At 40.8% G+C, this 144,179-nt stretch overlaps 3 protein-coding genes and 3 long non-coding RNA genes across 21 annotated transcripts in view; 4 read left to right on the top strand and 2 right to left on the bottom strand.

Annotated features, from left to right (window-relative positions):
* LOC112847191 (uncharacterized) overlaps positions 1-78 on the top strand; it is a 1,584-nt gene extending 1,506 nt beyond the window's left edge. The window contains exon 2 of the long non-coding RNA XR_003220598.1: positions 1-78. This exon is cut by the window's left edge and continues 561 nt beyond it. This is a non-coding gene — a long non-coding RNA (uncharacterized LOC112847191).
* tenm3 (teneurin transmembrane protein 3) overlaps positions 1-57,266 on the top strand; it is an 869,227-nt gene extending 811,961 nt beyond the window's left edge. For 9 of the 12 annotated variants that reach the window (XM_025908309.1, XM_025908317.1, XM_025908314.1 and 6 more), the window contains 27 exons: positions 1,267-1,287; positions 8,700-8,824; positions 9,002-9,109; positions 10,211-10,365; positions 10,554-10,655; positions 12,287-12,460; positions 13,004-13,063; positions 15,871-16,033; positions 16,377-16,515; positions 17,224-17,329; positions 17,406-17,548; positions 17,812-17,990; positions 19,380-19,484; positions 21,600-21,730; positions 24,808-24,977; positions 26,172-26,298; positions 40,069-40,266; positions 40,367-40,426; positions 40,731-41,075; positions 42,265-42,509; positions 42,589-42,770; positions 43,088-43,290; positions 43,883-43,993; positions 44,108-44,250; positions 44,337-44,461; positions 53,411-53,541; positions 54,888-57,266. In XM_025908309.1, coding sequence (XP_025764094.1) covers positions 1,267-1,287; positions 8,700-8,824; positions 9,002-9,109; positions 10,211-10,365; positions 10,554-10,655; positions 12,287-12,460; positions 13,004-13,063; positions 15,871-16,033; positions 16,377-16,515; positions 17,224-17,329; positions 17,406-17,548; positions 17,812-17,990; positions 19,380-19,484; positions 21,600-21,730; positions 24,808-24,977; positions 26,172-26,298; positions 40,069-40,266; positions 40,367-40,426; positions 40,731-41,075; positions 42,265-42,509; positions 42,589-42,770; positions 43,088-43,290; positions 43,883-43,993; positions 44,108-44,250; positions 44,337-44,461; positions 53,411-53,541; positions 54,888-55,643 — 4,507 coding nt within the window. In that variant the 3' untranslated portion in view covers positions 55,644-57,266. The remainder of the gene's footprint in view (positions 1-1,266; positions 1,288-8,699; positions 8,825-9,001; positions 9,110-10,210; positions 10,366-10,553; positions 10,656-12,286; positions 12,461-13,003; positions 13,064-15,870; positions 16,034-16,376; positions 16,516-17,223; positions 17,330-17,405; positions 17,549-17,811; positions 17,991-19,379; positions 19,485-21,599; positions 21,731-24,807; positions 24,978-26,171; positions 26,299-40,068; positions 40,267-40,366; positions 40,427-40,730; positions 41,076-42,264; positions 42,510-42,588; positions 42,771-43,087; positions 43,291-43,882; positions 43,994-44,107; positions 44,251-44,336; positions 44,462-53,410; positions 53,542-54,887) is intronic. The other 3 variants (XM_025908318.1, XM_025908313.1, XM_025908311.1) reach the window with 1 other exon arrangement.
* Positions 57,267-73,944: 16,678 nt separating this feature from the next.
* dctd (dCMP deaminase) lies at positions 73,945-105,237 on the bottom strand. Of its 4 annotated transcripts, XR_003220458.1 has the most exons (13): positions 104,838-105,237; positions 96,275-96,422; positions 96,031-96,063; positions 94,134-94,271; positions 92,460-92,648; positions 90,728-90,826; positions 88,777-88,823; positions 85,550-85,649; positions 84,572-84,707; positions 84,049-84,165; positions 80,572-80,668; positions 75,132-75,345; positions 73,945-75,035 (listed from the first exon to the last, which is right to left on the bottom strand). XR_003220458.1 is itself a non-coding variant. In XM_003452767.5 (12 exons), the coding sequence occupies exons 1-12, from the start codon at positions 104,927-104,929 to the stop codon at positions 74,951-74,953; spliced, it is 1,281 nt and encodes a 426-aa protein (XP_003452815.2). In that variant the 5' UTR covers positions 104,930-105,231; the 3' UTR covers positions 73,945-74,950. The 4 variants fall into 4 exon arrangements, 2 of the variants coding, with proteins under 2 accessions (XP_003452815.2, XP_013131561.1); XR_003220459.1 differs by lacking the exon at positions 96,031-96,063 and having other exon boundaries at positions 104,838-105,234; XM_003452767.5 differs by lacking the exon at positions 75,132-75,345 and having other exon boundaries at positions 104,838-105,231.
* On the top strand, positions 98,810-99,783 carry LOC109202633 (uncharacterized). Its single transcript, XR_002062585.2, has 3 exons — positions 98,810-98,859; positions 99,278-99,585; positions 99,721-99,783. It is a non-coding gene; the product is annotated as an uncharacterized LOC109202633 (long non-coding RNA).
* Positions 105,238-106,557: 1,320 nt separating the features above from the next.
* Positions 106,558-119,204, top strand: fbxo8 (F-box protein 8). Of its 2 annotated transcripts, none has more exons than XM_019360457.2 (8): positions 106,558-106,872; positions 107,750-107,855; positions 108,655-108,738; positions 110,350-110,494; positions 110,607-110,733; positions 113,742-113,860; positions 114,596-114,792; positions 116,713-119,204. In XM_019360457.2, the coding sequence occupies exons 2-8, from the start codon at positions 107,750-107,752 to the stop codon at positions 116,898-116,900; spliced, it is 966 nt and encodes a 321-aa protein (XP_019216002.1). In that variant the 5' UTR covers positions 106,558-106,872; the 3' UTR covers positions 116,901-119,204. The 2 variants fall into 2 exon arrangements, with proteins under 2 accessions (XP_019216002.1, XP_013131562.1); XM_013276108.3 differs by lacking the exon at positions 106,558-106,872 and adding an exon at positions 107,094-107,249.
* Positions 119,205-121,929: 2,725 nt separating this feature from the next.
* LOC102081123 (uncharacterized) lies at positions 121,930-126,511 on the bottom strand. Its single transcript, XR_266845.3, has 3 exons — positions 126,453-126,511; positions 122,568-123,791; positions 121,930-121,983 (listed from the first exon to the last, which is right to left on the bottom strand). It is a non-coding gene; the product is annotated as an uncharacterized LOC102081123 (long non-coding RNA).
* Positions 126,512-144,179: the final 17,668 nt, after the last annotated feature.

The following is a 144,179-nucleotide window of genomic DNA, read 5'->3' as shown; positions in this document are numbered from 1 at the left end:
TCAGCCTGTTTAATGCTCTCATATCTTCAACATCTTAAAATACACAGTTTTCTCATCAATAAAAGAATATTTACTGCATCAGTTTGTCTTCCATTTTTTTCTGAAACACGCAAGGATCAAATCTTTTAGTTTGTTTTTGGCATATTACCCTTAAATATAACTAAAGCTTTCAGGCAGTGGTCACTGTATATTAATATTTGTATGTTAGACAGTCACACAGGTATAAATGATATGAAATAGAAATGCATACCTTGAATTTGAAATGAAATGCTAAAGATGGTGAGTTAAATACCACCACTGACCTTTGCTTCTTTTTTCTTCTTTTTTTTAAATGCACAAGCTGTATATATAATAAAATATAATGTAAATCCTGTTACATTTGCACCATCGAACTACAGTAGCAAACTAGTTTACTAGCTAAAGTTAGCATTGTTGGCTCAGCGCATGGTTGTAATGTTCTCCCAGATACATCACACACAGATGAAACAACAACTTTCTCAGATAAAAGTCAAACATATGACATAAATATTTTCTGTATTTCTATCGAACATGCCGTCCACCACAGCTGTAGCTGCTTATGTCGCGGTTACTAGGCAGACTGTCCAATTTAACAGCCTTGCACTTCTGGTCTTCGTGGCCTTCAAAGGATGTAGCCCCTTAGTTTGGACACAGTCCAAGGTCTTACCCACGGAACTGACAGTCCTTTTTCAAGGACCGACCATTTCATCCAGCTTTCCCTGGGTAACTGTAAATGCATTCATGAGCTGATGTAAAATAAAACAGTACCCAGTGATTTGTCAAAATGACCTGATTTAAGAGTACTTAAAGTAGAAATGTAATACTACATTTAATGCTAATTGCAATGCTAACACAATGTAATGTAATGCTAATTTACACCATGGAGCCCTACTTTCAAAGAGGTTTAACACTGTCTGGATTTAAGAAACAAGTGTTTAAAGTCAAAGTTTTAGAACATGTTGAGTGCCACGATGTCACTGGGTTGGTTGGTTTCTGCTAATAGAATTCCACTTGCTAACTTTAATGTTAGCTAACTAATGAAGAACTAACAACATAGTGGAAAACAGCCATGTTTTAGACTAACATCTCTTTCATACTGATATCCAAAAGACATATTTCCCATTCTAACTGTTGCTTACGCTGTAGTATTTTTCCCCTAGAGATTTAATTGTAATATCAGTCGAGCACCAATCTGGTAACTAACTTGTTTCTCTTTGCTTTCTTGGGTTTTCTTGCCTTTTTTCAAAGAAACAAAGATTTCAGGCATAGGTAAGTGTGACTAATCCTTCTTCAACCTGTAACTTCTTTTCATTCCACCATCATTTTTTGCACCAGATTTTACTTTGTTTTTGGCTCTGCTGCTTGTTTTTGTTCTCATTTCAATCACAGTTACATTTTACTCACCAAATAAAGTATTCTGGGAACTGAATGATTAAATGATTACAACAATGATCGCTCTCATCAGAGAGAATAGAGAATGAAAATTTGGGAGAGAAGAAGTCCAGGCACTACCACCAAAATAAGACGCAATCATCTTGTTTTTTTTCATCCTGCTTGGTTAATAAACTTTCTAATTTTAAAAAGTGTAAACATGAAATCAAGTCTATTCTTCTCCAATCTGCTGAACAGCACACAATCCTCACAATAGTGGCAGCCCCTAGGAGGGGTTGCAAGGAGAGCATTTGCGAGGGGGTGGGGTACAGACGGTGTGGTTATCCATCATATCTGTCTCTGCTTTGTTTCTTTAGCCCTTCACTTCTCAGGGGCATCTTCACCTTCCTCTTTGAATTCATCCAAGGTGTAAAGCTACATGTGCAAATACAGAAATACTTTAAGCTGACTTCATATTACCTTTAACAATAAATGTTACCATGTAGTTCATAGTAACATTAATTTTTCTTTGTACCACATTTCTTGCTCTTTTTCCCTTATCTGCATGATACTAATTATTCATGTAAGATCATATTTAGTTAATTACACTTTGGATTTTGATTGAATGAATGCATTGCCTGTTTTGGTCTTCACAATGGCAAAAACAATAATGATACATTTGTATTGTTAATTTGCATAATTCAATTCAATTCAATTTTATTTATATAGCGCCAAATCACAACAAAAGTCACCTCAAGGCGCTTCATAGGTACAGAGAAAAACCCAACAATCATATGACCCCCTATGAGCAAGCACTTTGGCGACAGTGGGAAGGAAAAACTCCCTTTTAACAGGAAGAAACCTCCAGCAGAACCAGGCTCAGGGAGGGGCGGGGCCATCTGCTGCGACCGGTTGGGGTGAGAGAAGGAAAACAGGATAAAGACATGCTGTGGAAGAGAGACAGAGATTAATAACAAGTATGATTCATTGCAGAGAGGTCTATTAACACATAGTGAGTTAGAAAGGTGACTGGAAAGGAAAAACTCAATGCATCATGGGAATCCCCGGCAGCCTACGTCTATTGCAGCATAACTAAGGGAGGATTCAGGGTCACCTGGTCCAGCCCTAACTATATGCTTTAGCAAAAAGGAAAGTTTGAAGCCTAATCTTGAAAGTAGAGATAGTGTCTGTCTCCCGAATCCAAACTGGAAGCTGGTTCCACAGAAGAGGGGCCTGAAAACTGAAGGCTCTCCCTCCCATTCTACTTTTAAATACTCTAGGAACAACAAGTAGGCCTGCAGAGTGAGAGCGAAGTGCTCTAATAGGGTGATATGGTACTACAAGGTCATTAAGATAAGATGGGGCCTGATTATTTAAGACCTTGTATGTGAGGAGCAGGATTTTGAATTCAATTCTGGATTTAACAGGAAGCCAATGAAGGGAAGCCAAAACAGGAGAAATCTGCTCTCTCTTTCTAGTCCCTGTCAGGACTCTTGCTGCAGCATTTTGGATTAGCTGAAGGCTTTTCAGCGAGTTTTTAGGACATCCTGATAATAAAGAATTACAGTAGTCCAGCCTGGAAGTAATAAATGCATGAACTAGTTTTTCAGCATCACTCTGAGACAGGATATTTCTAATTTTAGAGATGTTGCACAAATGGAAGAAAGCAGTCTTACATATTTGTTTAATATGTGCATTGAAGGACATGTCCTGGTCAAAAATGACTCCAAGGTTCCTCACAGCATTACTGGAGGCCAAGGTAATGCCATCCAGAGTAAGAATCTGCTTAGATACCATATTTCTAAGATTTTCAGGGCCGAGTACAATAACCTCAGTTTTATCTGAATTAAGAAGCAGAAAGTTAGCGGCCATCCAGGTCTTTATGTCTTTAAGACATTCCTGCAGTTTAACTAATTGGTGTGTGTTACCTGGCTTCATGGATAGATAGAGTTGGGTGTCATCAACATAGCAGTGAAAATTTATGCTATGTCTTCTAATGATGCTGCCTAGGGGAAGCATGTATAATGTAAATAGAATTGGTCCTAGCACTGAACCCTGTGGAACTCCATAATTGACCTTAGTGTGTGAAGAGGACTCTCCATTTACATGTACAAATTGGAGTCTATTAGATAGATATGATACAAACCACTGCAGTGCAGTACCTTTAGCAGTAAGGTTGGAGCGCAGTAAGGTTGGAGATTGGCCTATAATTAGCTAAGACAGCTGGGTCTAGAGATGCTTTTTAAGTAAAGGTTTAACTACGGCCAGCTTGAAGGCCTGTGGTACATAGCCGATTATTAGAGATAGGTTGATCATATTTAAGATCGAAGAATTAATTAATGGCAGGACTTCTTTGAGCAGTTTTGTAGGAATGGGGTCTAAAAGACACGTTGATGGTTTGGAGGAAGTAATTATTGAAGTTAACTCAGAAAGATCAATTGGAGAAAAAGAGTCTAACTTAACATCGATGGTACTAAGAGTAGCTGTAGATAATATTACATCTGTGGGATGATTATTGGTAATTTTTTCTCTAATGATAAGAATTTTATTTGTGAAGAAGTTCATGAAGTCATTACTAGTTAACATTAAAGGGATTGTTGGCTCAGTAGAGCTCTGACTGTTTGTCAGCCTGGCTACAGTGCTGAAGAGAAACCTGGGGTTGTTCTTATTTTCTTCAATCAGTGATGAATAGTAAGATGTTCTGGCTTTGCGGGGGGCTTTCTTCTCCAGGCTAACTCCAGGCTAAATGATGATCCTCTAAATTTGTGACACGCCATTTCCTCTCCAGCTTACGAGTTATCTGCTTTAGGCTACGTGTTTGAGAATTATACCACGGAGTCAGGTACTTCTGATTTGAGACCTTAGTTTTCACAGGAGCTACAGTATCCAGAGTCGTACGTAGTGAGGAGGTAAAATTATTAACAAGATAATCGACCTCTGTTGGAGTAGCGTTCAGATAGCTGCTCTGCTCTATGTTGGTACAGGGCATTGAAGATGATAACAGTGGGTGGATTATATTCTTAAACTTAGTTACAGCGCTTTCAGAAAGACATCTGCTGTGTAATCAATTATTGTAAATGTAAATGTTATCAGGAAATGATCAGACAGCAGAGGGTTTTCAGGAAACACTGTTAAATGTTCAGTTTCTATGCCATATGTTAAAACAAGATCTAGAGTGTGATTAAAGTGGTGGGTGGGTTCTTTTACATTTTGACAGAAGCCAATTGAGTCTAATAACAGACTAAATGCCATGTTGAGGCTGTCATTTTTAGCATCTACATGGATGTTAAAATCACCCACAATAATTATTTTATCTGAGCTGAGCACTAAATCAGATAAAAAGTCTGAGAAATCAGAGAGAAACTCTGTGTAAGGCCCAGGTGGACGATAGATGATAACAAGTAAGACTGGTTTCTGAGTTTTACAGCTGGGGTGGACGAGGCTAAGCATCAGGCTTTCAAATGAATTAAAAGTCTGTGTTGGTCTTTCGTTAATTAATAGGCTGGTGTGAAAAATTGCTGCCACACCGCCCCTCGGCCTGTGCTTCGAGGTTTCTGGTAGTTAGAATGACTCGGGGGTGTTGATTCATTTAAACTAACATACTCATCCTGCTGCAACCAGGTTTCTGTAAGGCAGAGTAAATCGATTTGTTGATCAATTATTAAGTCATGTACTAACAGAGACTTGGAGGAGAGAGACCTAATATTTAATAATCCACATTTCATTGTTTTACTCTTTGGTTCAGATGTGGATACTGTATTGTTCTTTCTTTGGGATTTCTTATGTTTAAGTTGTTTATTGCTGGTTTTTAGTTTGCATGTGCAAATCAACGTAGTATTTGCCTCAAAGGCGCGAGGCATGTGTGAGTGTGTAAGCCATGCGCCTCTGGTGGACACACTGGGATAGGAGACTTTGCTCACTCAATATCTCCCCCCTAGTGGTAAAGAGTTGCATTACAGTTTGGAACTTTGTTTAGAAAAAAGAAACTATTACACAATACTAAATCATGACATTTATAAATAAATTATAATTACAATGGAATATTTTACATTGCTTTAAGTTAAAAATATCTATATATTTTTTTGCATTGATTGGCTAGACAGAGACACTGTGTTGCAACGTGATTAAAGACAAATTAGCATTAGTCTGTTTAGAAGAGGGAAGGAATACTATGAGGATCCGATGATTATAGAATATGAGAGAGAGGAGGACAGAGGATTAGTGAGGAGGAAGTGAGGGCAGCTATGAAGGGGAGTGAGAGTGGAGAGGCGGTTGGTCCAGGTGACATACCTGTGGAGGTATGGAGAGGTCTAGGAGAGAGACTAGAAAACTTTTTAACAAGACTGCTAACACAATCATGAAGACTGAGAGGATGTCTGAGCAATGCACAAGAGAAGAAGGCAGAGCATGCAGGGTGGATTGGGTGGAGACGAGAGCAGCAAGAGTGAAAGGGAAAGTTTACAAGATGGTAGGGAGAGCTGCTGTGATGCAGGCTTTGCAATAGCGAGCAATTTTAAAATCTACCAACCAAGATCTAAAGAATAAACCAAGAATTACAATTATTATTACAGGACTCAGGACCCTTTCCCAGGGTCAATCCTGTCAATGCTAACATCTGTTTTTTGCAGTGAGAAGTCAGCTCAAATGTACTTCTCCAGCATCCTTAACATGTCAATACCCACAACAGCTGCTCTGACCTGTTCTTGAAGATATTTTTTTCCCTCCTCTTTCAAAATGTATTACAGCCCCCCCCCCCCCCCCCCCCCCCCGAAAAAAAAAAAGAAACTGGATGATCTCAGTAAGGTAACCATCCGCTTCTCCACCAAACACAAAGCGACTTTTAACTTTTAGGTCAGAAGCAAATTAATAGCATTACAAGCTAAACAATGAATAACAATGCAATTAAATCTCTCCCTAAACAAACCACAGCCTACTTAGCTTCTGGAGAGCAGCACACTTGAAGCATCTTTGAAGGCAAAGCTTCACTGGTCTAAGGCCTGAAAAGTCTCCACCTGTATTACTTCTGAAGTAACAAAGGCAAAATAAAAAAATTGCATCTGAAGGAAACTGAGCTACATGTGCTATGTGGAGAGAGTTTACCAAATACACCAAAGCTAAGCAATAAGCAGCCATGCAGCAACACACATCTATCAGAACCATTAACACAGCTGTTTCAGTGTCTTCCAAATCGTTAAGTCCCCATTATGAGGTCTAGAGGAGGGTGTGGGAGCAATAAATAGAGCTGAATGAGAGCTTAATGGGCTTTTTTTTACAAGTCTTAACACAAGGAAATGGCAATGTCACTGAATTAATAAGAGAAAAAAGGAGAAAAGTCACAACACCAACTAACCTCGCCTCTGTCAGTGCGCCCCAGGGTGGCTGTGGCTACAATGTAGCTGCCATCACCAGTGTGTGAATGTGTGTGTGAATGGGTGGATGACTGGATGTGTAAAGCGCTTTGGGGTCCTTAGGGACTAGTAAAGCGCTATACAAATACAGGCCATTTATCTGGGGGTGGGGGGGCAAGTTTGTGGCCCACACTGCTCCCAAAATCAGGCTATTTGTGAAAACACATGACTTAAACATTGAAATGATTTGTCTGTTTTTTTTCTTTTTTCTGCTTTTTTCTATTTTTTTTTTATTACAGGTGTATCAGTTCACAGCCTATTGCACTTTTCACTTGTCCTCTATCCTTTTATTATTTTCTGTCTCCTATTTTCTTTTTCCCTGCCTGTCAGCTTTGACAGTATCATATTACACACTGTACTGTGAGTGTTAATACAAATAATAATGATGGAAACTGACATTTCAGAAAGGAAAACATGAGTAAGAGGAGTCTGTAGAGAGCAATAGTTCCTGGTAGCACATGGGGTGATAAAGCTAAGGAAGAGAAACTGATGTTAGATCATCAGGATGTGTTCAATTAGCATAAAGAGTCGGTCAGACAGATTGAATCTGACTTCATTTTAGATTCTGACAGACAGACCAGGTCAGGTGATTCATGACTTTCATTAGCAGCTTTGCCCTCCCTGAAACCAAAGATGAAGTCATTTGTGTTGCCTTTAATCTTTAGAACATTTCAGTTTTATTCCAGTTTTTCTACATAAAGATTAAATGTCAGCACCTGTAAAATCATTTAGCATTCCAGGAGCTTGGTGATGCCCTGATCCAGATCTGGGAGGAGATAACCCAGGACATAATCCAACTTCTCATTAGGAGCACACCCTGACATTGTCAGGCATGCATACAAGCGCATTGGGGCGATACATACGATTATGAGTTGCTGCATAGTTTTTCCACTTTCAGGGTTTCTTTCAATGGAGCCCTCTGTAGGTTCATTTCCATCAAATCTGCGTCTTTTCATTCCTACACATTACTCATTCCCCAGTCCAGATCAGTATAGACATGCAGTATATTTCTGTTTTGGTTTTTTCCTGTTGTTTAAGGTCTTCTTTTTTTCTTTTGAGCAGGTTAGTTCTCTCCAGACAGACATTTCATGTTCTCTCCACATAAACACACTTTCTCACATACATACATCACACCTGCACTTAAATCTCAGAGGCTGCACATACATATAAGTGCACGGCATCACACTAGTTACAACATAGCTACACCAACCCAAACACTAATAACTCCTGCAGAAAGTCTCCTTCATTTCCATGTTGTCCTCACATTGGAGCACAAGCACTTAACTGAACTCATGCTGCGAATTCTACTGGAAAGTTAAAGTTAACCATTTGGTTAAACTGTCTGGCACTTCATAGAAGCCTTTTGGATTTCACCTTTTCTCCTTGTTTTTTATATCTATTAGGTTATTTATTTACTTCCTGTATGAAGCTGTTTGTTACACTACTCATTACATATATTTTTGCCTTACTGCACAGGCTGGCCTGAAGTGCATTATTATATATTAACCACTAAACAGTACAAACCTGAGGCTAAAGCCTGACAGACTGATTAGTGATTCTTTAACCAGCTTTTTGTTAGCATGCTGTCTTGCAGTTACTCAGTGTCAGTGTCATTTCAGCAGCAGTGGACAGCTTTTTCCTGCTTTTCTGTAACTTTTCCTCTTGTGCAATGAAATAAAAATTCAGATTTTCACTCCTCAGAAGTTGTAGACTTGCACAGTTTGATTTTTATCTGTCCACCCATTTGCAGATTTACCTTGTGAAAGGAAACAACAGTTGGATTAGTTTGATTACTAAATGTGTTATAGCTGATAACTTATCAGGGATGTTATACAGATGTCTAACATTCTAATGAGTTTTCTTCTGTCTTTCTTATTTGTTCCCCTTCACTGCGCTCCACAGCAACAACCCTGCTCATCGGTACTACTTAGCCACTGACCCAGTAACAGGGCAGCTGTATGTGTCCGACACTAATTCACGACGGATTTACCGCCCTAAAATGCTCAGCGGTGCCCGTGACCTCATCAGTAAGCATCAGCATTGTTCTGCCAAAATCTGAAAGCACTTATTTTTACTTCCTGCTATGAATGTAGTTATAAGACAGTGTTGTCATACATGTCTCCAGTGAATCTGCAGTTTTTTACCTTTCTCTGGTTAATACTTTGTGTGTGTGTGTGTGTGTGTGTGTGTGTGTGTGTCTACAGGTAATGGAGAAGTAGTGGCTGGTACAGGTGAGCAGTGTCCTCCATTTGATGAAGCGCGTTGTGGAGATGGAAGAAAAGCTACAGAGGCCCAACTACTGGGACCAAAAGGTGCATACACAGAATCTTTCTCTCTCCCGCTAACACACACACACACACACACACACACACACACACACACACACACACACAGGTGTTTATTATTTAAGTCAGTTACACAGGCATAGCCATACTAGATTTATTATATTTCAGATGTCCTCTTGTCCTTCGTCCACTGGAACTGCAGAGCCATACCAAACAGTTATAAGTCCTGACAGTGGGCAGATGATACACAGTGTGGGAGGTGTAATGCAAGAAGTAGATGAAATATTTATTGGTTGCAGCCAGCAGCAGAATTATTAGCTGTCATAGCATCAGTCCATGTTGTTATAGTACTAAATCCCCACACCTAGGATCTGTCCAGGTATGCAAGTTAAATTCTTTCATCAAGCTCAGGAAGTCACACTGACATCAATGCAAACTTGTTCAGAACCATTAACATCTTCAACACTGTAAGCGTCAACGTATTTGAATATTGGATGCAACTGCCAGTTTCCCACTACTTTCAAATAATCCCAGAGTTGAATGTTGCATTATGAACATGAAGTCATAGCAAACTTTATTTATTTATTTATTAGGAACGCCATACTAAGACTAAGGGTTTCTTTTGCTCCAACAAAAGCCTCAGTTCAAGTGCAACAGAGTCTACATAATGTTACATTTTGACTGAAACACATCTCTGCACAGGAAATGCTGCAAATGTCCAGTTGTACCACATTATAAAGGTGCTGTTATGTATTTAAATCTGGTAACCCGGGAGGAAGTCATAACTTTGTTTCTAAATCACTTTGAGATTTTGGATTTTGACTGTGAGATGATGCAGTATCACTCTGTGACATTTTTCTTGCTTATAGTAATCTCTGCAGGCTTTACTTAAGTGCACCTAACTCTTACTCCATTCATGTTTCTACTGTATTGTATGTTTTTGTATTTTTTCATTGAAACTGCGTATGCTGCATCTCCACTCAAAATATTTACTTCTCTCATTTTGTTTTTTGCATTATGCATTGAAGGAGTTCCATTAATAATTTACTATCATAAAATCGTGTGTGTGTGTGTGTGTGTGTGTGTGTGTGTGTGTGTGTGTGTGTGTGTGTGTTTCTCTACTCACAGGAATTGCAGTTGATAAAAATGGACTCATCTACTTTGTGGATGGAACTATGATTAGGAAAGTGGATCGTAACGGAATCATCTCCACCGTGTTGGGCAGCAATGATCTGACCTCTGCACGACCTTTGACCTGTGACACCAGCATGCACATAAGACAGGTAACCTTTAACCATTAAAATCTCTTTGCTTATCAGAAAATATCAGACTGTGAAAATATCACATGACGTGATGTGTGTGTGTGAGTGTGTGTGTGTGTGTGTGTGTGTGTGTGTGTGTGTGTGTGTGTGTGTTAGAATGAATGGGAAGTGAAGTGTCACCTTTTCTTCTCTGTCCTCTTTTCTTCCAGGTGCGGTTAGAGTGGCCCACAGATCTAGCCATCAATCCCATGGATAACTCTATCTATGTGCTGGACAACAATGTTGTGCTGCAGATCACTGAAAATAGACAGGTATCATGTATACCTTTGCTGAATGTATATTTTATCCATCCATCCATCCATTTTCTTCCACTTATCCAGGACCAGGTTGCAGGGGCAGCAGCCTAAGCAGAGGCCCACCTCCCTCTGCCCAGCCACCTCCTCCAGCATATCAGGGGGTACACCCAAGGCATTCCCAGGCCAGCTGAGAGATATAATCTCTCTGGCGTGTCCTGGGTCTAACCTGCGGGCCTCCTCCTCATGGGACATGCCACCCAGGAGGTGCCCAGGAAGCATCCTTATCAGAGCCCCAAACTGGCTCCTTTAGATATGGAGGAGTATTGGCTCCAATCTAAGCCCTCTCGAATGACTGACACCCTGACCCTATGTCATAGAGAGAGGACACCCACCCATTCTGACGTAACGAAAGTAGAAGCCTTCCGAGTCCAACACTCACTGGAAACAAGTCCAACTTATTAACGACAACTACGGTTGTACGGGGACCAAATGGCCTGTAACAATGGGCGTGTAATAATAAAAATTTTTACACGTGTAATGATTACTTGTGTAATAGTTACTTTTTTTGATTAACAACCTCAACATTGATCACAACAAGGGGGAAAATACCTCCAACATGCACAAACATTTGACAACACAGCATGCAATTAATTTGCATGAAAGTACTGAATGTGTCCAGGACCGCATACCTGATGATATCATTACAAAACTCATCATCATCCTGCAGCCTAGTGTTTTCTGCACTGATGGACATCCTCATATTCAAAAATGGTGTCTGTTATTGAGAAATTGTGATGAGCACAGAAGTCCAATAACAGAAAACCACACAGGTTCAGATTAGGCAGGCCGTTCATGCTAATTTCCTTTTTCCACGTCTCACTTTCTTTGAATTGATATCTCCCATTAGGATGTTGGAGTCACTAGATGGAGCACCCTTGAGCGGCCCACTCAGTGACTCCTAAAAGGCTGGGTGCTTTTAACTGTTTTTTGGTGCATAAGGGCAAATGTCAGGACCTGTTCCCCCACCTGAAGGCGCAGGGAAGCAACCCTCACCTCCACTGGCAAAAACCCCAACATACTGGTGGTAACCTGACAACTCTAGACTAGAACGGAGTCTAGCCCATCTCCAGGAAACTGGTTCCAGAGCCTAAGCCGTGCATTCAGGTGAACCTGGCTATATGTAGCCAGCAATGCTCAGTCTAATGTACTAGCTCCTTTCTTCCAGAGAGGTGATGTTCCGTGTCCTAATAGCTAACCTCTGTAGCCAGGGATCAGACCGCCAGGGCCTCCATCCCTGACTGCCGCCTCACACACATTGCACCCGACCCCAATGTCAAGTCTTGCGGGTGGCGACCCTACAGTCTTCTCTTTGGGCTGTGCCGAGCCCCATGGGCTGAAGCCTGACCACCAGATCCTCTCCTGTGTGCTCCCCCTTCCTAGGCCCAACTCCAAGATGGGCCCATGGTAATACTAACCCAGGACGGGCACACTGGTCCCATACTTTTTCCCTAGTAGTTGACTTAATATGTATATTTAATATATGTGTATTTAATGAAATTTGTATTTCACAGCCTTCCTGTACCACAACAACAAATCCACAGTTAATGATTCTTAACTAACATTCATGTGCAAATGTGTGCGTTCAGGTTCGTATTGTGGCAGGTCGTCCCATGCACTGCCAGGTGCCTGGTATAGAATACACCATGGGAAAGAGGGCGGTTCAGACCATGCTAGAGGGTGCTACAGCCATCGCCTTATCCTACAGTGGCATTCTCTACATCGCAGAGACGGATGAGAAGAAAATCCACCGTATTCGACAGGTAATCTGCTGGACAAAATGTCCTTGTAATCATATGAATTTTAAGGTTCTATTAAGCAAAGCTGAATCCTGGAAATCTAAGGTAGGATAAATTCAAGCTTTTTAATAAAGTAATACTATCCAAATATACGAAAACAGCAGCCAATATTACCTTATTATTTAATTTAACTCTGTATAAAAATATGAAAATTCAAACTCACAGATATTACCCTCTTATTTCTAGCAGGTTATCATATTGTTACTAAGGTATTACGATACTATTACTAATTGTTTTTTTCCTCATGGGGATATCTTTATTTCCACATTATTATCTCCAGGTTTTGGTCCCTTATTATCCAATTGCATAAATCTCAGTTTAATATTACTTAACCGTATCCACTGTTGTTACTATGATATTAACTGGTTTAGTAGTAATAACCACTAAATTACCACATTATTATGTTCTTATGTCTGCCCTTCTATTACTACTTTATTATCAAGATGTAACAGAAAGTGCCAATGTGCTAAACTTTAAGAATAATTTCTCTATCTACCAAAACTCCAGGTGTCGACTGATGGAGAAATTACCCATCTAGCCGGAGCTCTATCTGACTGTGACTGCAAGGTACCCATCACAGCTACTTCATTGTTGTTTTCAGTCCTTATCAGTCATTTTGCTCAGCTCACTAAAGTACTCGAATTCAGAATGAATGTACAGCATCCAAATAGTGACGTGTGAATGCAATAGGATGTGAGAAAGAGAAGCGTCTGGACTCCTTTAAGTTTCCTGAAGACGTTTCACCTCTCATCAGAGAGGCGTCTTCATTTCTACAAATCAAATAATGAAGAGTCATAGGTATTTAAACCGTAGTGGGGGGTTGTCATCACATAAGTCAGGGTGTGAATAATGGCATGGGAAATTATAACCAGAGGTTTTGGGTGAAAACACAAATTTTCCCATAATAACCGACACAGTGTGTGTGGTTTTGCTCTCAGGTCCACAACATATTAAATCTCATTCTTATTCATGCTTGGAAATTCCTCCCAGTTTTCTTTAATTATGTCCAAAGCCACCCGTGGCTTCCTGCCAAACAGCAGTTCAAAGGGAGAAAATTCCATGGAGGTCCAGGGCACCTCCTCCACTGCAAACAAAAGACTTTGACAGCAAGCCCTATTGCATTAATCCTCATGAATAAACATGCGACAAATGGACTTTAAGGCACTCCACCAGCCCATCGCTCTGGGGGTGGTACACACTGGGCCAAAGAGACTTAATGTCCAGTAATATGTACAGCTCTTTTGTGTGTGAGACATAAATGAGACCCTGTGGTCAGTCAGTACCTCTTTTGGGATTCCGACTCAGGAGATCACCTGAAACAGCGCCTGTGCCAAGCAGCTCTGCCATCCACAAGAACTTATACAAAGCAATGTCCCCATGCACTCTGGGGAAATGTCCTGATGAAGTTCATACCAATGTGCTTAAACGGGACCTTCATTAGTGGTAATGGACGCAAAGGCACCCATTTGATGGCCGAGTGATTTACCAGTTGACATTCCAGGCAGGATGGACACCAGGACACATCCGGTGATGAGCACAGCCCCACACATTGCTCCACCAGTTTATTAAACCCAGGCCTTTCTATCCCTTGAATTAAAGGGTGCTCTTTTAGGACGTAACCACAGCTCTATGCATGTTTCCCTTTTGTCTAATTTCCACCACATATTTTACATATAATGGGTTTTTTTAAAAGTCAAAAACATAGATTTTTATTTGCTTTTTCTTGGAACAGGATGCCAGTTTGTTTCTCCACTATCACTCCCCTGCAAAATGCAGGTGCAAACCTTCCTGGCACTTCACTATGCCTCCTCTCAGCTAACCTTTGTAGCATCAGAATTCGAGGTCCTCTCTCCACTAAAACTAATCTGCAAAATGCAGCACCAAACATTGCCGGTGCCGGGATGCTAGCATCATTTGCTTCTACTCCACCTTGCTGATCATGCTTACGTTAAGTTCTCCCATTATCCAAAATATCTCCTGATCTCTTCTCCTGTCAATCAATTTTGCCAGCATATCCACTTCACGAAATCAAATCTGTGACCACCTAATCAAGGTTTACGGGCCCCCTGTCTTCACAAGCCTGCCTACTAGTTATATAGTTGCAACTGTCTTCGACCTTCTTCACCGCCTTCCCAAAAAAGGTATGCCTTCTTTGGTGACCTGCCCAGCCCAGGAGATTCTGCCAGTCCCCTCTTGAGACAATTCATGCTCAAGCCATCTGCCATTATCTACTAGATAATATCTATTATGCTGTCAAACCTACCTGAGGATGTGATCCCAACTAGTGAAAGAATAATAGCTTGCTATTTCTGGACTATGCAGGAGGTCAGCACTGAATGTTACTGGAAGCCCACACACACAGACCAGTACTTACTCTTTGACTCCCAACACCCTCTCGAACACAGAGTAATCAGGACCCTGCAACACCGAGAAGAAACTGTTCCTTCTGAGCCAGAAGGGAAAGGAACAAACTAAAGAAAGCTCGTAAAACACGTGGTTATCCCAAATGAGCCCTCATTAAATCAGCAAAGATGCACAGGAAAGAGGGAAATAGAACATTATCATTCCAGTCACCCAGCCATTCCATTTGAGAAAAAATTGGTTTATCCCAAGGACAAAACTTCCAAACTAAAACTAAGCAACATAGTATACGCTGTGCAGTGCAGCAAGGAGTGTGTGGACTTCTACACTGGAGAAACTAAACAGCCACTCCATAGAACTGCACAACATAGAAGAGCAACCACGAAAGGACAAGACACAGCTGTACACCATCTGCTAAAGGACTCATTTGATGATACCAAAGTTCACATTTTGGACTTAAGATGGTTTTAAAAAGGAGTGCCATTTATGTTCACTTTGAAAGACCATTTTTGAACAGAGGTGTGGCTTACAACACCAACTGTCTTCCACGTACAACGCAGTTTTGAGATTCCTTCGCCGGTCCCTCAACCTGCTCACATCTTACAGCAGGGGACCCAAAGAGGTCACATGACAGGGTGAAGCAAGATCTCACAATGGTCTCACCCAAAGATCTGGTGATTATGACACACCTTTTTTTTAATCACACCTTGGCTAATGTGATGAGGCAAATGATTATGGTTGGTCAATGAGAGGGTCACTGACCAAGAGATATCCCCCACTAGGGTTTAAATACCTGGGACTCTCCATCATTTGATTTGTAGAACTGAAGAAGCCTCTCGGATGGGATGTGAAATGTCTTCACAAAACTAAGTCCAAACTAAGTCCAGTGGCTTGCTTTCCAAGCTCCTTAGACTACCTTAATCTGGATGACTGAGAACCTGAGACACACATATATGAGACGAGAATTTCTTGTGTTGATGTTATTCGTTGTCTCTCATTTGGCTGTCCCTTAGAATGATGCAAACTGCGACTGCTATCAAACAGGAGATGGCTATGCCAAAGATGCCAGGCTTAATTGTCCTTCCTCTCTGGTTGTGTCTCCGGATGGGACGCTGTATGTGGCTGATCTGGGGAACATCCGGATTCGAGCCATACGACGCAACCAACCACCTACGGGTGTGTATATAAAGTGTAGGCACATACAAAGTAGACGTGCAATAGAGGGTTTGTATGTCATGTATGTTAATAGGCATACACCTATCTCATGGATGTGTAGTTAAGGTGATCAGCAGAATAATCAAATAGATTTACAAAGAGAGAGTACCTGCGTAAGTTATTCAGTTATGCAGGTATTCATGTAATGGCAAATGACATAGCCTATGCAATATTGTATGAGTTTAGAAACAAAAATATTAAACAATAATAGGTAACAAAAGTAACATAAGAACATAATCTAAGAAGATAACAAAGAAAACAAAAGAAGTCACTGGTCTGTCTGTCTTTTGATTTGTGTATTCAGGCTCTCTGGCTTCAGGTCCCAGTTCCTATGAAGTGGCCTCTCCAGCCTCTCAAGAGCTCTATGTGTTTGATGCAAATGGAACTCACCAGTTCACCATGTCTCTGGTCACTGGAGACTACAAATACAACTTCAGTTACAGGTTGGTGTTTGCCGGGATTAACACATTTCTGTGACTGTCATTGCGGCACTGCTTGGTTACTGAAGTTTTCCAGTAACCAAGCAGGTTTTCCATTGGTACCTACTTGGATCAACTCGCCACTAATAACCATGACTCGACTCGAGTTGACTGGTTTTCCATTACAACCCAGTACTACCTTGTTTGCGTGCTTGTCATCATAGCAATGCTAATGTGCGTCCCACAATGTAATTAGTATGCAACATGAACGCTACAACAAAGGCTTGTGGGTTATTCTCACTTGGGGGAACACGGCATTGTTTTTTGTAGCCTTGTCCTTCATTGGCGAGTTTCAAAAATGGCTGTTTTGATTTTTGTAAATGAGACGCTCTCATGACTCATTGCTAACCAACCAATCAGTTGCATGCAGTGTGACGACATCACATTTTAGTACCTGCTCGGAACTCTTGGAACCCAGGCCGGGGAGAGGAAATTACCCTTGGCCATCTGTGCCTGTGTCTATGGACCACCTTAAACTTAAACGGCTGGAGAACCAGATACCACCTGGTGATCCCGGCATTGGCTCCCCTGCAGCTCAGCCACAGACCACGCCACGGCACCATAATAAATTTGCATTACCTTGCAAAATTGTTTGACACGACAATGTTGTTTAATGTTTTTGTCCTCTTTTGCTGCATCTTACATGTGTTATTCATTTCTGCACACACTCAGCAATGAGGAGGATGTGACTGCGGTGACAGACAGCAGTGGAAACACGCTCCGCGTCCGCAGAGACACTAACAGGATGCCTGTACGTGTGGTTGCTCCCGACAATCAGGTGAGTACTGAGTAGCCTTGTTAGCAGATTATGAGCGTGTATCCTTGATTACCTGTGATTCTGTGTGTGTGTTTAGGTCATTTGGCTGACCATTGGGACTAATGGAGGTCTGAAGACTCTCACAGCTCAGGGTCAGGAACTGGTCTTGTTTACTTACCATGGGAACAGTGGCTTGTTGGCTACCAAGAGTATCCAAATTGGCTGGACTACCTTCTATGAGTGAGCCACTTTTTGGATTTATAGTTGAATTCTGATCAATGGATGGACAGATTAATTTAATTAATGAAACAAATTCAAACTCTTCTGACAGAAAATCACCTTAAAATGATTGTTATGCCTTGAGTTTATATCTTGGTGTAACCTTTAAATTTCTCTACTTTTTGCTGGGTTGTCAATGAGTGAGTCTGAGTTTTTATCTGTGTATCCACAAAGCATATTTCACCTAATGTCTGTTTCTTACTGTATCCTCACCATCCTTGTAGCTATGACAGTGAGGGTCGTTTGACTAATGTGACCTTCCCTACTGGGGTGGTAACCAGTCTCCATGGCGACATGTCGTCAGGGGCTGTTGCTGTGGACATTGAGACGTCAGGGAGGGATGAGGACGTTGCCATAACAACTAACCTATCATCAATAGACTCCTTCTACACTCTGGTACAAGGTAAGAAGCTAATGCAACCAGAGAAGGAAAGACAGTTTCCAGAGACACTCTTTATTTTACAGGTGGCCTCGTGTGTGCGAAGCATACTAAAAGGTTTAGTCCAGGCTGAATTAATAATATGGTCTTTATTCACCTCTTTATCTCTTAAAATCAGTGCATGGTTCATAGTAAATTAAATTAGTTACTAACAGTTCAATTTCTCATCAGTTCTCATAGGAAGGCTTCACACACTGTGCCGTTTCCACACTTTCCCTGATCGATCAGTACTCTGAAGCAGTATCAGGAATCAGTGACTAGCCTAGTAAAGCTACCTGGTGTTAAAAATGCACTATCCTTAGCCACAACCACATGGACACAATACAGCGTAGTGTCCATGTGGTTGTGTCAATTTCACACCTAAACATGTTAATACATATGATTTTTTTAAATACAAATGTATTTACCCCCATCTGACATCCTGTCAAAGCATTGCTTGTCATCAGATTTGTTCTGTTTGGGATGTGTGCAGTTATATCAGCAGCTTGTGTTAGTTGTGTAAAGTTTATTTTAAGAAAAGATCTGACATGAGGAAATGTACAAGCTGCGGATTGATCTGTAATTCCATCTGCTCTAATAATTCTAGATTTAGGAACTGCAAAAGGATCCTTGTCGTCCTTCGTGTCAAACTTTCGACCCTAAACGCTGAGGGGGGGAAAAGTAATTTGGTGTTGTTAAATCTGAACTAATGAGCCATTTGAAGTGAGGTTGGCAATGATTTACTTCAGAGTGAGCTGTGCACAAGTATTGATCGCAACATGAGTTATTCAGAGCAATTGACAAGTGTAGCATTCCACTCCATCAGTTCATTCATTCTTTTGCCTGTGAGCTAGAAAAATGAAAACATGACATAGATGGGGCTGCAGGGCTGACATGGTAGACAACATGATACAGAAGTAGAGAGACTGGATAAAGAGTACTTAGTAGAAATGGAGCGTTGGGAACACAGGGTCTTGGTTGTTTCAGAGATGGTCTGTAAGGACTGTGTGTTTCTCTCGTTCTCCCTATCTCTCTCTCTCTCTCTCTCATGTATGCACACATAACGGCCTTTAGTCCTGTGAAAGGTCAAGGAGGATCTAATTAAAAGAGGCTGGGAGATGTTAATACATGCTCTTTGCTCCATTAGCAGCCTCAAACGCTGCCCTCTCGGTTGAATTGCGTGGTTTCTCCCCTTACATTTAGCACTTTATCTCCCTCTTTGTCTTGGCCTTTATGCTTCGCTGTCTTTGTTTTTGTCTCTTTCTCCTTCACCCTTGGGTCAGCTAAGAATTAATACTGGCTATATGAATTAATGCCTTGGAAAGTATGCAATAAAAAAATGGTTCATTCATTATGTGATTTCCTTTTGAACAGACCAGCTTCGTAACAGCTACCAGGTGGGGAACGACCATTCACTGAGGGTGATCTATGCGAACGGGATGGACACGCACTACCAGACAGAGCCTCATATTCTGGCAGGTGTGTTTTGAGCATAGTGCCTTTAATTTGTAATCTACGAGAGGATCGTAAGCTGTCTTTATTTTGACTTATATGTATATGTAGTGTGTGGAAAGCACTGGTTTTGGGCCATCTACACATGTTGAGATTTCTGCTCCCTGCCTCTGCAGTAGAACAGACTCCCATGAAAACGTCTCTGAACCACAACTGACTCTGTCCTGTTGTTCCCTTTTCTTTGTGATTCTCAGCGCTCTGCAGCTAAACACCTGCAGAAAAGAGCTGTCAGAATTATTAGAGTTAAACAAAACTAACTCAAACTAACTAAAACTAGACATAAAAAACATTTTAAACAATTGAAACAATTTTGTGAAGTTGGAAAACTAACTAAATTCAACTAAAATATAAAGGAAGTTTTAGAAATGTTATCAGCACTTCACTGTCAGCCTGCTGAGGCTTTGACATGTTTGTTTAGACTCTGGATGTTAACAAGACTGTAAGCTCTCAAAATTCCTGTGATGATTTTCATAACTCTTGCCACTTATGCATGCTCTCCATACAATAATATTTAAAAACACTAGAACTAAACATTTCCAACAATAAAAACTAATTGGTGAATATAAAACTGCTGGAATGGTGCAATGTTTGTTTCACATGTTAGGATTTGATTTGAGTATATTTTAATCCGACCAAGATTTTCAGATAAAAAACTGAAGGAGAATTGTTTTGAAATGATTGCCTAACTATGTGTAAGCTTGACAAAGCATGTTGTAACATTTTGGAAATAAAAGGAAACACTGGGAGGTAATCAGTCACTAGAGAACCAGAAGTAGAGGTGTAAACATCTTAAGTTATTTCAGTATTTTTACATTTTAGTCTCAGAAAATAAAATAATTGATTGTTATTTTAGGTACAGTTGTTTGTATTTTATACCTTACAGGGATCAGCCTTGAACCTCCCATTAGAATCTTAACCCAGTTCTAGAAAAGATCCTGTGTAAAATGAAAACTTATGCAACCATATTTTTGTCTCAACAGAACATAGAAAACCAATTAGTTTTTTACTGAGGAAAAACATTTTTAAAATTTATATTGAAAAACAAAACAAAAACAAAAAAACCTCTCACCTTTGAATTTATGGACAGCAACATGTCTCCAAAACGTTTGGACAGGGCCACGTTTACCACGGTGTAGCATCCCGTCTTCTTTTGACATTCGTCCATAAACATGTGGAAGCTGAGAGTTTCAGTTGCTCAGATGTCCTGCGTCTTTATTGTATGTTTTGTTTTATGTGCCCATTGGTGAAAGGTCCCGACTGCAGGCAGGCCAGTTCAGCACCTAAACTCTTCTACCATAAAGACATGCTGTTTTAACAGATTATCTAGCTGCAAGGCCTTCCCTCAAACAGATGTCGTCTGTGTGGGAATATATGTTGTTTTAAAACTTGCACATACCTTCAGAGTTGTTGTTGCCTTCCCAGATTTGTAAGATGCAGGTTTCATGTGTAGTGTCGACAAAAGCACAGCTTTTGGGTTTTTTTCTCTGTCTCTCTTCCACAGCATGTCTTTCATCCTGTTTTCCTTCTTTCACCCCAACCGGTCGCAGCAGATGGCCGCCCCTCCCTGAGCCTGGTTCTGCCGGAGGTTTCTTCCTGTTAAAAGGGAGTTTTTCCTTCCCACTGTCGCCAAAGTGCTTGCTCATAGGGGGTCATATGATTGTTGGGTTTTTCTCTGTATTTATTATTGTGCTATCTACTGTACAATATAAAGCGCCTTGAGGCGACTTTTGTTGTGATTTGGCGCTATATAAATAAAATTGAATTGAATTGAATTGAATTTACTTTGCATATGGTAAATGGACTGATTCTTATATAGCGCTTTTCTACTCTCTCTCAAAGCGCTGTGTACAACATGCCTCATTCACAGCAACTCATACAAGCACTTCTAAACTCAAGTGCAAACTAACCAACATTCACACTCCGATGAACGCATTGGAGGGCAACTTGGGGTTAGTATCTTGCCCAAGGATATTTGGCAATCAGTAGCTGATCTGCTCTACCACCTGAGCCACAGCCACCATCTTCATTGAGATTCTTGTACACTAAACCATCAGGGCTTCACATGTTCTCATACCTATGTAGGTGCTGCTAACCCAACTGTTGCGCGGCGTAACATGACTCTGCCGGGAGAGAATGGCCAAAACCTGGTGGAATGGAGGTTCAGGAAGGAGCAGACGAGAGGAAAAGTCATCGTCTTTGGAAGAAAACTCAGAGTGAGTGCTCTTTAGCTCAAACTTTAAATAAGCAGAGACCAATAAAACCTACAGTTTGTTGTCCATTTAAATCAAACTCGGGTTGGTTTTCCCGCTTGGTGCGCTTCGTTTGTGCAGGTGTGAACACAATAATCGCACTGGGGTACGGACCAAAACAGCCGCAGTGTTCCTGGTGTGGTTCTAAATTAACTCCAGTGTGGTTTGTTTATGGTTAAAAAGAGATAAACGTAAAAAGTATAAGAATCCGAGGTGCACATCCATATTCTCCAATGTTTTTTGCCAAACCATCATTCGTTATTTTGTTGTTATATATCAGCATCCACCATCAGCCATAGATGTCTACAGAAGGTGTCTGTAGTGTGATAGCTCATGCATTCATGAGCAGAGGGGTACCACCAGCTGTAACAAGTATCTTAAAGAAAGGTGAGAGAACAAACAAGTCTATCACAGAGACCGACAGAGACTGAAATCCTAAATCTTTGCTATAAGGCTGTAAAGCTCACATGGTACTGAGTTATGAGACTGCAATCACTGTATCCATTTTTTAAGTACCATCATGTAGGTTACAGAGGGGTTTCACTGTCTGTATATTATAGGTGTTTTTGTTCTTGCAAGCTGTTAGGAAAGGAAGAACAGCGATTTGACTGCAGCGCTTTGAAAATGACATGACACACTCTCTCCCAGCCTAGCAGGACAAAATCCTTTTTGTCATGTGGCTACAGTGAAGTTGAAAAACACAGCTGAGTTGCTCTCAACATGGCCCAATAAGTAATAATGAAAGTGTCACCACAGGTGACCCATTACTCATAATAGGGAGTGTTCTGTTATGAACTAGCAGTAATGAGTTGTAGATGTGTTTTTATTACTGAGTGTGCAGAGGTAAATGCACTGATTCTTATATAGCGCTTTTCTACTCTCTTGGAGCGCTCTATACAACATGCCACATTCACCCAATCTCACAAGTACTGACTCTAAACTGAGTGCTTTCCTGACGACATTCACACACATTCACACTCCGATGGATGCATTGGACAGCAACGTGAATGGTTGGATGACTGAATGTAGTGTAAAGCGCTTTGGGGTCCATAAGGACTAAGTAAAGCGCTATACAAATACAGGCCATTTACCATTTAAGATAGAGGTGGATTTAAATAAAGTATGTGCACATTTGTGAGTAGTTTGGAGTATAATTTGTCATTAATAATTCAATGACAGTGCAGCTGTCTTCCAACTTAATGATGTCCTTTGAAGAGGAGCACATTTTAATCCAGTCTTTCTACTAAATACTAATTTAGTAGAAATAAACAGTAAATACTTACTGTTTTATTGGGTTTTGCTGCTGTGAACTGAGGACAACATGTCAGTGAATTAGAAAGATGCATGTTTAAGCAGCGTGTTGGGTAGAATAATGAAAAAGCCTACTGTCAAACAAGAAACAGCAACTTTAGTGAGATGACAAGTACGGTACATAGGACAGCTACTGATTTACTTTTTAATGTCCATATGCATTTGTTTAGCTGTCTGGTGATAGGGTCTGGGCAGCTCAGCATGAGGCAGCCAGTCTTTGAAATGCTGAAGAACTTTGTCTGGATTTTTTTTTGAATTTCTAAAAATACTAACAAAAACTACAACATAAGTATTTCAAATTCTATGTAGAATTTAGGAATCATTGAATAACAAACACTGACCTGACCCCCATTCATAGCATGCAGAGAGGACAGAGGACTGTTAGAAAATCCTGTTTATCGGTAGATTGAAATTAAAATCACAGTTTGCTTAGACTGTATCGCCACATATACTACATCAGTCTGCAAAGTGATTAGTCTCCCCAGGCTGTCTCATTCTGTGCATAGCTTTGGCTCTCATCCAGTATCCTCCTCCTGTGCCCTTGTTATTCACCTCGCTGAATTCAGCTAATGAATTTACAAATGAGTCAGTGAAAAGAAAAGGTGAACAAAAATCACTATTGAACTTTTTCTGGGAAGACTTTTTCTTTAATGAAATGTGTTGATTGAATAATTTTTAGCATTTCCTGTTGCTTCAGGGATTCATGAGGTAAATCTTGCACTGACCTGGGCTGCCTGTAAACTGGAGCATGAATAAACAGTGTGTCATTAAGATAGCAATAAAGACTAGGTTCCTCGTGCAGATAAGGAATTTATCCTAGTTCACTGACTCAGGCGCAGATTTTTAAATAACTCAATTGTTATTTCATGGATCATTCTTCAAATCTCAGGTTAACACTTATTAGAATATTTATTGCTAAGGTTCAGACAGCTGACTAAGTATTTATCATGAAACATTCTTAGAGTGTCAGTGTCTGTAAACAGAAGCATCTCAGAAATAAGAGACAGTCCAGCCTGTCTCTTATTTCTGAGATGTTTTATATTTACAATATGTGTGGTACTCCCTAAGAACAAAGCATATACACTATATTGCACTATTATTGTCTGGGTTGACACACGTATGAAGTTACATCCCCTACTTAATCCACGTGATGTCAACCACCCTTTGCAGCTAAAACAACTGCAATTCATCTGGGAATTTTTGACCATTATTACAGAAGCCCATGTGTGGTATCAGACACTGATCTTAGACAAGAAGACTTGGTTTAGTCTCTGCTCTAATTAACCCCAAAAGACTTCTTTCGGGTTGAGGTCAGGACTCTGTGCAGGCCAGTCAAATTCTTCCACTTGCAAATTTTATGCCTGAACTTGTTACACTGGTGTTATCCTATCACAGTACAATTCACTGACCTCCTTTAGAGTTCCCCATTCTTTGACAAATGTTGGTAGAAGAAGTGTACATGCCTATGTGCTTGATTTTATACATCTGTGGGCATGAAGGGGATTGGGACATCTGAATTCCATTATTTGGATGGGTTAGTGAATACTATGTACACAGTGATTAGTCTGGAAACGTTTTAGGAAATGTACACTTTCCAAAATTCTTTACATTTATGAAGAATTTAGCACACTGGCTTCATATTTACTGTGTCAGTTTTGTGCATTTTGTGTAATTTTTGATATTTTGCATATCTTAATGCATGTTTTATAAATGTGTCTCCGCCTCTTCAGGTGAATGGGAGGAATTTGCTGTCTGTGGATTATGATCGTACACTGCGAACTGAAAAAATCTATGATGACCACAGGAAGTTCCTGCTGAAGATCATCTATGATACCCAAGGCCATCCAACACTCTGGGTTCCTAGCAGCAAGCTGCTGTCAGTTAACCTAACATACTCCAGGTAATTCCTTTTGTCTCTGTTTCATTCTCCTCGGGGATGGTGCAAAACACTGTAGTACACAAAGATTCTGGTTTCAGACCTTTGCAGATTCCTGTTGTTTGCATGTTCTCACAGTGGCTGCATGTATTCTCTCATATGCTGATGCCTAAGTGTGCCTTAAAAAAGTAAAACGATGTGTGAAGATGGTGGAAAGTACTTTTATTGGCTATTTCGTGCTTGAGCTCTGGCCCTTTTCCACTGATGGCTAGCCTGCATTTACATTGGTGTTGACAATCCTGGTTTCATTTTGTCTCAGCATCTCAGTTGTCTCTCCCTTGCTGTCTCTTACACACACACAGTGTAAAACTACTTTTGCTGTGCACAACTGTGCTCATTATTTTAACCATTTCTGTGAGTTAGATGGAATAACTTTTGAAAGCGGTCGCTTCTTCTTACACGGTTATAGATTTAATTGCTTAATACAGTGTTTTTCAAAGAGGCTGCTCTCACTGAACAAGTCTTGGAGCTCTATGATTGGGCACAGTTAGCGATCGCACTAAATGCATAGTGAGAGACCAGGCTGTCCTAATATGGATCACCTAGTGTGGGAACAACTTAAAGTGATTTGAGTATTCAGAAAGAGTGAAAACCCTGATAAGTGGCATTGGAACATCCTCACAATGGAAATTACACACTCTAGGATGGACTTTAGGTTTTAGGTTGTGTTTAATTCAAGAAAAATATACTAAATGAACAGCCTAAGATGATGTTTTGACAGGGAAAGGATACAGAAGGATCATCCCATTACCCCCAACTGGTCACAACAGATGCCCGCCCCTCCCTGAGGCTGGTTCTGTCAGAGGTTTCTTCCTGTTAAAAAGGAGTTTTTCCTTCCCACTCTCACCAAGCGGTTGCTCAAAGAGGGTTGTTTGATTGTTAGGTTTTCTCTCTATTATTGCCAAGTCTTTAACTTACAGTATAAAGTGCCTTGAGGCAACTGTTGTTGTGATTTGGTGCTATATAAATAAAATAGAAACAATTGATTTGAAATTGAAAAAGTAAACAGAAAGAAATAAGAAACAGATCAAAGAAACAGGAACCAAAATGCAACTACTTAAAAGCTTATCACAAGATTTTCGTTAGGCTCAAGTTCTCAAAAATCGTAAAGGCAATGTTTGAAATGTTGGTAATCTGACTTTGTGTCTGTATGTCCAGTTCGGGTCAAGTGACAGGTCTCCAGAGGGGTCCGACCACAGAGAGATGGGAATACGACAGTCAGGGACGAATCATTTCCAGAGTCTTCGCTGATGGAAAGATGTGGAGTTACACGTATCTGGACAAGGTACAGGAAAACCACACACGCATAGATCACTGTGGAGCTTCAGTGAGAGTGAGTCACTTAAAAAATTATTTGTATTCAGAGCTCCAGGAGATTTTTCTGTGGCTCTGATATGGATTTAGCCGCTATACAGTATAAGCAGATGAGCGATCATGGCTACGGTCCCTTCCATAACGTTTGGGTGAAAGACACAATTGTGTATTTCACGAGTGCGGTTGAACAGAACAAGGAATTTTTAACACAACTTTCTCAAATGTCAAACTTTTTGGATACTTACATTATTTCACTTTGCATGCAGACACAAAGTTATTTCTCAAAGACTACCAGAGTCAAAATTATAAGCTAACAATGTGTATCCTTTTCTGCTGGATAACCATGTCTCCTTAATAAGCTCAACCTGTTCTTTGCTTGGGATTCAAGTCAGGGTTTTGTGGTCGCCAGTCAATAATGTTCACTTTGGTCTTCTGCAGGTAGTTGCCTACCAGGCGCAGTGTATGTTTTGGGTCATTGTCGTGGTGGAAGACCCAGTTTTGACTGCTTAAAGTTTTCTTTCAAAATCTTCACATATCTTTCTTTATGATTCTTTCCTCCATGATGAGATTCCAACTTCCAGACACACTGAAGCATCCCCACAGCATAATACTCCCACCACCGTGTTTCACTGTGGTCGTCTTTCTTTCTCCAAACATAAGCAACATCTCTGTGACCAAAGAGCTCTCGTTTGATCTCATCTGACCAAAAGACATGTTTCCAGTATTCATAATGTTTCTCCAGGTTGTCCTTAGCATACTTCAGTCTGACATGAAGTGGAGTTTTTCTTGGTCTGCGTCCTTCCAGTCCATTCCTGTGCAGGGTTCTGCTGATCATCTTCATTGAGAATATAATTCCTGACTTGGCGAAGTCATTAGTCTTTAAAGACACCTCTCACAAGTTTTCTTTTCAGAGTCTTTGAACTCTTTCACTTCCTACTGCCAGGCTTCTTCTATATTTTTTGAACTTGCTGAAGTTTTTATTCTGTTTGTAAATTTGAAGATAAGTCTCGATTTTCATTTAATTTTACAAGCTTTGAACATTACAAAGTTAACACACATCAACTCACAGCATCAACTCACAGCAGTGGTTCGTATTATGACTCAGTAGAAATGTTGTTATTTCAGGGGGCTAATAATATCGACCCTGGTCATTTTGGCTTTCTTTTTTTCTGAAATAATTCTATAATTATGTGCAGAGGAAAATTAATATGTTTAAAAATGAAATGTTGAAAATCTCTTGCTCTGTTTAAAAAGCACTTTTATAACAGAGGACTTAAAAAAATAGTGACAAAAATAAAGACTTTTTATTAGGGGGCCAAACATTTGGTCCTCGGCTGTACATAAACAGTTGTTCTTGCACAATATTGACATATATATGTTTGTCAATTTTAATTACTCAATAACTGAAGGTGCTGGAATGCTTGATTGGTACTGTCACTGAGACGCTTTGTGACTCTGCAAGGATAAAACAAACAGACATGAAAAAAAACATTACTTGAAAATTCTGGCCAAGCAAAGGATGCACCAATAATTAAAGCTTTTTTTCTTGTGTAAAGTTAGTGAGAAAAATTAGCAGCGACAGAGACCCTCGTTACAAACAGAAAACCCATATCTTCAAACACAAAAGGCAGGACTGTCTTTCCAGAGTTATAAAAAGTCCTGGTCATGTGTGGAGCAAAGAGAGAACATGCATTAAACAGTTAAAGGTAATAACATCAATTCTCAGAGGAATATATATTGGCTTCAAGAGCAGTGATAGGCACAAATATCTGAGCTCAAGTTCCAGAAGGTGAATTCATAGCCTGAGTGATAATTTGGCGTTAATAGAACATAGTAGACGTGAACACAGATTTAAAGTGGAGTCATGGTATGCAGGGATGTGGAATGGTTAATAATGTGAAACACCAATGAACTTGCCTTGCAACTCTACATCTGTAAAAGAGCGAATCACAGAGACGTATTTCACTCTAAATAAATTCATGTAAGAGAATGACTGAAGAAAGGAAGGAACACAAAAAATGAACCGAGGATTAAACAGCGTGCCCTTAAAGGTGGAGATGTGTCAGACAGAAAATGCAGATGTGAGGAAATGATGGGCTACTAAAGAATGAGAATGAAAAACAGCAGTGTTGAAACAAAAACAACCCATATTGTGCCTTTAAGAGGAAACAAGAGCTGATTGCTTGCAGTTTACATTTGCACACACATTCAGTTCAGGTCACTTGTACTGAAAGTTCTTTCTCAAATGCCTCAGGACATTACAGTAGAAGTCTCCACTGAGAGTGTATGTGAGAGCATAAACCAAGTCTGAGGAACTGTCTGTAGCGCTCCAGGACAGGATTGTATCGAAGCAGAGATCTGGGGAAGGGCACAGAAAAACTTTTGCTGCATCGAAGGGCCCAGTAAACTGTCACCTGCACTAACCACAAATGGGGAAAGTATGGAATCACCAGAACTTTTCCTAAAGCTGGTCGTCCAACCAATCTGACCAATCATGGTTGTCAAGGAGGTGGCCAAAGACCCGATGCTCACTCTGACTGAGCTCTCTCACATCATGAGAAACAAAATTCTCTGATCTGAAGAGATTGAACTCTTTGACCTGAATGCCAAGTGTCATGTCTAGAGGACACCAGGCACTGCTTATTGTCATCCCTACAGTGAAGCATGGTATATATAGACGTAGACTTGCCCCACACAGAGGAAATTCACGTGTTACAGCAGCACAACGGTTAAGAAGAAGTGAATTAGAGATTTATTAGGAAAGAAATTAAAAACTTTGATAAAAAAAATAGTGTACAAATAACAAACTAACTACTTCCTACTATTTACAAATAGTTGGAAGTAGTACAATGGTAGTATACACATGTATATTTTTGTAAGTATTGCATGTGTTTATTGCACAGTCTAGCTGCTATCATGACAAAGAACCTGCCACAGCCTTGTTGTAGTAGTCCGCTGCTGAAGATGCTGCTCAGGCCCTCCAAAGTCTCATGGAGGAGGTGAGAGGTGTTGTCCTTAATGAACATCAGATTGGCTTACCTCCTCCTCTATGGAGTCTGTCTAGGACAGAGCCCAGCCCTCTTGAAGTCATTTCCTCTTTAGCTAAAGAGGAAGGCAGAAAGCACCACCCCTTGACGGTTCCCCGTGCAGCATACCACCAACTCAGACCCACAGTCCTTGAAGCCCCATGTACTGTGGGCTTGGTGAGGTAGTCAGTTGTCCATGCAGTCAGGTGACGGTCAACTCCTTCTCCTGGAATGGAGTGGTCAGGATGGGGGTGAGAGGGATGTATGAAGCAGCCTCAGGTGGTGTGAAGAGGGGGAGGGAGTAGGGACTGAATCAAACCTGTTGAAAAACAGATTCAGTTCACCTCCACACTCCTTACTGCTGTTGTCCTGAGCACTCCCCCCACTCTTTCCATATCCTGAAATATTCTTCAGCTGTCTTCACACCTCTCTGCTCCAGCTGCTGCTCCAATTTCTTCCTGTAGCTGTCCCTGCCCTGCATTATTCACCATTTAAGTTCTATTTGGACTCTCGTCAGACCTTCTTTGTCCCCTCATCCAACAGCCCTCTTCTTCTAACTCAGCAGGGCATTTATCTCAGGGGTCACCCATGGTTTAATGTTTGAAAAGACCCCTACTTTCATAGAGGGTACATTGCTCTCTACATGGAAAGTGATGTAATCTATGATGCAGTGGGTCAGGTTGTCCATGCCATGTGGACTGCAGAGTACATTTTAGCCTGTAGTTTTGAAGCAGCCCCTCTTAGCAGCCTCTGCTAATCTGAAGGTTGGTGGTTTGGTCTAGTTTACATGCCAAATATCCTTGGGCAAGATACTAACTCCAAGTTGCTCTCCGCTAAATGTGTGTGTGTGGCAGATTCAATTAAGTTCAGCACTTAGATAGAAAATACGTAGCAAAAAGTGCTGGTGTGAATGAGGCAAGTTGTGTAAAGTGCTTTGAGTGCTCAAATATAGGAGAAAAGTGGTCCAATTAAATTTATTTAAAAACTGAAGGAACATTTTTACAAGTGAAAATTCTTCTTAATTTGGCTGCTCTCTTTAGGGGTCCTGTCAGGAATTTTCCTGCAGTGCAACTCAGGTCGGAATAAATGACACTCAGACAGGTTTGCAAGTTAACGTGCACACGGGTGAGAGCTCAACGGAGACTCACACCCTGGAACAGTTGTCAGGCTTTATTTATACACAAGCATATTTGTGTAGCATGTCCTTCTCAGAGACGTACAGGAAGAGATAAAATAGAACTGTGCTGCGTGCAGGCTTCCTGTTGAGCTTGCACAGTTAGTAACATAACGGATAGCGTAACTTCTCTATTTGAGCTGAATACTAAATGAGCAAACACATCTAGAAAATAAAATGTACTTTTAAGCATAAACATAATAAAATCTTTTGACATTCCCTCCTGTTGTTTGATCTTTTCTTCCATATATGTACATAGCAACTCACTAACATTGTATCAGTTCTATGGCCACTTGTAAACATTTTTAGCCAAGACACCATAAAATAGTGGGTTTTGTGAGTATGTTATATCCAAGTGTCTATCTCATTATCATCTTCTTCATTTTGTGATAGGGTGATGTAAGCATGAATTGAAGCAGTTACCATTTTTGATACCATGTTCTTCAAACAAGGTATGACACACGAAGTGAAAAGACATAATAACAGTAGTAGAACACCAACAAAAACAAGTCCTTTAATCAGCAGGGACTTCCAAGAGCCGCTTAAAAGCCACGTAAGCCAGTCTTCTGTGTTTGTGACATAGTCTTGTTGTTGTACATCCCGAAGTTGTCTGAGTGTTTTCAGAGCATCAGTCATGTTGGATGAGTGTACATTATCTGGAATGTATGTGCAGCATGTGTTGTTAAAGAGGACACATAGTCCTCCTTTCTCGGCGAGAATCATGTCCAATGCTACCCTGTGTTGCATTACTGCAACGCGCAGAGCGTCAATTTCTTGATTCTGTTCGTCGTTGATTTTACATGAAGCATTCAGAAAAAGTCCAAAACGGTAGTTTAGAGTCTCTATTCTTAAAGCGTGTTTTCCTACCCCCACCCATGGGAAGAGTGCATGAGCAACCTTTTGTCTTTCAGTCCAAAGTTTAAATTCCTCCGGGACATCAGAACCTCACATGGAATCATGCTGCTTGAGGTCTGGGGTGCTTCGTCTTTTCCTTATTGTTGACGTGGCGTCCATGGTTATCTTGAAAGTGTGGTCAGATATGAAAATGGGAGCACACTGACCTGTCCAATTCCTAGGAAGGATAAAATAAGCTCGTTGGACACAGAGCCAGGCCATTCCTTGCGCCCAATAGGTGCCATTCGAGATGTTGCTGCTCTTCACGGGCCCTCCAGGAGCGTGTGTCTGTACTGCTTTGCAGTTGGTGGTGTTTTCCATTGGCGTGGATCCATTCTCTTGGCGGTAGCATAGGCTGTGGCTCAAATTCCCATTATTTTCGAGAAAGACTGGGAATGATCTAGCCTTACTCCTGTGCTTCATTTTCAGGTCAACCCAGAACCATTCGTCACATGTGCCATTTCGTAGTCCTATCTGGAGAGGTTCCTCATGGTTGATCACAATTCCCTGGAATTGATACCCAAGGCTGGCGTAACTTGCGGCACACTTTGCCTGAATTATGTCGATAGCCTTCGCGTACAAGGTGGCGTATTGTGTCGTTGGGGGCATATAGGAGCAAACGTAGCAGTCTTTCCTGGGTGTGCTGTCATGTATATATCGGTACCATGCGTTGTTCATCCATGGGTGAATGTGGTCTTGTGTCATGTCACGAAGATGTGAGTTGTCATGTGTCCATCTTGTCTGCAGGTGGTGTTGTTCATCTTCTTTCTTTCGGGTGAGTGTTAATAAACTCACCAGGAGTGCAACATTAGCCACTAGGAGGACGAGCGACTTCATGATGACCAGACACACCTGTGACCTCTGATGAATAGACTACCGGCAAGAAGTAGAGGGCGGGGTGTACCCGATCAGCCCTCCCTTCACCAATAGATCACCAGGAGTTAGGGGTGTCGGCGTCTAAACGTCTAGGTTGTCACTCACTTTTTTGCAGTGGCTTTGATGGATCCAGGACGGTCTTTCTGCTATTTTGCAGGCAGTTGGTGTGGTGAGTAGCACTTGATAAGGACCTTCCCACCTTGGTGAACTCCAATTTTTCCTTTGGAGTACTTTGATCAGGATCCAATCACCTGGTTTCAACCTGCAAGACACTGGGGAGATATCACTCGGCAGTTGGTTGTTTAGAACAATCTCTTTATTTTCAAGTAATTTAGTCATCCATTTGGCTAGTGTAGTTTCTCTTATTGACTTATCTATAGGCTCACTTGTGATTGGTAGTGGAAATGGTCTACCGTGAATGATTTCAAAAGGTGTGAGTTTCTGAGAACTTTGTGTCAGTCTCCTCCACATTTTTACCAGGCCTATACACTCAGGCCATGGTCTCCCTGTTTCTTCCATGCATTTTCTCAGTCTCTGTTTTATTGTGCCGTTAGTTCTTTCCACTAGTCCGGCACTTTGAGGGTGGTAAGTACAGTGGTGTTTGATGCTAAATCCTAGTGCTTCAGAGACCTTACTGATTACTTCATTAACAAAATGTGTCCCATTGTCTGATCTTATCAGAGTGGGGATGCCATATGTTGGAATGAAGTGATTGCATAAACATTTTGCTACTGAGATGGCGTCTGCTTTTTTTACTGGATAGATTTCTGGCCATTTTGAGAATACGTCTATGATCACTAGAGCGTATTTTGAGCCTTGGCATTCATTTAGCTCAATAAAATCCACGTGGATTGTATGAAAAGGATGAGGTGGTGTGGGAAAGTTACCTCTTCTCGGTCTGAGGTTTCCCTGTGCATTATGTTTTTGGCAAATCATGCATGTTCTGACAAATACTTTTGCTGAAGTTTCGAAATTGTGGGTATAGAAATGTTTAGAGAGTATATCTACCATTCCTCCTGTCGACACATGAGTAGAACCGTGTGTCACTAATGCTGCTGTTTTGTGTAGGGATTTTGGTAGTATTGGTTTGCCATTACAAGTCATCAAATCATTTTCTAGCTGTGCTCCACATTTTAACCATGTCTTTTGTTCTGCAGTTGGTGCGGCTTTTTGTTCGTTTTTAAGCACATCAAGTGGTATGTGCATTGAGGAGTCAGACATTAATGTGTCTATAGTTTGTTGTGCTGCTGCTTTTGCGGCTTGATCTGCGAAGTTATTGCCTTTAGTGACCTCTGAGTTGTCTTTCTGGTGTGCAGCACATTTACATAATGCTAACTGTTTTGGCAATATTATCACTTCCAACAGTGCCTTTAAAAGATTTCCATGTTGCACTGGGTTGCCAGTAGAAGTAACCATTCCTCTATTCCGCCAAATTTTTGCAAAATGATGTACAGCTGCAAAGACATACTGGCTGTCAGTGTATATGTTTATGTCTTGTCCTTCATGCAGTTGACAGGCACGTATAACAGCTGTAAGTTCTGCGCTCTGTGCAGAGTGTGAGGAAGTTAGTGCTTTTGCCTCTAAAATTGTGTCTACTGTGGTTACCGCATAACCTACACAGTTCCGCCCAAGGCTATTTTTGGACGCTGAACCGTCTACAAAGATATTAACGAAACCAGCCTGTGGGGTGCTGTGAAGGTCAGCGCGTGGTTTTGTTTCCTCATCTAGCTTCTTTATACAGCAGTGTGCGTCACCATCTTGCGAAGTAGGGAGAAGTGTGCTGGGGTTTAACTGTCCACACTTCTCAATTCTGATGTGTGACTGTGAAAGCAAAATGCCTACATAGGAAAGTTGTCTTGCATGTGTCAAACTTCTAAGTTGGGAAAAACTTTGCATTGCTTACAGTTCATAGCTCACAGCTCTAAAACTAGGCATCAACAAATCATATGCCTAATCATTATGTGTCACTGTGATCCACAAGTATGATCACAAATTTGTTTTCCAAACTTACAAAACAAACAAACAAAAACAAAAACAAATTGCCTATGGCATCAAGGCTTTGCGTTCATATTAATTGAGTGTAAGCTGCTTTCTTCATTGCAAGTGTTTGTTACAATAAGGTTTAATTCATGCATCTTATCACTGAGTTCTAAATTCAAACTATCTCACTTCTGACTCTTTCCAAAAATAATGTCACATATAACAATTTGTGTATGTGTTGTCTATTCATTAATATAGTTGTCAGTTATTTCTGTCATTATTTTTACCTTCTTTTGTTTATGACATGGCGGACATCTCTAAACAATCATGAGTTCAGCCTTCAATTTCAACCCAATTATACCCTGTCTTCTCGCACTCGAACTTGTCCTGCTTCACCTCCCATCAGTCCTCGTCCCTCTTTTCACAGTGTCCTTGTGTGGCCTTCAAAGCTCCAACAAACACAGTCTGTCTCTTCTCTGTTGATCTTTCAGTATTCTTCTTTTAAGTTAGGTTCCAGCCCGGCAAAATATCATGTTCAGTGCCTTCTTCTCAGGGTCGAGGACAAAGTGGGAGGTCAAGCTATAAAATTTTAGCCAAAAAGTGGCTTATTTTCCCAATTAATCTATGCTTTTGTCGCTGTACTCAAGGTTCCAGGTTGAGAGAAATCCACCTGTATTGACACACTAAAGCATACAATTAATATCATTTTCATTACTTTTCTTAAAACATTCATTCGCTTCATCTTCTTAGAGTTTAACTCGTCTGTTTCTCTCAGGCACACATATTTCCTGTTTCTGCAGACTAATCGAACTCTTTTGTTTTTCTTTGTATTCATAGTCTATAAACCCTCTTTAATTCTACTAAATCTTGATCTAAAACCAACACCTTTATGTCACGCTCACACTTTTTCCTTTTTTATAACAGCAATAGTATATTACAATACACTACTTTACTACTAATATACAATAGTGTATTATTTTATATTTTATTATGTATCCATCGTGGGCCTGTGTGAATCTGCAGCTTCACACCTTCCCAAGCTGGAGACATTTGCTTTTTCACACTCTTTCCTTGGCTGAACAATGACACAGCCTTAATATACCTTATGCATCTCTCTTTTTTATTTGATATATTTTCGTGTGAATTATCTGGTTTCATGCATTCAATTCATTCTAGACACAGTCGTCATGCCAACTATGTTTCATTGTTAATACCAGTTTACAGGTTGTTATCCTTCCTATTATTAGTTTGAATACATTAGATAAGCTCTAATTTAATTTAACCTTTTGTTTATTCCACTTCATTCCTCTTTCCATGCTTTAAAATATTACAACTCCTCTGTACGCTTTGTTTTCTATTTAGCATCCTTTTCAGTATTTATTTCTGAGGGTTTCTTTTAATTTAGTCAATGCGGAGGGGCTACATTTTCCCTCCCACGTAGGACATATAGTTTTCTTTTGGATTTCTCCATCTACATGCACTAATTTGTCCGGCGCCTGGACATTTTTTCTCTAACCACTGCTCGTCAGCAGTGAGTTTTGAAGCTTCGTTACCCATTTTAATCCTTTACAACTACACAACTGCGGCACCTTCTCTGGCACGAGAATCGAGAGAGGTAGTTGACACAGCCTCTACTTTCAAGCTATTCTTGAAAGCGGTGTCAGCTTTACATGATGAAACACGACCTTTTTCTCTTTTCACCAGTACTTGGGTGGCCTACAGTAAACAAATTAGTGGAATAGTTCAGCCTCCTTATTGTGCTGTAAAATCAACTTATTCCACCAACAAAAATAAAACAATAAATACCTTTATACACGTGCTAACTTTACCCACTACAGGGGAGCTACCAGTCCTTTCAGACGAGCTCTATTTTATTTTAAAATGCTACCAGCCCCTCTCGGGCGAGCCTATACGATTTTTCGCAACGTGTTTCAGAGTGTCAATATTCACCTGTTTGCTGATTAATTGCCGGGTTGTCAGGTCCCCCTCATCGACCCCCACCGTCGTGGACGACTTTTAAGAACGCTGGCTGTCAACAGAGCTGTCGACAGACTTCAGCGCGGGCTTCTCACGACGTCAGGACTCGATGAGGTTTTCCCGTGGGGTCACACAAAAGTGTTATGTCCCATCCGGCTCGAAAGACCAAGAAATGTCAGGAGTTTTCCTGCAGTGCAACTCAGGTCGGAATAAATGACACTCAGACAGGTTTGCAAGTTAACATGCACACGGGTGAGAACTCAACGGAGACTCACACCCTGGAACAGTTGTCAGGCTTTATTTATACACAAGCATATTTGTGTAGCATGTCCTTCTCAGAGACGTACAGGAAGAGATCAAATAGAACTGTGCTGCGTGCAGGTTTCCTGTTGAGCTTGCACAGTTAGTAACATAACGGATAGCGTAACTTCTCTATTTGAGCTGAATACTAAATGAGCAAACACATCTAGAAAATAAAATGTACTTTTAAGCATAAACATAATAAAATCTTTTGACAGGTCCCCACAGCAAATCATCTCCCTCGATATCATTCTACTGATTTTCATTTTTCTTTTCTCCAGAGCATACCTCCACCTGCTCCCTACTCTTACTACAGAATTAAAATGTCATCTGTGAAGGTCATAGTCCACGGAGACCTCATTTGTCCACCTGTCCATCACCAAACAAGACGAGGCTCAGAGCTGATGTAATCCTATCCCCTTTAAAACCATCTATCTCCCCTACTGCACACCTCACCACTGTCTCACATTCCTCATACATGTCCTCCAGGGTGGAGCAGAACACAAAGCTCTCTGCCACACTTGACAAACATCATAGTTTGTTTTTTGGCATGCTGTCATAGTACACCTCATTCTGATCTACTTCTTACTTCTCCATCAACACCCTCAATAAAAACCTTTCATATAGTGTTGCTTCTTTGCTGCTTGCTGATCATCTCTTTAATCTAGCTTCAACAACTCTTTCTCATGGTTCTCATGGCTCATTAGCTTTCCTGTCATATTGGTTCCTAGAGCTCAGTACTGTGTTCTTCTTGGGCACTGGAACGATGGTGGCTGACTTAAGGCAGGATGGTACTACAGACTGTAGCAGTGAGAGGTTGAAGATGGTGGTGAAAACCTCTGCTAGTTGGTCTGCACATGCTTTAAGCACTCTACCGGCTACACCGTCAGGACCAGCTGCTTCCCTCGCGTTGACTCTGCGCAGTGTGGCTCTGACCTGGTGCTGCTCCAGCTGGATGGGAGCGTCGTCCCTCTCTGTAATGGCAGGATGGGTGATGGTGTCCCTGTTTTCTTGGTCAAAGTGGGCGAAGAAATGGTTTAGGGTGTCAGGTAAGGTGATGTCTGGGGAGTTGGTTTGTGTGCAACTGTCTTTGTAGCCAGTGAGTGTCTTGATCCCCTGCCACATGTTTCTGGAGTTCTTTGTGTTAAAGTGTTCCTCGATGCGCTGTTTGTATTTGCGCTTGGCTTCTTTTATGCCTTTAACCAGAGATTGGCGTGCCTCTTTGTAGACTTGTTGGTCTCCTGGTTTGAAGGCGTTGTCATGTGCTCTTAGTAGGGCTTTGTTGTTGTTATGCTCTCAGTACAGAAGCTGATGTATGAGAGTACGGCAGATGTGTGGCCCTCCAAGTCTGATCCTTCTGCAAATACACTCCAATTCGTGTTATCAAAACAGTCTTGTAGGGCCGTGGTGGCTTCAGTGGTCCACACTCTTACTGTTTTTTCAGATGGTTTTTGTCTTTGAATTAGAGGTTTATAAGCAGGGATCAGGGACAGAGAGAGATGATCAGAGAGTCCGAGATGAGGCAGGGTGGCCTTGTAAGCATCTGGGATGTTGGTGTAGACCTGGTCTAGTGTGTTGTTTTCCCTTGTCGGAAAGCTCACGTTTTTAAAGAATCCAGGCAGGACAGATTTCAGGTTTGCGTGGTTAAAATCTCCTGCCACGATCACAGCGCAGTCCGGGTGCGTTGTTAGCTGTTTATTAATGGAGCGCTGGAGTAGCTCCATGGCTGACTTAGCATTAGCTTGCAGCGGCACATAAACTGCTATTATTGTGATCGCTGTGAGCTCTCTCGGCAGGTAGAAGGGTCTACACTGAACCATCATGTATTCTATGTCTGGGCAGCAGTGGACGACTTTAACTGTGTTGTTGGTGCACCAGTTATTGTTTACAAACACTAGCAGACCTCCTCCGTGTTTCTTACCGGACTCTTTGTTCCTGTCCGCTCTGAACGTAGTGTGGCCCGCTAGCTCAATCGCAGTATCTGGGGTAAAAGAGTCCAGCCAAGTCTCTGTGATGATCATAACACAGTAATCCAGACAGCGTGAGGTGATCTGCAGTCGTAGCTCATCCATCTTGTTATTTAGTGACCGTGAGTTGGTGAGGAAGAGACTCGGAATAGCTGGTCCGTGTGGGTTAGCACGTAGCCTAGGCTAGCCTTCAGCCCCGCTCTCTTCCCTCTCTTCTGTTTCCTGTGCCTCTGTCGCCTACGCCACTTCAGCGGTGGTATGGTGAAATTAGAGTCGGCGACCCTCCAGATCTCAGGGGGAATTGAGTCCCAGTCATTGTCAGCAAAGGTGTGCAGGTTTTTGTGGTTTAGAACCGCAAGCAGTTCAGTTTTACTGTACTGCATATGTGCTCCTGCATATCGGAGTAAAAGTGAAACAAAAATACACAAAATAAAAAGAAAACCGCTAAGTTGAGGAGAGTGCCGGGCCGCTGCGACTGCTCGCGCAGCCATCTTGATATCAGATATTCAGTATTTATTATTTACTGTTACTGAGGCTTTTCTTGGTTGTTGCCGTGGTTTCCCTATGTTTTTTTCTTTTTGTTTGTTTTTTTTCAGCAGGTGATCAAACAGGTTTTCAGTGTCTTTTCTCTCCATTCCTCTTCTCCACTTTTTTTCTCTCTCCTTCTGTTAACTCAGCTTCCTAACTTCTCTTCTTTTCTTCGTCTTTCTCTTTCCCGTCCATCTGTTCTGATTGTAATAACTTAAAAGTACCAAAAAATAATAAAGATCAAATAAACTGTGACAATCAAGTGGACCAGTATAGCAAAGCCATAATGATCCACTTGGGAAAATAAATCTGTTGGGAATTGTTTGGGCCTTCAGACAATAATTCTGATTGCTACATTGCAACATCACCTTGCATTGATACATGTTACATCATTAAATAATAAATTACTAATGTCTAAATAAATAAAAGAATTAGAAAACGGAATTGTAAATGAATTTATTAAAACATATTTTATTGCACATTTCATTACTGAAGCGCAACATTCTTTATTTTGATGTGTGTGTCTCTTCTGCTCGTCCATACATATCCACATGACCGTGTGGATAGAAATGTATCCGATAAAATACACACATGACCAAATCAGGTGTATCTGAGCAGCATATGTGGTGTCAGTGTTCCCTGAGCACTGTGAAAAGCCACTTTGTTATTCATGTCAAACTGACTAACACACATGCAGGGGAGCTTTGCATGACCTCAGTAGGCGCAGCTCCAACAGATGGTACAAAAATATCAGGATATTTATTTGATAACATCTGATTAAACAATGCAGTGCCAGTTGTGCTTGAATGAATCTTCATGTATCTGCAGTGTGGACTGATGTGAATCTAATCTCTTTCACAGTTTCATTTCATTTACAACATTAGCACCACTTTTATTTTCTGTATAAGAAACTGTAATTCAGACATCCAATCATAAACCTCTGTGGCCTCTCACTACAGGCTGCCACACTACCAGTCAGTGTTCTGCTTCTAATTGTCCTCCTACTCTGTCTTAAACAGTCCATGGTGCTGCTGCTGCACAGCCAGCACCAGTACATCTTTGACTATGACTCAGTGGACCGCCTGTCAGCAGTCACTATGCCCAGCGTGGCTCGACACACCATGCAGACCATCCGATCCATAGGATATTACAGGAACATCTACACCCCACCAGAAAGTAACGCGTCTGTTACTGTGGATTATTCTGAAGATGGACAGGTGTGTTTTGTTTTTAACAAGTAATGGACACATGGAGTGTGATCAACTTTACTCAAAAACAGCAAAGCTAATCATTCACTGCTTTCCATCTCTTTCTTAGCTCCTGAGGGTGGCTCATCTAGGCACTGGCCGGCGTATACTGTACAAATACCGCAGACAGGTAGTTTATTTGTTTTTATGCAGTTAATTCTTCAACAAAGGTCAAAGGTTACCGTGGAGGAATGAAATGTCTGTATATGTTTAAGGTACAGTTGTCCTGTACATACAGCATGCAGCAGTGTTGTTGCAATTTCTTTCCAGCTTCAAATTTCACAGTTGCTTTTGGTCATTGAAAGTTAACCATACTGGAACCATAAAGAAACGTAGGCTGGTGATGAAGTGTGATAGGCTTAAGGAGCATCAGCAGCATCTGACATCCTGCTTGTGTCGTTACTGTAAACACTTTTTTATATTTGTCTCGTCAGAACAAGCTGGCAGAAATCCTTTACGACTCGACCAGGGTCAGCTTCACATATGACGAGACTGCTGGCGTGCTTAAGACTGTCAACCTGCAGAGCGAAGGCTTCATCTGCTCCATCCGGTACCGCCAAATTGGCCCGCTGGTTGACCGGCAAATATTCCGCTTCAGCGAGGACGGGATGGTGAACGCGCGCTTTGACTACACCTATGACAACAGTTTCAGGGTCACCAGCATGCAGGCTGTAATCAACGAGACACCGCTGCCCATCGATCTCTATCAGTTTGACGATATATCTGGGAAAGTGGAACAGTTTGGGAAGTTTGGAGTCATTTATTACGATATCAATCAGGTAATAACGGATCTTCGATACTGTTTTAACTAAAATAAGCACCTTACAGATCGGATTTGATCAGATTCTAGTAATATGGACGGGTACGGGTAAAAACAGACATTTTAGTAATCTTTTAAACTCTGTTCTTCCAAAAGATATTCCCTTTTTCGGTCTTTTGATGGTGGTGGAGAGCACCATTCCTAAATCTAGTGACTGGCAAGGCCATATCATACAAGTAACATCATTTTCATTCACATCAAACCATCTGATGATTCCTGGAAGAGACCACTCCTTATAAAGGGAGACCCAAATAATGTTATCACCCCTGCAGCATAACACATCAGTTAGATCCTTTCAGGGGCACTGACACCTAAAATACTTACGCTGATGGGACAAAACTTTGGATGTCCCCAAGAGGAAGAAAACAAGCGGGATAAGTGCATTAATCAGTGATTGATTTGGTAAATGGGCAATAAATTAAACATTTTGGGGAGGCCTGAAGCAGTATCTTATGGCAGCAGAGATCACTAAAACATTTTGAAACAGTGAGTTTTTGTGGAGCTTCATTTCGTAGTTGAGAGTTCATAGCACAGGTTTATAGGTTTGATTAGGCTGAGGTAGCTGGACATTTCAGGTCTCGCTGTGGTCCGGTGATAAGGTCTTGTAATATATTTCAGATATCTTAATTCTCCATATCAGCTTGTTTATTGTGACCTCTCAGTATTGCAGCTATTTGTGGATGTTTCTGGAAGCCTTGAAGTTAAACTGGCAGCAGACGAGCTAATAAATAGTATTTAAAGAGCAAACTAATATCCTTTCAGATCCTGAGCAGTTTGTGTCATGGCATTTGTTTCACTCGTCCCAACACCCTCAGTTACATTTAACTTTAACCACTATTATGCTTCTGGACACAGTGTTAGTCACTGAGGTATGATTTATGTGTGCCAGATGCAGCAGGTATTCTTCCCTCATCAGTACCAAGATCCCAGTCAAATGACATTTTCTCCACCCACAGCTGGAGGTTGTGTTTGTGTCTTCAAAGCAATGAAACAAAACCCCACCTGAAGCAGGGCAGGGCTGTTCAGATGTCCTGTGCAATCTCAGTCATGTGCAGTTTTTGTAGTGTGTCTGCTGAAGTCTGATCAGCAGGGCTTTGGGTCCTTGCTGAAGTGTAACAGTAGATCTTCTGTCTGCACATCATTCCCAGATTATCTCCACAGCGGTAATGACCTACACAAAACACTTTGACCAGCACGGCCGCATTAAGGAGATCCAGTATGAGATTTTCAGGTCACTGATGTACTGGATCACCATTCAGTATGACAACATGGGCCGAGTGACAAAGCGTGAAATCAAGATTGGGCCATTTGCTAACACAACCAAATATGGTTATGAATATGATGTCGATGGACAGCTGCAGACCGTCTCCCTCAATGAGAAGATGATGTGGAGGTAGGATCACAGCATTAAAAAAAGAACAATAACACTGATGCCAAATAATAATTAACGATTATACTTTCTGTCCTTTCAGATATAATTACGATCTGAACGGGAATCTGCATCTGCTGAACCCTGGGAACAGCGGGCGTTTAACCCCTCTGCGCTACGATCTGAGGGACAGAATCACTCGACTGGGAGATGTTCAGTATAGGCTGGATGAAGACGGTTTCCTCAGACAGAGAGGAGCTGAGATATTTGAATACAACTCCAAAGGTTTGCACAGTTTATGCGACCAACAGACACAGCAGAAAGTGGCACAGTAGTGTTCATCCTCATGAAGTTGACTGTGCTAGAACAATTTAAATGATTACCCAAATCAAACGTGTAGAAAAATGTAATAATCAAGACAGAAGTTTACAAATTGTGCCATAGACCGCCTGATCACATCCTGAGCAGTCAAAGTTCACTTCTAAAAAGGAAAACCTGCTCTTTATCTCTAACCCTAAAGATAGTCATACATGCACTGAACATGTGCACTTTTTCCTTTTCCCTTATAAAAGACAACAACATCAGTATTTTTTTTACAACAGGCCTACTAGTTCGTGTCTACAGCAAAGCAGCCAGCTGGACCATCCAGTACCGTTATGACGGCTTGGGTCGGCGAGTGGCATCTAGAAACAGCCTGGGCCAGCACTTGCAGTTCTTCTATGCGGACCTGAACTATCCCACCAGGATAACCCACGTCTACAACCACTCCAGCTCTGAGATCACATCCTTTTACTATGATCTGCAGGTACACACTGAAAGAGTCATTTGGCTCACGGCGGTGCTTTTGCTAAAGTTAGAAGGCCAGTTAAAAAAAATCAAACTCTCTTCTGTGTCTCGTGCTAGAAGCAGGCAAGACACTTAGTGCTGTACTTTTGATTTATGACAGTCTGGTTACAGCAGGTTTCTCTCCAGTGAGCATATGGAAAAAAGTGACAAGACAGAGAGAGGAGTTTCTCCCTGTAATGTATTTAGTTATTCTGCTAAAGCTAATGGTTCACTAGTTGAGGCATCTATAACAATGCAGCTGACCGTGTTTACATATCTTTGTGGGGACCAACAGCCATTAAGGGGACAAAATCCCAGTTTTCCGACTCAAAATGTGGTTTTAGTGTCAGGGTAACAATTCGGTCATAGTTAGGTTTAGGCATTCATTTTTCATGGTTGGGGTTAGCGGCATGATCTCAATTAGATGTCTCCACAAAGATGTGAAAACACGGTGTGTGTGCACCCCATAGGTGTGGATTATTTAGATTAGTTGTTAATTTACAGAACTGCATATCACAGCATGATAAGCAGGTTTATTATTGTTAAATTCAGTTGTGGTTATTTGTGCACAGGGCCATGTTTTTGCCATGGAGATCAGCAGCGGAGAAGAGTTTTATATTGCATGTGATAACACTGGGACTCCACTGGCTGTCTTCAGTAACAATGGGCTCCTGCTTAAACAGGTACGCATGTTTGTCATACTGGAACAAAAGGCTTCAGCATGTGACTTTATTTATTAGAACTGCCGTGTTTCTTCATATCTGATGCAATTAATAGATCTTTGTGTGTGTGTGCAGGTGCAATACACAGCGTATGGTGAAGTTTACTTTGACTCCAACCCAGACTTTGTGTTGGTAATTGGTTTCCATGGAGGTCTGTATGATCCTTTGACGCGGTTGCTTCATTTTGGAGACAGAGATTATGACATTCCTGCGGGAAGGTAGGCAGTCTGACACTTGTCCAGCACAAGTATAACAGGTGACTGTAATGGTGTCAAGTGTAAGCAGAGCATGTCTGTGTTTTAAGGTGGACCACTCCTGACATCAGCACATGGACACGTGTTGGTAAAGACCCTCAGCCCTTTAACCTGTACATGTTCCAAGGTAACAACCCCATCAGCAAGATCCACCAGGTCAAAGAATATGTCACAGGTAACAGAGCGATTTAGACTTGTTTAAGCAGAGCCACTTCTTTTTTTTGACGTTTTCAATCCATGTGTGTATTATCTATTGCTTTAAGGTCACATAACTCGTGGAATAATTCCTGACATTATGCTAGTGTATGCTACACTACTCGAGAAATCATTTTCATGTTCTGTTTCATCAGATAAATAAATAAGTCAAGTTTATTTAGCATTATTTAACTTTTCAGTTAAATGAAGAAAGTTAAATGATGTACTAGCAATACAAAATCAAGTTAAGACATAGAAACAGAGGTTCCTGAGATATTTAAAAGTAGAATAGTTTCAGGCCCTTCCTCTGTGAAACCAGCTGGACCAGGTGACCCTGAATCCTCGCTTAGTTATGCTGCAATAGACTAGACAGCGGGGGGCTTCCCATGATGCACTGAGTGTTTTTTTCTTAATTCACCCTATTTCACCATGTGTTCATACTCCTCTCTGCATTAATCACAGCATGTCTTTTGTCTAGCCTCCCTCCCGTCACCCCCGTCGGTCTGGGCAGATGGCTGCCCCACTATGAGTGTGTCAGAGGTTTCTTCCTGTGCAAAGGGAGTTTTTCCTTCCCACTGTCACCAAAGTGATCGCTCATAGGGTCACCTGATTGTTGGGTTTCGTCTGGGTTATTGTAGGGGTCTTCTTATGATATTAAGTGCCTTGAGGTAGGGCTGGGCGATATGGCCTAAAATACATATTGCGGTGTAATTTGAAGCATGTGCAGTAACAGTATATATTGCGATATATTCTTCTGTATATAGATAGATATATTTGTGTGTGTGTGTGTTGGGTCTAAACTCAGACCCCGCTGTATCCAGGACTTATTCCCGTGAAAGAAAAACAAGGCAACAGCGATCGATCATTTACTTGCAAGGGAGGCCTCGTCGGTATCTCAGCTCATTACGAATGACCCCGACGATGGCCTCCTCTCGGTGCCAGTTCATCACAGCAAGGCAACGCCCACATGGTTCTAAGACAAGGCATTGTATGTATATGTGTGAACTTCTGTATGTATGTAAGAATGTGTGTGTGTGTGTGTGTGTGTGTGTGTGTGTGTGTGTGTGACCTCCTGCTGGGCAGGAAGCTTACATCAAAAAGACCTTCACAAGGATGTGTCTGTAATAAAAGACTACAGCCCCCCACCCAGAGCCTCGAAAGGCTGGGGAGGGGGACAGTTCCTTTCATCACAGAGTTAAAACAATGTAGAGATGGTAAGCATAAAAATGACAACATTTAACAATTCACTTTTCACATTTCCCTCCTGTTATGTTATTTTTATGCTCCAAATTATTCCTATGTAGTATATTCTGTAAGGCGCTATATAAATACAGGCCATTTACCATTTACCATTCTCAGCCATACATCTCTTGCTTAACATTTTCAGCGCAGGCGTCATTTATACACAGGCTTCTGTCATGCCATTCATTTCAATCAGTTCATATTGTTGTAAAAGTACATAATTAACAAATGTATTAGAAATCATTTTAGTTAGCATTGATCTTATACAAGGGAAAATGCATCCTATACATAAGCAAATCAATGTCAACAGTCCAAAAACAGGAATTAATATTTTCAAAAGAAGATGCCACCAAGGACCAGACATTAACCAAGCTCTCCAGCCTTGTGGTGCATCTACTCCTGTCGTGCGATTCATCATGCATTTCTGCAAGTAAACAACTGAATGTAACAGTCAAACAAGAATAATCAACATTCTCAAAAATCATATGTCACTACAATCCAACTGTATACAGACATAGACATTCACACGCATCAGTTGACTTTATCGTTTGTCCATGTGGCTCTCAGCTAACTTCAAAGCTGTAGCCTGGTCAACACCCTTCTTTATGACTCCTATCAATCCCCCCAGATCTTTTCACTATAGGCATCCTGTGGGGGTTAGAGTCAACTGGTGAATTATCTGCATTTACAACTCTTCTCCTGTCCTGTTGTCACCACAGGAAAAGCTTTGTAAAGGAAATTGGATCAAGCTGTTTTGATCTTCTTGGCTCAAAGCCTCAACCAGCTTAGAGAAGTGTTCATGATGTAAATGTAGACAAAAGGCTTCTCTGTTTACATCCTTCTTGCAGAGGACACAAAGAATAGGCGACGTTGCTCAGATTTCATGATAAATCTCCAACTTGGACTAATCCATTGCCTTCATACACATAGGTAACTGGCCTATTTCCAGTTCGTTTAGTTGTTCAATGTCCTGCAGCGAGTCAGATACTTGGAGTCAGACTAGCAGGTCTGTCGTACCAGAGCAGTTCATCTTCCCAGCTACTGGTGAACCAACCTTCCACTCAGGTTCAGAGGAGTTGAAAAGTTGGCAGTGTTCCAAGTACGTTTACTCCTGGATGTGTTGCTAAGGCAACCAAACAACTGTCTCGCTCTCAGTGATGCTATATGGCCACAGTCCAGAAGAATGTGTAGCCAGTGGCATCACAAGCATAACCATTGGTCTCGTTCTTTATGTGAGCGGTTGTGTTCACAAACTGCCACCAGTAGTTGTTGAAACCCCATGCGGACATTGGGTGTGGTTTGCTCTGTCCCAGTGCGCTCCTGTCATCCCACTCTGGGTCCACAGGCACAAGAAGGCGCACAGCACATTCCCAGCCATTCTGATGAGTACCTGTGGCTCAGTTGGTTTCTTCGCTGGATTGAGACGAGGGGCCCTGGAGGCTTCCCCCCCCTTTGTACCCGGTCTTCCTGCCACTTACCCCGAGCTGGCCTGGATGTGTGTCACCTTCTTGCAGTGCGCTTGATGTATCCAAGTGTTCCTTTCAGCGATCTTCACTGCTGTGGTCGTTGTCAGCAGCACCTGATAGGGACCTTCCCACCGTGGACTGGACCAGCACTTCCTCTCCATGGCCTTATCAACATCCAATCTCCAGACTTCAGACTCTGCTCCTGCGGAGAAACAGAATCATCTGGCAGATCATTTGTTCTCAAGACTTCTTTACTTTTAAACATTGTAAGCATCTAATCTGCTAATATGCTCTCTCTTCTGCTCTCCTATCATCACTACAGAAGACTAGAACTCTAAATGCTCTAACATATATAATCTCAAAGAGTCAGACCATTCTCTATTGGAGTAATCCTCATGTACATTCATATACATCTTAACTAATTCTATACAGTTTAACCATGTCCTGCCTGTCTCTTCCATTGACTTCCTGAGTCTTAACTTTACTGTTCCATTAGTTCTCTCTACCTGCAAAAAATTTTTTTAAAACGTATTTAATCCTAGAGTATAAACTACTGCTGCCATCATCTTCTCCCTCCTGTTGCGACATGGCATGGCCCATGGCTCAAAATAGCAGCAGTCTTATACAAATTCTTAGGCAGTATTGGTTCATCGCACAGACAATAACACCATCCTGCAAGCTCGCTCCTTCCGTAAGTCACAACTGTTTTCCTGCTACTGCAGGAAGTGAGTGGGCCTGCATGTCTGCCAGTGCATCTCGCATAATAGCCAACGTCTGCTGGTGTTGCACTGCTAAAATGTTAACACCATGTGCTCCTAAAGCTGCCTCTCTTGCGATCTTATCTGCAAAAGCATTCTCTAATGCAACTGGATCTTTCCCTCACATGTGGGAGGGATGTGCTGCACATTTACAAATGGCAATTCTACTGGGTAATAACTCTGCCTCCAGCAGATTTTGCAACAGTTTGGCGTATTCTACAGGTTTCCCTGTAGAGGCTGTCACACCTCGTCTCACCCACTGCACTACAAAGAAATGTAATGTAGCAAATGTATATTGGCTATCAGTGTATATTGTCTCTCTGCAGCTTTACACGCTTCCGTTAAAGCTACTATCTCTGCTGCTTAAGCAGATATGAAACATGCTAGTCGTCCTGCACAGATAACTTTCTCACTATCTACTACAGTAAAACCTGTTTCAGTCTGTCCCTCGGCTGTTGTAAAACTCAACCCATCAACAAACCAAACCTTTCCCTCAACGAGTGGCACATCTGTTAAGTCATCCCTCGGCTTACACTACGTTTCCACGTGGTCTCTACACTCATGAGAAGTGCCCTCTTCTTTCATTGGCAAAAAGGGTTGATGGATTCAGAATTGTGCACCACTTATGGTTATGTATGGTTATGAGAGTAACAGTAACATTAAAGACAAGCGTCTTGTAGGTGACAGAAATGTAATTTTAGTCTGCAGTAGTAAAACATCGACCTCGTGTGGAACTAACAGTGTCAAAAAGGTGAAATGAACTATTTCCTGAAACATTGTACAGCTTAAGCTGCTGCACATACTGATCTCACGCATGGAGGTAAAGCACAAGCAACTAGAGCTAATCTGTTAGGATAGTAAGTTACTGGCTTCACTTGTGGAAAAAGTGCTGTTAGTTATTTCACAGTCACCTGGCATTTGTGCTGTTCACAGAACCACAAGTCCATCGCTGGACCTCCTCTTCGCTGTCACTCATGGAGCCTGGCACGCTCCCTCAGGTTCTCATGTTCCAACGCTGCTGAAGATTTAAGGCAGAGCACGTCGTACACCTTAGTTGTCTTCCTCAACGTCAACGTCGAAACTCTTTCATTTTATTTAAGATTTTGCTGTGCAGAGTCTCCTCATGATGATCCTTTGGAAGCTCAGTAGCACAGCTCTCTGTGCTGAAGCTGATCTCTGATCCTCCTGAAGACTCTCTCCTGGCCTCAGCTTCCATCTTGTGGACGATCCTCTCAGCCACTCCTTCTCGTCATGGCACCTCACGACATCTACAAATTAAAAAAATGACACTCCTCTCGCCACATGGCTTCCGCCATGTGTCAACTCCCCAATGAGACATGTACAAGAATGTTGCACAGTCTCCCTAAAACAATCTCCAGGGTTTGTCCCTTGGAGCAGCTTCACTCCAACCTGTAACCCTGTGTAAAAACATCAGTCAGCAGTTAAATGTTTAGATTGTTTAACTCCCAGCTCCACAAAGTCTTTAAGTTAAAACATCTTCACATTTGCCACCAACTGCAACTCATAAGTGTAATAAAGTATTCAGCATCACAGAGACAAGTATCATTGCAGGTTCATTCTAAACTCATTAAACTCCTACTTTTTCCCATAATTTGTTCCAAATCATTTAACATCTCAACATCATTCCACATTGTAATCAGTGACTTTCCATAAGTTTGTCACTCATCATAAGCCCATCAGTGGTCAGATAATGAGCCCCATGTAACTATTCTGTAACCACTGCACATCTGTTCAATTGTGACTTGTCTGTCTGTGCTGAATCCTTTACAAACACTCATAAAGAAAAACAAACATTAGCCAAACACACGGATCATCCTGGTGGTCAGGCGTCGGCCATCCAGATTCCAGAGGTGCTGTAAAAGGTCATAAAGTTAACACTCTGCTGTAAAAGAAGCAACACTGGTTTCAAACACAGTATGTCTCAAACTGTATTCACTTTCTCCCCTGTAACATTCACATTTTCTCCAACATTTCCTCAACAACACAGTGTAATTTCATCACCAACATATAGCCTGTAACCACAGTTTTCTTCACACGAAATTTCAGTAATCCTGTGATAGAAAAACATCATTAAGTTGTGTCCTGCTGTAAATCACATGATCAAATCACATGATCAACCATCTGTTGTAGAAAAGAAATGTAGATGTTAGCGCTGCACATTTGTATACACTCTTTCTCACAGTGATGTCTGTGAGCAACACAAGGTAGTGAATAACACACCCATGGTAAATTCACAGACACAGAAAAATTTAAACTAAAAACATTAAATTTGCAGAGTTCACATAGTCATGTGACCCAAGTTTCCTCCCGTGGTCTCCTTCTGCTCCTGCAACAAGAGACACACACAGAGATACATCCACACCTTTGTCAGGTGGGGGTTAACTTCACACAACAGTGTTAAGTCAGTCAGTCTTGTCAGCTTTTACCAGTCAGTCAGTTCCCCATTTATTTAAAATTCTTACTCATTCACTCAGCGATTCTTTCTTTTGCTGATAGTGGAAATTATCGTCGCATTTCGTTTCCACGCTCAGCAAAACCGACGACACTTCAAAAAAAAAAGAATTTAGACTCGTTGAATCCTTTTGGACAGGAACTTGTTTCCTAATTGTTCCAATAAGTGACTTTCCCCTGAGCCCATTTTAATTTTGGAGAAGCTCACTTTGCAACCGTTTGCAACAAGGTGTTGCGTAGTTCTTCCTATTAATGTTCAGATCTGCTTAGATGATTAAAAAAAAATTATCAAACGAAACCTTCGGTGCACCATGAAAGTAACAAAATAAAAAGAAAAGAAAGAAAATAAAGGAAAGCAAAGGAAAGAAAGGCCTTGTTAAGTCATGGCACGTGTTCTTCCTGCCAGGGGGATAAATCATAACAACCCATTTGGCAGGCTCAACTTAGTAACAAAAGACAAATCAACAGCCAGTTTAATCTCAAACATTCATCCAATCAGCCACACACAACATACAGCATAACCCTGTTGTCTCATCACATAATAAGTTTCTTCTCATGTAACCAAATGTGTGCCATGGTAAAACTTCTTCACACACCAGAAACGCACAATCAGCTCACTCAGCTCACTCATTTAAGACCCCTCATCAGCATTCTGTTTTACTCTATGATGCAGTCATCTGTCCTCCTATAATATTCAGTCCACTAGTCTATGTATCACTTTCATCTTACTAGTGACTTGGATGAGATGACAAACAGAATCTCATGCTTAAGATGCTGTCTGGTCTTCATGAGTATCATTGTATGTGTATATGCATGTAGGGTTAGTATAGTTAATGCATTTTCTGTATGTTTTTGTGTTCCTCTCATCACATTTTCATTATTCTCATCACTGCTTAAAACAACACACATCTCTCTCTCTGGTTTTTAACAGAGAATAGCATTACAGCTGTTTCAGGCTGAGAATCACCAAACACTCTTCATGCTATCATTCACCAACACAACTATTTTATCTCTTTTTGTCCGCTGGGCAGGTGACCTGCAGAATCATGTCTGCCCCAGCTGGATACCTTTTCACACACACCGTGACGTCAGACACACTCACACTCACTTCTGCTTAGAGCACAATTTCACTTCATTCTTCAACGATCCACACACCACGTGCTGCCCAATAAATACTTTGCAGTGTATTTCATCCTCTTTCAAGGCAGACTTACTCAGTTTAGTCTCCATTACAAGACAACAATCAGCCACACTCACGCAGACCACGTCTGGCCCACACACACACAAAATAGGCCTATCGCTTGCGTCTACACACACAGCTTTCATGGACCTGCGTCCTAAACGCACAGTCCAACGCACTCCCGTGCTCGCATGAAACCGCGCAGCTATGGAGCCGTTTCTTTAGTAGCCTACGACCTTCCCGCACGGCTGGCGCACTCCCGTACCTGCGAGAAACCGCACGGTCACGTAGCCGCTCTCTATTGTTTTAGGTTCACGTGAAACCGTGCAACCAGCGCTCCCCTGGACCTGCATCTGCACGCGCAGTCTCAGTGACGCATAAGGCCTTTTCTACTCACTGTTCGTGTTGTTTTCGTTCATGGGAAGAGTCTCTGGTTCCCGTCAATTGCCATCCATCCCGAGGGGAGTTCAGGCGCAAACTCTCCGGCCTGGTAACAAAGTAAAGTACCAGGGCTTTCATCAATCGTCCCAGACGATGGCTGCTAGCAGACTGTGGTGGCGTCCTCTCCCTCTCCTCGGTGAATGCGATGTATTAGGCTCTGGCTCCGAAGGACCAAATAAATGTTGGGTCTAAACTCAGACCCCGCTGTATCCAGGACTTATTCCCGTGAAAGAAAAACAAGGCAACAGTGATCGATCATTTACTTGCAAGGGAGGCCTCGTCGGTATCTCAGCTCATTACGAATGACCCCGACGATGGCCTCCTCTCGCTGCCAGTTCATCACAGCAAGGCAACGCCCACATGGTTCTAAGACAAGGCATTGTATGTATATGTGTGAACTTCTGTATGTATGTAAGAATGTGTGTGTGTGTGTGTGTGTGTGTGTGTGTGACCTCCTGCTGGGCAGGAAGCTTACATCAAAAAGACCTTCACAAGGATGTGTCGATGTGTAATAAAAGACTACAGCCCCCCACCCAGAGCCTCGAAAGGCTGGGGAGGGGGACAGTGGAATTCCTTTCATCACAGAGTTAAAACAATGTAGAGATGGTAAGCATAAAAATGACAACATTTAACAATTCACTTTAACAGTGTGTGTGTGTCAAAATGACTGAAAAGTATAGAATGCTATTTTAATAAAATTTTAATAAAGTAAAATATCAATAAAACACAAAGTTCTGCTGGTGTGTAGGGCCACCATTTTTCTTTCCACTTGACTGACTGGGTGTTTGCGGAAGGTGCAGTTATTGGCTTTCCTCATATTCCAAAATGTGCTTTGATTTTAAAGTGATGAAATAAATTACTTGTATTCCCCATCTTCGCCATTACTGTCGCCCGGCATAATTTGCATTTGATATTTTTCTGCTCAACATCCGACTGCTTAAACCCAAACCAGGTCCATATGACCAACATCACACCGGTCTTCTTTATGAGCACCTCCTCCTCCTCCCCACCTGTAAGCTCCTTGCTTGCAGCCGCTGCCATGCTTTCGACCAAAACAGGCGCAGTTTGATGACATCATCAACATGTGCTATCGCGGTAGAGCGGTATAGTAGAAATCTCTACCGTTGGCCAAATTCATATTGTTTCTACCGTACACCGTTTATACTGCCCACCCCTACCTTGAGGCATTGTATAAGTAAAATCAAATTGAATTAATATGTTTTAAACACCAACAGAGGTTTTTCAGTTGATAAGAAGGCATAAAAATAGTTCCAGTCCCTCTGATACAGTATGATTGCTTTGCATTGTTGTTTCTGTTTCTCAGTTTCTTTTATAAATATCACTATTTCCACTCTTCTCTTTCTCTGCAGATATCAACATCTGGTTGGTCACATTTGGCTTTCATCTCCATAATGCAATCCCAGGATTCCCTATTCCGAAATTTGACCTGATACAGCCATCACTGGAGATGAAAAAGAGCCAGCTGTGGGATGACCTGCCTGTATGTATTCTAAGTGTTGTCAGATAAACTATCGAGAATTCAAACTTTGCTGATTCAAACTTTACCACTGTTGTGCTTCTGGCCACACCTGATCAGTCACAGCGGGCCTTTTGTCGTTTTCTCTGGTTGCAGCCCAGTGATAGTGAAATAAATGTCAACGAAACAGTGGTTACATTTGTGCAAATTTAATTTTTGCTTGTAATACAAACCATGATTTTTTCTTAAAATTAAACAAGTAGTTTTATTGCCTTAATCTTACCAAACAGTGTTAGAAAAACAAACTATTTTGAAAGTTAATTAAACTGAATAAATCAAATGGGTGTTATCAGTCATACATATTTGGGGTGGCTGTAGCTCAGGTGGCAGAGCAGATCAACCACTAACCAGAAGGTCAGTGGTTCGATCCCAGGCTGCTCCAGTCTGCATGCCAAATATCCTTGGGCGAGATACTAACCCCATGTGTGAATGTGTATGAATGTTAGATAATGGTGTGATTGGGTGAATGAATTAGTTGTATAAGTGCTTTGAGTGCTCCGACAGAGTAGAAAAGCGCTATATAAGAACCAGTCCATTTACCATATCACTACCTACCTAAGTGAAATAAATGAAACTGAATGATATTTGTAAATGACGGCCGAGTGTAGATGATGCTTCTGCATCAACCATATCTGGGGTGGTTTGTTCGGTACTCTTGTCACTGTTGCTGATGGCCACATACAAGACATTCTAGACCTTAATAGTTACTAATTTATATATAGTCATGCAAACATAGCATTGACAAGCAACAGAAAATAACAGAACGAGAAGAAATGAGGAATAAATTTATAGCAAAGTAATTAGTGAGACACATCCTCCCATTTAAAGAGCAAAGGAAATCAGTAGAGGATAACTGTACACATGTTGTCGGGTCATCAGCAATCACAGTCACACACTGAGAATGAGAAAAAGATGCTGATATAAAGACACTGAAGTTAACTCAGTGAGTAATACTTAAAGTGTGGACTTAATCCTGTCTTCCTCCACCCCTCCCTGAGCCTGCTTCGGCCAGAGCTTTCTCCCTGTTAAAAGGGAGTTTTTCCTTCCCACCATCACCAAGTGTTTGCTCTAGGGGGTTTTACTCTCTATTATTGTCAAGTTTTTACCTGATCATATAAAGCGCCTTGAGGCAGCAGTTGTTGTGATTTAATGCTACATAAATCAAATTGAATTGAACAGAATTTGTACAACTTGGAGCAGCAATTCAGAAACTCTGGGATCGATTGATCGATTGAGACCACACACCTAGACGCAGCAGACAATAATTTTGAGTCAAATTTTCAGACACCTTTTCTCCTTTTTCTCCACAGTCTATCTCAGGCGTCCAGCAGGAAGTGACCCGTCAGTCTCAGGCCTTTCTGTCGTTTGAGCGCATGCCTGAAATTCAGCTCAGTCGGCGACATTCAGACCACAACAAGCCTTGGCTGTGGTTTGCCACTGTCAAGTCTCTGATAGGAAAGGGAGTGATGCTCGCTGTGATCCAAGGTCGCGTTGTGACCAGTGCTCTAAACATCGCCAACGAGGACTGCATCAAAGTGGCTGCTGTCCTAAATAATGCCTTTTACCTTGAGGGCTTGCATTTCACAGTGGAGGGAAGAGACACGCACTACTTCATCAAGACCAGCCTGCCTGAGAATGACCTCAGCGCACTGCGGCTCACCTCGGGGAGGAAGTCACTAGAAAATGGAGTAAACGTCACAGTATCCCAGTCCACAACAGTAATGAACGGGAGAACACGGCGTTTTGCTGATGTGGAGCTCCAGTACGGCGCCCTGACACTTGACGTGCGTTACGGGACGACGCTGGATGAGGAGAAAGCGCGAATCCTGGAACAAGCAAGGCAGAGGGCGCTGTCGAGTGCCTGGGCCCGCGAACAACAGCGAGTGAGAGACGGAGAAGAAGGAGTACGGCTATGGACGGAGGGAGAAAAGAGGCAGCTACTAAGCAGCGGGAAGGTTTTGGGTTATGATGGTTACTACGTACTGTCTATAGAGCAGTACCCCGAGCTAGCCGACAGCGCTAACAACATCCAGTTCCTACGGCAGAGTGAGATAGGGAGGAGGTAACACGGTATTAACATAATCCAATGATCCCGCCCACTGACTGTCAGAGACTAACAAAAGTTTTTAAAAATGGATGTCAAAGACTGAAAACCAAGCCACTGAAGAGATCCCGCAATCCCTTTTTTGTGGATCAAAATGTTAAAATGGGATTTCTAGACTGATGATGTAACAATCACTTCAGTGCAGCTGACCCGAAACACGACTGCAGTTTGATGGTCTGCAAACCTGGATAAAGGTTCTTTTTTTCGGTCATGTTCTTTTTCTCTATCTCGCTTTCTCTTTTTTTCACCCGGTCGTCTGCCTTCGAACAGCTTGCACGCATGACCCCCCCATCCCCGCTGCCTTTCGTGAAAGGTGGGGGCTATAACCCGACTGCTATATTTGTGTGCTATCTAGCTATCAAACAGTGGGATGTAGAGACTCGTTCGAGCGGCCGACTGAGGATTTTACAATTAGATGAGCTTACAAGCGTTTAAACAGCTGTTAACTGTCAGTCAGTGTAATCGCCATCTGTGCATCCCTGAGAGATGTTGCAGGTGTCATATCTCTGTTTGGGTCTTAGACCTCTAGGAGCCATGTCTGTAGGCTCTATCGTGTCCATGGCTGAAGCAACTGAGTGGAACCACCGTCGTGGACTCTCTCTAAGGAGGACAGGCACAAAAAATTATACTTTGTATGAAAGTTGAAAAAAAATAAACTGATTTTCTCTTTGAGTTTTTTTCTTTATATAAACTTGCTGTTGCTTCAGACAAAAAGGGTATATGAAATTTAACAAAAACATTTTTACATAGTATTACTTATACCACTATTACTACTTTTACTGCACCATCACCACTGGAATGGACCATTATATGACCTGAACAAAGACAAACTTTGATTTGTGTTTTTACTTTAAAGCCACTCCTTCCCATTCTGTGCTCTAACAAGTTCTACAAATTTAGAGAGACCACAGTCAAATGATGTATGTGAAGAACCAGGGTGACTGTAGGGCCACCATTGTGTTTGAGTGGATGTACATTGGTCCTATAAGTCCCTGGTACCCTGGCAGCCCAGGTGTTATTCACTTTTACAAAATGTGACTCGGCCTCATAACAAATAGACCTTGTGCTTTTCTCAGTCACAGGTAGTAGTATTGCTTGCAATAGAAACATGTTATCATGGCTTTGGGTGGGAGGGGTGGGGGACAGGATTACTGTGAGTAGTAACAAATCGTTGCTTCTCCCTTTATTTTTGCTTGTTTATCTTTAAAGGGACAGTTCATTGCCATCAGTGACATTAACGAGTAATGGTAATAGATCAAAGATCGATGTGGATGTTTCTCATTGATTGTGGGTCTCTGTACTCCTTTAGAGTTTTCATTGTGCATATGTGTGTTTATAAGGTTGAAAAGTAACTTTAGTCATTTGGAAGGAAAGAGCAGGAACTTTCCACAGAGAGTTAACCTCATATGCTACCGATCTCTTTTTTTCAACGACAGTTATGACAAGTTGACAATGTTTTATGGTTTATCTTTTTTTTATTTCGGAGGTTGATAAATTCCACTTATACGTACATCAATATTAGTCTCAGAGAAAGTAATTTATGTACAGTGTTTCTACAGTAAAGAATAAAATACATTGAAACTAACGTCTTTTTTACTGTGTTTGTTCTTCACTTTCAAGGTCAGCTGCTAGCAGCGATAAGAAAAAACTGATTTACTCAAGTGCTTTTTCACGCATTACATGCTTTTTATTGCCAACATCTGAAAACATTGTAACATGACTTAATAAATAAGCCTTGGATGGGGTGGGATTTTCTACAAAAGATGTCATTGAAAATCAAATCCACTAATCACCAACACCAAGAAACATCCTGCTCCCAGCACGAACTCAAACAGAAACTGTACACAAGGACCAAAAAAACTACATTCAGGTAGTGTTTTTCAAGCAAATGCAAAACAAGAAGACCATCTAAGTCAACTCAGAAAGACTGGAACATTGTAATGGGTGCTGACCCAGCTCTTCTTTTCCCTCTAAGGTTGATCACCATCTCAGTGGTCCTCTGCGTGTTCAGAAGCAGATTATTCTGCCACTGCAGAAAATAATTTCTGTATTTCGTGCTTTGTGCTCCTCTTCCCGTCCATCAGTAATACATCTACTCCGGTCATGAGCTGAGCTTTACAAGGTAAAAAGGAATGGAGACAGAGCAGTCCCTATGGATCTCCTGCAGTGCACAAATCTGACAGAGCACTGCCCAAGTACAGTCTGTCTATAATGTTGTTGGTAATCCATGAAGTGGCGCATGTGTTTCCTGACTTTTCCGTATCTTCACTCTCAGCAGCAGCTTCTGAATTGTGTAAAATGCCCTTGAAAAATCAAAGGTTATCCTCACCTGTTAACAGTGCTGGGCAAGCTGAAAGGTGGTTTGCACATGTGCTTTGTGCAAACTATTACTGGTTCTGCTTTCACTGCTCTGAGATCAGTTACAATCTGCACTTCCTGTTTAAGACTAATCCTTTTTCAATAACTCTTAGTATTAAAAGCGCTCTTCCAGGGCAGCAGGTCTCGAAAATGAAAAATATGCATATCATATAATTCAGTCTTCATTTTTGTGATTACATATGTTTTATTTTGCATTATTGTGAAATACAAACATATATAACTATATACCATTCAGAAATTGTTTCTAGTTTTCTGTTTTTAGGTGAATTTTTTTATTCAGTATGCACAAAATGTGTGACTTTATTGGACGGCTTAATTGTTTGTGTGGAACTACTGAAAAACTCAATGTGTTTAAGAATCTTAATTCTATAACTGTTAGTGCTGACATTCTCTCAAAGTTCTAAAATAAATGCGCCTTATTTTATTTATTGTTTTAAATATTAGTGAGGAAGGGTTAGGGTCTCAGCTGTCTGAGGTAAGGGTGGCCAGGGGAAACTTCAACTTCTTTCTACCCCACGTGACAGTAATTATAAGCAGTTATGCTAACATTAGCTAGATGAGAGCCAATTAATAAAGCTCATCTGGCCATTTGGAATTGGAACATCAGGGTCATCAACGTCAGCTGGGTATTTGATTCTTTTAGAGATCTTTGGAAGATAGCAAAGTGACTCTGGACTGGATACACCACAGATATACCACAAGCTCCATAAAAGACAACAAACCAGGTTTGAATCGGAGTCCAGATGATCAGTTATGGATCTGAAACAGATCAGATCCGGTGATTTTCTAGGTCATCTGCCCGGGTCTCATTCAGATGAGTTCATGTACATCAGGCCTGGATCCAGTTTGCATCTGTTCATGTAACAGTTCATCTGGCACAGATTGATTTTGGATCCATTCATGTTGGCTTGTTGCTGTTTTTGGTGCTTCAAACAGCTGATAGCAACACTAGCTGATTATAAGGTAACATTATGTCTGCTAATGTTAGGCTTGAGTGTTATATAAAAAAACAAATCACACTTTCACACTTTTGATAAACAGTTTGATTATATTTTCACACCATATGAGAGTTTATTCACAAAGTGAGGAAGTTCAGTTATGACAGATCTTCTTCAAAGAAATTTTCTATATATTCTTTTAAGTCTACACTTAAAAACCTAATCTTAAAAGAAGAAAATTGTCTCTCACATCCAGCTGAGAGCTGGTTCCACAGAAGAGTGGCTGGAAAACTGAAAGTTCTGCTTCCCATTCTACTGTTAATTATGGAACCACCAGTAAGCCTGCAGTCCAGGACTGAAGTGCTCAATCAGGGTGATATAGACCCAGCAGGCCTTGATAAGTTGGGACCTAATTCTTCAAGACCTTGTATGTGAGAACAAGGACTTTAAATGTGATACTGGATTTAACAGGGAGCCAATGAAGAGAAGCTGGAATGAGAGAAACACTCTCTTTCTAGTCCCTGTCAGGACTCTTGCTGAATCATTCTGGATCACCACGTTTTAGAACACGGTGAGAATAATGATTTACAATAGTTGAGTCTGGAAGTAACAAATGCATGAACTAGTTATTCAGCATCACTCTGCAACAGGATGTTTTTAATTTTAGAGATTTTGTGCAAATCAGTGGCAGCACAAGTAAGGCTAGCACTTCTCTGCTTAGGCTGCTGCCCCCGCAGATAAAGCGGATGAAGATGGATGGATGGATGGATGGACAATGCAAGAAGCCCAGACCTCCCTCTCCCCAGCCACCTCCTCCAGCTTATCCGGGGGAACACCAAGGCGTTCCCAGGCCAGCCGAGAGATATAATCTCTCCAGCGTGTCCTGGGTCTGCCCCGGGGCCTCCTCCCGGTGGGACATGCCCGGAACACCTCACCCAGGAGGCGCCCAGGAGGCATCCTTGTCAGATGCCCGAACCACCTCAACTGGCTCCTTTCGATGTGGAGGAGCAGCGGCTCTACTCTGAGCCCCTCCCGGATGGCCGAACTTCTCACCCTATCTCTAAGGGAGAGGCCAGCCACCCTTCGGAGGAAGCTCATTTCTGCCGCTTGTATCCGCGATCTCGTTCTTTCGGTCACTACCTACAGCTCGTGGCCATAGGTGAGGGTAGGGACGTAGATCGACCGGTAATTTGAGAGCTTCGCTTTTACACTCAGCTCCCTCTTCACCACGACAGACCGGTGCAGCGTCCGCATCACTGCAGCCGCAGCACTAATCTGTCTGTCAATCTCCAGCTCCCTTCTCCCATCACTCGTGAGCAAGACCCCGAGATACTTGAACTCCTCCACTTGGGGCAGGAACTCATCCCCGACCCGGAGTGGGCACTCCACCCTTTTCCGGCTGACAACCATGGCCTCAGATTTGGAGGTGCTGATCCTCATTCCCGCTGCTTCACACTCGGCTGCGAACCGTTCCAGTGCGAGCTGGAGGCCTTCACCTGATGAAGCCAACAGAACCACATCATCCGCAAAAAGCAGAGATGAGATTCTGAGGCCACCGAAGTGAAGGCCCTCCGCCACTTGGCTGCGCCTAGAAATCCTGTCCATAAAAATTATGAACAGAATCGGTGACAAAGGGCAGCCCTGGCGGAACCCATCACCCACCGGGAACGAGTCCGACTTATTGCCGGCAATGCGAACCAAACTCTTGCAATGGTTGTATAGGGATCGAATGGCCCGTAGCAATGGGCCAGACACCCCATACTCCCGCAACACCTCCCACAGGACACCCCGAGGGACACGGTCGAATGCCTTCTCCAAGTCCACAAAACACATGTAGACTGGTTGGGCAAACTCCCATGCACACTCAAGTATCCTTGAGAGGATAAAGAGCTGGTCCAGTGTTCCGCGACCAGGACGAAAACCACATTGTTCCTCCTGTATCCGAGGTTCGACTAGCGGACGAACTCTCCTTTCCAGCACCCTGGCATAGACTTTCCCAGGGAGGCTGAGGAGTGTGATCCCCCTGTAGTTGGAACACACCCTCCGGTCTCCCTTCTTAAAGATGGGGACCACCACCCCGGTCTGCCAGTCCAGGGGTACTGCCCCTGATCTCCATGCAACATTGTAGAGGCGTGTCAACCAGGACAGCCCTACAACGTCCAGAGCCTTCAGGAACTCGGGGCGGACCTCATCAACACCAGGGGCTCTGCCACCAAGGAGTTGTTTAACTGCCTCAGTGACCTCGCCCCCAGAAATTGGCGGGTCATTCCCCTCATCCCCAGACTCTGCTTCCTCCTCAGAAGACGTGTCAGTGGAATTAAGGAGGTCCTTGAAGTATTCCTTCCACCGCCTGACAATTTTCTCAGGCGACGTCAGCAGCGCTCCGCCAGCACTATACACAGTGCAGGTAGAGCACCGCTTTCCCCTCCTGAGACGCCTGACGGAATCTCTTCGAGGCAGTCCGAAAGTCTTTTTCCATGGCCTCTCCGAACTCCTCCCACACTCAAGTTTTTGCTTCAGCCACTATCCAAGCCGCATTCCGCTTGGCCTGTCGATACCTGTCGGCTGCCTCCGGAGTCCCACAGGCTAACCAAGCCTGATAGGACTCCTTCTTCAGCCTGGTGGCTCCCTTCACCTCTGGTGTCCACCATTTGGTTCGGGGATTACCACCACGGCAGGCACCAACCACCTTGCGGCCGCAGCTCAATGCAGCAGCTTCGGCGATGGAGACGCTGAACATGGTCCATTCGGACTCAATGTCCCCAGTCTCCCTCGGAATGCTGTTGAAGCTCTGTCGGAGGTGTGCGTTGAAGATCTCGCGGACTGGGGCCTCTGCTAGACGTTCCCAGCACACCCTCACTACGTATTTAGGTGCACCGGGTCTGTCCAGCGTCCTCCCCCGCCACCTGATCCAACTCACCACCAGGTGGTGATCAGTTGACAGCTCAGCCCCACTCTTTATCCGAGTGTCCAGAACATATGGTTGCAGGTCTGGTGATACGATTACAAAATCGATCATCGACCTGCGGCCTAGAGCGTCCTGGTGCCACGTGCACTTATGGACACTCTTATGTTCGAACAAGGTGTTCGTTATGGCCAAACTGTGATTTGCACAGAAGTCCAATAACAAAACACCGCTCGGATTCAGATCAGGGAGGCCGTTCCTCCCAATCACACCCCTCCAGGTCTCGCTGTTGTTACCCATGTGAGCATTGAAGTCTCCCAGCAGGACAACAGAGTCTCCAGGTGGGTCACCTTCCAGCACCCGCCCCCCCACCACCACCACCACCACTTTTAAGGCTGAGTACAATGCCTCAGTTTTGTTTGAATTTAGATGCAGGAAATTAGAGATCATCCAGGCCTTTATGTGTCTTTTGTTTTCAGTTTTACATTGTGCTACATTCCTGTTAAATAAAACCTTTGCAGAGAAATGTTTATTCATGTACCCAGAGTGTATTCTCTAAAAGCTAATATAGTCTTTCACTTCACTCATTGTACCTGCCTGCTGTTTGTAAATATAAACCCTAACAAAGTACTGCTGTGAGGTCCCTCTCCGATTCCCTTGAGTGTTGCCACTTTAGGAAAAATAACTACACAAGGGAATTGCAACTTTTGTCCAATATGGTCAAGATATTGGACTTACTCAGTGTGTTTATTGGACAAATCTGGACAAACTATTTAGCCACATGGAATGAAACTGTGTTGGTGATTTGTAAAGTCAATGGATATGCAGACAAGCTGCACAGCCTCATTCTGATTTCATGTTGGTCAGTTCACATTAAAAACCACTGCATTGTTTTTCTTGACCTTCATAAATTGGTTCAGTTTCAATTCCATTTTATTTATACAGTGCCAAATCTCAACAACAGTCGCTTCAAGGCGCTTTATATTGTAAGGTAGACCCTACAATAATACATACAGAGGAAAACCCAACAATCATATGACCCCCTATGAGCAAGCACTTTGGCGACAGTGGGAAGGAAAAACTCCCTTTTAACAGGAAGAAACCTCCGGCAGAACCAGGCTCAGAGGGGGGCGGGGCCATCTGCTGCGACCGGTTGGGGTGAGAGAAGGAAAACAGGATAAAGACATGCTGTGGAAGAGAGACAGAGATTAATAACAAGTATGATTCAGTGCAGAGAGGTCTATTAACACATAGTGAGTGAAGAAGAAACACTCAATGCATCATGGGAACCCCCCAGCAGCCTACACCTATTGCAGCATAACTAAGGGAGGATTCAGGGTCACCTGGTCCAGCCCTAACTATATGCTTTCGCAAAAAGGAAAGTTTGAAGCCTAATCTTAAAAGTAGAGATAGTGTCTGTCTCCTGAATCCAAACTGGAAGCTGGTTCCACAGAAGAGGGGCCTGAAAACTGAAGGCTCTGCCTCCCATTCTACTTTTAAATACTCTAGGAACAACAAGTAAGCCTGCAGTGTGAGAGCGAAGTGCTCTAATAGGGTGATATGGTACTATAAGGTCATTAAGATAAGATGGGGCCTGATTATTTAAGACCTTGTATGTGAGGAGCAGGATTTTGAATTCAATTCTGGATTTAACAGGAAGCCAATGAAGGGAAGCCAGTATAGGAATGTTTGTTAGAGGTGCAGACACAACTCTATAGCCTCCTTTGGTTATGATTTTGTCTCCCTTGTGGTAAATCCAAAGTATTCCCAATCAAAAATGATAAGCCACATAAAGCGACTAAGTTTTTGCCTTCCGATGTGCCAAATATTTAAATTTTGTTGTCTGTTTGTAATGCAGTGTTACTCATTGAGACTGTTCACGTTTATTAAAATTATTACCAACATAAGACAGTCTTGTCAGCAGTGGCAAATGGGGGGGCAGCAAATTATGGGGGGTGGCCAGTGCCTCCCCCGGCTTCTCTTTGGTGGCACCCCTGCTGTTATAACCTCAGGATAAAAATGCTTGGAAACTCAAGTGCCAATTTTAGGACGTTTACTGACCACTTTTTGAAACAACCACAGCTAGTTGCAACACATACAGGAAACTGTCTGTTAGAGTGAATTGTTAAATGTTGTCATTTTTATGCTTACCATCCATTTCTACATTGTTTAACTGTAGGATGAAAGGAATTCCACTGTCCTTCCCCCCAGATTCTCGAGGTTCTGGTTGGGGGGGTCTGTAATGTTTTATTGCAGATACATCCTATCTGGAAGATCTGCTTCTTTTGATGTAAGCTTCCTGCGTTTACGACCCTTTGGTCAGCAGGAGGTCTCTCTCACACACACACACACACACACACACACACACACTCCTACTTACATATAGAAGTTCACACATATACATACAAAGCCTTGTCTTAGAACTATGTGGGCGTTACTTCTTGTGTGAACTGTCTCTCAATAAAAGGCAGCAGGAGGAGGCCATCGTCGGGGTCATTTTCGTGGTGGACACAGACGAGGCCTCCCTTGCGCAAGTGATCGATCGACTGTCTTGTTTTCTTTCATGATGAATAAGTCTCTAGAACTAGCGGGGTTTGTGGGAACAGACCCAACACTGTCCCACACATAACATTCCGGCAGGGAGAACCCTGAAAAACCTCTGAAGGTTCCGGGGTGCAACGCCCCCAAACATACCTTAACAACAACACTGTCTATAACACCTGCCATGAAGGGCACATATTTAGCACCCCATTATAGAACATAGAGAGCAGAGACACAGCTTCAAGCTCCAAGTGTATATCTATTCATACACTACCAGTCAAAAGTATGGACACACCTTTTTGTTTAATGTTTTTCCTTTATTTTCATCACTATTTACATTATAGATTCTCACTGAAGGCATCAAAACTATGAATGAACACAAATGGAATTATGTAGTAAAAAGTATAAAATAACTCAAAGCATGTTTTATATTTTAGATCCCTCAAAATAGCCACTCTTTGCTTTGATTACTGCTTTGCACACTCTTGGCATTCTCTCTCTGAGCTTCATGAGGTCGTCACCTGAAATGGTTTCCAACAGTCTTGAAGGAGTTCCCAGAGATGCTGAGCACCTGTTGGCCCTTTTGCCTTCACTCTGCGCTCCATCTCATCCCAAACTATCTCCATTGGGTTTAGGTCAGGTGACTGTGGAGGTCAGGCCATCTGGTGCAGCACTCCATCACTTTATTTCTTGGTCAGATAGCCCTTACACAGCCTGGAGGTGTGTTTGGGGATCCTGTTGAAAAATAAATGATGTTCCAAATAAATGCAGATGGGATAGCATGTCGCTGCAGGATGCTGTGGTAGCCATGCTGGTTCAGTGTGCCTTCAGTTTTGGATAGATCCCCAACAGTGTCACCAGCAAAGCCCCCCGACACCATCACACCTCCTGCTCCATGCTTCACAGTGGGAACCATATAGAAACCATCCGTTCACCTTTTCTGCACAAAGACACAATATGCTTTTTGTGACATTTTTGTTTGGTGGTGTGCCGTGTGATGTTTCTAATGTGATATATGTGCCGTGGCTCTATAAGGTTGGGAAACACTGGACTAGCCAATCCGTGCCATACAGTCTGTTGATGTTACATTTTTGGATCACCTCAGATAACTTGGACCCCAAGCTGAGTAGGTACTAAAAAATACCTGGTAGGTACTACCTTTTAATGAAAAACACTAAAAAATGATTTGAGACTAGCCCATCCCAGTAGGTAGTAGTGGAAAAGAGCTATAAAAGATGCTGTTTTCTTCACAAAACTTTGACTTTTGTAGTTTAAAATTTTTTTGATAGCTTTATGGTTAATAGTTTCACCTGATAAAATATAAAAAGTTAAAATTAAGTTTTAAATGCAAAGCAGGTTAATTTTACAGTCAGCTTGGTAAAAGATCTGGTTTTTATTTAGCACTTTCTACTTCACCTGAGCACTATATAAGTGCTATAAACAACTTGCCTCATTCACACAAGGACTTTTTTTTTCTGTATAAGTTCTTTCTATGTAACACTCATATGCATTCCTACTTCAATGGATGCATGGGAGAGCAACTTGGGGTTAGCATCTTGCCCATGCAGACTGGGATCGAAGCACTGAGCCGATACTCCTGACACATACAGGATCACTACAGGTTTTCGCTTAGGCTGTGGTTGTCCTTCTCTCCTGGATCGGCTGGAGCTTTCTTTAGGTGCCTTCCCAGCTTTGACAAAAGTCCAGCTGGGATAACCACATTTACTCAGGGGCTTCTTGATGTGATGTTCTTGTGCTTCCCTGGCTGCTGTGTCTGTGGGGATGGTGTTCGCTCTGTGTTGTAACATCCTGATGACACCCAGTTTATCCTCCAGTGGATGATAAGAGTCAAACCTTAGATACTGATCCGTATGCATAGGTTTACGGTACACATCAGCTTTTAGATGTCCCCCATTACTGATGGAACTCTCACAGTCTAAGAAGGCTAACCTGCCACTTTTCATATCCTCCCTGGTGAATTTGATGTGTTGGTCCATCAAGTTAATGTGATCTGTGAATTGTGGTACGTCCTGAGATTTGATTTTCACCCAGGTGTCATCCACATATCTGAACCAATGGCTTGGTGGTGTTCCAGGGTAGGATAGCAAAGCTCTCTTTTCCACTTCTTCCATGTACAAATTGGCCACGATGGGTAAAACTGGGGAGCCCATGGCACACCCATGTTTCTGCCTGTAGAACTGACCCTTGTATGTGAAGTAGGTGGAATGAAGACACAGTTCCAAAAGCAAATACACTTGGTTGGTGCTGAGAGTGCTCCTGTTGCTGAGGTTGGTGTCATCCTGTAATCTCTTACAAACTACCTCCAACGCTTCCGTGACTGGGATGCAAGTGAAGAGAGATGTGACATCGTACGAGACCATGGTTTCATCTGCCTCCATAATGACATTACAATGCTGTGATTGCAGCCATTCCCCAACTCTCTGTGAATGGTACTCATGGCCATTGATCAATGGTCACTGATCAATGATCAGTCAGTGGTTGATCAGTGGTTGTTGATCAGTGGTCATGACAATTTGCATATTAATGATCAAGGAACTGACCTTCCAGCCCATTGTTCAATGGTGCTAGTTTCAGTCATTGTGCAAATGTTCTGTTTATAAGGTTGGAAACCCGCAGTCAGCTAAGACTGAAGAAGTCACTTGGATGAGTGACGAAACATTTGAACAGAACAGAATCAACCTTTTGGGATTTACTTACCTAGATGACTGAGCATGCATCAAGGGAAATTAGAAAAGTACTGTCAAATCCACCATGCTGTTTCCTTTTATGAGTCTGATTGGCAACAGCTTCTCCTCTACTTTGAATGTCAAGAAGCCTGGAGAGAAGCCTTACAGCTGTCATGTAAGATTTCAGGCTGTTTGGAGAGTAAAGGTGAAAAGAAGGTGACTGGACTTCTTTAAGTTTGTTGACCAAGAAGTTTCTGGACTGTCAGGTATCTGAAGGCTTGTGGTGGTGGGGTGTAGTTTGGGGGCAGTGCCAGGGGAGTCTAGTTGGCACGGCTGCCAGCCATCACCTAATCGTGACTTCCATGAGTCAGAATCTCAGTAGGTCAGTGGGACAGGTTATGTGTGATGAAGAGCAGAGCTGCGGCTGACAGCAGGAGTGACTGCAAGCTGACAAGGACGTCACAACAATGTGATTGGTCACTTGCAATGTTGAACCTGGAACAACATTTATTATGATGATGTGGGAACAATACCAACACGAGGATATCAGATCATGCGCTGCGGAGGCAGTGTATGTGTGCACTGAAAGAATAAAGTCTGAATTGTCATTGAAGGAGTGTCAGTGTGCATGTGTTGTGTCTCACGGTAGGAATGAGTGGTTTCCCAGCACATGAGGTAATGATGGACTCACAGGCAGGGCAGTTGTTGGCATAGATGGTGAGGTAACTGGCTACCATCCACCATGAACAGGTGGCAGCGCAGCAGCAGTAGCTGGAGACGCTGCAGGCACGCTCTGAGCCGCACACAGAGGTATTGGAAAACCTGGTAGCTCGGTCTGGGCCCTCGGTACAACCGAGCCTGCAGCGTCTCTGTGCACTGTGGTGTACATTCCCAGTGGTGTGCATGCTGTCTGGAATGTCAACTGGTAAATCAGCCAGCCATTCCATGGCAGCCAGTACCATTAATAATAATGGATTGCATTTATATAGCGCTTTTCTAGGCACCCAAAGTGCTTTACAATTTCACTATTCATTCACTCTCACATTCACACACTGGTGGAGGCAAGCAGTTGTAGCCACAGCTGCCCTGGGGCAGACTGACAGAAGCAAGGCTGCCATATCGTGCCATCAGCCCCTCTGGCCAACACCAGTAGGACACAAAGACCAGGACAGAGAGAGCAGGGGGATCGAACCGGCAACAGATGAGCTGCCCAACCCCCTGAACCACGGTCGCATCATTAATGGAGGTCCCGTTTGAGCGCATTGGTATTTTAATAAAGTTTACAGGAATATCGCTTTAAACGAGTTCTCGTGTATTATGCCATGTGATATCCTGCTGCGTGGGATATTTGCAAGGAGTGTGATGCAGGTGCTGTTCCAGGTTATCACCTGAGTTGGCATCCAAAAAGAGATACTGACACTCACACAAAGATCCACGTGAATGACTGAACATTAAGCCTGTTTGGACGAGCATGACGACTCCCAGACTGACCGGGTGGTGGAGACCTTAAAGTCCATGATTTGAGGATGAACGTGATGGGGATTGCTGGTCAGACCCTTTGTTGTTTGCAGTGTGGGAGGTGCCCCAGGCCTCCATGGGATTTTCTCTTTATTATTGTAGGCTCTTTATTTATACTATCTGTTGTTGTTTGTTTTAAGATTTGTTCAAAACAATGAAGAGAAGAACGCCAAGTCAACAATCAAACTTACTAGTGACTAGTCAGCAGGTAACAACCTTAATGTGTCATCACTTTCAATCACAACACAGACAAACACACAAAAAGGCTTCTTCAAAGACAACACTCTTTTTCTCCTGAACTCATTTTGCTCCAGCTTTAAAACAGGAGCTATTGAGCGTGAGACTGTGGGAGCAGAACAAGCCTCTCTCATGGCATTAGTCATTTATGTTATGTCAGCAAAGATTTTTCTCCATTCAAGCTCTGTTTCACGTTAGATCATTATGCAGAACTTTGCTCCGTTTCTGTCTCATGACAGGCTGAAGGGAGATAATGGGATTTGTACAGGATAGCTTTCGGTTTAAATCCCTTGATGGATAAAACAAACACAAAAAACAGGTAAACCAAGTACAGACAACTGCTTACAAGAACACATATGGTACAGATAACAGACTAGATATAAAGAAATATATAAGGTGAGATAAATACTAACAATTATTTTTAATGCAGTTTAAATGATGAAGTATTATTATTATTGCTATTATTAATGTTATTGTTGATGTTGTACAACCTAATTCAGAAAAGCTAAAGCATTGTGTAAATTGTAAATAAAAAACAGAATGTAATCCTTTGCAAATCTCATAAACCTTAATGATTATTCATAGAAAACAAATGTTCAAACTAAGACATTTTGATATTTCATGAAAGCCATAGTACAAATATTTGTGTATATTTAGTCCATCAAAGTATGTTTTCCCACATATGATCAGAAGAGGGCAACAAAGGGTGGAAAAATAATTGGTACTAAAAAGAATTAGAGGAATTGGAGGAATATTTTTTATTTAATTAGGTTAAATGGCAACAGCTCAGTATGAAAACAGGCAGAGTGTCTTAGAAGTCAAACCTCCGTCTACAAATGTTGAACAGTTTCAGAATAATGTTGCTCAGTGTAAAATTAGGAAAGAATTATGAAAGGAGAGAAGACTCTCATCATCTACAGTATATACTATCCTTACTGTAATATCCTTAAAAAAACGATAATAATAATAATAATAATAATGATAAATTTTATTTATAAGCGCCCAAGGACACTTTATAATAGGAAGACACATAGTAAAACAATAAAAATATTGTCTTATAAGACTAAATATTCCGTGAATCGCTACATTATCGTGGTGGAGGGGGTTTCTGTGTCCCAGGGATTCCAGGGGCTATGTCTGGTGAAGGTGCCTGAGGGCGAGCATCTGGTGGCTGGGGCCCTGAAAAAGGGACATGGGCCCATCCTCCTGTAGGCCCACGACCTGCAGGAGGCGCCATAGGGGTCGAGTGCAATGTGTGTTGGGCTGTGGCCAGAAGCGAAGGCCTGTACCAATATGGAGAAAGCGCCTGGATCTGCAAATCCTTTTTGACACGTAAAATAAAGATAACACTGCATATACTGTTTTATGCTATGTATTAAAAAAATGGCTTGTGTTTTGCTTGTGAAATTTTATTTATGTACTTTGTAAAGAAAAAACCCCCAACAACAACAACAAAACACGCTGAGTTGAAAGTCTCTTTCAAATGAAATAAAAAGTTGCACTTAAAGTATACATGCAGCAAATTAAAACAGCTGCAGACAGTTGTCGTGCCAAGAATTGTGCCCCTGAATCGGGAGTGCGTACGCCGCCTCAATTACAACCAACTACATGTGGAAGTAGTGATGTTTTACTTTAATGAATAAGTGAAAGATGAGTGTCGTTACATTACCGGTCTGTTTTCGAGCAAGATTTTTCTGTCTTTTCATGCAACTTACTATGAGTTTTGCCCTTGCCACCTCGCTCTTTGCCGTACACCTAGCCTCCCAGTTCTTACTCTTTGCTAATTTTTTCAAATTCTTTCTTGTACTTCGTCATTCCACCAGAAAGACTTCTTGGCCTCTTTCCTCTCTCCAGAGAATACAGGAAATACCCTCTTTGCAGTTTGCCTTGGCTTTAGAGATGAACTTTCTTATATGGTAACTCTTCTGTACCACCCAGAGCACGTCTGAACTCCTCCTGACGTCTGTGCAACATTCTTCCTTATTCAGCTTCCACCACTTAATCCTATGCTCTGCCTTCACTCAGTCCCTCTTCTTGATCACCAAAGTCATCCTATAGACTACCATCCAATTCTTCTTGCATCATCTAAACCCTCTTTTCTTGTTATAATCATTCCAGTCAGCTTTTCCAATCTGAAATATTGGTCTGGCAACATCTCCATGCCATCTTGAACAACTTCTATGATGATCAGCTGTCCTACCTGATGGCATTATGTGCTACATCTTCTGCTAGTTCTCCCCTAATTGGCCTTCCACATTCAGCAAATACCTCCAAAACTGTGTACTGTACCTTCATTTGTTTAAAAAAATTCACAAAGAAGTCATCTTGTGCTTTGACAAAGTGAAACTAGCCAGCCAGGCAGCCCCCTTTCCATTTTCTATTTCAAGATAAAAAAACAAACAAAAAACAGATAAACCCCCTAAGTCTTCACAAGACACTGGTCCATTACCTCCAGCTTGAAAAATCCTAGCATGCTTCACCTTTAGTACCTCTGTTTATTATCAAGTCCAGCCACATTGCTGTCTGATTTTGGCTTCTCTCACACTACCATCAAATTTGCTCATTGTCCGGATTTTCTTCCTATCTCTTCTCCAGCTTCTAACCAAGGAATCCCCGACTACCTGAATGAGATCATGGACCACTCGTCATTGTTGCAAATATGTAAGTGTTACACTTACAATCGTGAAAGAACTTCATAACGCACCGTCATTGCTGCAGCAGTAAAACATTTCTTTGTCACCACGTTTTCACACATTTCAGAAGAGATTTTGGCCCACTTACACTGACAGAAAATCTCTAAATCAGGGGTCTCAAACTCAGGTGTGGGCCACTGCTGGCACTGTCTTCTCATTGGAGGGCCACTTTAGTGTTCAAACAGTGCAAAAAACCAACTAAGCAAACATGAAAACACCCACAAATATTTCTGAAAACATAGTTTTTGTTTGGTTTTTAAAATTTCAAATATTGTATAACAAGACAAAACTGCAAACACAAACAATTTTTATTCTCACTACAGGAGTGAAGTTTGGAGACTGGCTAGGGTACTCCATGTGGTGCCTCTTTATCCACGTTTTTGTTGCCTTCACAGTATGTTTTGGTTCATTCTAATACTGGAAGACCCATCCACGACCCATGTTCAGTGTTCTGGCTTAGGGAACACGAGATTTTACACTACATGGCTGTGTCCATCGGCTCCTCAATGCGGTGAAGTCATCCTGTACCCTTAGCAGAAAAACAACCACAAAGGGTAATGTTTCCACAACCATGCACAGCTGTGGCGATTGTTCTTCGGATCATTTGCAGCATTTCTCACCCTCCAAACATGGCAGGTCAGGTCGATATCAAAGAGCTGCAATTTGTTTTGATCAGACCTCAGCACTTTCTGCCAGGTCTTCTTAAACCATGTAGATATTCACTGGCAAACTTAAAATGGGTCTCCACAAATGCCTTTGTGAGCAAGGGGACCTTGCAAGTGCTGCAAGATTTTAATGATCTGCCTTCTGATCATTCATGATTATCCACACCCCATGAGGTAAGACTTCACAGAGTTAAAAAACAAACAAACCCCAAACCCTCCAACCTGGCAATTTTGGTTCAGGAGGCCCACCGTGGTCCAGTTAAATGTGTGCACAGATTTGTGCAATTCATTAAAGCAATGGAAAAACTGAGTAATATGTGTAAAAAAGGGAAATAGAGTAAATATGGAAAAATCAAAAAAGCCATTTATTTTAACTGAATCCTTGCATCTCTCCCTTCATCTGTTTTCTTACCACATCTTCATCTGCAGGTAGTCTTTATCCTTCGAGCATGAGTCCTCTACCAGAGGCCTGGGAGATCCAGGGTCTGCTGCAGCATTTCTGCTGTTCCTACCCCTGCACTCTTCTGGATAGAGATCAGGGATGTTGTTCCTGGGCTCTACTGGAGCCACTGGCCCAGTTTGGACAGTTCAGATTACCACTGTTGCCTTCATTAGCGCATTTGTTTATCCACCTTGAGAAATCACGAGCCAAAACACTTTATCTATGATTATTGTTTATTAACTCACTGGATGATTAAATATTAGCATGTACGTGGATCTCTTCTGTTCCTGTATACTATGCAGGCCACTTGGTTATGGCCTGCCATGTATGCCTTGCCTGCTAGCATCTTGCTGTTATGTGCTGGATTGTCTCAGAGGTATCTTTGCACAGCTTGCACCTGGAGTCTTGCCTGGTGTTGTAGACCCCAGCCTCTGTGGATCTTCTGCTCAGAGCTCGTTCTTGTGATGCTATGATTAGTGCCTCTGTGCCGTCTTTCAGTCCAGCTTTGAATCAGCCACTTTTTTCTATCCGACGCTGGTACAAACTGTGCAGGGATTCTCCTGCTTCTCAGGTTTCTGCTGCCTGAGGTATTCACTAAGCACATGGTCAGTTGCAATCATCTTCGTCATGTACTCCTGATGGATGTGCCTCATTTCATCCTGGACTTTGCTTCTGACACTCACCAGTCCACACCCTGATTTCTTCCAGTTGGTTTACAATCTCAAGGTGCTGAGATGAAACCCTCCATGCAGGGTAAGGAGCTTCCAAGCTTTGATGTCAGTGGCTTCGATTGCTTTAGCCAGCTTATTATCAGCAGGGTATCTGATCAGTGGCAGGGCATAGGTGTTGATTGCAGGACAGAGATTCTATATTTTTTTAACTTTTATTCATCCCCAAACATAAACAGAGTGCATAGTATGTAAATAAACATACATATATGCAAATTTATTGGTTACAAACAGCCATTAAACCTTTTTATATAAATTTATATATAAATTATTGACTCTCCTCATTTGTGTGGCTAATGATTACCATCACCAGAGCAGGAAAGGGGAAAAAACTGTGATAAGAAACAAAACCCACAAATTAAGAATAATAACATAAATAATATAATGTTTAACATGGGCAGTATTAATGTGTCCCAGTTTTTTTCACTTCAGCTGCAGTGACAGTTGACATGGCTGTGTGTGCTACAAATATGGAACTTTCTTACCTGTGTGGGGCCTCAATGGTACACGGACACAAAATAAACAAATGATTCGTTTTCACGCATGTTTAATGAATGAAAGATTTACATTCTGTTACAAAGGTCCAAAATAAAAACTGTGTGCTCTCTTGTTTCTGACACTTTACTCCAGCTGTAGTAAAGACATTCTTCACTACAGAGGAGGCATTAAAGATCAGAACACTTAGTAAAAAGTCAGAGATGGGGTAAAATTTACAGACATTACTTTTTGTAAACAGGTTTGATGAACTTAATTGCAAATAATATTGGCACCTTCCAGTGTTACACCTCATCCTGCTAGTAGATGCAGCTACACCAAATAAAAGGGAAAATCGTCCTAACTTATCACCAAGATTTAAAACTTGACCTCTGACACTGACTGTGAGGTCAGATGTCGAGGTCACCAGGATCATATTCACAAACTGTGATAAAAATACACAACCAGCCTTTCATGGCTTGTTTGCTTAATTAAAACTACCATTTGGCTATAATGAGTGATGAGGCTCAGCTGCATACAGCTAATTCGAATTAACAATATTAAAGCCCAGTATTGTAGAGGTGGCATCAGTCGAGAGGATGAAATAAAATACTGAAACACTGAGTGGCAGCAGTAATAACAGCATCTCCCAGTCTCAAAAAACAGATTTAACTGTGAATATGAACAAAGGTTAAGTGGTCTTCATATAGGAGAACGAGCCTGGAAGCTTGCAGGATGACAGAAACAGATTTCTGATTTACTCTCCAGACACCTCGCCATAAGAAAACCAAACACAGGAGACTTACACATAAAACACTACAGTTTGTTCATAAGCCTTATGAATTCCTCGACCCAGAGGGAGTTTTAAAAGAAAAACGTTAAAGCAGCAAATCAAAATATCAAAGATGCCAAAGTCAGGTTATCCTTGAGTTTTCCTTTGGACAAAGCAGGAGGCGAGAAGACATACATAAAAAGAGGCATCAAAGTCCCTTTTAATCTCGTCATTCTTCGTCTGACTCACTGCCTCATTCAACAGCTCCCCAAGGTGAGTCATTTGCATTTTCACTTGGTTGCGCAGTTCAGCATTCCAGAGTAGTTAATGGAATTAAAATCAATGACAATCTCAGTCCTCTTGGGCTTGAACTGCCTGTCAAAACACCAAACACATGCACAGACAGACTAGTCAGAGACACACCTTTACACACAGAAAATGCTTTAAAAAAAAGAAAAGAAAAAAATGCACCTTTTAAAGGTTTTTATTGGCCTCCTACTCTGAGAAGTTATAACAAGGTTCATGTGGAGGTTTGTAACCACAAAAATCCATAGTTCACCTCACAGACATGTCTTGGGATCTTTTTAAGCCACATTGAGCATCATAACTTGGGTCTAGCAGGTATTCCTGAAACGTCCCCTGACTTTCACAGGCCTCTCCCAGTCTTGTCTGTATGATGAGCTTTCTAGAAGTGCAGGGTTGTCCAAAAACAAAGCGAGTATCAAATTAGGATACTTGTTTGAAACAATTGTGATTCAAACAGTGCTGTGGCGTGGCACTGGTGCAGACAGACACACAGCTCCTCCCCTCACTAACAGCAGATTCCAGACTGTAGAGAACTGATCCGAGCAAATAAAGAGTCAAATCCAGAGCAGCACAGCTGAATCAGATGCAATTCAGGCCTGAACAGAGAGAGAGGCTGCATGCAAATCTGGACAAGATAATAAAGTTGATCATTTCTACCTTTACGATTATTTATCAAAGTGTGTTTCTTATTTTGTTGTGACCAGCTGTGTTCTTATTTTTAAAATGCAGGCGTGATCAGTGCATCTTTCACAGGGGGTGCTCTGTTTTGTTTTTTCCATACCTTTTTATTTTAGTCTAATAGCAGACCTCATCTATAGCTCATTTTAACTGGTTCCATAACAGCAGAATTACACACAGTCACTGCTCACCAGACTTAGAAGCCATGTTCATTCAGTGCAGGCCCTTCTACTTCGCAAGCTAACCCGGATGCTAATGTTACCTCAGCAGACAACCACCTCCAATCTTATCATCCGTATAGCAGACAGAACACCTAGAAGGTGGACAAGACTAAGCCTGATGTTTAGCCTCGTCCACCCCAGCTGTAAAACTCAGAAACCAGTCTTACTTGTTATCATCTATCGTCCACCTGGGCCTTACACAGAGTTTCTCTCTGATTTCTCAGACTTTTTATCTGATTTAGTGCTCAGCTCAGATAAAATAATTATTGTGGGTGATTTTAACATCCATGTAGATGCTAAAAATGACAGCCTCAACATGGCATTTAATCTGTTATTAGACTCAATTGGCTTCTGTCAAAATGTAAAAGAACCCACCCACCACTTTAATCACACTCTAGATCTTCTTTTAACATATGGCATAGAAACTGAACATTTAACAGTGTTTCCTGAAAACCCTCTGCTGTCTGATCATTTCCTGATAACATTTACATTTACAATAATTGATTACACAGCAGTGGAGAGTAGACTTTATCACAGTAGATGTCTTTCTGAAAGTGCTGTAACCAGTGTTGGGGAGTAACGGAATACATGTACCGCCGTTACGTATTCAGAATACAAAATATGAGTAACTGTATTCCGTTACAGTTACCGTTTAAAAAGGTGGTATTCAGAATACAGTTACTTTGTTGAAATAAATGGATTACACTGCGGTACTTCCCCGTTTCATATTGTGGCGGGTCAGGATTGTTTGGGTTTGTTTGACAGCTATGTTCTGTTGTTCCAGGGCAGAGTTACGGTTGCCATGGTTACAGGGTGACGCGCTCTCTCTCTGCGTGTTTCCTGGGTGAGAGAGCGCTTTTTTGTTGTTGTGCTAAGCTAATAGGCAGAATGCTACAGGTATAGCTCTAAAGAATGTAGCTTCATAGGCAGTGTAGTCCGTGCTGCAGGGAGAATGGACTACCATACCCGTTATGTGTCTGTGAGCGAGGGAGGGAGAGAAAGGAAGTCCGAGCTGTCACGGAGCAAAAACGGGAGCTGGAAGCATGTAAATATAATAATAACCACTGCAGCCAAGAAGAGTGCCTGACGAGCCCAGCTGTAAGTAAGCTATTAAGACTCAACTGTACACTGTGTTCGTGTTTTATTCAGTATTCTGTAATGGAATACATTTTAAAAGTAACCTTCCCAACACTGACTGTAACTAAGTTTAAGAATATAATCCACCCACTGTTATCATCTTCAATGCCCTGTACCAACACAGAGCAGAGCAGATACCTGAACACTACTCCAACAGAGGTCGATCATCTTGTTAATAATTTTACCTCCTCACTACGTACGACTCTGGATACTGTAGCTCCTGTGAAAACTAAGGCCTCAAATCAGAAGTACCTGACTCCGTGGTAGGGCTGGGCCATATTATACCGTTCACGGTAATACCGGTATAATGTTAGGCAACGATAGGAAAATGAAATATCGCGATAGAATATGGGTCAAGAGCGCATGCGCAATGCCTTTGTTTTCATACGCACATGGCCGATTGTTGAGTGAAACAGATGAACCAGAATTGGTTTGTAAAAATGGTGCCACTTCAGTGATGTGGAACTGGTTTGGTGTTTGTCCGTCAGATACACAACAAAGCACATTTTTTTGTAGAACATGCAAAAAAACTTGGCCGTCGTTATTGCCGTATTTGTCGGACTAAGGTGCTCGTAAATCTGGGAGGAATCTGGGTCCTAAACTCTGTCTCTTCAGGTCCCAAAGTCAAACAAACACTGCAGCATCACTAAGAGTTAAAAACGGTCTAAATTCTTTCATCTTTAATAAAATGATCAGCATTGCTGCTTTACCAGGTGTAACTATGACGTTTAAGATCCAGGCACCCATGAAAACAGAATTTATTACATTTAACGGAGTTAGAAGTTAGCAGGAAGCTAGCGGAAGTTAGCTCGCTAGTTTCGCTAGTTACCTAAACATGATATAGCATGTTCTGACTGAGAGATGTCTGAAAAAATTCAAACGTACAGCTCTGCTATCACTTCCAACATAAATGAAGACAGGAAACTAAACAGCAGTGACGTTTGTAAGGTTACTGAAGTTGGGCTAGCTGGTATATAATGATGTGCTACGTGATCGCTAGCGACACAGCTATGTTAGCATAACATAAACAGTGAAGCTGGAGGATGAACGCTAACACTTTTCCACTCAATAAAAGTCAACGTGAAGTTTCCTGATGGTTAGGGACAAATGCAATCGCATAGCAGGATGCTGTAAACGGACCAAACTTTAGTCAGGAGAACAACTGAGATAATCCATCTACAATAGAAGGTTAGTCATTAATATACTGCAACAACATGGGAATAGAGCAGCTGTGATAGAATACAGCATTAATGAATCAATGGTACAGAAGTGGAGGAAGCAAGAAGAATGAGTTGAATAAAGTTTGATTTATCTGACTGCACCTTATGGTCCGAAAAATATGTATTTGACTTTTTTATTTGGCACACTGCAGTTTAATGTTGCAAAGCAACTCTTTTTAACTTAAGTGGATATTATACATGGTTATGCTCAGGATGTGTCAGCCCATTTCTACTGGAAATGCCTTTTGGTTAAACTTTCAGCAAGGAATTTACATTTGCACTGTTAAGTTTTTATATAGCTTTAATGCACATAAAAAAAACAGCTGCTTGTTTAAGTGAAAATAAATGGATGGTGTTTTTTTGCGCTAGTAAAGTTGTGGAGTTGTATTTTGTCTCGCATCAATTATATCGTCAGTTATATCGTTATCGCAAATTTTCAAATATATATCGTGATAAATATTTTTGGCCATATCGCCCTGCCCTACTCCGTGGTATAATTCTCAAACACGTAGCCTAAAGCAGATAACTCGTAAGCTGGAGAGGAAATGGCGTGTCACAAATTTAGAGGATCATCATTTAGCCTGGAGAAATAGTTTGCTGCTTTATAAGAAAGCCCTCCGCAAAGCCAGAACATCTTACTATTCATCACTGATTGAAGAAAATAAGAACAACCCCAGGTTTCTCTTCAGCACTGTAGCCAGGCTGACAAACAGTCAGAGCTCTACTGAGCCAACCATCCCTTTAATGCTAACTAGTAATGACTTCATGAACTTCTTCACAAATAAAATTTTAATCATTAGAGGTAAAATTACTTTTAGTCATCTCACAGATGTAACATTATCTACAGCTACTGTCAGTTCTGAGTTAAATTCAATAATTACTTCCTCCAAACCATCAACGTGTCTTTTAGACCCCATTCCTACAAAACTGCTCAAAGAAGTCCTGCCATTAATTAATGCTTCAATCTTAAATATGATCAACCTATCTCTAATAATCGGCTATGTACCACAGGCCTTCAAGCTGGCTGTAGTTAAACCTTTACTCAAAAAGCATCTCTAGACCCAGCTGTCTTAGCTAATTATAGGCCAATGTCCAACCTGTTTTGCTTTAGTAAAAAACAAACAAACAAACAGTTAAATATGTAACTTCTTTACACTGACAGAAAGGGGAGTTTTATTGGTTCGGCCACCTTAGGATAAAAGTGAGCTGTTTGTGGTTGCGTTGTAAAATTAGTTTGATACCCCTGGTCTATAGGGTTGGCGAAATCTTGATTTGGTACTCTCTTGGAATCCCCAGCAGGTGGAGCTGTGGCTGCTCTGCACACCCTTGATCCTATTTTTTAGCCGTTCATCCCAGCTGAGGAAAACTACACGTTTCTCACCCTGAAACAGGCTCTTTACATCTTCTTTTCCCTTTAAATCAAATACATGAATCATCCTTTTCTGACCTCCATACTAATTTCAACCCTTTCACCACATTTCCACATGCACAGTTCATTAGTTGTGCTCTATTCCATGTCTGTCCACTTAGTTTTCAGATCTGGTGGTCCTTTGCTTATACTGACTTATTTTAAGTCAATACGTCTAAAAGATAACTGTTGTTGTTAATTGGGGCTATGTAAATAAGCGTACTGTTATGTCTTGATGCATGCTCAATCATCCAGGTAAGTAAATCCCAAAAGTTTGATTCTGTTCATCTGGACGTAGCATTTTCAGTGGGAGAAACGTCTCGTCACTCATCCAATTTACAAATGCAACCTGAATTTTGTGAATTTGCAGAGTTCTTGCTAACTTTATAGAGCAATCAAATAGAAAACCCCAAAAGAACAAAAATATACCCACTTTAGCCTCTGCACTCAAGAAATGTTTTATTGCAACTAACATAAAATCTGAAGTTTAAGATTTGGATGCAGTTCCACTTAATCGTGCTATTGGATTTAGCACACATCTAATTGGGCAGTCACAGTATGAGAACATCAACAGAGATTTTTCTCTGTACTGTCTCCAAAATGAAGGAGGAATTGTGCGAAATTTAGGTGAAGCACCATCAACAGTTGTCACAACAATCTTTAAGCAAAAGCACAAGCTTTAGTTTTGCTATTTGGCCATAATATTTGCAGCAGTGGCATTCTGCAAGCATGGAAAAGCAGACTGTTGGCCTAAGCCTAAGTTTCCAGATAGCAGTATGTCAATAACAACAGAATTACAACATTCTGAAACTGTCCGAGACAGACTACTGCAGAAAAGTAACCACCGACTGACCTGAATTCAGTCTCTGGTCTGGAGTAGTTTGGTCGTATTTAAGGCAACAAAGCATCAGTTTCTCCTTCTACACTGACGTGTAACTTACCTGTACTTGATCTTTGCCATACTGAGGAGCCTTCTGGAAGCAGTCATTTCAGGTGTGTCATGGTACTTGTCAGAAAGATACACCACTTCCTTCAGACCTGGAAAAAGTGAGGGAGGGATCATAAATTAATCTTATCTGATATTACAGATGATGAAATATTGCAAATCAATTAAGGTTAAGACATAAACGCTAAGTAACAGACACTGATGAGGGTTTAATACTTTTTAAATATACACATTTTTGTTTTTTTTTCCCTGTTCTAAAGAACTGAACCACTGCAGCCTGATGATAGTAGTAAATCACATTCTTAAATGTAAAAAAAAGAAAATAAAAAAGGTCGTCTGTGTCCACTGTGAATGACCATTATTAAACAGAGGTGGTGGCCACAACCCACACTCACACTTTGCACCAGAATGCGGCGAGGTTTCACCTGAAACCCCTGGAGGTAATAATAATAATAATAATGATAATAATAATAATGGATTGCATTTATATAGCACTTTTGGAGACTCTCAAAGCGCTTTACAATTCCACTATTCATTCACTGTCACATTCACACACTGGTGGAGGCAACAGTTGTAGCCACAGCTGCCCTGGGGCAGACTGACAGAAGCGAGGCTGCCATATCGCGCCATCGGCCCCTCTGGCCAACACCAGTAGGTGGCAGGTGAAGTGTCTTGCCCAAGGACACAACAACCAAGACAGAGCTGGGGATCGAACCGGCTTCCCAACCCCCTGAACCACGGTCGCCCCCTCTTTCACACCTTGGCTCATATGATAATGCTGATGACTAATAGATGGTCAGCGACCACCTCTTAAGGGACAACCCCCACTGGGTTGTGTTTTCAAACACTGTTGGTTTGAAAACTGAAGAAGCCTCTTGGATGAGAGCTGAAACTTCTTCAAAAAACCTAAAGAAGTCAAATCGCCTTCCTTTCAAGCTCCTAAGGTGACCACGTCCTGGGTGACCGAGTACCTACACAGACAGCAAATCGCATTATTATTATAATTTATGTCTTCTCGGAGCAGTCTAAATCATCTAGAACTAAATGAAAATGTGAATAACTGGACAGTCTTTGAAACAAATGGGGGGAAAGATGTTGTTCTCACAATGTGGTCAAGCATGCTTTGAACTGCAAACACTGGTACTTAGAAAATGTGCCAAGGAAGAGGCAGAAAATGAAAGCTGACTGAAAGAGATGTCACACACCTCAAGCTTTTAAGTACTTGGAGAGAAAAGAAGATTACTGCTACTAAGAAGTCTTAACTAGTCTGAGAAGATTTTCAGAATGACCATAATCAGACAACTGAATGAACAAGACTTAAAAGGGAAGAATACCTGCTAAGAAGCAGCTACTGAGCATTATTGAGGTCAACAAATGTACAGGAACACTTCAGATTTGTCTGAGAGCATAGACACTGGAGTATAGATGACTGCAACTAGGTACTTTGAATTCTTCAGTCAACATTACTGTTCCTGTGCCCACAGAAAAGCTGCTGCTAGATGCACTGTAACCACAGAGACTAGGGATGGGTATCAAAACCCGGTTCTTGTTGAGAACCGTTTCCCACTGTTTCAATTCCTTGGAATTGTTTGCCATTTTTGCAAACGATTCCCTTATCGATTCCAGTCGCCCCGAAAGACGTCACCACGTTGCGGAGCGTCATTTACCTGGCAGGGCGCCTAAGCGGCTCAAACGCTCAAAAGTTTGGTTATACTTTACGAGAACGGATGACAACAGGGCAACTTGCAATCCTTGCAAAGTAGATATTTCATTTAAGGGAGGAAACACTACGAATATGCAAAAGCATTTGCTCACAAAACACGCGATGACCTTAAATGAATGTCGTGTTTTTAATTCCGCTCCGGACTCGTGAATCTCAACCCAGCAGCAGCGGTAACGTTTGCACGTCCTCTCCCGTTAATGCAGCAGGTAAATAATCAACTAACAGTGCATATTATGTTAGCGCGATCTGCCTTATTACAAAACCTGCCATTACTGTGCATTTAGGCGACCATGATGAGACAGACAGAGTCTGGCTGGCAGTTCTCGCTGCAGTCTACCGGTAGCGTCTCCTTTCAGGCCAGGATAGACGAATGTCACCGAGCAGTGACTAAGTTTGTGGTCAAAGGCTTGCACCCATTTGCCACAGCAGATGCCCCCGATTTTCGGTAAGTGAATGTGTTTAATTGTAGGCAGTGACATTACTGGATATTCTTGTGTAATTGCTACAGAATAATTTATGTTATACTTTGTTATTGCTGCAGAAGAATATTTATTTTACATTTACAATTTTTTTCCTGGGGACCCTGTGACACCCCATTGAAGAGCCGTAGGCTGTGGATCTCTTAAGATCTCACTGTTGGGTTTGTAAGGCCATGTTACGCCTAAATTTCTATCTTGTTCAAACAGAAGATATAAAACAAAGTTCTAAGCTAATCGACCTTAGTGTTCTCCTTTTTTAAAAAGAATCGAATTGTTAAACAGAATCGAAAATGGAATCGGAATCGTGAAAATCTTATCAATACCCATCCCTAACAGTGACACACACACACACACACACACACACACACACACACTGTAGTATGGGGTTACGTTTCTGGAAACAACATGGGGAATTAGTGAAAATCGACATCATTACAAACAAAACGGTCTACAACATCTTGTTGCATCATGGAAACCCTTCTGGACTGATGTGGGCACATACACCAACAAGACAAAGGCCACAAGCAAACTTTAAAGCAATGCAGAGCTTAACTAACCAAGAAAAAGTTACTTTGAGTACTTGAACTGACGGACTGTCCGAATCAAAGTGTGGATTTAAATCCCTCTGCACACATTTGGGATTTGATGGATTCGGATGGATCACACAAAAGTTTCATCCAAAGCAGGTCAATGGGAACAGCTAGAAACTTTTTGTAAGTCACTGACAAAAGAATATTACATAAAGTACAAAAACAATGCCAGAAAACATGCAAGCTGTTATCAAAGCCAAGAGAGGCCATAAAAAACACTGTTTTTAACAAGTTTCTTTGTAGAATAATAGCTGGACACAAATGGAACTGTTTTACATTACATTTTTTTAAATAGTTTTGACTCTACTTGACAACGTATTTTAAATCAGTCATTATGGGATGGAGGTGTGGACTTTTAAATCAATATAAAACTCTTACAAGGGACAAGTTACAGAAAGACTTTACTATCACACCATGATAAACATTTAATTATCAAATGACAAATACAGTCTTCTGACTTTGTTGGGTGTCTACTTGATTTGTTATTCAGTGAGACTAAATACAGACAGACAAACTGGTGATGGCTAACCAATCAGACAATAATAATCCATTATCATTATTATTATTAATGAAGTGAGTTCTGCCAACATTGGCCGCTTTGACTCCTAATATTATTACCTGGACCTTCATGAATCAGTATAAATGTAGAAATAGTTACAGTGTGTGCTGTTATTACTCACCTGCCTGAATAATGAGCTTGGCACACTCATTACAGGGGAACAAAGCCACATACATGGTGCAGTCCTTCACATCAGCACTGTTCTTATTCATAATAGCATTCAGCTCTGCGTGGCACACTGTGAGACACGACATTGAAACAAACCTCAGTCACTAAAACACACTGCAAGTTTGATAGCTCTTCATTATTTAGCCTCTGCTGCCCCCAACTGGCCAAACGTTTGAAACTTTTTTGAAATTCACGTGTTCCATCCACTTCCATGATCACAGATGCATAAAATCACGCACAGACAAACATTTGTGAAAGAATGAGTCGCTCAGGTGTGAGGGCAGATGAACAAATAGTTTTGGCAGTATGGTGCAAATGTAGATAGGATTTGGTTTACTCCAGACATTCCTCCACACATAAATACTATGGAGTAGGTGGATGAAAGCAGGAGTGCTTTGTTCCTTTATTGCACCAAACACACCATTTTAAAACAAGCTGTTATAGAGGAAAGCTAAAATGACAGTGTGCATTCTCACCATAAGGGTATTTAGTGTCAAGCTGGTCATCAGCAGAGCGAGACCATGGCAGCAGGTCATCATTACAGCCATTAGGCATACCATTGTAACCGATGCCCACTATCTTATTCTCCTGGTTCACTATACATGCTCCCACCTGCAGGCACACACACACAGACACACACACACACACACACACACACACACAGACAAAGACACAGACAGAGGGACATAAAGAGAGGGAAAGAGGAAGTGATATATAGAGAGCAAGAAAGGGACATATATACAGAGAGAGACACACACAAAGAACTGATTCCTATATTTATAAAAACATGACCATCAAAATAAAATGATTATACCACCAAGTCCCATTTTACAATCACGCATGGCCCAAATTCACTCCCTGACAGACTTTCTAATATTCAGTTCACCTTAAATTCGTGTGCTTTTTCTATTTCTTTCATGTGCATATTTAAATTGGGAGGAAATACAATTTTTTGGGCACGTTCAAGTTCCACTTTTTCCATGTTTTTCTTCCTTTCAGAGTCCGAGTAACTGTGTTAAATAATCATTACATCAACAGTGAACATCATATTCGAGCAGGCCTAAACCTTGTCTCCGTTTTTGGACAGCAAGAGGAAACAAACTAAACTAGGACTGTGCATAGCTTGACAATGAAGGTGACATTTGACAGTTTTCACATTAACCTATTGCATTATAAATGTTCCTGCTAATACATTATATTTCATTTTAACACAATGAGAGATTGTGCCTTTCGGCCTGGCCTGGGAGCTCCTCAGTGTCCTCAGACAGCTGGGGAGAGATGAGCAACAAAACATTCTCATCCCAACATGCAAATGACAACAAAAACAGTAAACTCATAGTAACAGACTCTTCTAAACCTGAACCACACTTCAGTTCTGTACACCAGAATTTTGGATATAAAGTCATAGTAAAGTATCTGTTTCAGCCCTGACACATAAGCAAACACAGACGTGCCTGGGAGTTCGGGTCTTTGCTTCTTTGTGCTGACAGAAAGGCCACAGCCATGAAGTACTCTGGCCATTCAAGGTAGTCCTCTCTTTTCTTGGTTTTGCCACTATAGAGAAAAAAACCCAAGAGATTTATAAAGTTATGTGAGAGAAATCAAAAACTGTCCTTACAACAATTTTGGTTTAAGGGACTTCACAGCTTTGTGAGACGTCACTCTATTAACTCACCATCAATGTTACAATTCAATTTGTGTTATCTGATGTGTACATTCGTGTGTATTAATTGATGAGCTGCCAAAACAATCATTCACATATAAACACCACAGTGGAGTTTCCTGAGTAGAAGCTTAATGTGCATAACTTTTAGTAAAAGCTTGAACATAATGGTTTACAGTCAGTGTCCCTTACAGCCAGGCTTCACTTTGTTATGCAAGTCTCCTTCCTGTTATCTGGGTTTGAGGACAAGCTTTAGTAAGGAATGTAAAGGAAGGATCAATATTCAGGCCAATCAAACGTGGCTTGTAGACATGGATGAGGAAACAAGGATTGCATTCGTGGGTGTAAAACTAAAAAGCAGAAAACACATAGAAACTTGGAGACTTTTCCACAGAAAGTCAAAACTCCTGATTAGTGATTATTTAAACAAAAATTACAGAAAAGTAACACTTCGATGGAAGTATTGCTGATTTTGTGTACATATTTACCAACTATTATAACCCAATGATTTTCTCTTTTCAACAGGGTAATAATTGATTTTTCAGTATCAGCACTTGTAACAAGACTGATATTATTCAGATATACACCAATTAGTCACAACATTAAAACCCATGTCACTAATACCGTGTAGGTCTTCCTCATGCCCCAAAAATCAGCTAAGCTGTCAGAGTATGGACAGAGTGGACACAGTGCCTGTTGTGTCTGGCACTGGGATGTTGCTCTGGCTGTCCTCTGCAGCACAGCAGTGCAGTGCAGATTAAAAGTTCACGCTTTTACTATTGGATCATTAACTTGGGGTATGTTCCGACTTTTTTTGCATTTTGTTTTTGCATTCCACAAAATCTCTCCAACGGGGAACTTCCAACTTCCGACGATAAAGGAACGCACCATAAAACTCGAAACGTCACTAACACAGAAAAACAGTCCAGCGAGACAGTTTTACGATCTCCAAGCATTAAAAATAAATGTGAAAAACAATGTGACAGACTGATAAATAAAGGACATTGGCTCAGGGTGGAGGATATACTAAAACACTACGTAACAGCACACCTCACGCGGACAGACGTTCTCATTTACTACTCAGCTGCTTCTGAAAATCTGAGCCTTTCTAGTCACGCGTAGAGAAAAGTTACCTGTTTAAACTAGAACGGTCTTGGTTTTCTTCCATATTGTAACAATTAACTGGTATAAATCCCTCTGACAACGATAGCCTTTGTTGATACCGCACGATAGTCGCTACGACACCGTAAACCACGTCACAATACAGGAAGAAATCTCCCGCGCTTAAGGCCCGACTGAGAGGAGTTTTTATGCCCTGACTTTTGCTTCAAAGGACTGCAGCTTCAGTGGCGGATCGAGAAAATCTTACAGGGGTGGGGCAAGGTGGCATATACATCTTTAGTAAAGTACGTGAAAATCACGTATATGTAAATGAAGCCTACAAAATATCCACAAAACACTTTAAAACTATTTATTATATCATTCTCTCTACAGCAGGCTGAAAAGCCTTGCCTCCCTGTAGATCCGCCCCACATGCAACTTCTACTGCACAGGTGTCGAACTCCAGGCCTCCAGGGCCGGTGTCCTGCAGATTTTAGATGTGTCCTTGATCCAACACAGCTGATTTAAATGGCTAAATTACCTCCTCAACATGTCTTGAAGTTCTCCAGAGGCCTGGTAATGAACTAATCATTTGATTCAGGTGTGTTGACCCAGGGTGAGATCTAAAACCTGCAGGACACCGGCCCTCAAGGCCTGGAGTTCGACACCCCTGCTGGGTTGATTATGTTAGAGGACAGGACAGTGCTCTTCCTTGATACACATTATTCACACAATGACCATATGACACATTTATGGTAAGTTTAAAATAAATGAAGTTTCTTATTGGCCAAAGGACCGAAAAGGTCCTTATACCCCCTCAACTGAACTGTACAGATACACTTCTTCAAACTATGAAATTCAGTCATACGGTTCGGTAATGAAAACGATAAACACCCAAATCACTAATTACTTGAGCTCAAGCTCTAAGAACTTAATTAGAAGGTTAACAGCTGCCATATAAAGGCCAGCACTTGTGAAGTACACTTCATGTCTCTTTGGCACTAAAAGAGGTCATTCATCAGCTTGTGCAGCTACACTATATAGATAAAATTCAGGTATTTGCAGTCAATATGCTACAAGTGTGTGAATTCTGAGCATGGTAACGTAACAGTATGCCACCTTTGCAACAAGTCAGTTTATGAAATTTCTTCCCTCTCTGATATTCTGTGACCAGCTGTAAGTAGTATTACTGCAAATTACAAGAGTTTAGGAACCACACCAAATCTGTAGCCAAACGTTAAAGAGGGAGGGTCACTGACTCATTAACTCATTGTGCACCAGGACCTTTATTAGGACAAAAGTAACAAAAACATCATGTCAAATCATAATTTTCCATTTTAGTCCTGGAACTAGTGACACCAGCAGACTCTTGTATGTGAGGCTCTCCTAGAGCGCTCTGTTTTTGGTTGAATGCAGTTCAGTCGGACGGAGGTCAGGTGACTGACTCAGCCAGCAGATAATATTCCAAGTCTTTACCCTAAAAAGTTCTTTGTCTGAATCATTGTGCTGATAACTTTCTGTTGATGCATTTAGCTGACTGTGAGTGCTCTGGTTTACATCTCTGCATGAATTATATCAATGTTGTCAAACTTTTTATTCCCTTTGATATCTCTGTCTGTTGTTTGTTAAGCCTCACTATTTTTTTCTGATTAAACTGATTAATGCGTGCATATGTACCTGTATAATAAGTATACAGTATACTAAAGTATAGTAAAGCTTTAGTGCATTAAAGCTTTCAGTGTTATTATTCACAGTGTGTTGTGGATGATTCAGTATACAACAGAGTGGAGGTGCTCTTCAGCCTGCAAATTTCACTATTAAAGAAGTATAACTGCATCAAAACAGCACTGCAATGCAAAACACCATTACACTGAAAATCAGGCTGCTACTACTGCATAAGTACAATTAGGTACTTACAAGTTGGCAACGCTTTGTATCCCGTCAGTAGCCCGTTTACAGTCTTCCTAAACAAACCAACAACACAGACAAACAGCAGGTTAAGAAATAAATACTTCAATTCGGACAACTCGGAAAGTTTTCTGTTTTCAAATGAAACAATCTCAATCTCAAACTCAAACACACACACACACACACACACACACATATATATATACAAATATGTGTGTTTGTATAGATGCATTCAGGAGCAGCATATGAATATAAAGTATGTCAACATTAAGCTAACGCAGCACCCAGTTTTTCAATAAAAACACTGATACCACAACAGCAGCAGTGAAGATGACGCTAGCACAGTTTAACGTGGAGCCGGAGTCCGTTTACACACACACCGTCTCCTTCTAGCACAGCACTACCTCTCAGAGCAACTTCCCCATCTCCTCCTTCTTAGCTGAATGATTGAATCTCAGCTCTCTTCTCAGGTATTACTGCTGTGTTAAATAGGTTCTAACAGCTGTTATGTAAACAATGTAGCCATGGGTAAATACCAGATCTCTGGTCACTGGATGAAAAAAGAAAAAAACAAAACAGTATGATGGGACGGCTAGTGCAAACAGAAAAAGCCTGTGTATATGCATGAATAATCAGAGGAATAGAAAAACGTGAAATAATAATAATAAAAAAAGCTCAGTAATAAGCAGGAGCTCTTTTAATAGGGTGTAGGGTGTTCCATTAAATGAATGTTTAAATTAGCATAAGACAGTTTTGTATTTTTTATTTTTTAGCTGCATCCCAGATGGTGTTGAACAGTCTGATGGAAAGTATAAATATAAAAACATAATTGAGTGTAAGTTTATTCTACTTGCGATTGATATAAAGTAGAAATAGGTGTCCTGAGACTTAATTATAGGCAGCGATTTGATGATTTCACAAAATCCCAGAACACTCCATGTTAGTAACTGAGCAAAACTACAAACATCTCAAATGAATTTTCCTAAATGACTGTATGATTTCTACCATATCATGTCGATGTTTCTTTTTAGATACGTGTCACTGTGACTCACAGCCAAAGAAGTCGTGGAGGTACCAGCAGGTCTAAATGAATGGTACTTAATTGCATAGACAGTATAGTGTTTGAACAGAGTTTTTAGCCTGCTGAATGTATCGATGTTACATCGAGCCTGCTGAATGTATCGATGTTACATCTAACCTGCTGAATGTTAATTAATTAATTAATAATGACTCTGGCATATATTACATCAGCCCTGAATTTGGATAAGCAGTTAAGAAGGCTCTGATTTTGGGCAAGGGGAGTGGGAGTCCAATAACCTGGGAGTAGTTGCATTACATGCACAACTGCCTGGACTTATGGTACTATCAGTGGACGAAGTGGATGAAGGAATTAGCCTTAGACTTTTATGCTCTATATTCACTTGATATTTTACCTTTATATCTTGGCGGGGGAAAAATAGCCTGCATGAAACTGATTCGATTCCAATTCACAAGGTCCTGATTCGATTCAATTAAATTTCTGACTGTCTATGTATAAAAACAAAGCTGACACTGTGAGACTTCATCAGAGGTGTGAGCATCACAGCAGATACCTTTGTGTCAAAGTAACTGAGGATAAAACACAGAAAAAACATGAGGGAGATTTTCCTGGCTTGGCTTTTTATAGCAGATAACCTTAAAAATATTCTGCAGTAGAACGAAAACGTAAGAAAACCATGAATCAACATCTGAACATTACCTGATGCTGCTGAAGTGAAGCAGAGCAAAGTTACAGAGGTTTGATTAGAGACACAGCTAAGAGTTTTGCAATTTGGCATCATTTTTAAAAGTTTACATTTGTTTGATATAAATTTGATTTGAATCAGGAAATCAATTTTTTAAACCCACCCCTAATCAATTGCCATGTATCAACAAAATTATAGGGAGAAAAGCAGTTGTCACAACATGTGCACACACCTACCTGTGTATTTCTCTGTTCAAATTTTGTTTCCAACAGCAGGACTCTGCTTATCAGGTTTTCCCAGCTTTCTCTGGATATGGTGACGACTTCTCCCACATCCTGGAAAAGAATATGATAATTACAAAAAAGAAGCACTCTTTGAAAACGCTCAGGTTATTCTCTTTCCTGTTGTCTATCAGAGAGAAGACTAAAACATTACTAAAGAAAGGGCAAAATATTTTAAATAAGTAGGGAGTATCTTGTTAGCTTTGTGTTTTTCTGCCTTGCTCTAGGCGTTTTTCCAGAATATTGATCTTGCTGAGGCCAGACACTGCATAGCTGAGCTTTTGTTACGATCCCTGAGTTTGGACCCAGTGTTTTCAGTTTAACTTTTTTTTTCAATATTGATATTTTAAGCGTTTCTTTCTCATCTCCTTCAGTTCTGGGTTTTAGTTTATTTTGTATCCTTTGAGTCCCTAATGAATTCTATCCCTCATTCTAGTTATCTTGTTTCCACTGTGGTCCCCGTGCTTCTGTAGTTTTTGTCTGTTTATGATTCCATGTTTTGTTACTTCCTGTACTTAAGTAGGCTTTTGTCTCCTGTGCTTTAATGTCCAGTTTAGGTCCAGTTGTCTTGTCATTCCTGATTTGTTCCCTCCTGTGTCCCAGTGTAGTTAGTCTCATCTCTTCAGTCAGTCATGTGTCCATGTATGTTGACCTTTTGTCTGTGTCAAGTAAGCATATGAATGCTTAGTTGTTCTCCCAGTGTCTCCCAGTTTGTTCCTGCCACTCTTCTATTGTCTCCATCTGTCAAGACCCGTCACTGATGTGTGTTCTTTGCTATGTGACTCCTTTGCTACCTAGCACCATGCTTTTCTATAATTTCCTAGTGTTCTGTATTCCTGGCTCCAGTGATCTCTTTATTTTGTATTTCTGGAATGTCACATGCAATAAAGCAGTTTTTGAGTTCAGGTTTTGGCTCTCGAGACCTGCATACTGGGTCCAAAACCTGTCTGCAATATATATACCACTCATGGTATTGACATGTGTTCAACCTACCCTGAAAAGATCCTCAGACTTTCATGCCTATTAAACTCTGTCATGCACTGAATCTTTTGAGATTTTTTGACATCATTCCTTAAAGTATGTCCAGTATACTGGTTGTAAGTGATTGCGGGAGGTTCCTGGCTCTCGCTACTACTAAGCAAGTGGTAGTAAACCTTCAGAAAGTGTGACACAAGCTTCAAAGTGAAAGTTGCCTCGGAGCTGTACCCAACATCTCTCAAAGCGCAAATGGTCTCAGTTTCCAATTGGTATTGCACTTTCCACAGATTCATTATAGCTTGGAGAGTAGCCAGCGGGTGTTTATAGATAAATTTGTTACTTTCATCCAAACTACGGACAACTATGGCAATATGCTTGCAAACACAGCAATCACACAGTGGTGTTTGCAAACTGGTGAGGGACTCACAGACCAGTCTCTAGGTCTGTCTGACCGGGGCTTTACCAAAGATTTTCCCATCAACCTCCAGTTACCACTTGCAATTAGTCAGGGAGTACCCAGTTTTCCCCCTCACAACCGATGCTTGCCAGATGGCCACTGACTAACCTCAAAGCCTGTGTGATTTGGGCCTTATTCATTTTATTCTAAATTGTCATCACAATTTTCACGGGTGGAGACAAGTTAATGTCACATGGTTAGCAGTCACGTAACCAACCAAATAACCAACATCTGTCACACGACTTCACTAACATGAAGGCTGTTATCCTTATCCTCTTTTCCTGGCAGCTCTGCAGCGTCATTGCTGGAAGAATCAGGGGAGTATACTTCACGAGAGGCACATGTTCCATTATACAAGGAGAATGGTTCAGTATGGGAGGAGTTTGTGGGAGATGTCATAGGATTTTCCATGTGATGTATGACAAATGACTTCTTGGATACCTAAAATACATAAAAACACAAAGATCATCTGTTAATGTTAAATTGTTATCATCACGCCTCTCTGTAAATGTGATCCTCCAAACATCTATGAATGGCTTTTAGTTAACAAAGACATGACTTTCTTTGAGTGCTTGTCACATTGAGTAAACTACATCACTGCATTAACTAGATCACTGATATACAGTTGTGTATAATGTTATGCCATTCTCTGGACATCAACTGGTCATCTACAACTTCACACCACATTTAGGTGCCAGGGCATTTGACTCTGGGCTACAGGACTGCTGTATGGTAACCATTTCTCTAGACACATACTTTGAGGTGGAACTATACTTGGGCTGCGACTGATGAAGTTTCCGAAGTCCACAAGAACACACAAGTACACATATTGATAAATGGCCCACGAGTGGGGTTGAGCTGTACCATACGGTGGAAGAAATGCTTATGTACTTTATTGTTACCATTTTTTTAAAGTGGCAAAAACAAAAAAAGTACATGGGTGGCAGTTTTGTTTTATTTTTTTTTTTATAACTGGCAAGTCCACTGGCATGACTGGCAACCACCCCATCTCATGTCTATAATTTGCCTCTTTTTTCCCCACTGGTGGAGAATATCAAGGCAGTTCTCTGATGTTATGAAATGTATTGAATGTCAAACTAAAGTAAATCAGTGTATTTTACTACTTTAGCACCTCTGCTGTTTTCTGTGTGGCTGTAAACTGTGGTACAAATGGTATTTCCATTTATCACTGTGAGTGTGAGAACAAACAAACAAGTCTGACTTTTAATACTTTAACAAAGTCAACACACTTGTATTTGGTTCAGAAAAATCATCAGAAGCATTCTTAATATTAGACTTTTTTGGCCTAATATATTCATCTTATACTACATATGATTCGTAGTGAGTATGTAACATTTATAGTTTAATGTAGTAACTAATAATCAGTGCACTACACTGTTGTGTGTTACACTGTTACTCAGCTGAATTGTGTGTGTCTCAATGATTTTTCCTCTGAGCCATTCAAATGTTTCAGGGTTTTTTTAAAAATATATTTTCTGGGCAAGACAGGAAAGCTGAGAAAGAACAGGGAGAACAGGGAGAAGACACAAGAAATGGCCTCAGGAAGGATTCAAACCTGAGCCTCTCCAGTAGGCGTGCAGCATATGGGTCACCTACTTGAACCAGTGAGCTATACCGGTCCCTGTGGAGATCCTGTTCAGAGTAGTTAACAGTATTTTTTACTCAAGTATAAAACATTGAGCAACTCTCTGTACCTTTGGATATTATTAACAGAATATCTTGTGACATTTTAGTCGTATATTAAATGTTTGCTTTGAGAAAATTAGAGTGAGAAATGACTCGTGTAACAGTCTGCCACTTGTGGCTGCACCCACTGAGAAAGTGACCCAGCGACAAACACAAACTCAACAAACACACTACAGAAACTTATGGAACAAGCTCTCTCCATTTGAGGCAAATACATACCTTCTTCAGCTGGCTGTGTTTCTGTAGGACCAAATTAATAATATCACAGATGACAGAGATTTTCCTTTGAGAGAACCCCCACTGGAGGAACTGCTGCTTGGTCAGCATGGGCTTATACTGGAAGATATCTCGTAACACCTTGACAGACAAAACAGAGACAGGAAACACTCACAAAGCTGGACACATTATTACAGGCTAGAATGGACTTTCTTATAAAGCACTTTTCTACTGTAAATGGGATTAAAAGTAGAAAGAGTGCGCTAGCTGTCTGCTCTTTTCCAGGGACTGCCTGTCTGCCTGCAGTGAGGTCTTTGGTCAGATGGAGGCAGTGTACACAGTATGTGCTACAACCAGTCTGTGTGTACTCTTCCTGCTGTTGTTGTTGGTCCACGATGAAGAGTGAAGTTACAGCACATCCAGAGCTGAAGTGTTTAAAACAAAACAAAAAATCTAAACTGCAGTCTCTGTCTGTGCTTTTCATGCTTTATTTTTTGGTGTTTGATGTTTTTTAGCACTTCTTTCGTTCCCAGTGAACATTATCATTATTGGATCAAAACACACATGACATTATCTAGCAATGCTGCATTAGGCTTGTGTTTAGGAATGGGCACGCTATAGATCTATTAGCAATCCCTTGTGTAACATGTGTTCTGACAGTAAGTAAACCCTTTAGTTTCACATCTATTCTTTATATACCTGGTCAACAAACCTTTTCTCTGCACCCTTACTTGTGACCATGGCTAGCTTTCCTCAGTTTGGCTTGCCTTCCTTAAAGCGAAAGTATAATAATATCTACAAATATGGACAATACTGGCAGTGACCAGTGGTACCCCTCAGCATCCTCGTAAATACACCTACAGTATCAATTTCAAAACCCTACATCACCCTGTTCTCAAGTTATCTCATTCACAAGATTTTCAGAAAACTTGACCTCTGACCTTGAGGTAGACATCACTGACATTCAAACTTGTCCAAGGTTTTTGGTAGACACACCTGTGGTATCAAATTGAAGGATGACGACAACACCCCACCAGCCTTTAACTACTGAGAGGTAAAAACTACTGAAAATATATCTTTGAAAAACTATGTTTTATTATTTTAAATGTATCTCACATTATCATTACAAATACCCAGCTACAGTGAGAGACAGTTTTGCATCAGTGTTTAGTCTCCTGCTTGCTGCAGCGCTCTCTGCCATCATCAGATCTACGCTTCAGTGCAATGAAATTATAAGAGTTGTTCTTATCTATATATTTTTTCCTGATATTTAGCATTTCTATAGATTTACTTTTTTCTTTCACTAATACTTGCTTTCCTCACACAACAAAAGGCTAACTGTGTGATTAGTGAACTTAACATTACTCAATGAATGAAGCATGCTAGGATTTGGAAACAAACAACAAAGTTTACATGAACCAGATAAATGTTCTGTGTTGTAATTAATGTGGGTGAGTTCCTCATGCTTTTCATTCCCTATACCAAACAATACTATTTCTTACGTGTTTAAGTCTGTTTGTGTGCATCATTTATTACTGTTGTTGCATCCTTGAATGAATTTTTAATTACAGAAACAGGCATCACATGGAATAACACAAAAAGACACTCTCCCATGTTCTTGGTAATGGTAGGTCAATACTTTTAGGCGAATACCATCTTTGAACGGTTGTCATATAGTGCTCTGCAAAAGTCTTAAGCAATCCTTCATTTCTTTCTTATTTTTTATTCCAATAAGCTTCTTTTCATTTCTTAACAGTGGTCTTGAGTAATAGTTCTTGAGGCCTTCTGAAAGTCTTTTTCTTTGAACATTGGCTGCTTTTTCATTCATTTTCACTCAAGTCCTTGTATCTGACCTTTTTCAGAAGAATGTTTTTTCTTTGTTAAGCCTCTTAACACTAACCTGTAAATCACTCGAGCATAAAAAGCGTCCTAACTTGAGGGATGAATCAGTGTTTTGTCAACATGTAAGAGAAACAAAGAAACAAACTTAAATTGTGTCTAGCACAGTCCTGACAGAGGCATCTAACCCAAGGGCACAGGCCTCAACACTTTTGAAGCACAAAGAAACAAGGGGTGGCTCAAGCAGTATAATAGTTTTTGCACATTAGCAAAAAGACAACACTCTAAACACATGAATTTGTTACCTTATAAACAGTCTCTGTAAAGCGGAGGTCAGTTTTGCCTGTCAGCTCTAAACCAGCTGCCATCAGTTGCTCAGCAAAAGGTGGAGAGAAGGAGGTGAGGGTGAAACTCAGTATTGGCAGAAAAGCTGATGGATCTCCTTTGGACAGCCTGGTAGAGTAACAGACAACAGTAGTCAAAGCATTAGAGCAGATACAAAAATCCATCTGCTATGCTGACTTTTTTTTTTAACCATTACACATTCTTTGCTTTTCAGAATCAGGTCATTCAGAACATTCATTTCAAATTTAAATTTTGTTCTTTTTTTTTTTTATGCCATTATATATCTGATATGTATTTACACAGACTTGATAGAGGTACAACCATCTGTATTATGTGCAGATTTACATTCAACATAAATACTTACAGAATATATACAAATTCATGCAATGATGCAATCCTAGTAATCAAACCACATCTTCGCAAAATGATAAATGTAGTATTATGGGATATTACAGGGTTTTGGTTGTTTTGTTATTACATTTTTTTAACATACATTCACACATACTTAATCATGTAGAACAAGCCAAGCATTTTCTTACTATTTCTTACAAATGATTCCAAGAAATGTGAAATGATGGGTGGTGCTGCCAAAGCCGCTGAATGCACACATGTGCTCTGATACTGATACCAATTCACGATTTCTGCTTAAGTGGAACCCCCTGTGTGAGGTTGACACTTGGTCTGCATGGCCTTAAATAGCAAAAATTAATGTTTCAGTCTTCACAAAGAGCAGCCAATCACTTGCCAAAATTGTGAACAACCTGCCAAGGACCAAAGTGCTGAATTAAAAAACATACTGGAAAAATCTGGAAGGTGCAGAGATATTTCTCGGTATTGGGTGGAGTATATTAGAAGAAAAGGGCAAAAAACAAAACCAAAAACCCCCAAAAACATTGGACCTAAAATTCATTTGATGCACAGGCAGGGGTGGAAACTAGCACCCCCACTGGCCAAATGTGGCTACATTTATGAAGTGGGGTGTAAATTTGAACAATGCACACGCCACTGTGGTGGGTTTAAATGTGAACAGAAAAAATATGTTCAATTTGCAATGCACCTGGGTTTCTGCTATCTAAATGCCACTATGTAATCCGAGCAGATACTAAAATGTGACGTCATGAGACTTGCTGGTCAGCAGCGTCACACGATGAGTCATGAGAGTGTCTCGTTCATCGACAAGGGTTTGTTCTGTGGGTATTTGTAACTAAGGCAAATGTTACACACAAAAAAGTGGCCGATGCAAAATTTTCTTAATTTCCACCCCTGTGCACAGGTTTGCTAACTACAGTGGTGGATTTTTGGATGACATGTATACCTATGTAACAAGATACACTATATATGTATCTGAACTGAAAATATATATTTGAACTTTCATGTAGAGTCTTTAGCACAACACATTTTGCTTCACCATGGTTTATGAAGGTGGTACATTAACAGTTAATGCTGTTGAGAGTTTTCCTGAATAACTCACCCTCCAGCTCTAGTAACTAACTACCCCCAATAGACACTCAATGTTTTTCATGCAGCACAACCATAACAGTAACATTGTAACAGAGATACTGAAGACATCACAATAAAATCACCTTAAGGATCAGCGCGCGCACACACACACACACACACACACACACACACACACACACACACACACACACACACTATAAACCTACAATGAGAATAAGCATGTAACCTAATCCCGGACTACAGAACACTCCTGATTAAAAGCCGCATGTAGAGCTGGGCGATATGACCCAAAATTCATATCTCGATATTTTTTAGCTGGATGGCGATATAAGATATATATCTCGATATTTTTTTAAAGCCATAAAGTAAGAACAAAAAGAGAGTTCTTAGTCAAAGCTGTGTCCCAGATGTCACACAGGCACTTTTATTAACATACAGCATAGATGTACATGAAAAAAAACTACTCAAAAATAAATTATGAGCATTTATTAAATAATGATGCTCTATAAATAAAAGAAAACTATGTTGTTTTGTGCATAACAAAGAGCTCACAATTGTGCAGTCAAAATGTGAACTAAAAGACGCTGAGCATAATAACATAGACAGATTTTACAGCTGCTCTGTTCCCAACTTCTACTGCGTGACTGACAGCCTGGAGTTTGAAATCCGCTTTGTAACCATGTCTCTGAACAGGTGCCATTTATGGTCCTTATCATTGACTGTAGAAAACATGGACGACGCGACTCCGCCTCCTACCATAGGGCTTTGGAGTTGACGTCACTGGAGGTGGGCCACGCCCCCTTTCCGCCATGACAGTAGGCTAGACACAGGATACAGCTTCAGCTATGGTTCGTGCGTGTTGTGTTATCAGTTGCAACGTTTGATCACACGATCGTGAAGGCAAGAAGCTGGATAATGGGCTCTCTTTTCATCGTTTTTCATCCTGGAGGCAACGTGAGGGATCCCATGTATCCGATATTACTAAACAAAGACGTCAGGCTTGCATTGCAGCGGTGAGACGAGCGGATCGAGTTCTGTGCAATCCTCAGCTTTTTGTTGGTTTGTTCTCCGCATCTTCTTTCCGGTGAGTTCTAAATTAATTCATATCACTATTAAAATGCTTTTAGTGTTATTTTCAATGTGCTGAGGTCATAGATAATGAGATAAAACATGCTAATGTGTGATGCTGCAGAACCACGTCATGTCATCATGTCGACTGAGTAGCTTATGATTTAGCATTATTGCAGGCAAACCAGCATATGAAATGGATGTAACAAATCCAGACTGGGCACCAACACTGCTCATGGGCCTCTAAAAACATACTAAATTGCTCTCATTGTACACTAATGTACACATAACTTCCAGATGAATCACACACCTGTCATGTGCACTAATTTTATCTTACAGGCTTTTATTATGCAGCTGCAGAGTCTGAAGGTTCTTATTAATAATAATAAGCATAATTCTTAAACTGGTTTGCTGTGTATGCGCTGACTCCACAGACAAAGGGCTGTATCGCGACCGATTGCGCCCAGACGCCAAGAGACGGTACTTTCAAAAAATTGCGTGCATCGGTAATGTGGACCCGTATGAAATAAGGAAGCGGAGTGGAAACCCAGACGACCTACCGCCTTTGTCCTATCCCGATCTTTGCATACCTTGTCTGTGGAGTCAGCGCATACACAGCAAACCAGTTTAAGAATTATAAATCCCTGGAGGCCCACATCCAATTCACGAACGGCTGGGTGCAAGATTTGTCCATCTTTATGCCTCCACGCTGCGACAACTGTACGTTGTCGTTAAGACAAAGGTAAGTCGGTTTGAACATGATAACTTTCTAAACAACTTCCTTGTTAGTTTTTGATTTGCACGTACAGCCAAACCATCTATATTAGCCTTGGTTCATTACAGACCTTTTATTAAAAGTGGTTTTTGTGTGTTTCAGGTACTGCACTCACAACGACTGAATGAAACTGCACTGTGACCTCGTTGTGTGGACACAGAGAGACCTTCTGTCATACGCATCTTCCCTGATGTGGATTTCTGGGAACCACGTTTAAAGCAAGCACAAGACTTCTTTCTTAAAGTGTGTCTTCCTGAACTTGTTGGGAAATACTTCTCCAAACAATGTGCTGCTCTAAATAGCCTGTGTTTCATTTTGTGGTTCAAGATTGATGCCAGCTGTGTGTTGCCATGTAAATATTTTGCATTTCATTTTTATGTACTTGCTAAGTACATGTGATAAGATCAAGAATAAAAAAAAACAAACATGTATACTATTCTTTTCTGTTTTATTGAAACTACTTCACACAAAGTACAATTATTTACAATGAACTACACATGCAACACAACAGCTTTATGAATACTCAACAAGAGCAAGTTTCATTTGGCGCTGGTTTGACAACCACACTGGGGCACATATTCACCAAAACACAGCAAACCTTAACAATCTTATCAAGCAGTGTTGTGTTTATTTCTGCTCTGCCCTGTTCATTGCACACACAATGCTTCGTCTGCCCTTTAGCTTCTGTGATGCTGTCTGTCCGATCACCACTGTCCACATTTACAGGTGGTACCTCAACCTCCACTTGTCCAACACAACTGCTGTCCACAGCTATGACACTGTAATTTTGTTGTTGTTCTTCTGTCAGATCTTCATCGATTACTTCTGCACGGGGCACACCTTCAGACTCTGCAGCTGCATAAAAGCCTGTAAGATAAAATTAGTGCACATGACAGGTGTGTGATTCATCTGGAAGTTATGTGTGCATTAGTGTACAATGAGAGCAATTTAGTATGTTTTTAGAGGCCCATGAGCAGTGTTGGTGCCCAGTCTGGATTTGTTACATCCATTTCATATGCTGGTTTGCCTGCAATAATGCTAAATCATAAGCTACTCAGTCGACATGATGACATGACGTGGTTCTGCAGCATCACACATTAGCATGTTTTATCTCATTATCTATGACCTCAGCACATTGAAAATAACACTAAAAGCATTTTAATAGTGATATGAATTAATTTAGAACTCACCGGAAAGAAGATGCGGAGACCAAACCAACAAAAAGCTGAGGATTGCACAGAACTCGATCCGCTCCTCTCACCGCTGCAATGCAAGCCTGACGTCTTTGTTTAGTAATATCGGATACATGGGATCCCTCACGTTGCCTCCAGGTTGAAAAACGATGAAAAGAGAGCCCATTATCCAGCTTCTTGCCTTCACGATCGTGTGATCAAACGTTGCAACTGATAACACAACACGTACGAACCATAGCTGAAGCTGTATCCTGTGTCTAGCCTACTGTCATGGCGGAAGGGGGCGTGGCCCACCTCCAGTGACATCACGCTCCAAAGCCCTATTGATGAGTGTTAATCAGGCTTCATGCAAGGGAAGACAATGATGCATTTGAAGGGATCTCAGGTCAGGAAATTAACAGATGATACAGCTATCTCCTTGAAAGATGAGTTTCAGATTTAAAACAAACTGTATTAATGCTTTCTCTGAAGTATCAGGTCTTACTTTACATAATAATAATAAAAAAAAATGTGTCCTGTTCCCTCTCAAAGAAGCTTGTATCCATAAAGAAATTGAAGGTATTCCTGCCAAAGAAGTAGTAATTACCTTATCTGGGCATTCATATTTGTCAGTATCAATCTGAGAGAGGAATATCTCATTTTCAGCATCAAATGTGATATTCAACCTGAACTGGATCAAATGGGTCATTAGAGACAAACATAGATTATGGTATTTAATACCAAACCTTATTTTTAAACAAACTGGAGGGATAGAATTCCTTCTTATGTAGCGCTTTACACAACTTGCCTCATTCACTGCCATTTCCACAAACACTTTTTCTATTCTAATTCTACACAAGTGCTTTCTATCTAACATTCACACACATTCATACTCCGATGGATCGTTGTGAAACTTGATATTAGTATACTGACCAAGGATATTTGGCATGCAGACTGGAGGAGACAGCAATCAAACCACCAACCTTCTGATTAGTAGGTGATCTGCTCTACCTGCTCACCCAAACAAAATTCCAATTCAGTTTCATGCTGGCTTCATCTTTACAAAACACAATTTTTCCCTACATAAATCTTTGATTTGGAATAACAAATATATTAAATACAAAAAAATATTTTTATATCATAGACTTAATTAGGGCAGCACGGTGGCATGCCTCACAGCAAGAAGGTCCCGAGTTCGATTCCATCATCTCACTGGGTCCTTTCTGCGTGAAGTTTGCATGTTCTCCCCGTGTTTGCGCAGTATTTCGGGAGTTAGCAGGGTTAGGTTAATTGGTAATTCTATATTGCCCATAGGTGTGAATGTAATTGCAAATAGTTGTGTGTCTTTATGTGTTGGCCCTGCCACAGACTGGCGACCTGTCCAGGGTGTACCCTGCCTCGCCCTATGGAAGCTGGGATAGGCTCCAGCCGCCCCGCGACCCTGAAAAAGATTAGCTGAAGAGGATGGATGGATGGATGGACGGATACTTAATTGTACTTCATATCAATATTGATTACATCCACCTTTGTTCTAGCGTTCGTGTCACATACAAATGATGTCACGGGATGGTCGACCACGTTGCTATAACGACCCCAGGCACATTAGGCTGTACTCGATGGTACATGTAATGGAAACATCAAATGGTATGCTTCTCTCCTATGAAAAATGTTGTCTACATCTCAATTTAGCTATAAATCATGACAATTATACTAAAGTATTTGGCTCAATACCATCAGGGGTTTGTATGCTTTTTAAGAATAAACCTAATATCCGTTCATACCATATGCCATTGGTATCTCCAATACAAACTGTCGTTGGTAAGATATGCTTATCTAAGCATTCTAAAAACAACAATAAATCTATTAGGCCTTTATTTCAGAATAGTATAACCATGCTACCATATGTAATTTTTTTCTGGAACTGGTTGACTGATGATATTATGTGGAACGAAGTTTGGAAACTACCTAATCAGTTTTTAATTACCAACAAAGTTAAAGACATTTCTTATAAGTTAATACACAGAATTTACCCATCTAAAGATTATCTTCAAAGCAAATTCAAGTTAGACATTGATGCAAACTGTAGCTTTTGTAAGACTTCTACTTCTACTATACATCTTTTTTGGTTTTGTCCCTTTGTACAAAACTTATGGCAGAGATTACTTGTCTTCATCTCAGAAAATTTATTTAAAGGTTTTACACTATTTTGGAAATATGTATTATTTGGTCCCCACAAAAACCAAAGACAATTCAACATTGATAACATATATATAATTAACTTGTTAACCTTAAAGGCTAAATTTCATATTCAGAAATCCAAATGTTTTGGAAGACATCCCTCCTTTTATATGAGTTTTTGCAATATCTTAATTCAGTTAAGAAATCTGCTAACCCTAGACCAGGGGTCTGCAACCTTTTACACCCAAAGAGCCACTTGGACCCGGTTTCCACGCAAAAGAAAACACTGGGAGCCGCAAATACTTTTTGACATCTAAAATGAAGATAACACTGTATATATATTGTTTTTTTTACCTTTGTGTGAACAACTAAGGTGTGCTGCTTATGAAATCCATGAAGTGCTACAGAGAAAATTACATTTTATTTATGTAATCAACACATTTTGAACTCTTAAAGAAATATAACAAAAGCAAAGACACCCAGCTGAACTAAAATGATCCATGTAGCAAACAAAAACTGTTGTGAGCCGCCACCCTTATATCTCCTTTGGGCTTTTGGAGCCTTGACCTGACTTTTAAAAAATAATTGGTAAAAAAAGCACTATGCTGCTGAAAAATTGAAAATAGATATTTGCAAAATTCTGCCTACATATGTATTTTACCTGGTTAATGGTGCGGCGGGGGCGTGGTCTGCAGCGCCGCTGCAGGGAAGGCGGACGCACCTGAGCGGCACCCGCAATCACGCCTCGCCGCCTTAAAGTCTGCGCTATCTGTGCTGTTGTGTTGGTGGTGTGTGTCGGGCTGTGAGCTGCGAAGCTACAGCCGGCTGTATGCGTACAGCAACCGCGTGTGAAAAGCGCGTTCATGCAAACATCGTCGGGTCTGCCGTGGTATGTTTACAATGGGACTTCTGCTCCTGAACCTCTGTGCACAGCGTCTGCTAATCGGTGCTGTGCGAAGTCAGTTTACGCAGGACTGTAAGCTGTCATCTGTCGTCTGTGAGGCGTGAGCAGTGTTTGTCTTTAACATAGTTCACGGTGCAGCTGCTGACATAATGTGGATCCGAAGATCCATAATTGGCCTACCCGGGGTTGAAAGTCTCGATAAATGCACGGTGTTTCGGCGGGAATACCGGCTTCCGCGAGTGTGACGCTTATATTGAGCGAGGAAAAAATAAAAGAATATAATTTTATATTTATATTTCAATATCACAATAATCTTCCAATTTAGAACTACAAGTTTAAAAGAACTAACATAAATAAAATACACTAAAGCGAAATACTTCTAATTTATTTTCCCAAACCACGCGGAGCCGCACTATAAGGACTAAAGAGCCGCGGGTTGCCGACCCCTGCCCTAGACCTATAAAAACTATTGTTGTATGTGAAAAAATGAAGATCCTTCAATCACTTTACTCTATGGTTTAATTAGATAAACTTCTCCTCCTAGCGTAATGGTGTATTTAATTAATTCATTATGGCAGTCCTGGCGTTCCATATGTGTATTGTAAGTTCTGGCTAATGTTCGTTTGTTTGTTTGTTTGTTTGTTTGTTTCTGGTACACAATTTCTGTAAGTACAAAACCTTTAATGCAATACTGTTAAATTTTACTTTGTATTGTACCAATCTTTAAATAAAGATCTTTTTAAAAAAAGAGAAAAGAAAAAAAAGATAGTAATTGAAAACGAGTCGCGTCGAGCCGAGTAGGTACTAATGGGAACGAGCTTTGTACCCTTTAGCAGTAAAAATGCTACAACTTAAGAGCCATGGTTTTTAATCAAAATTGGGGGGGGGGTTAAATTAAATTACAACGCGAATACTGTTAGTTTGGATCTCTTTAGTAACAAGGGACTGGCGGTGATGACGCTTACCCATTGTAGTCGATGTATCCCGGGTACTTGATCACTCGCAGGAGAGCTTCCAGTTTACGGAGATAACCTTGAACATCTCCAGTAGACAACATTTTAAATAGATGTAAAAGAAAGAAGAGCCAGTTGATACCAATAGGTAAGAAGGAGTTTCTCTGTTGTGACAACGCTAAATTTAAAGAAGCCGAATTAAATGTTTAAAAAGTCGAAGCTTCATTAACACTCCTTTATCCTTTTTTTTCACAAAGAGATATAACTCGTATGAATCATTCTTCTGGAGCTTTTCGTTTTACTTTAGCTAGTTTTGTTTCTCCCGGGTAGTCAACAACGCGACGCTAGATTGGCTCCTCTTCTTCTTCTTCCTTAGTTTTTAACGGCAGCTTGCATCCAACAATGTTTCACTACTGCCATCTCTTGGGCTGTACTGCTACATCATTTCCTTATATGCTCTTGATGAGTTCGGTACTTCTCAGAAACGAAATATCTTTCCTTTCCCTTCATCATGATTTAACTGAGCAACCACATTCTCAAACTTGAATTCCCTGTTTCTACCCATTTCTACACTCAATATTCTTCTTTGATTGACTTACTTCCGGCAGCTAATAAGCACACGTTCTATTGTTTCTATAGCGTTACACCAATTACATAAACCAGTTAGATGTTTCCCCATGTTGAAAGGAGTGCCATTCAAAAAAGCAATGACCTGTTCTTATTCTATTTATAATTATCCCCTCCTGCCTACTTATCCCTCTGTCTTGTAACTCCAACTGTATTTTATACTGTATATAAATGTTTCCCTTTTACCTCATTATCCCACACCATTTTCCATAATTTCTTACTATTTTCCAAACTAATATATCTACTAAAATATCTACTTTTTTAATAGCTTCCTTAGCCAGCTTATCTGCTTTTTTGTTACCCTAAATGCATACATGAGTCCACATTATTACTATAATTTTGTTTTGTTCACACAATTTATGATAAGCATTCATACAGAATGTTCTGGCGATTAGTTGTACTTCATATTTCAATGCTCAACAATGGTGACAATAAATCACTACATTATATTAATTTCGTAATTCCACCCACGCTAAAGTCAATAATATAGCACATAATTCTACCCCACATATACTAAAAAATAAATTTATGTTCTTTTTTGAAATCTTGATATTTTATTTTATAATTCAGGAGCCACTACCGCTACACTAGTTGTTTCAGTTTTTGGATCTTTTGATCGATCTGTATAAATCTGCAAGTAATCACTGTACTTGATCTGTACTCTGTTATAAAATTCTTAACAAATATCTGTTATCTTTCTTCTCATTTTAATATCTGATAATGTCTACAGTAATGTATTTCCATGCCCATGTAGGCGTTAGAGGCCACAAGTCTGACTAAATTCTTTGCTATATACTTAAAATTCTCACCAATCCACCCAAAACAATTTTTTTAATCCTTTCTTTTTTCCAAAACACTTTCTTAACAGGATGACTTTTTTATGAGCTTTCAAATTTATCCAATAAATAACCATTAACTGCTGTCATCTAATATATAGCGGTATTTCCCCTGATTCGACTTGTAAAGCAGGCTGATTGGCTCTTGGGTCTGTGCGCGTTGTCTACGTCATGCAATAGGTTGACGTCAGTGACGCAGACGCTGGTTCTGCTTTTGTTTTTTCTTTTGTTTGTTGGTTTTTTTAAGCTTATTAATCACATTTATGTTAAATACGTAAACACTAATTCACTGAAAAAGACAGACCGGGGGAAGCTAAATTGTCTTTCGGTTCAACCTATTTTGTCTATAGTTGTGACGCGATAGAAAAGGTGGGAGGGCCGACAGGAAGAAGAGAGCGAAAACATAATTCAGTTCGTAGACTCCTGCATTGAAGGGCTTTGCTGAACCGGAGGACCTGTTGTTCTTTTTTTAATCTGTACTTGGCTTAATGAAATTACCACAGTATACCTTTGATAATAAGGAACTCGCTCTTCCAGCTGTCATTGTGCGCAGGTCAGGTTGTCAGGGGAATCACTGAAGTCAGGTAGGTAGCGCCACTTACGTTTCTGTAACGAACTCATATTTTGCAGACGAAACGGTTGTGTTCTTAAATATGTCAATAAAGAGAACGCATTTGTGTCCTCGATGCACTTAAACTATCTTGGTAGGCTAACTTGATGATTTGAAAGACTGGCATAAGAGTGAAAGACAGTTCAACCAATGGATTAAGAGGTTCAATGCTACTGTGATTTTGTGGCCAATGGTATTGAAGGGAAGGCGGGTCTGCAAGTCAAACTACCGTGCTGGCTGGAACTTCCAACGTTGATGTTTACAACAGTGTAATGGAAGTTGTTTATGTAAAACAGCTGACGTTTGACCGGCCTTTAGACTAGCCGCTGTCTCCTTGCTGTTGGCACGCAGGTACCGAACAAGCCAATTTTGAAGCTAATTAGCAGCAAGTGTGCTCTGTGGATGCTGACATTAATAGCAGCGGTGTATGCTAAATGTAGGCCTGTGTCGGTGATCATTATTTGTTCTGAAGCACAGTTAGAGTGCTGTCAGATTCTGATGGCTGCGTAGGCTTTTTAATACAGGAAACGGGACACAACGGCTCATTACTTTACTTCAGTCTTAACCCCTTTATAATCTCGATTTTTTTAATAACCAGTCATCTAGGTTTGATCTAAAAAAAAAAGTATGACAAGATCCCTGCACATAAAGTAAATGGTCAAATATTTCATTGTCGAACAGTGCTCACTGTATACATCCGTTGATCATGTATTTAATGTCATGCCAAAGTATGCAAGAAAGAAACATGTCTGTACAAAAAAAGATGTAGTCTACTACTGTATTTTTCACACTGGTAAGTGGAAATGTAGTATATTCCTTTATATCATCTAAGTGTCTTTCTCCTGTTACAGATGGGTCAGGCACTGTGGAGGCTGCCTCCCAGACAACAGCAGCAGCTTCAGGAAGAGCTAGCTGATCGACTGGCTGAGAGAGGAGGGGGAGGAAGACAGGAGCAAGGTACTCTGCTTCAGATCAGAAAACAGAATTGACTTGGAAATGATGAAAAGTCTATACTTAATTGAAATTTTGAAACTGAAATGTTGTATATAAATATTCCCGGTGTTAGACTGCAATCCAGGGTGTGGCGTCATTTATAGATGTAGACAAGTTTTCTGAATAATATAGATTTAAATTACTTATTTGTATTAGTTTTATATGTGAAGATAATGAATCAAAAATATCAATTTTCTTCCACTTATTCAGTCCAGGGTCATGGGGTGGGGAGGCTGTCACAGCTATAATAGGGAAAGAGCAGGGGCACACCCTGGACATGTCACTAATCTGTTAAGGCTAACACAGACAGATAACCAGTCACACTCACGGCCAATTTAAATTCAGTAATTACTCCACACAGAAAGAGCACCTGGCTAGTGGATTCAAACCAAGGACTTTCTTCCTGTGAAGTGATGGTGCTAACCACCACACCACTGGGCAGCCCTAAAATCAGCGTATATTTAGCATATATTTATTTATTCCTAAATCTGTATATATTATTAAGCAATAATGAGTCCTTCAAACATTTGCAAGTTTCTTATGCCATGTACAGTAATTACACATGCTGTCATTTGAACTGACAGTGAACTGGATTTATCCTCTCCGATTCAGGTTTAATTTCAATTTTTGGCACTTTCTACCAAATCCGCTGAAAAAATTAACCAGTGGTGAAGCTTAGAATCAGAAAATGATTATTTTTTTCTCCTAGAGGTGAATTTCAATGACTGTGACTGAATAGAAAAACATTTTCTTCTTTACCCAGGGAGAGATGCAGGTTCCCAGAAAAGAGCTCCACAGCACTGCTATCGGCCTGACATCTATCAACTGCTGAGAACACGCAGTGGCGGTATAAACATAAAAACACACACGATGCAATCTGTATTAACAATTCTATGATCATGTCCCCAGGGGGAAAAAAAGTCCTTCATTCTCGTTTACTTACATTTGGGCTTCACTTCTTTTCACTTTCAGTATGAAATAATCCACTCAGTGAGATCATGTGAGATAAGGATTTCTAAACTAAAACAAGGAAATAGGTTTCCAAAAAATGTAGCACCCTGTCCTTGGAGGCTCCATTTTTGTTTGTGTGTTTGTTTCATTGTCCATTCCACACATCAGTCAGTTCCAACTCTGGACATGCTGAGTGACGTTAGAATTCCTGATCGTGCTTGGGTAAAAAACTTGTGATGCACATGTACTAACTTGTTATGTTGTAAACTGTTTGTAAAAAGGGTCAGCTTTATTGAATAAAGTCGTGCTGATCGCATCTTGCAGACATCTGCTCTGTCAGTTGATTGCACCACTTGATAAACCTAACTAAACAAGAAACAATCAAACAGTGTCAGTAACTACAGCTTGTTGGTCCAACATAAACTAATCAAAGTCTGTTGGCAGCAATCAAACAACCCAATGATGTCATACTCTGTACTAAACATGTAACTTTAGACACTTATTTCTTAAATCCAACTTGACATATAATGTTAAATCGATGCCTTTATTAATGTAGTGTTTCATCTCTACTTTAACACTGTTTAGTTGCTTCTTTTTACATTTTGTACATAATCAGAATAGCTATAATTAATAGGCTATTACTTTTGATTCATATGCAGGATGTTAAACCTAAGAAAGAGATAAATACTTTCATCCAACTTGATTATTATCCACACAGAAAGGCTCCATCCAGGGTTTCACCCTGGATCTTGCCATTAGGTGAGGCTGGTGTGCTATACCTATTCCATTGTAGGAAAGGATTGTATACTGTCCAAAGGTTTCCAAGAAATTTGGGTGTAGTTAGTGAGAGGCATAGCTGTTTGGTCATGAGTTCTGCTTAGTAAATGAGTTGTTTAACATGTACTTACAATCAGAACAAAGTAGAAGTACAGTGCTACAAGTCAGTTTGTATTTTGAAGTCCTGGTACTGGGGTCTCTTAGTTGGCCCCAAGGCCTGAACACACTGCAGCTTAAGAAAATGTATGCAAACCGAAAAACAGAGCAAATTATGAAAATGTCTTCATCAGTTTCACAGCTCATATGTTCCAAAAGCACACAGTGCAACAAAATACAGAAAAATGCTACAACTACAGATCGTGACTGCCAAGGTGGAGAAAAAAGTGATTTAATCTTATTTCCTAACACAGATGAGTCAACAAATACTTCACACGTGTATCTCAGCTGTATGTGTATGTTATTGTGTTCTGTTGGCAACACTGTTTATCTTACATATGTGCTTTCCTCTCTGAACCAATTTATGTTTAACAAGATGGAATCTTATTATCTACGACTGGAATGTGGTGTCCACTAAGTGAGGCAGAAAGTGGGTGAAAACACCGTAGCTGGCTCTAAAACAACCATATGCAGCGTCTTTCACTGTGCTTTTCATCTTACTAAGCTATCCAAGTGGAAGCAATAAACTAAATCTAAATACGTCTGTCTATTTTGTCTCTCCTTTTTTTGGTAGGTAAGGAACCACATGGTTTTATAGACTTGGAGATGCTGCCACCCGAACTGGGCATCACCATACTGTCATACCTGAATGCTACTGATCTGTGCCTGGCTGGATGTGTGTGGCAGGGTCTGGGAAATGATGAATATCTTTGGCAGGGGTAAGGAACTTCACTTTGGTTTTTTTTTTCTTGTGGTAATTACATTTTTACTCGAAGTGCTCAAAAATTTCTATGTTGTTTGCTTTTTTATAATCTATGTCAATTCCACCAGGCTATGTAAGTCCACTTGGGGCCACTGCTCCATCTACAACAGAAGGCTACCTGCTGGTTTCTCATATAGAAGACTATACCTACAGCTAGATGAAGGCAGCCTGACATTCAATGCTAACCCACAGGAGGTAATATATAAAGTTACACCCAGGATCTGTAGTAGAGATGCACCAACTGTGAATATTTCTTTTGTTTCCATCAAATCCCCTGTCAGCCAATATGTTAATTTTTCCAGGATTTCAGTGTAAGAACAAAATAACTTAATCCCCGTCCTTTACCTGACCTAATGATTTAGTCAAAGGGTCAATATTGGTTGATGCACACATCTGGATTTGGGGCACCTGCAGTCTGTTGTCGAAACCTTCAGTGATAACAGTTGATACTATTATACACTGGAGGAAATAAGTATTTGATCCCTGCTGAATTTGTAGGTTTGCTCACTTACAAATAAATGAATACCGTCTGTGTGAAGGGAAGCCAATATAGGACAACTATATATCTCTCTTTCTGGTCCCTGTCAGTACTCCCGCTAGAACATTTTGGATCAATTGAAGGCTTTTCAAGAAGCGTTTAGCTTTTACTAATAAATGCATGAACTAGTTTTTCAGCGTCACTCTGAGACAGGATATTTCTAATTTTAGAGATGTTGTACAAATGGAAGAAAGCAGTCCTATATATTTGTTTAATATGTGAATTGAAGGACATGTCCTGGTCAAAAATGACTCCAAGGTTCCTCACAGCATTACTGGAGGCCAAGGTAATGCCATCCAGAGTAAGAATCTGGTTAGATACCATGTTTCTAAGATTTTCAGGGCCGAGTACAATAACCTCAGTTTGATCTGAATTAAGAAGCAGAAAGTTAGCGGCCATCCAGGTCTTTATGTCTTTAGCTAATTGGTGTGTGTTATCTGGCTTCATGGACAGATAGAGTTGGGTGTCATCTGCATAGCGGTGAAAATGTATGTTATGCCTTATGATTATAATGCCTAAGGGAAGCATGTATAATGTAAACAGAATTGGTCCTAGCACTGAAACCCGTGGAACTCCATAATTAACCTTAGTGTGTGAAGAGGACTCTCCATTTACATGCACAAATTGGAGTCTATTAGTTAGATATGATACAAACCACTGCAGTGCAGTACCTGTAATACCTACAGCATGTTCTAATCGCGCTAATAGGATATTATGGTCAACAGTATCAAACGCAGCACTGAGGTCTAGCAGGACAAGCACAGAGATGAGTCCACTGTCAGAGGCCATAAGAAGATCATTTGTAACCTTCACTAAAGCTGTTTCTGTGCTGTGATGAGCTCTGAAACCTGACTGAAACTCTTCAAATAAGCCATTCCTCTGCAGATGATCTGTTAGCTGTTTGACAACTACTCTTTCAAGGATTTTTGATATGAAAGGAGACTGACCTATAATTGGCTAAAGTGATAGCTTTTTAACTACTGCCAGCTTGAAGTCCTGTGGTACATAGCCAGTTTGGTCGATATGTTGATCATATTTAAGACTGAAGCATTAATTAATGGTAGTATTTCTTTGAGCAGTCTTGTAGGAATGGGGTCTGAAAGACATGTTGATGGTTTGGAGGAATTAATTATTGAAGTTAACTCAGAAAGAAAAATCTCTAAATAAATATCAATGGTGCTGAAAGTAGCTGTAGATAATGTTGCATCTCTGAGATGATTATGGGTAATTTTTTCTCGAATGGTTAAAATTGAGTTTGTTTTCCAACAAGGGTGGACAAGGCTAAGCATCAGGCTTTCAAATGAATGAAAACTCTGTTTAGGTCTTTGGTTGATCAACCAGCTAGAGTGGGAGATTGCTAACATAACAAAATAAACTAGCAGCCTGACTGCTCATCAGTTTTTTAACTCTTGTAGTTAAGCAGCGCAAATGACGGTGCTGGGCTGGGGTCAGCATTTACTCAACTTTAGTGTCATCGTGGGTTCTTGGCTAGCTTAGCTTTAGCATGCTGTCTGTGCAGGTACATGTTGTGTTAGCAACGTTGCACAGTTGTTTCTGTCCTCTAGTAGTCTCCACTTTACCATCGCGCTCTTGTCCCTTTGTGCGATTAAAAAATAAAAGTAATGTCCGTATCTACACTATAAACTGGGCCACTATTTTCCTTTCCCCAACACACGAACTGAAATCGGCTAATTGTAGTGAGAGTGCAAGAACCGATAAGCAGAATCGATAGGCAGGCAGACTAACGATTCCAAGGAATTGCACTACTTCTCAATGTTCATCCCTAGTCAGAGGATGTCATGGATAAGATTGTAGACTTGCACAAGCCCTACACTGGGCTACAAGCCCATCAGCAAAAAGCTCATTGAGAAGGTGACAACTGTTGGTGCGATTGTTAGGACATATCAAAAATATAAAATGACCATCAGTCACCTTTGGTATGGAGCTTCATTGCAAGAGCTTACCTCATGGAGAGAGGATGATCATGACAAAAGTTGTGGTTCGACCCAAAACTACACTACAGCAGTTTGTCATGGATCTGAAAGTAGTTAGGGCCACAGTCACCAAGAACACCACTGGTAACACAGTGCGCTGTAATTACTTAAAATGTTACTTACGACGCCTCAAAGGTTCCCCTGTTCAAAAAGGCACATGTGCTAGCCCGTAATAAGTTTGCCAGTGACCTTTCAATTTAATTCAGTTTTATTTATATTGTAGCAAACCACAACATCAGTCACCTCTAGGCAGTTTATATTGTAAGGTAGAGGGTGTACAATAATAATACAACAATAATAAATAATAATAATAAATAATAAAAAAGTATGACCCAGAGAATACCATCCTCACAGTCAAGCAGAGGGGCAAGCTGGCTTTACACTGTCACCACGCCCATATAATAAATGCTGCATGAAAATTGAGTGTTTTGTAGATTGGAAGGTGCTGCTGCTCACAGTAAAAGAATTTGTCGGCTAGAACTTGTAGTTTTCTCTTGGGAAGCATTTGTTTTAGAGCTATGTTTCTGTTTGGCGGGCTCTCTGTGTCTGACCCTGAGACGCAAACGTCCCCCTTCCCTGAGTCGCTGAGTCAGTGTCTAGATTCTAACTTTAGTCCTACAAGTCTTTGCTATTTCAGAGCATCATTTTCCTCTTTGTGTTTGTGTTTGTAGGGTATCAGTTATTTCATGTCCAAAGGTATACTAGTGGATCACCCCACTGAGCTGGCAAAGTTTATTTTCTACACCAGACGGCTCAACTGGAAGATGCTAAGGATTTATCTGGATGAGAGGTTAATATATACACACACACACACACACACACACACACACACATACAGATACACACACACACACACACACATATATACATACAGACACACACATATACCACACACACACACACACACACCACCAACACCACTCTTCACTTGACATTCACAACAGTTTGTTAAGCTGAAAGATTGACATTTGCAGTTCATAGGTCCATGAATATTTAGAGACAGTCACATCATAATAGATTAGTTTACAATCCAGTGTGATGGTGCTCAGAGGGAAGAGAAGAAGAAGAAGAGAAGAAAACTTTATTTGTCAATTTCTTCAAATGTACTTGCCATACAAAGGAATTGAAATTACGTTTCACACTGTCCCATGCGTAGACATTGACAACAATAAAGTGCAGATGCACAACAAAAACAGCCCTAACAATAAGGTAATATTAAATAGGTTTAATAATGTTTACCTATTGTGTCCAAATACATATGGTCCTAACTATCCCCAAATATATAAATATGAAGTCTCAAAGCATGCCTTTACTGCTAACTATTAATGTATTTTCATGTTATTATAGATATTTTAATATGTTTGTCTGGAACAAGTCTCTCTTGTAAATGACAGATTGAATCTCAATGGGACTAGCTGTATAATAAAGGTTAAATAAATAAAGATAGTATCTATATGCTATTCTGTGAAAATGACTTCTTATCACGTGATTTAGTTTGTGTGACTGTATGTTTCTGTGTGGGCAGACGGGATGTCCTGGATGAATTGGTGAAGCTCCATAACTTCAGTAACCAGTTTCTCCCCAATGCTCTGCGGGATTTCTTCAGACACATCCATGCGCCTGAGGAGAGAGGAGAATATCTGGAAACCCTTATTACCAAGTTCAGCCACAGGTTTTGTACCTGTAACCCTGGGCTTGTTCGAGAGCTAGGCCTCAGTCCTGGTTAGTACTTAGTGTTCCTGCTCTAAGTACAGGAGTTAACTTAAGTGTCACCAGTTTATCTGGGCCTCGAGACTGCTCTTTGATAGAAGAGTGAAAAACGAATTAACTGTCTAAGTCTTCTTCCTCTTCAGCTGCTTCCTTTAGGGGTTGTCATATAGGATCATTTCACCGTATCCCTAGCATCCTCCTTTGTCCAGCCAAGCCCCTGCATGTCCTCTCCTCTGTGGGCATCCTATTTTCTTCATGCCTGACAGCTCCAAATTCAACATCCTTTGTCTAATGTCCACTATCCCCTCTCTAAACATGTCCAAAACTCATCCTTGCTTCTCTGAATTCATCTCCAAACCATTCATCATAGCAGGTCTCACTATCATCTTGTAAACCTTCCTTTTCACTCTTGTTGTCCTTTTGTCACAAATCACCCTGACATCTATCTCCACCCACTCTACCCTGCGTGCACTTGTTACCTTTCTTGTGCACAGTGCGTTGCTTTAAACGGTTGACCCCACATATTTAAATTCATCCCCTTTCACTCTTTCTGCTCTGTGTGTTCACCTTAGCACCTGTCTGCCTCTCATACACACAAGTGTATTCTGTCTTGCTCCTGCTGACTTTCATTCCTCTTCTCTCCAGAGCATAGCTCCACTGTTGCAAGCTCTTTTTCACCTGCTCCATACTCTCACTACAGATCATAATGTCATCTGCAAACATCAAAGTCCATGGAGACTCCTGCCTGACCTTATTTGCCAACTTGTCCATCACCATGCCCAATTTAATTCCACAACCACCTGGAATCCATCTGTCACTCCAACCGCACACCTCACTACTGTCTCACTTCCTTACTATCATATGCTTTCTTTAGATCCACAAAGACACAGTGGAGCTCCATTTGACTTCCTCAAAGAACATCTTTATTGCATCTGTAGTGCTCTTTCTTGGCATGAAGATGGCTCAACAGCTTTATCCCTCTGTACATCACTCTTGTTTTTGAAAAACTGTACCAGTACAGTACATAGGGGCCCTGATTTTGTCCTATGCACTTTCTCATTCACTCTGTCCTCCATCCGCCCTCCTCTCTCTCATTTTCTGTGTTCATCAACTCCTTAAAGTACTCCTTTTATCTACTCAACACACTGTTAGCACATAGCCACTACTATCCTTAATCTGCTGGACATCTTTTCCATCTTAATAATCTCTCTGCCTTGCCAGTCCAAGTCCTTTCATAATGTCCACTCTCACATACAACTCACTGTAAAACTTTTCCTGTGGTGCTATCATTAAAAGAGATGCCCAGCAAACACTAAGATTCTAACATTCGTGGATATTTTTCAATGTTTTTGCCAGAACTGTTAAACTGATATTGTCATTGACAGCGACCCGTCTTGCATTTGTATTCTGAAATAGATAAATGATAATAACAGTAAAACTGGAAACTTCAGTTTTTAGGATTCAGAAATGTCGAGGGAGTGTGATTTTCATCGTTCTGCTGTAGTAACAACAAACTGTAGTATGCAGACGTGACATGACAACCTCATTCACTGCCACATTATGAGGATATCAGAACGTTTTATTCTTTCCCTGGCCTCAGCATTGTTAATGGTCTGTGCATTTACCAAAGGCTTTGTTAATGTCAGCAGAACATAGAGAAATTAATGCCTCTCTGGATTATTGCTAACTCGTCTGAACTGCTTGTGTGGTTAGGAATTGTAGCAGAATTAGTCTAACACTTCGAAGCCCAAGACTAGAGAGGGATGGATTACTGCCTTTCTGAAGCATGCCTTTACATGGCATTGGTACTCTAAACACCCATCCCCTCTGGAAAGTCTTGGAAACAGCAATCAAGAATGCTCTAGAGCTATTTAGTTTTTTTCCACTTTCTTTTCCTCTCTCTAATTCCAATCTGGTGCCTTCTCTTTGCAGATGCTGTGTATGTGCTGTGCTACAGCCTTATTTTGCTCTCCATCGACCTCACCAGCCCACACGTGAAAAACAAAATGTCCAAGAGGGAGTTTATCAGGAACACACGACGAGCAGCACACAATGTTTCGGATGATTTCGTAGGCCACCTCTACGATAACATATACCTGATCGGCCATGTTGCTGCGTAGCTTCAACTGTCAGCTGACCGTACTGCACTGAAAAAATAAGAATCGGCTTCGTGTCTAAAAGTATGGATCACCACAGAAATGGATTTGAACAATTTTTCACATCTTACGAGGAATACGACAGCTTAATCTTACTGGAACGATCAGAAGAAGAAATAAAATTGTCACTCCACTGCGAGAGACACTGTGCTACCAAAAATTAATGTTGACTTACACATGTGAAAGAACCTAATTTCTTTAAAACCCAGTCACTGCAGAGGAGGAGATTTGAAGTAGAGCCACAAAGATACTGCACTGATTGAAAGGGACTACTGACTGATGGAGGAAGAGAAGGAAAAGCTTCATCTTCAGTCTGTTTTCAGATGTCAGGGTAATTCTGCTGATTCCATTCAGCTAAGCGCTGCTCATCTCTCAGCTGCAGGATGAAGCCTGGCTCACTCTTGTTGGTAGTGACACACGAAATTAAAAGGGAGCTAACACAGTATCAAACATACCATCAGTTTAATAAGAATATTAATTGTTAAGCATTTGAGCCCATGGTATAAACAGTAGGCTTCATGCAAACATTGATCAGCTGTATGGATACTATGGCTAAGTAGATCAGTTGTAGACAGTGTTTTTGAAACTGCTTTGCTGATTAAGCCTAAATATGTCTCAAAACCCTCCGAACTATAATTTAACCATTGGGTTCTCATCCTGAGGCATAAGAGTCAGTACACATGAACACTAAACGATGCCATGTAACAATCTGTAACAAACAGAAGTTATGGAAGCTATAATACTACTGTGGCAACGCTGAAGTCAAACAGAAGATTCCCGCTGCAAGTCGGAAAGATTTTCTAATTATATTAATGAAAGAAAATTTGAGACACTCTACAACCACATGTAGTTTAAAATGAATGTGTGAAAATACTGTTCTTGCAGGAGGGCTGCTGTTGTAAATTTTAAATATTGCAAATTGCAATACAGTTGATTGTTAGTAACAGCTAATAAACATGCATATCTTCAGTATCTTTAGTTACTTAAATTTAGTTGAAGGTAAGTGTGTGATTTAAGAAAATGTGTCATAGCAGTGGCTTGGTGGTGATGGAGATGGATGGCCATTAGCAGAGAAATAGCTCAAATCAAGTGTAGAAGGAGATAATGTTAGCCAAGAAAAGAGGAGTATTATTGGGTCTTTTGGGGATTTGTCTCCTGAACAGGGGTGGAATGCCAGAACTCTGTAAATAACAGTAATAACAGAGTATAAATATGATTCTGGGGCATTCATAAAACTGTGTCCTGAACAGTGCATGAGTTTAGCCCAACTACTACAGTTTAGTTTTATTTCCTGAACAAAATAAGTCTTCCACTTCGTTCTGTGACATTAATCACATGTAGTGTAATTCTGTTTTACAGTAATACCACAACCCCTGCAAAAGCAGTCCCATGCTTTCAGAGATCAGTGAGAATAGATTAGAGTGCAATGAAGAGTAGGACTCAGTAGTCTCAAGTTTTATTTTGCTTTCTATTTATACTATCTAGCTGTACAGTGTCTGAGCTGTTATTGATGGATTTGTAAGGTAACGCTACAATGGGGAGGACATAGATTGATTGTGGATACAGATACTCATTCTACCTTTAAGTTTTGCTTAAATCCTTTAAGTTATGCTTCGGGTGCTGGGGGGCTCCCTATGATGCGCGGAGCACTTCTTCTTCACTTACCTCTTTGTTTTCATGCCAGTACTATATTTAATTATTAGCAATGATTAAACTCTGGTTCTCTCCTGTAGTGTGCTTCCTGTCCTGTCTCTCTCTGCTCTCCCATCTTCTCCTTTTATTCCCCACACAATACTCACTCTGTGCTCGTAGCTTCTAACAGTGAGTGCCAACAGCCAGAATGTAGCTGCAGCTAAAGGTGAAGTATCACAATGTTCACTTAATGTAAGCATAGCAACAAGACAACACATTTTCTATGGTTTAAATAAGGGTTTGATTTTTTTTTTTTTTTTTTTTTTTTTTTTACCACAGTGTGAGTATTGTAAAACAGTCAAAAGATACTGGTTTTGTTTTCTGTCCAACTCATTCTCTTCTTTAGATCATTATCACTCACTCAGAAATTTGACACCAATGTTTAAATTATGAAATCTTTATTGTTGTTTTTTTCTGTGTTCTTATGCTATGAAAGTCAAAATGCACTGAGAACTTGTTCCAAGGATGTGTCTTTATTTTCCTGACAAGTTTCAACCAAGGGAGAAACTTGTGGCATTCCCTCAGAACAAGCGAGACAAGCAATGCTCCTCTTGTCAAAATTAAAACATATGAAAGTAAAGCGATCTCTCTCCTTTAATCTCAGACTTGCTATCATGAATTCTTATGTTACGCTAGCGTTCTCTGTGTCCATCTCCCATTAACAATGACTGAAGCTGTGCAAAGCTGAGATGCCAGCAGGCGTTTTTCTGGTGAATTGCACATGCACAGCTAAATGCACTGAGATCAGTCACAACCTGTGCTTTGTGTGAAAACACAGCTAGCATTACCAAGTAAATGACATTAAGTGATTTATCAAAGTAACAGATGAGTTACCACCTTAGCAGGCGTATAACATAGAGTAGATGGAGTATGAAAAAGTATTTAATAACTTAAAAAGTAAGCCTCTTAATTCAGCAGATTTTAAAATTATTATTCATAAATTTTAACATACCTTTAAAAAAATATAATTTTTTTTCAGAGATACGTGAACCAATCATGAACCAGACACACACTGGGTTGTCAGATTCAGGCTTCTTCCCTAAACTTGTCCTGCAAATGACTAAAGACTAATAGAAACCAAAAACCCAACAAATACTTAATAAACACAGCTATGAAAAACCTGATGGGGATCAGGTAGGAGCAATGAAGAATCTAACCACTTTGCTCCACGTTCTCAAGGTTTATAATCGTGCAGCAAGCTTTCCGCAAATAATAATAAGCATTAAGAATAAATGAGAGAAGGGCAAGACCATGATAATGGGAGTGACAATAAAAAATACAACAGGACAGTGAGTGTACAAAGGCTCCGAGGTCACGTGCAACACTTCTTTGTGTATAAAAACTTGTAAGAACCAGAAAAGGTTAGGTTTAGATTCCTGCAAGGTTATCATTTTCTGTTAAGCAAAGCTCAGGCTTCAGTTAAAGTTAACCTTAGGATATGTGGTTGTTAGGTTCGTGTTATTTTGAGCTGACTTATTACACCGGCTTCTTCTTCTTCAAACTCTAAAAATAACTGGTGTGTAAGAGTGTTCATATTTGAGGTAAAACATTAAATCTTGTCCAGACAAAATACGACTCCAGATACTTGATGTGTGTGATTTAAAGACAGACATAGAACAACCTGTCCCCTGCTGGTATTTGTTTTATGCATTGCAAATGATTGAAGTTTAGGGGCTAGAGGCACATTCACATCCATACATACATGTAGGCACACTTACTGCTGTGCATGTTTGACCATATTCATACAGTGCCAACACAACTGATTGCTAAAAGAAGGAACTTAATGCTGTCTTCAGCTGTGTTACTACTGGAAATGCTTGAAAATGGGACTCTTTTTAAATCGTGGATAATACGGCATTTAATTTACAGAGAGAATGAATTAGTAATTTGTACTATTTTTCATGAAATTAGTATTTCAGTAATATGTCACTGAAAACACAAATGTACCCACATCAGATGTAATATAAGCAAATGGTTGTGTCTTAAACAGATTTGCATATAACACACTAAATTATTTTGTTTAAAGCCACGTTTACTTATTTTTGTTTTATATGAGGCACTGACTTTGTCAGACTCCAGTTATATATCATACCTTTAGAAGAAAAGACGTTTACAGATGATGTCAGATAATGTGACATTATGTGGTGTAATGGCTCAGCTTTTGCTGATGATTTTGACCCAAACGTGTCTCAAGGCTTGGAAACAATCTGAAACTCAACTCCATGGTGACATCTGCTGGCCAATTTGGCTATCGCCACATCATGATTATAGAATAGAATAGAATAGACTAGAATTCAACTTTATTGTCATTGCACATGCACAGGTACAGGGCAACGAAATGCAGTTTGCATCCATCCAGAAGTGCTTTAGCCGTGATATAGATATATTACAATATATATTAGCAATAATATAGATATGTAAGTATATTACAGAAATGGGTCTATTATGGTATGTTATAATGTACACGGTATGAAGTATGTTATGAATATTCTATAACTACAGGCTGTAGTGAGTACAAGCTATGTACAGGCTATGAACAGGATATAAATATGAAAAACTATACAGAAATATGAGATATACAGTTATACAGAAATGTGATCTATGCAAGTTATGAACAGTTATAGGATTAAAAATTATTGTATGTACAGAATGATTATTTACACAGAACTATACAGGGGTGCAGTTAAGATAAGTGAGATATGTGGATAATTTCTACAGAGGCTATATAAAATGCTAGTGGTTGTGAGTGGTGGTTCAGTCCATGTTATTATTGTGTGTTTGAGGGTACAGTTGTCCATTGTGTGTGTGTGTGTGTGTGTAGGTGGTTGTGGGTGTGTGTATGTTCAGTCCATGAGTTTAACGTGGGTCAGATGTCAGGAGGCAGAGTTCAGGAGTCTGACAGCTGTGGGGAAGAAGCTGTTCCGGTACCTGGTGGTCTTAGTCCGGAGGCTCCTGTAGCGCCTCCCAGAGGGCAGGAGGGTGAAGAGTCTATGTGATGGGTGACTGGGGTCTTTGATGATTTTCCCAGCCCTTTTCAGACACTGCTTCCAGTAGATGTCCTTTATGGCAGGAAGTGGTGCTCCGGCGATGCGTTGGGCAGTTTTCACGACCCTCTGCAACGCCTTCCGGTCCGAGGCAGAGCAGTTCCCGTACCAGACTGTTATACAGTTGGTCAGGATGCTCTCGATGGTGCAGCGATAGAAGTTCACCAGGATGTCTGAGAACAGGTGGTTCTTCCTCAGAGTCCTCAAGAAGAAGAGGCGCTGGTGAGCCTTCTTGACCAGCTTGGAGCAGTTGGTCGTCCAGATGAGATCCTCGGAGATGTGGACACCCAGGAACTTGAAGCTGCTCTGTTCTGGGAAACGATGATGCAGACAAGCCCAGCGCAATAAAACTACTTGTTATACCAGACTGTCAGTAATGGTGATCAACACGTGTTGAGACTGTAATGATCAGTGTGGTTCATCAAGTATTTCCCTCTGTTTGTGTTGATCACAAGAAATGAATTCATAAAGTAAAACATACAAGACTGCTGTGTTTACTGTAATAAGCACACAGGTTTCCAGCTGTTTATGGCTTCGTTTTTTGCTCACAGCTCTCAAACTTTTGATGGTTTTTTTTTACTTTTAAGTTTTCTGGGAGTTCCTGTAATCAGGTTTGTTCTACACACTCTCAAACAAAGCTACAAGCTGGCATAGTGTGACTTTTATTTTTAATTAGTTGCATAAATATACTCACTACCAGTCAAAAGTTTGGACACAGCTTCTCATTCAGTGTTTTTTCTGTATTTTTTTGTAGATACAAACTGAAAACATCACATATATGAAGCAAGATGGAATTATAAAGAACAAAAATAATATATAACTCTAAATCCGTTATATTTTAGATTCCTCAAAGTAGCCACTCTTTGATTCTCAATGAGCTTCATGATGTAGTCACCTGAAATGGTTTCACTTCACAGGTGTGCCTTGTCAGGGTTCATTTGTTGGATTTCTTGCCTTCTTAATGGCAGATTTGAGCTTCCCATCCCTGGGTAGTAGTCCTGTAGCCTTTTTTTAAAAAGTTTGTACATGATTCTTCTTTGGTTGTTCATACCACGACTTGAGCTGCCTGGTTATCTGTATTTTATAAAGAAATTGTATGTTGGATGAAGACAATTCCACCCTCCCAGTGTGTTTTGTCTATTGCATCTGCAGCCCTCCTTACAGACCGATGTAAAACACTTTTCCCAACACATTTTATTATGTGGGGTTTAGTATATTGAATTTACATTCAGGATGACCTTCTGACTGATAGACACATTGCTCTACCTAGTGGGCCACAACCACACCCTTGTCCAGTGTGCACAAGAGCTATTGCAGCATACATAGTGTAGTTTTTCTAAAAATGGATACAAAGTATCACCTTGGTGTATTTTAAATAAAGCACTCTGAAGCCCTATGTAACCATTCTGTTTTAATTTTAAAGAACATAATAAAAAAACAACTTTGATATAGAAGGACAAGTGTCCTTGTCACACAGTTGTGGCTTTGGCACAATTATTAATAAAAGAAGAAAAGCCACATCAAAGACAATAGTTGCTTATTATATCTGTCTATAGAAGGCCTTACACACAGTATAACGTATTTATTGCCACATCAGTTTTAGTAGGTAGCCACTACATGCTAACATGTAGTGGCATTATTTATCAGATCAGTGACCAAAATTAAAAATAAGTGCCTAGTTCCTTTCCCATATGAACAATATTTGAATAGAATGAATACTAAAACAAGACAGAGACCAGAGATAGAGATCTACTGGCCTTTGTCATTAGTCAATATCAACATTAAAGTTATCGCTAAGTTACTTACATCTACAGGTTAAAAGCAGCACTCCCCTCAATAATTCACAATGATAAAACACAATTCATCAAAGGCAGACATTCTACTAATAATGTTAGAAAATTATTCAACCTCATTAGCCTGGCACAGCCTCACAAAACAAAAGCGATAGTAATGTCACTAGATGCAGAAAAAGTCTTTGACAAAGTTAAACTGGTCCTTCTTTTTCATAGTTTTTTCACAACTGTGGTTTTGGAAAGTCTTTTATTCATTGGAGAACAGCTCTATATAACTTACCCAAGGCCACAGTTACCACCAACAGGTCATATCACAATGTTTCACCCTGGAGAGAGGGACCAGACAAGGATGAACACAGTCACTCATATTATTTCAATTTTCCACAGAAATACTGGCCGTTGTAATATACGAGAATTGGAATATCAAAGGTATTTAAGCCTCCCTACTGGAGCACAAAATTAATTTATATGGTGGAAATGTATTACTGTGTCTACAGGAACCGACAAACTCAGTAGTTTGTAGTTGGATAGAATTAGAATAAATAGATTCTAATAACGTTAAACTTTCAGACCTTACAAACATATTACCATTTCAATTCTCAATTAAATGCCAAACCTACTTAAAAAAAATCCCAATCTTCTTGGGAGGGAAGGTTGGGATGGTTTTAAGGTCACTGGTTTTGTCCAACATAGGCTGGACCAGGGGTAGGGAACTCCAGGCCTCGAGGGCCGGTGTCCTGCAGGTTTTAGATGTGTCCTTGATCCAACACAGCTGATTTAAATGGGTAAATAATCTCCTCAACATGTCTCGCGGGCCGTTTATCAATGCCCAAGTACGCGAGTACGTACTCGCGTTCTCGGTGAGTACGTACTCGCCGAGAACGCACGGGAGTACGTACCCGCCGAGAACGCGAGCACGGACTCGCGATATGTACAATTGGAACACCTGCGTACGTGATGATGTCACAGGTCCGGAGGTTTTACTGCCGTCCCCTCTTAATTTAACTGTGAGTAACATGTTATGAAGCTTAACTTTAATCACAGCCAAACCGGTTTACTCAGGAACAAATACAACACTGAAATAAACCAAACATTAACATTTAGAAGTGATCTAAGTGACTTATATATCATTTTTAACCTCAGTAGTGAAACCTCCATTAATAAAAATAGTGTACATGTACATACGTGTACATACCTTAATAAAAACAAGCAGGTGAGATGTTAGAACGCTTTTATTTCTATTCTAGTGGACACTCAATACTATAGACAGCTGCTGGGGTTTCTTTAACCTGAGTAGTGAGAAGTCCGCGAGCTGGGGGGGCGGGGGGTTGAAAACGATCTGCCGGGAGTCCGCTGTTGAGTTTTGGACGAAATGCATTCTGGGATATATAGCTGTCCCAAGTCCACACCGATGCATGCTCGATAAAACGGGCGGATCGAGAACACATCCGGGACTTTTTCGCGTTCTCGGCTTGATGCGTACTTTGAATTGGAACAGTACTTGGTCTCCGACTGATGACGTATGACGAGTACACGAGAACGCAAGTACGCATATTGATAAACGCCCGAAGTTCTCCAGAGGCCTGGTAATGAACTAATCATTTAATTCAGGTGTGTTGACCCAGGGTAAGATCTAAAACCTGCAGGACACCGGCTCTCGAGGCCTGGAGTTCCCCATCCCTGGGCTGGACTGTGCAGTCTGCATGTATGGGGCCTGGCTCATTTTTGGTGCAGCATGTTTTGGGGTTTAAAAGCCACAGAGACGCAGTGTTTGTGGGAATGGTGCTTGTTCTGTGTTGTAGCGTCCTAATGACACCCAGTTTGTGCTCCAGTAGATGAAGATGATGATAGAGAACAAACTGGGTGTCATCAGGACACTACAACACTGATGATGAGGATGTACACATCCTGGACAGGGAGGAACGCTGGTTTGAGCCCGGAGTCAAGGAGGCCATTAACATGAAAAGGGAAAGACCATCTCTGAATCGAGGAGGGAGCCTAAGGGTACATCTGTCACCATCGTATAATGCTGTGATTGCAGCCATTCCCCAACTCTCTGTGAATGGGACTCATGGCCATTGATCAATGGTCATGACAATTTGCATATTAATGACCAAGGAACTGACCTCACAGCCCATTGTTCATTCAGTGGGCTGGTTTCAATCATTGTGCAAATGTTCTGTTTATAAGGATGGAGAAACCTGCAGTCAGCTGAGGCTATGTCCACATTAGATAAATTTGAAAATGGGGCATATGTCTGAAAACGCTCCGCGTCCACACTATCGTTTTCACAGAGTTGTTTATCCATTGAAACGGCTGAACACATTTACGTTCCAGTACTGCGCATGCGTGACATGCATGACGAGTCGACCTGCCTCATTTTCTGTCTGCCGTTTATTTACTTTCCGGCTCTTTGAAACGTCGCAGCAAAATGTCGAGGAAAAGCACCGAGTCTTTTAAATGGACTAACAATGAGGTGGAGTTGTTGCTGCGAGTAACACAAAAGTACAAAGTTCCAAACGCGAGTGAGAGTTAAAGAATTTGAAGAAAAGCTGTCTGGAGCATGTACAGACTGTTATTTCTTTACTAGGGATGTCAAAATTGAGAGCAAACAAAACAACTGCTGTATAATGCCCTCCGCTATCTTAGTTTAATTGGTCACATGACTGCATCACATGTCTTAAATTTGTCATCACTGTTTTCAAAAAGGCTCCGGTTGGTTGTCCAAACTGGGGCTACGTCCACACGTACCCGGCTATTTTTGAAAACGCAGATTTTTCTATGCGTTCGCACCTTTCGTCCACACGTAAACTGCGTTTTCAGTCACTGAAAACGGAGATTTCTAAAAACGCCTGCCAGGGTGGATATTTTCGTTGTCAAAAGTGTGCGCCTATTTTGACGTCACACTGTGCGCCACGTTATTGTTTCGGTGAACTGAATTTCTACAATACTGTTAATTGTACTCTCTGCAGTGTTTAAATACTTACATATACACACACAGTTACTATCCCTCCACACATACGACTCGGTTCTGCTTCTATGCCCCATCTTTGTTTACGGTACTATTTCCTACCGAGGCTTCTAGACTTCTGATTGGCCAACATTTCTACACGGTTAGGAATATATCGCCACCTGTTGTTTTGGCATGTTCCTAGCAGCGTTTTCCTTCATTTCTGCGTTTACGTGTGGACGGGATTATTTTTTTAAACGAAAACGGAAAATCTCCGTTTTCAAAAATACCCGTGTACGTGTGGACGTAGCCTGGGACTCGAAAAGGCGTTTTCAAATGTATCCGCTTTGGATAGCGTTTTCCTTGACCAAAAACGCCGTCTCAGTGTGGACGCAAGGCCAAAACGGAGAGAAAAAGATGCGTTTTCAAACGAAAACGTATTAGTGTGGACGTGGCCTGAGACTGAAGAAGTCACTTGGTTTTATTTTCTCTAGCTCAAAGTATGCTGAAGTGAGCACGACTGAAGTTTCAAAGTACGGTGGGTTTGAAGAGGATTTAAAGCGTTCTCCATTCATTTGAGTGGAAAAAAAAAATATTGAAAAGTGAAACATTTTAAAATTGGAAAAAAGAAATGTAATAGCACACTTTTCCAGAAACAGCTGGAGGTTTTGATATTAGAACGGTTTCTGTACCACAAAGTATGCAGAAGTAGTTAAGTACAAAAAAAAAAGATAACAATAACGTGAACACCTTATAAATAAAACTGAATCAAAATGAACTGAATTCAGTGTTTTCAGATTTTATTTCTGTTTTCTGCTGCCTGCAGTTTCACGAGTATTACTTTGCTTTTCTTGATTTCAGCATTTTTGTAAAGTTTCAGACAAATCCTTCACAGTGCATTTTTGTGTCTGAACTATTTTTACTCTACCTTATACCTACAGTTTTGCTGTAGTTATTATATATACTGTAAGGCAGTGGGTACATTATTGCTTGAATTCAAAGACCATAGACCTTTGCATGACCCAGCCCCTTCCCCTTTCCCCTCCTAATGTCATCTATGCCCTTTGACCCCAGCAGGGCTGCCAGACCATCAGAATTTTTCACTTGTGTTGTTCCAGAGTTTTCTAAGCAGCTGCTATCCAGGCTTTGTGCTCTCAGCTGAAGACTATGCTGTTCATGTCTCAGGTCTTGTCAGATGTTGTACAACACTCAGCCACAGCTGGCAGAGCCATGCAGCCTGAGCAGAGAGCCTCACAATGATGATTTATTAGTTCAGAAGAAACACAAGGACATGATCACTGTTGGCTCACGTTTTCTTTTTGTCTTCTTGTCTGTCCTTCAGTTAATTTACTGCTGCTAGTGCAGTTCTAGGACAGCAGAGAGCTGCTAGCTTATGTTTTCATCACAGGCAGGAAGGAAGGAGGAAATTGAATGAGGTGAGTTCTGAAGATTAGGTGAATGGACAAAGTTATTTTATCAGCTAAAATGTAGAAAGGAGGAGCGAGTAGTTGCTGATATCTGATGAGGGATCCTCTGATAAAGTTTTTTTTTTAATTAAATATTTTTATAGCAAACTTTAAACAGTAACACTACAGGATGCAATGCAGGCCAAAGATAATACCAAGTAGGAGAAGCTGAAGTCTAACTTTCCACTTGGTGTAAGCTTCCCATCACAGAAATAATGAGTGTACTTAACACTATGTTTTCAGTGTTTTCACAGCAACCAGTTGTGTTCTTTGTTTTTTTTTTTTAAATCTAGCTTTCTGCACTTTCTTAAATTTGTGAGAGGTCGTTAATTATTAATGATTCATGAGTCACTGGTAAGTTCAAAACATTCTGATGTGGAAAGTGTTAAAATGATGTGACTGCTCACAGCTGAGGAAAACCTACAATATTCTGCTGTCACCGTCACAGTTGGAGCTGTGCTGATGACAGGGGAATAGAGACGTCTGACATGAAAAAAAAACATTCATCAGCTCCAAGGTATTAGATTCACCACTACTATAGAAAGATTACTGTGAATGCTGATTAAGCTGATTAAGCATTCACTGTAATGAGATCCAAGTCTTTCTTGGCATCTTCAACACCGTTCAACTTAGAAAAACCATTCAACCACCATTAGATTCCTCTTCTTTTGAACATGTGTGCATATATTTTCTTATTTATAAATGTTCTAATGTATTTCAGTGTTTAAATCCTCATTTAGCCTACTTCTCTTTCAACTCTACCTGCTTCCACATATGTTCATCTATAGACACCATTTAAACTTTAAAACGAAGCCAAGACATTAAACTACACAACTTTATAATGAATGTGCATGGTATGCACTGCTGACAGCTACAGTGAGAGAAGCAACTGGCAGTGTGGCAGAAATCAAAGGATTCATCTGAAAACTGCTGCTGTGTCCACAGTTTTCAGTCTGCAGCCATTCTTTGACCCTCAGAATCTAGCACTGTTTCTCTTCTTTCCAGTGATGAATCTCTCAAAGCTAACAGATGTGAACAGATCCAATTAGAGGGAGTACCTTTTAACTGAAGCATAGATGCACAATGTATTTTCAATGAGGAGTTTGTCTTAACAGCAGGAAAGACCCTAGTTTTTAAATTGCTCCCATGAACACACAGGAGCAATTTACCAGGAGCAACACCAGTGGACCTGCTGGTTAAGGTCTTGGATTTAGACGCAGTTTGAGCCAAATTTACCAGGGATTTGCCGCAGAGTAACAGTATGTCACTATTTCCTGCAGTCCAACCGAAAGCTGTTGGCAGGTATTTTCAGTTGATGAATTTTTCTTTGGCAGACAGGTGGTTTAAATCTGGGCAGTTGTTGTCAATTGATGATTTTCAGATTTGTCTTTTCTGACTGGATGATTAGAATTTCAACCATTTATCTGTCTGTAGTGAATTCCCCCACATTTCAGCTCATCCAATGTAATACCTCTTTTTCTGTGTAGTTGAAACATACGTATTTCAAAATAAAATCCAAAACACACACATGCACACACACACACACACACACACACACACACACACACACACACACACACACATGCAGTGAACATGCAAATATTTTGGTTTTGAGTTTGAGATTTGACATAATTACAGACTTAAGTGATTTAAACTTTCAATATTCTGACACTAAATGTACTTTTTTCAATAGACAGCTTTTTCTAATGTACATTTTAACAATGTCCGACTACTTTCCAACTTTGAAACTTCTTTTTTCGTTGTAAACTTCAGCTTTCAAGAGTTCTGCACTTTGACCTTCAGGTTAATGAGTTTATTTCAGCTGATTCAATAAGTTTCCCCAAAATTTGAAGATTACAGCTATTGAATTCAAATCATTCAGATATTCAGACAACACTTTCTTCAGGAAATGAAGTGGCCTGCTTGATAGCCTAGACGATCTAGACTCTCAGGGAAGATTCACTTTGATCCATAGTGCAAAATCTATGAAATGTTGTTGTTCACAGTTGCTATGCAACCCTAAATCGCTTGTGTGAAAGTGCTGTATTTAAAAGCTCTCTCTTCAATTCAAATTAGATAAAGAAACTTGACAGTGAAGCAGACAAACAGCAAAGAATAGGCCCAAAATAAGTAACTGAGGCCATCCCATAAAAAAAATAAAAAATGCTAACCCCCAGCTGTTCTGTTTTCACACAACATCAAGTGTAATTTACTGCTGACGATGAAGTCTGCATCAAAATCATTAAATTAAAAGCACCTCAGTTATTACATTCCATACTGAGGGCACCAAACATATTTGTATTAAAGGTCATGGAAATCCTAAAACCAAAAATGTCACTGTTACAATGATGCAAGATGACTCAGAGATGATGATTCATTCTTAATTGGAATCAACACCAATAGATTTGATAGCTTAAAAAAAGGTTTCTTCAGATAACATCAACATTTGTTGTATATACAACATAGTGTTAGTTGGTCAGTGGTAAGCCGTCATATTACCAAACAAACAGTTAGTTGGTGCTTACCTGCAGTCTATATGTGACAAACAGTGAATGCAGTGTAAGCTCCAGCCATCTGTTAAGCAGCTGTGGAACGATGTCTCCTCGTGTCTCTTTGTTGCTCTCTGACACTCTGACTGTTCCCCTCGCAGAGGAAGAGATGAGCTGAGCTAAGTGGTGCAGAGATGCTTTATGGGTTTAAAAAAAATTGTCTTAGGAGCTTAACTCAGTGACAAATTACTAACATTAATCTTGTCATACACACACACACAACTTTTACCTTTACTATTGACAGTATTAGGAATGTAATGTTATAATACTAATTGCTATCTTCCAAGTGGGATTTTTAGCGTGCCTACATGTGACATGATAAATACCAAACCTGCCAGTTTAGAATGAACATTCCAAATACATTTGTTTCTAGAATGACAAAACCAAGCACAAGCAAAAAACAAAAACAGTGCAGCCAGCATTTCCCAACTCAGCATGTTCCTCAGTCATTAGACAGCTGTTATTTTACAATGTGCATTGCAATTTTTTACAGTACTCCAGATCGACTGAACTGAACTGAATTAAACTGAAGTGAACTGATTTTGACAAGAAGAGAAACGGTGCTACACTCTGCTAACAAAGTTACTACACTTTTATTGGAAATTTAAAGTGATCAAAACTAGACACGTGGTTTGTTAAAGACATTTCCAAATTTAAACTACAGACTTACAGGTTTTTACTGCTGTTTTTATCGTTCTCTAATCACAAGAGGACAGCGTAAAAGGTAAAATTCAATTCACTTTTATTTATATGGTGCCAAATCATAAAAGTCTCCTCAATGCACTTTATCTTGTAAAGCAGAGAATTTACAGTAATAGAAAAAAGCCAACAATCAAATGGCCCACTGTGAGCAGCACTTGGTGACAGTTGAAAGGAAGAACTCTCTTTTAACAAGAAGAAACCTTCGGCAGAACCAGGTTTAGGGAGGAGCAGTCGTCTTTGTAAAAACACTTAATGACTACAGACGTGAGGGCTATAGGTCTGTAATCATTAAAGCTATCTTTTCCAGTCTTTTTGGAGATGGGAACGATGGTGGATACCTTCAGACAGGTGGGAACAGTAGCATGAGTCAGGGAGAGGTTGAACAGCCTGGTGAGGATCCCGCACGAGGCCTTGGTTAAAGCCTGCACGGACAGCCCCTGGGGTGCCCTTGGAGTCAGGATATCTTCTGGGGTTCACCACCCTCAGACTCCTCCTGAACTCCTGTTCCTGGAGGGAGAGGGGGAGGTTGGGGGCAAGGCAGTAGAGGTAGGGTTGGTCTCAAACCAAGCAAAAAAGGTGCTGAGCTTCTCTGCAAGTCTGTCACAGGGCTAGCACATAGAGACAAACAGTCCAAGGAGCTTGGAAAGAAAAGCGTCTGGACTTCTTTAAGTTGCTTGAAGACGTTTCACCTCTCATCCGAGAAGCTTCTTCAGTTCTAGGGCCAAATGGTGGAGAGTCCCAAATTTTAGTCCTAGGGGAGTGTCCCCCAAGGGGGTCATGAACCCCCTGTTGATCCTCTACCTAATCACATGAGCCAAGGTCTGAAAACGGGTGTAGGTCACAATCAGCCAGGGTTTCGGATGAGCTCATTGTGAAACCTAGCCCCACCCTATCATGTGATTTCCTGAGGCCAAATGGCCAGGATGTGACCATTAAGGTGTCTGGGAAGGGATCTCAGAACTGGATTATAGATGGCAAACAGTTGGTGTCGTAACCCCCGCCTCTGTTCAAAGATGGTTGTTGTAGGGTCCTAATTACTCTAAGTTTGTGTTCCAGAGGGTGGTGGGAGTCAAAGAGAAGGTACTGGTCTGTGTGTGTGGGTTTCCGGTAAACGTCAATTTTGAGATTTCCATTTCCATTGAACCCACTGTGCCAGTCTCTATACTGGCGCAGTGGTTCTGGGTTTCTCCTGGTGCACAACAATGCTTGGCTTCATGTGGGCAGAATATTCAGACAGCTCCTGGAGGATGAAGGAATTGATACCATTTCTGAGCCAGGTTGCATCTCAGACTACCTAGGATCTCAGTGATATCCTGGTCCAAACCTGTGGGAGACAGTATTAGGCTGTCTGTGAATTTAGCCCTTTGTAGGGTGATGATTTTCATTTTCATCAAACAGTGTGTCATCTTTTCATTCTTAACACATTACCATATGTGCTGAGCCCCCTCCTCTTCACGCTGCTGACCCATGACTGCACTCCATCATACAGCTCCAACCTCTTCATCAAGTTTGCGGATGACACAACGGTGGTGGGTCTCATTAGCAACAGGGATGAGACCAACTACAGAAGTGAGGTGAGACGCCTGGCCACGTGGTGTGTTGACAACAATCTCTCTCTGAATGTGGAGAAGACGAAGGAGATTGTTGTGGACTTCAGGAGAATGCACACCCAACATGCTCCTCAGACCATTGACGGAGCGTCTGTGGAGAGAGTGAGCAACACTAAGTTCTTGGGTGTGCACATCACAGAGGATCTCTCCTGGACGTACAACACCACAGCACTGGCCAAGAAATCACAGCAGCGTCTCTTCTTTCTCCGCAAACTAAGAAGAGCAGGAGCACCAGCCCCCATCATGTACACTTTCTACAGAGGCACCATCGAGAGCATCCTGTCGAGCTGCATCACTGTGTGGTTTGGAGCCTGCAATGCGTCCTGTCATAGAACCCTCCAACGCATAGTGAGAGCTGCAGAGAGGATCATTGGTGTCTTTCTCCCCTCCCTCCAGGACATTTACAGCACCCGTCTCACTAAAAAAGCCCTCTGCATAGCGGCTGATCCCACGCACCCAATGCAAAGCTTCTTCAAGCTGCTGCCGTCAGGGAGGAGACTGCGGAGTCTCCAGGCCAGGACCAGCAGACTGAAGGACAGCTTCATCCATCAGGCTGTCAGGAAGCTTAACTCCCTCCCGATTCTGCCCCCTCTCCCCTCTCTCCTCCACGGTCTCACTGAACTCTGTCACACACACACACACACACACACTCTGACTCACTCACTGGCCTGCACCAGTTATTAGTCACCTTGTGGAGCATTGGACTGCCACTACCTCATAAGACTTTGTTGTTACACTATCTCCTACCGTACATTACCAAATCTCCATTTGCACTATTTGCCTATTTGCACTACCTTGCCTGGTCTACACTCAATGTCATTTACCGTTACCTGAATATTGTATATGGTATATTGTATAGCTTTTTTGGTATATGTAAAATTGTACTGTATTTATTCAAATTTTACTTTTTTAAAATTATTTTAATTATTTTACTTGCATTTTTAATCACTCTCTTATATTTAAATGTTCATCTAGGGTTTGAGAGTAACGAAATTTCTATTCTCTGTATGTCCTGTACATATGGCAGAATTGACAAATAAAGTTGACTTTGACTTTGACTTTGACATTTGTCATTTGCATGCTAAAACTACATATCAGCATAGTTTTTTCCCCATTGAGATTTCAAACAGTGTTCCTTTAATTTTTTTTTAACCTTAGCACCTTTGGCCATGTCTTCTATCAGAAACTGAGGACTATAATCTAAGTGCAGTACAGATGTCTCTCATTGCATGCTGTCCCAGCTTATATTTTATATTCTACTACTATGTGATGGATAGTCTCTAGGGAGGTTGCTCAATCTAAGACTGTTGCTCATAGAGTGGTGTGAAAAAGTGTGGGATCCACACCTACATGGGCCTGTGTGAAAAACTGATTACCTCCTAAACCTAATGACTGGTTGTGCCACCCTTAGCAGCAACAACTGCAATCAAGGTTATAAACTAACAAAGGTTATAAAGCCATTTCTAAAGCTGTGGAACTCCAGAGAACCACAGTGAGGGCCATTATCCATAAATGGCAGAATCATGGAACAGTGGTGAACCTTCCCAGGAGTGGCTGGCTGACCAAAATTATCCCAAGAGTGCAGCAAAAATGACCTGCATTGCAGAATTCTAAGACAAAAACCACTGCTGTGCAAAAGGAACATAAAAGCTTGTCTCAGTTTTGCAAAAAAACAAGACGAGAGAGTGAAACACTAGACAGAACAGGACGATACAGACACAAGACAGTGCAATGGAAATGTGCAAAATACTGAGTATTGTGCAAAAAGTAACTTGGTGTCTGAAGGTGTGTGTGTGTGTGTGTTAGTCCAGTCACTGAGTGTTCAGGAGTCTGACAGCTTGGAGGAAGAAACTGTTCCGTAGTCTGGTAGTGAGGGTTCGGATGCTCCAGTACATCTTTCCAGAAGGAAGCAGGGCGAAGAGTGTGTGTGAGAGGTGTATGGGGTCCTCCACAATGCCGGTGGCTTTCCGGATGGAGCGAGTGCTATAAGTGTCCGTGACGGAGGGAAGAGAGGTTCCAATGATCTTCTCAGCTGTTCTCACTATCCGTTGTAGGGTACTGCAATCCGATACGGTACAGTTACCATACCAGACAGTGATGCAGCTGCTCAGGACACTCTCGATAGTCCCTCTGCAGAAGGTGGTGAGAATGGATGGAGGAAGATGGGCTTTTCTCAGCATCCACAGGAAGCAGAGACGCTGTTGGGCGCTGAAATCAACAATCATCTCCTTTGTTTTGTCCACATTCAGAGACAGGTTGTTGATTCTATACCAGTCCGTTAGCTGTTGCACCTCCTCTCTGTATGCTGACTCGTCTTTCTTGCTGAAGAGATCCACCACAGTCATGTCATCGGCAAACTTGATGATGTGGTTCGAACTGTGCATTGCTGCGCAGTTGTGAGTCAGCAGAGTGAACAGCACTGGGCTGAGGACACACAGCCCTGAGGGGCTCCAGTGTTCAGTGTGGTGGTGTTGGATGGATGCTGATCCCGATCCAGACTGTCTGAGGCATCTCCGTCAGAAAGTCCAGGATCCAGTTGCAGAAGGAGTCTTTGAACAGCATTCGTACATATGTGTCCACAGATGGTGTCATCTGTTGACCGGTTGAGACGATAGGCGAACTGCAGTGGGTCCAATGTCATGACGAGCCTCTTCAAGCACTTCATCAGGATGGGTGTGAGTGCAACGGGACGGTAGTCGTTGAGGCAGGACACTGGGGACTTTTTTGGTAGAGGAACAATGGTGATGGCCTTGAGGCACACTGGGACAATAGCAGTGCTCAGGGAGACATTGAAGTTGTCAGTGAGGACATCTGTCAGCTGGTCTGCACGTTCTCTGAGCACTCTTCCAGGAATGTTATCTGGACCCGCTGCTTTGCGTGTGTTAACTCTGCAAAGAGTTTTCCTCACATATGCAGAGGTCAGACACAGAACCTGGTCATTGTGAGGGGGGTGGACTTCTCCACCAACACATCATTCTGAGTGTCAAACTGTGCATAGAAGTTGTTCAGTGCATCTGGTAGGGAGACATCATCATGGGAGGCAGGTGTTGCCTTCCTGTAATTGGTGATGGCCTGGATGCCCTGCCACATGCACCGTGTGTTGCTGCTGTCCTGGCAGTTTCTCTGGATTCTTCTGCCATGCACGCACAGAAGAAGAGAAAAAAAGAAAAAATGGAGAAACCAAAAAATAAACTTAAAGTTAAAGAGGTACCTACATAGGGAATGTATGTAATAATGTGATAATGTAAATATCTACACAGATATCTACAAGTTATATACAAGTTGTATGAATGCAGTACAATATGGGCCAGACAATACAGTGGGGAACAGAAAGGAATAGGCAGGAATACAAGAGGAGCGAAATACCAGCTACTGGTAGACAGATCTGTCACCCGAGACTGCAAGACCAGACTGACCAACCTGTGCACTGCCTGGACTGATTAGAAGAACGCCTATGATGCCTAGATCTATACAAGATCAACAGGAACCTAAGAGCCTTCATCATGATGAGATAGCCTTTATTTGTCAGTTGCAGTTTCCCACAACCGAGATGACAGACCTCGCCGACCGTACATCCAATACACAAACATCACATTGGGGAGACAGGTCAGGCTAGGTAGCAAGGGAAAAAAAAAAACATCGAAATGTGTAACACAAAAGGATAAACCAGGAACGCACAGATATCATCACACCATAACACAATAAAACACAGACAAGCAACATGGGAGAATATTCCAGTGTGTACAGCTGGATCTGGGACCGCTGCATCTTTGATTGCGCCTCTAGCTGATCCGCTGTCCACATCGGATGGGAGGTAAGCAGGAACTCAATCGGGGATGTGGCGGACAACACTAGAGGCCAAATTCAAGCCCAAGCCCAATAGCACAAGTCACCATCAAGTGTGGGATCTACCAAGGAGATGTGCTGTCCATACTGCTGTTCTGCATAGGCCTGAACACAAAGCTAGGAAAGCTGCAACCACCTAGTACCTGCAGAGGGTCAGGCAAGTCCTGAGAAGTCAGCTGAATGGCAAGAACAAGATTCAGGCTATCAACACCTACGCCCTGTCCGTGATGAGGTACCCTGCCAGGATAATAAGCTGGCCAAAGGAGGAGATAGAAGCCACTGACATCAAGACAAGCAAACTCCTGACCATCCATGAAGGGTTTCACCCCAAGTCCAGCACCCTGAGGCTGTATGCTAAGCCGAAGGAAGAAGACCGGGCACTGGTGAGTGTCACTACCACAGTCCAGGATGAGACAACGAACATCCACGAGTACATCAGGAAGTTGGCCCCAACCAACAGTGTGCTCAGTGAATACCTCAGGCAGCAGAAACCCAAGAAACAGGAGGAAGAGGAGGCACCATCATGGAAGGACACGCCCTCTGCACGGTATGTACCACCGGCAGATAGAGGAGTTGGCTGACATCCAGAAATCCTACCAGTGGCTGGACAAAGCTGGACTGAAAGACAGCACAGAGGCACTAATCATGGCAGCACAGGAACAAGCACTGAGCACAAGATCCATAGAGGGTCTATCACACCAGGTAAGACCCCAGGTGCAGGCTGTGTAAAGATGCCCCTGAGACAATCCAGCACATAACAGCAGAGTGCAAGATGGTAGCAGGCAGGGCATACATGGAACGCCATAACCAAGTGGCCGGCATAGTATACAGGAACATCTGTGCCAAGTATGACCTGGAAATCCCGAGGTCAAAGTGGGAGACTCCCCCTAGGGTGGTGGAGAATGACTGACTAAGCTAAGATCCCCCTTAGCTCTGAGCTGATCTGAGCTAAGAAGATGTGGAGGCTGAAGGTCACAGTGGTCCCAGTGGTAATGTGAGCAGCTTTGCCTTTGCTCCTTTTTTTTTTTTTTTACAGATCCCAACATAGTTACTAGGTAGGTAAAAGACTAATTGAGTGACCACAGTGAACCTTAAGGAGGCCTTTCAGAAACATTTCAGAAAACAGAGCAACTTTAACTTTTTCACATTATTATTATTATTATTTTTTTTATAAATGTAGAGACAAGACTTTTCCATTTCTGAATGCATGGAACCCAAGTCTCAAGTGACTTGTCAATGTAATTTCCAGTTTCTGTGCTCCTATCACAAGACCAAGCATTGTTAATTCAGAATAATGTCAATGGTGCAAAAAACAAAACAAAAAACAAACAAATAAAGTACAAGTGTCCAAACATTTCCCATGAAGTTAAATGCTATTCTCTTTTCACGGTCGTATTTTTTGAAATGCTGTATTTCTTCTATCTTGCAAGCAATGATAGGTGTTTGTAGCTACTGAAAATGAATCCAGTGATGCAATATTTGTGTAAATGCATAGTTTCTGTTTTATTTTAGTTTATTTTAAGTATGTATGTATTTAGTAATATCAGCTGGGTTCCCGTGATTAAATAAAGGTTTAAAACAGGCCAGAATGCACCTACTTACGCAAAATTTGCTGCTACTGCATAAATTCAAGTCTTAATCATGCTGGATAGGAGAGTCTAAGGGAGAGGAGTAATTCTGTATTAGCTAGCGGTTGTTAACATTGTAACTGTTCCCACATAATATTGCATGTGCGTACTTGGGTCCTTGATCATTTGGAAATGCACCTACCTAGTCCTTGACAGTAAATAAAAATACCCCTAGGGTTTCTTTCCAGTGTCTGTTCAAAACATAGCGCAGGCAGCTATCAGAACTCATCCTAGAACAGAGGGAACGGTGTAAAAATCCCCAACAACAACAACAAAAAGCCCCCCCAAAACCAGAAGGTGAACAGAACTTTCAGACAGACATGCATATTATAGCAGTGATGGATCGCGTGTTTCCGACGGATTGATGAGCTGCTTTTTCAGACTAATTTTCTCCAAGCCCACATGCTTCCTTCACAGTTTACCTGCGCCCACGTCTTTGTATGTGTATTTTCGAAAGTTAATTTGTAATATGCATCAGCGACGTTACCATTCATCATCTTCACACACACACACACACACACACACACACACACACACACACACACACACACACACACACACACCACAAGGTCAGCCACTTAACCCTCTTTAATCACAGGCGCCATTATCATCATCACAGTATTATGTGGAAATCAACACCGAGACATAAACTTGCTGTCACGTTTATATTTCAAAGGAAAAATGCTCCTGTTCCTACCACAAGGGTTATCTAAAAGCTCAATAATAATCTTCTTCTTTGTCGGAAAACACTCAATTACCTGGAATTTCATTTGCAGTTATTCTTTTCTGAAGCAATTCAAAAGCATTTTTTTTCATGCAACATTTAACGGGAGTTACGCATAATTTTTCAATAGGCTATAAATTTGCGTGTATATCATACATCCAAAGTAACCAAAATTATATACTATGATAATAATAATAATAATAATAATAATAATAATAATAATAATAACATTACATTATGTTACAAACGCACACTGTAACGGATTTGAATGATTGTAACACTTTACCACGCAACTTTTTAAAATATTTCATTATATTAGATGTCATCATTAAAAACAATTTGTAACACTTTTAAACACTCAGACAAAAATCAAAATAAAACAATTTTACTTGCACACCCAAAAGCCTCAACATTGATTTATATGCCCCTATTAACTTATGTACAGTGTTCCGTGAAAGGATTACACGGCAATATAGTTTTGCATTGCAGTGAGTAATAGCTAATTCTTAGCTACAAATGAAAAGCTACTCCTGTTAGATTCGACAGGAACAGATTCTCTTGGTTTACTGCGAAACTCAAAATGCTTTAATAAGAAGTTTTTCTTCTCTTTTTCCTAACCAAATTAGAGATGGTTTAATGTTATCCTTTCATACTGTAGGCGTCAGGCCTTCACCTTGGAGACTGTATAGGCGCATTTACCATATGCGCTCAGCATTAAATGTTCATACTTGTCGGAGGCTACACTCTCCTTCCCGTCTAAAGAAAGTATTGGTCTGAATGAGTGTGAAGCTTAATAATGTTCGAGTGATTAGAGGACGTTAGCACATTAGACACGAGCTAATGACAGCTGCAGAAAAATATGAACATAATCTTAAAGTCAGATGGTCCAGTAAGCCACACTGAATCCGTTAGAACACGCACCTTGTGACAACAACACGGTGCGTGTCATCCATATGTTTAAAATAAGTGCGCATGAATGTTTCTATTTTTTGAAACAAAGAAAGGAAAAATATATATTGTCACATAAAAAAAGAACTATTATATTATATTATATTATATTATATTATATTATATTATATTATATTATATTCATCAGCAGACACCGGAAAGGTTGGTTTGGTTGCGACCTACCTTCAGTCCTGTCCTCGGGTGCCTGGAGACAGTGTACCGCTGCCGAGAACTGTGCACTGAGCCTCGAAGCAGACTGGCAGACCATGGACACGCAGTCAGCTTTTCAACTGCAAGACACAGGCACCAAAGACGATATCCTTCACAGATAAATCAAGTACTGAGGGCACATACATACAAAACATACAAAAACGCTCCACACTTAATGTAGAGTGAAGTTTTCAAAAGCTTGTCTGTCCAGGTTCCGCTGCCTAACGGATTTTATCCTCCACGTCTTTTCACCGGTTCTGGACGAAGAGAATCTTGAGCAGAAAACAGGAAAGACTAAGATTGCATTTAAAGCAGACTAGTTTTCTTGTCTCTCAAATGGAAATACTGGATTTACACCTGACAATAGTGATATCCCCATTTTTGGAATGCTATATTTATTCTATTAATTTTTGCTAGTATTTTGTATTAATTCCCACAGAATATATAGAGAAAAAAAATCTGTGCGGACATGTCGCTTGGTTTTAGCTAATGTTTGTCATCTTTTTAGCTCTATTGCTTCAAGAAGGCTACAGCATGTTATTCATTTACAACATTTAAAACGTTTGAAACAATTATATACAAATCCAAGACCTTTAGCAGCAAGTTTGTAAAATTTCAAATATGTTACTGTTGCAGGGATCCCAAGGTCATTAACAATCATATAATAAGATGTATTTAATTATGTCTTCTTTATTTATACATGTATTTAGTTGTTTATTTATTTATTTATGTGAAATTAAAGAAATGTGTTGCCCAGTTTCTATTCAGTAATTACACATAATTGCTTACCTTTAATTTTTAATAGCAGGCCTTTTTAAAATAAAGTTCTCCCAACTGAAAACCAGGATGTTAATTTCAGGTGTGAAGGATTACCTGCTACTACTCCTTGATTTAAGAATACATTTATGGGTAATGACGCCATTTGCCAAAAATGTTACAACATCAAAGTCAGAAATCTGTTTTTAGACAAAAGTTTTTGACTAAAAAAAGTGTCTTATTAAATATATTAAACATGCCTTTTTCAGACGTGTTTCATGGATAATTCATAAATACATATCTTAAATAACATGTATCATAAATTTTACATTCAGATTTTTTTCTTTGCGCGGCCTTCAGTGATATGTGAAAATAAACGAATAAAATAATGATATGTGGAAATACAGTGTTAAATAAACTATAAGTGTTGTTTTGAAAAATATATTGGCATTGTCTTTTTTGTACCTGATAAGCTGCTCGATTATTATTGTCTGACAGTCTTAATGCTGTGGGTGTCTCTTTCTTTCAGTTTCTCTGAGAATTTCTCTGTGTGAGACTATCTCAACCTTAGTGTGTGTGTCTGTGTGCATGTGTGCGGGCGTCTGTGCGCGTGCGTAAGGAATATCCTCTTGGCCTTGGGAAGAAATCGGCATTCGACACACTGACAAAAAACAGACTGTGGCATACAGGTTCCTCTCAACTAATGAATTCCTGATCTCTCTCTCTCTCTCTCTCTCTCTCTCTCTCTCTCTCTCTCACACACACACACACACACACACACACACACACACGTCTTTTTAGCTACACGGAGACCCTTAAAATCAGAAGCTGCAGCTCATAGAGCAAAAAATTAATTAAATAAATAGAAAAAATAGTACTTCATCCTTTTTAAAATTTTACTCGGATTATAGTTAATTGAAGCTACTGAGCACACAAACAAACCTGTTTCTGTTTCTTTCTTTACTTTGCTGCAAATACCACGTATTTATTAAATAATGCTTGCAATGATGAGATTAAAAATGTCGTTGGTTTTACGTAAGGAGAGGAGGGCAGTGCTCACTGCGTCAGTGTGTGGTTTCACCAGCTGACCTGTAGGGGGCAGAATAACTCTCTGAAGGTCACCATAAAATATTAGAGACGTGAGAGCAAGAAGCCTGTAAAAAAAATAGAAGATTTAAGACCTATATACTGGAAAACACAGTATGAACACACCTTTACTTGTTTTAATATTAGTCAAGCAGTGAAACTACTAATATTCAAGATAGGAGTTCAGACATGGTGTTAATACCAAACTGTCCAAATCAATGTGATAAGCATATTTAATTGATCACAATCTTTAATTGAAGGTTATTTTATTGGGAAAAGTTGTGACTGAATGGGAATCTAAATTCCTCTGAACAGAAGCCAGATTGGTTGTAACCTTTCCATGGAGTCTTACTGAAAGCAAACCAGAAAAAAATTGAACTGTGTCAATAACCACAGGCATGTAACTTTGACTAAAAGTGCACGCTGCTCCACAGGTTTACAAGTGAGCATGGATGGAGAGACGGGGCATCTTGTTGTTCTGGACAAAACTAAGACTTTAAGAGCATCCATGAGCTCCTGGAAGTCCTCTTTTTCTGCAGCCATAACCTATGGTAGCCTCTTACTGCAATGGTCTCAACCACAAAGGTTTATCACTAAAATGAAAACTGATCTCTTAGATCCAAACAGTTTAGTTAAATCTGTGAATAAAATGACCACCACAATTGTCCCATTGATAATAATAATAATAATACTAATAATAATGATTATACTTTTTCCTTCCAACTGCAGATAGCACTTGGAGTTAGAAAACAGGTTTAGATGAATGCCAGCAATCCATTATTCAGGGTAATCCAAAAACATTAAGTGTTCTTTATCCATCCAGGAACACTGTTGTGTATCTGAGAAACAACTGAATGCTGCCTCAAGCAACCAGTTACCTGAAACTGAATCTGCTTTTACCCTTGTATTTTCTAGTATTTGTTGCCAGCAGACAAAAAGCATTGGTGTCAATATTACATAAACAATAAACATTGGGCCCTAACATGGAATATATCATCAAGTCTGTTTTGTATCGTCTTAAAAATAAAGGTAATTTGGGACCGTTTTTGTCCCTGTGCATCAGGGAGAAAACACACTTATATTCAGTAGATTAGACTACTGTATACCTATCCTATGTTATAGACCCAAATACGTTATCATACATTCAGAATTCTACTGCATAAATGTTGACCAGGTTCAGAAGGAAAGAACACAATGAAGCCAGAATACATTCTATCTTACCATCAACATGATTCAGAATTTTTAATTTCGGGACGATACACCAAAAATGACCGCCTAGCTAAAATGTGAAAAAACAAAAAACAAAAAACCCCAAACAAAACAGTCCAGCCCTCCCATATTTGAGCACACATTAATAAAAAACAACTGCTGACAATTTCTGAATGGTATAGAGTTATATTTTATTATGATGCAAAACATGAGGAATAAACCAGCAGGAATTCTTAGCCTCAGAAAAGAAGAAAATGGTATTAAAATATCAGTAGGTAGTCTAATCTGAATGGAGTGTGCAGAATTTACTCTGGTACTAATAATATTACTCAAATTATACTTTAGAAAATAATTATAATAAATATATTTTAAATACATTATTATAATAAAATAATAATATTGGTTATATTATTATAGTTTTCATTTTTGAGATGTCACTCCATCTCAATCTTCTCCAATTTGCATTAAAATGTTATAGTTGCAAGTTTGGACAATTTTAGCTTCATGTGTATGATACTAATATGAATATGAAAACTGATACTCAGATTTATATTTTAACATTGTTGTGAAATGGATCTATGTAATATTCAGAAATTGGCACCAGTATTTTTTACAATATGATTTTTTTTTCTTTTATTAGTGTGTGCCCAAATATGGGACTTTATGGGATATTCATCATTTTAGATGTACTGTCCCAAATTACATATATCCTGTATTATTTTGATGTTAAGAAAGGACAGTGGAAATTCCAGGCCTTTGTCTTCAATAGTTTGAGGTATCCGTGTTCAAACATTGCTTGCAAATTAAATGTGCAAAGAAAACGGCACCGAAGTGTGTAGACTGAAATAAAGTGCACATATTTAACTAAATTATTTTATGGGTTTTCTTCATTTTTGTGACTAAGAATTTCATCTTAAAAATTATTCTACATGCTTTATTTTACAGTATTGTGTATACCATTCATAGATTATCATTAATTTTCTCTTGCAATATGAAAGATAATTTTCTTTGATATTAAAGTGTACTCAAA

This window comes from Oreochromis niloticus, linkage group LG6 (assembly GCF_001858045.2).
Source record: "Oreochromis niloticus isolate F11D_XX linkage group LG6, O_niloticus_UMD_NMBU, whole genome shotgun sequence".
Lineage (NCBI taxonomy): Eukaryota > Metazoa > Chordata > Actinopteri > Cichliformes > Cichlidae > Oreochromis > Oreochromis niloticus.
This window is presented reverse-complemented; position numbering and strand designations above follow the sequence as displayed.

Coding starts and splice junctions, on each gene's coding strand:
- dctd (XM_003452767.5), bottom strand. CDS start 104,929: ATGTTGTCTACTGGAGATGTTCAAGGTTATCTCCGTAAACTGGAAGCT. Junction 96,423..104,837: donor GGATACATCGACTACAATGG/GTAAGCGTCATC, acceptor TTACTCTACCAG/GCTGTCCAAAGGAGATCCAT. Junction 90,827..92,459: donor ATAAGGATAACAGCCTTCAT/GTTAGTGAAGTC, acceptor ATTCTTTTCCAG/GATGTGGGAGAAGTCGTCAC.
- fbxo8 (XM_019360457.2), top strand. CDS start 107,750: ATGGGTCAGGCACTGTGGAGGCTGCCTCCCAGACAACAGCAGCAGCTT. Junction 108,739..110,349: donor GCTGAGAACACGCAGTGGCG/GTATAAACATAA, acceptor TTTTTTTGGTAG/GTAAGGAACCACATGGTTTT. Junction 114,793..116,712: donor AGAGCTAGGCCTCAGTCCTG/GTTAGTACTTAG, acceptor TTCTCTTTGCAG/ATGCTGTGTATGTGCTGTGC.